The sequence below is a fragment of the Oryx dammah genome, unplaced genomic scaffold (genome assembly GCF_014754425.2).
Source record: "Oryx dammah isolate SB20612 unplaced genomic scaffold, SCBI_Odam_1.1 HiC_scaffold_21, whole genome shotgun sequence".
NCBI lineage: Eukaryota > Metazoa > Chordata > Mammalia > Artiodactyla > Bovidae > Oryx > Oryx dammah.
This window is the reverse complement of record NW_024070205.1, coordinates 45248084-45392262: the sequence shown is the minus strand read 5'-3', so window position 1 is coordinate 45392262 and position 144179 is coordinate 45248084. Positions and strand designations below refer to the sequence as shown.

General features: G+C 39.0%; 4 protein-coding genes across 5 annotated transcripts in view; 3 read left to right on the top strand and 1 right to left on the bottom strand.

The window, feature by feature from the left end:
* Window positions 1-8483, top strand: part of CHML (CHM like Rab escort protein) — an 11359-nt gene extending 2876 nt beyond the window's left edge. The window contains exon 3 of the mRNA XM_040263572.1: window positions 1616-8483. Coding sequence (XP_040119506.1) covers window positions 1948-3903 — 1956 coding nt within the window. The 5' untranslated portion in view covers window positions 1616-1947 and the 3' untranslated portion in view covers window positions 3904-8483. The remainder of the gene's footprint in view (window positions 1-1615) is intronic.
* A 20999-nt stretch (window positions 8484-29482) lies between these two features.
* OPN3 (opsin 3) lies at window positions 29483-36785 on the top strand. Its single transcript, XM_040262842.1, is given in 5 exon segments — window positions 29483-29612; window positions 29615-29776; window positions 29779-29828; window positions 32371-32435; window positions 34770-36785. Coding segments are annotated over 5 exon segments (723 nt in total). The 3' UTR covers window positions 35086-36785.
* A 614-nt stretch (window positions 36786-37399) lies between these two features.
* Window positions 37400-102141, bottom strand: KMO (kynurenine 3-monooxygenase). The gene is made up of 15 exons (XM_040263573.1): window positions 102010-102141; window positions 76607-76676; window positions 75982-76079; window positions 74681-74770; window positions 68926-68974; window positions 64994-65081; window positions 63242-63407; window positions 62030-62101; window positions 60282-60403; window positions 58184-58331; window positions 52428-52485; window positions 41463-41545; window positions 40206-40307; window positions 40058-40117; window positions 37400-38093 (listed from the first exon to the last, which is right to left on the bottom strand). Exons 1-15 carry the CDS (start codon window positions 102061-102063, stop codon window positions 37938-37940), a joined length of 1416 nt encoding a protein of 471 aa, XP_040119507.1. The 5' UTR covers window positions 102064-102141; the 3' UTR covers window positions 37400-37937.
* A 15850-nt stretch (window positions 102142-117991) lies between these two features.
* On the top strand, window positions 117992-143863 carry FH (fumarate hydratase). Of its 2 annotated transcripts, XM_040263571.1 has the most exons (11): window positions 118009-118173; window positions 124469-124603; window positions 125493-125620; window positions 127733-127843; window positions 129541-129717; window positions 131853-132035; window positions 136185-136350; window positions 137880-138083; window positions 138846-138973; window positions 140865-141018; window positions 143494-143863. In XM_040263571.1, exons 3-11 carry the CDS (start codon window positions 125558-125560, stop codon window positions 143634-143636), a joined length of 1329 nt encoding a protein of 442 aa, XP_040119505.1. In that variant the 5' UTR covers window positions 118009-118173; window positions 124469-124603; window positions 125493-125557; the 3' UTR covers window positions 143637-143863. The 2 variants fall into 2 exon arrangements, with proteins under 2 accessions (XP_040119504.1, XP_040119505.1); XM_040263570.1 differs by lacking the exon at window positions 125493-125620 and having other exon boundaries at window positions 117992-118173.
* Window positions 143864-144179: the final 316 nt, after the last annotated feature.

The window sequence follows — 144179 nt, the reverse complement described above, 5'->3', positions numbered from 1 at the left end:
GCATGCTGATAGCAAGTGGAATCCCTAATATTCTTTAGGCAGAGGCTTTGACCAGACAAGACTATGAAGATTGCCATCTCATTTAAACTGAACTATCAATTCAGTGAATTAGTCACTTCAAGTTCCAATTGAATGGCTTGCTATATGGGTATCCAGGATACCCATCTAGTCATCTCAGCCTAGGCAGGCCCAGTATGCACTGATCTAGGTTTCAGTAAGTGTAGCAGTAGGAAAAATCAGAGCTCAAGAAACTCACTCTTAGCGTGCAATGATGAGTGATAGAAAGGCCATCAAGCATGTGGTTTGTGTAATACTTCAATCTAAGAACTTCCAGGTGAGTATGCCTTTCAGCCCTTTGGCTATTGCACCTCTGGCAACACCTACCACCATGCAGGTGTTCTGCACATGGAATACAACAGAATGATGCTACAGATTAACAGGAGAGACTTTCTTTACTACCACCTCCTACCCCTTCAAAAATAAGAACAACAAACAACATGCTGATCTTGGCAGAGGATGTTTAGACCTTCATCTTGAGATGAAGAGATTCAGTCTCAGAGCTAGGGTCTCATAAAATGCATGTCGCCCTCTGTTGACATGGGTTTTAGAAGCTGTACTTCAGTCACTCAGTTGTGTCCAACTCCTTGTGACCCCATGGACTGCAGCACGCCAGGCTTTCCTGTCCTTCGCTATTTCCCAGAGTTTGCTCAAACTCATGTCCATTAAATCAATGATGCCATCCAACTGTCTCATCCTCTTGTTGTCCCCTTCTCTTCCTGCCCTCAATCTTTCCCAGCATCAAGATCTTTTCCAGTGAGTCAGCTCTTTGTATCAGGTGGCCAAAGTATTGGAGCTTCAGCTTCAGCATCAGTCCTTCCAATGAAGTAGATGTTATTTTATACTGCAGTGTTTTAACATATGGACCCAGGACTTTTCCTTTTTAATTTACACCTAAAAAACACACCTGTGCATATGCACATTTATATAAGGATTTCTTACAAATACATTTTCAGTAGACTGATTCTTTTATATACCTAAACATTTCAATATGCTAGTTATTTTATTGAATTAATCCTTTTCTGATTATAGCAGTGGCCCATTCAGTTGAAATAGTCTCATGTTGTTCCCATAAGAGCCTAAAGGTGGGTGGGGCATGAGAAAGTCTTCTATTCATTTGTCTTAGAAGCATCCATAGACTGTATGGGCCACAGAAATATGCATAATCACAGCAGCATGCACATAGTATATAGTATGTTTCCATAAACACAGTGGAGCCACCTGTTACTTGCAATTTAATCTCCCAGTTGTGTACCATTTATTCAAATACTTAAAACGAAAAGTTATAGAATTGTATTACACTAATTCTTTATTTTTGTGGGATGTTGTTATATCCATTCTTCATTGTTGAATTGCCTGACTTGGAGGAGTCTATATCTTTTGCTTATTTTCAAGAAGTTAGAAAACATGTGAGAAAGCATGTAGTGACTTGCTTTAGTAGAATCTTATGTCCTGATATCAAGTCATGTTCCATAGGATTATAATTATTGATGCTTGAAATTATTATTCTCTTAGTATTGTTAATGATTGTATTCTTTCTTGAATTTTCTCCTTTCAGAGCAGAATTCCAGTCACAAATCCATATGTGATACATTGTGACATGCACTGCTAAGATGAAACACAGAAATGAACACCGTATACTTGTTTTATTATTCTCAGATATGATTAGATGTACTTTATCATGGTTTTATGCTACTGATCTATAAGAAAATAATACTAAAAAAGGGTAGCAATTGAATACCTAGGATCTGCAACTTCAGTATTTCTGGGATGATCTGGAATATCACAAGGAGAGATTTTATTACAGCGTAGTCACACCTTCTCTGAACCCTCAGCCCAAATTCATACACATTTTCTTCATTAGAAGTTGTCACCAGATACTTTTCCAGGATGGCCAACAGTCTCCCAACAGAATTTGATGTGATAGTGATGGGGACAGGTCTGCCTGAATCCATCCTTGCCGCTGCATGTTCCAGAAGTGGTCAGAGGGTTCTGCATCTCGATTCAAGAAGTTACTATGGGGGAAACTGGGCTAGTTTCAGCTTTCCAGGATTGCTGTCCTGGTTGAAGGAACATCGGCAAAACAGTGACACTGTGGAAGAAAGCCCTGCTGCATGGCAAGACATGATCCATGAAACAGAAGAAGCCATCCCTCTTTGCAAGAAAGATGAAACCATTCAACACGCCGAAGTTTTTTGTTATGCCAGTCAGGGCATGGATGGCAATATTGAAGAGCTTGATGCTCTGCAGAAAAACCCTTCTTGTGTAGCATCTAGTACCCTCATAAAACCTCTAGACTCTGCAAGCTTGTCTGAGGAAACACACTCACCACACATTACTAGCTATGAAGTGCCTACACAAGACACTCCAAAAAACAATGAAGAAATAACTGATACGGCAGAAACTTCTGTGAAAGAAGAGTATTGTGGGTATGATACTTACAAACACACAGTTTCAGATGGCACTAAAGATGAAATCAAACCTGTATTGGAAGACAACAGTGTGCCACCAAAGAGAAAGAGGATTGCTTACTCTCAAATAGTTAAAGAAGGCAGGAGGTTTAATATTGATCTGTCATCGAAGTTGCTTTATTCTCAAGGACTGTTAATTGATCTGTTAATCAAATCAAATGTTAGTCGTTACGCTGAATTTAAAAACGTCACTAGGATCCTTGCATTTCGAGAAGGAAAAGTAGAGCAGGTGCCTTGTTCCAGAGCAGATGTCTTTAATAGCAAAGAGCTCACTATGGTTGAAAAGAGGATGCTAATGAAATTTCTTACATTTTGTTTAGATTATGAACAACATCCTGAGGAATACCAGGCTTTCACACAATGCTCATTTTCAGAGTACTTGAAAACCAAAAAATTAACCCCCAGCCTCCAACATTTTATACTTCACTCGATTGCCATGATGTCAGAATCATCTTGCACTACAGTAGATGGCCTTAAAGCAACAAAAAACTTTCTTCAGTGTCTTGGACGGTTTGGCAACACTCCCTTTTTGTTTCCCTTATATGGCCAAGGCGAAATTCCCCAGTGTTTCTGCAGGATGTGTGCAGTTTTCGGTGGAATATATTGTCTTCGCCATAAAGTACAATGCCTTGTAGTTGACAGAGAATCTGGAAGATGTAAAGCAATTATAGATCACCTTGGTCAAAGGATAAATGCTAAATATTTCATTGTGGAGGATAGTTACCTGTCTGAGGAAACATGTTCCAGTGTGCAGTACAAGCAGATATCCAGGGCAGTGCTCATTACAGATCAATCTGTCCTAAAGACAGATTCAGATCAGCAGATTTCCATTTTGATAGTACCTCCGGTGGAACCAGGAGCACATGCTGTCCGAATCACTGAATTATGTTCTTCAACCATGACATGCATGAAAGACACCTACCTGGTACATCTGACCTGTTCATCTTCCAAAACAGCAAAAGAAGACTTAGAATCAGTGGTGAAGAAATTATTCACCCTGTATTCTGAGACAGAAGTAGACAAGGAAGAACTTCCAAAGCCAGGACTCTTGTGGGCTCTTTATTTTAACATGAGAGATTCCTCGGGAGTCAGCCGAAGCTCATATAATGGCTTGCCTCCCAATGTTTATGTCTGCACTGGGCCTGACTGTGGACTCGGAAGTGAGCATGCTGTCAAGCAAGCTGAAACACTCTTCCACGAGATCTTTCCAAGTGAAGAATTCTGCCCCCCACCTCCAAATCCGGAAGACATTTTCTTTGACGGTGATGAAAAGCCATCAGAGCCTATTGGAACCAATAATATAGTAATGGCCAAACTAGAATCCTCTGAGGGAAGCAAAAACCTAGAAAGTTCAGGGAAGCACCTTCAAAATTAGGAAAAAAAAAAACCAAACTGGAAATGCTACTTTGGGCCTTCATCCTGGCATCAGAATATTCTCATTTAAAGGACAGTTTCCTGTATGAGTAATTAGATGTGGTTATATGATGAATGTCATGCAGATGTTGTCTATAATTCTCTTTGTGACTTTTAGTCATTGGATGCCTTTGTTAACCTATCAATGACTGATGTATTGGGTATTGGACTTGTTTTGTTTCAGAGTGGGCTCCATGACCCAGAATTAGCTTTATTTTAGTACTGGGTATATATGTGAGAGTTCCGTGTTAGCAATGGTGCTTAAAGGAAGATGATATTATATCTGCTGATTATCTTCAAATTTTATTATTGTCTACAGAACGGTGATATCTAAGGAATATTTAAATTATTTTTACAGCTATTACAGTTGCTACCACCTCTGAGTAGTGAAACACAGGAAATTATGTGGGTCTTTTGTTTATAATATAAACATATAGATATGGTGGCAGCAATAGCAACTAATGCAAGTGCCAATGTGATAAAATATGTTTGTAATTGTTGGAAGAATAGTTTTGCATGATCTTTTATTTGTAAAGGTGATGTTTAGAATGCATCTTGCAGTTTAGTTCTCCTGGTTGACCCTTGTAATCAATGAGGCAGTGATGTCATCCCAGTCTTATACATTGGAAAGAGTCAGAGAGTTCAGTTAGTAGTTGCAAAGCTCATTCTTGGGAGGTTTGGTCCAAAGAAAATCTAGGGGGGAAAGATTAGTTCTGGTTCAATACTTCAGAAAATTTATGCAGAGCGCTGCTCTGGCACCTAAAAGAAAAGAACTTCTAAGTAATTCAGGCTAAAGAAAAAATAAACTGCTCCAGGAAAAGATATTTCAGAATGCCTGAAGCATTTTTAACCTGGGATTACAGATGGTTTTAAAAATCCATCTGTGAGTAGATTTCCCAAGATTTCTCAATGAAAGTGAAGTATACCATTTTGTTGGCCCCACCACTTTAATTAGTAACACTACAGTTGTTAGGAGTAAATCAGAGGAAGCTTTACCATGCCCCTTTGATTGTGTCCCAGCAAGTAACAAGGTGGACACCTTCATAATCAGCTCCTGCCTCTTAGCTGTTATCTAGAAGATACAAACATTTTTTTCCAGAACCACCAGAAGTTATAAAGCTGCTGATATTCCAGCAGAGCAAGCTTGTGAAACTGTCAGAAGAAGTAAATTTCATTCCTAAGTCACCATTTCCATTCCTCAGACAGAGAATGATAATCCTATAGAAAATAAGCCCTTTAATTACATTTTTTTGGCCTGGAACAGAGCATTTACTATGTGCACTCCAGTACTCCTGCCTGGCAAATCCCATGGATGGAGGAGCCTTGTGGGCTGTAGTCCATGGGGTCGCTAGGAGTCAGACACGACTGACTTCACTTTCACTTTTCACTTTCACGCATTGGAGAAGGAAATGGCAACCCACTCCAGTGTTCTTGCCTGGAGAATCTTAGGGACGGGGGAGCCTGGTGGGCTGCCATCTCTGGGGTTGCACAGAGTCGGACACGACTGAAGCTACTTAGCAGCAGCAGCAGCACGCACTTATTGTACTCTCTCATTATAGTTTCTCAACAGCTCTGTGAGGCAGATAATACATTTTCAGAGAGGAAGTAAAGACAGTAATTCACTCTGAGTGTGATTTGTGGCAGAGCCAACATTGAAATTCAGGCTTCCATGATTTCAAAATCTTTCAACTAATGTTAACTGTTAGAAGAGTGTAGGTACTGAAGGAGAAAGAAAAGATTACTGGCTCATGAGAACCAGTCCAGTATTGCTAGTGAAGCAAAGTAGGCAGACTCTCAGCTTATTACTGAGTCAGAGAAATAGGAAAGTAAAGATTAATTAAAAATACATGTAACTTAGAGCTATGAATCTCACTGAAGTAGAATTTGTCTAAGCTTTAACACAATTCTTTTTAATTTACCTTTTGATTATGATGTTATAAAAAGTAACATGTTACTAGGGCAAAATACACTCTAAATAGACTTTTGTTGCTCTTCTGTATGTGAGAAAAATGAAACAAGAACAATTTAAGTAAATTTCAACTTACTGAAGTAGAGAAGTCATGAATTGATATTAATATATATATTTTGAATCTAGCAAATCTGTTATTGGTTGGCTTGTAGGCTTATACTTATCAAAACAAATGAAATATCTGAAATAGACCTAAAAATTAGTTATTAAAATGTAAAAGAATTTGAGGTGTTAAAAGGAAGTGAGGGTAACCCAGACCTATTGAAAAAATTTTAATTTCAATATGAGGAATATTTTTACTCATAAGAATTTGAGAATATCAGTGAGATGTTGCAAAAGATGATAGAACCACAGTAATAGAAACAGGAAAATGTTAGATTAGATAAAATAATTGTTTTAAAAACTAAGAAATGAATTTATTATTTTCCTACTTGAATACAGATAAGTTGGAAATAAAAAATTATTACTGAAGAAAAGCATTTTAAAAATTAGAGGAGAGTATAATTTTCTTTTCATCCTTTTTTTTTTAAAGATTTATTTTTTGATGTGGACCATTTTTTTAAAGCCTTACTGAATTTGTTACAATATTGCTTCCTTTTTATTTTTTGGTTTTTTGGCTGTGAGGCATATGAGTGGGATCTTAGCTCCCCAACCAGAAATTGAACTCACACCTCCTACATTGGAAGGAAAGTCTTAATCACTGGATCACTAAGGAAGTCCCAACCTAGTATAATTTTCTGACAAACCCATTTTACTCTTATGGGCTTATTGGTGAATTTTTTCAAATGTTCAAAGAATAAATAATATCTGTGTACCAGAAAGATGATATACTAACACTTGCATTTTGAAGTTAATATCGCCTCAGTACTAGGAGGAAACATTTTGAAAAGGCTCTCATCTGAACAAATGCAAAATATTAGCAAATGAAAAATAGTTATTTACTGTCACTCAGAATTATGCGGTTAGTGTTCAACAGAATAACCATTAAATCAATATCAACAGAACAAAGTAAGTATTAACTACAGGTAACTTTAAAAATATTAATAAAAATATTTATCTCTGTTAATGACTTTGTTGGTTTCTCATTGTGATAAGTGATTATTAAAACCGAGAACTTATATCATTCCTGTTAGGGAAAAATAAGAAACAATTCTCAACCAGAAATTAAATAATCTTGGCACTATTTTTTGTATATAGTTGAAGAAAACTCATCATTGTAATAAATCCTTAATAAGCATATGTAAATGAGAAAGATGAGAGCACAAATTTTTTTTATTAGTATGGCTTTTAAATTAGTGAAACCTGTAGTATCATAAACATAAAAGACTAATTCAGAAAATTGCAGGATATATAACGTTTAAAAATTAATCTTATTTCTAGATTCTAGCAATGATATATAATTTAAAGTGTTTGGGTATTAGTATATGCAAGCCATTTAAAGAAAGTTACACAACTATGTTGGGATAAATTAAGAAAGATGCTTACATAGAAGCAGATTGAAGGAACTACATCCTAGTATAATGGAAGGGAAGTAAATAGGAAATCTGAAAACCAAAATTGTAGTCCTCACTTTACTACTTACAGTTGTATAATCATGGGAAAATCATGCCTACTTTTCATTTCATCATCTATAAAGTAGAAATAATGTTTTCAGAATTATTGTGAGGATTAATGTAAATAAAATTATGTCGAAGAACTGGCAATAAGGTGAAGTTAGTATGTAAATTTGCTACACTTCCACTTAACATGGATGGATGGATGATTTATATAATTTGACAGAACTATGATAATTTAGGCTAATAAGCAAGCAAAGATATGTCTTTTTAACTTAAGAGGAAAACGGGATTCTTGCATCCCAAGACATGGGGTAAAACCTACCTGCATTATACAAGGATAAAGTACTCTATTTTTTAACAGGTAAATGCAAATCCATAAGGCTTACTAGGCGAATTTATAAAAGAATTAAGTTCAAACAAGAAGATAACAAATAGAAGTTAATTCTTGGAATGGTATTCAGATTTCCTAATATTAAAAATGCAAACTAAGCAACTTTGATGTAGTTCATGCAAAAAAATTTTAGTTGCATGTATCCTCATACCAGTAGCATTATTATATTCATTTTTTGAAGAACTATTTAGAAAAATATAATAAGAATCCTATAACCAGTCTGTCTTTTGATAGATCTGATTCACTCTGAGTTAGCATATGCCCAGGAAAATATTTTAAAAGAAAAAAGGCTATTTGTATAAAGATATTTCTAGTGAGTGCATTTATTTGAATTTTTAAAAGAGCCCAGTAATTGGGAACTGGATAAGTAAATTTTCATGTATTGCTATTGCTTTCATAGAATGTTATATAGCCATTAATAGTATTGATATATATAAAACTGTATGGGAAATGTTTAAATGAGCCTCGAAAGTGTTAAGTTATTTTATTTACTGATTGTGTAAAAATTGAGGTCTCTATGTTGGAAAGAATCAATAAAACATTGTAATTAGAGTATAACATTAAGAGGCCCTTTTTTTTCTATAAAATATTGATGTGTGAAATAAAAAATTAATTGATAAAATGGTTTACTGAATTGGAGACAATATTATTGATTTCTTTGAAACTTCTAAAATTCTCCTTTAAATTAAGAATATATATTTAAATGTTAGTGTCAAAAGATAATCTTCAAAAGCATGGACAGAAAGTTTTCCAGCTCTTGTGGTCAAGATGGATTTTGTGTCTTCTGTATCTTTTCTCAGTTGCCCAGCATTAAGGTATACTATGACTATAGATAGACTTTTTTTTCCCCCAATGGTAACCTCAGAACCAGAGGTGGAAATAATAGAAATGATATTAATACATTCCAGGACATCAGCATGAAGCCATTATATTGAACACACATTGTATTGACACATTCACACAATACACATGTTGTATTCACACATTAAAGTGTGTGAATGTCGCTCAGTTGTGCCCGACTCTTTGTGACCCCATGGACTGTACAATCCGTGGAATTCTCCAGGCCACAATACTGGAGTGAGTAGCCGTTCCCTTCTCCTTTCCCTTCTCTGGATCTTCCCAACCCAGGGATCGAACCCAGGTCTTCCACATTGCAGGCAGATTCTTAACCAGCTGAACCACAAGGGAAGCCCCACACTAATTAAAAGTATCACCCCAAATCCAAGAACAAACTTCATTTTGGAGTCTTGGAGGCCAGGGGAATGAAAGTTGGGTTTAGACCGGCAGTGAGAAATATTTCCTACCATATCAGTAAACAAGGATGTCACAGTCATTGAAGTCCTCCAATGTGAGCTGGTGAGCCCCATGGGCACTTAGGAAGAATGGGAGCCATCAGACCACACCCATTCCTATGGTGAGCTCCGAGGGAAGTAAGCTCAGGATGTGGAAACACAGGCTACTGGGATAGCTGTGAGCCCAGACTCTTGCATCTTCCCACACATAGAAAAGCACTAAATTCCTCAACTTAGTATATCTGGTTTTCTTTAATTAACAATAATCTTTTGATGTTCATGCTACCTGCTCTTTGTTACAAAGCTTCTATATAACCTGGCTCCTCCCCTCACCTCCTCGGAGCAGTTCTATCAGAGTTACTTGAGATGGTGTTTCACAGGCTTGAAGTTCTAAGAAGTCTTGCTGAATAAATCATAACGCTCAATTTTTAGGTTGTAAATATTTTTTAAGTCAGCAGTAGTGGCCAAGCCTGGGCCTGAGGAGTGTTTTCAGGAAGACAGGTGCTAGGGAGAGATCTCAAGGTACTGAGGATGCTGGGAGACTCTTACCAATCTGAGAAATCCAAATCAAGGTGATTTAATTCAACAAAGAAAACCAAATCAAGGTGATTTAATTCAAACAATTGTGGGTTATGAATTTGCATTGTTCTAGGGATTAGAAATAGGAAACTAAATGACAGATCCGCTGTAGCTGAGTACCAGTCCCCTAGAGGACGTGTGTTTTAGTTTCTCTTAATTTTTTTATCAATCATACTCCCCATTATAACCACCTCCTCTCTCTCCCTCCACCCCAGAAGAAAAGGAAAAACGAAAATGTGATTTGTGATGCATGTACCAGGGTGTACCAAAATCTTTGATTATGCAGCTGGAAACAAGTAGCTTAATAAAAGTTAAAAGGTAGATCAGTTAATACTTTCTGAAATCTTTTTTAGTTAACATTCAGTTAATTAAGAAGTTTCTGCCACTAATCAGAAGCTTTCTGGCCTGCCTGGGGAATGGAGTGAAGAGAAGGTACGAAAGATTGGTTAGGGTCCCAGAAGCCCAAAGCGTTAAGAGGTCAGGGAGTAGAAGTACGAAGAAGTCAAAATGAGAGAAGCAGATCATAAAGTTTCAAAACCAAAAAAAATCTGATTAGAATTAGTTTTCCCTACCTTGGTCTTGGCAGGAAATTTGGAAGTCATGGTTTTATTGCATTAGGGTAGTTGCTTCATTTTTGAAGATTTAAACATTTTTATTTCAGTATTTTTACTTTCATAAAGGGACATTGTTTCCAGTATAGTTCATACTCCTTTAGCCAACAACCATATGTATGTGGTTTCCCTGGGCTTCCCTGGTGGCTCAGGGAACGAGGGGTCGCTCAACCAAGGGCTTGCCTGGTGGCTCAGATGGTTAAGCCTACACTGCAGGAGACCTGGGTTCGATCCCTGGGTTGGGAAGATCCCCTGGAGAAGGAAATAGCAACCCACTCCAGTACCCTTGCCTGGAAAATCCAATGGACAGAGGAGCCTGGCACAGTTCATGGGGTCGCAGAGAGTCAGACGCGACTGACTTCAGTATATGTATATTCACATTTCAACAGCAGGGGGCACAATACCTCCAGCTTTCTGTAAGGCATGAACAAAGATGCTCAGTGATTCAACTGAAATAATTTAACATGAGTATTAACAGTTCTGCTACAGCATTTGTAGGATTTTTTCTCCTAACAATTACATTTTTTTATATGAACTTCAGGACAAGTGTGTAAGGTAAGATAGGGCAGATATTTATATCCATTTTACAGGTAAGACTTGGAAGAATTAAGTGATTTGACTTGCCTGGACTCTCTCCTAGTAAATATTCAGATCCGTTAAGTAGAATTGAGATGTAGCTTCTGCTTTACCTTCATCTCAAGACGGTTATTTATTGCATATAAAAATGTACAGCACATCACTATTTTAAAAGTGGTTGTTTCTAGAATTTTAGAGTATTTATTTTTTAACAAATGAATCATCTTATAAATTACAATTTGTGTAATGAAACTGGGTCAACTAAAATTGGAAGAAGGAGAAGGGAGTTTAAACTCACACTTGAAATCAAAGCAAACTGTTTCTCCTGTTTTTTATGTCAAGAGCTTCATTTCTATAATATAGTATTTTTATTTGTTTCTGTTGATATAATTTGCTTGTTATATCGGTTTTTAATCCTTAGTACATGAATAAAGGGATAGATATCAGAGGAAAAGATATGACTTTGGATTTGAAGGTGCAAGGTTGACAAAGTATACTAGGAAGATAAATATGTGTTTGTAATTCAGTCAGAAGGAAATACACATTCAGGCATTTTACAGTTTTAAAGAAACAGGAATCCTAGGGGATACCAGTGCAGTGGGGTTTATGTCAATTCTTTTGATTATAGGTCATAAAATTAATGCCCCTGGGTATCCCATTTCTGTTTGTTTGACACTTTTACTTGTTCATTCATTCATCTTGAGAAATGGAATATTTCCTGCCGTATCAGTAAACAAGGATGTTGTGACCAGGAACGCCAGCCATCACGGATGGAGAGCTGGTGAGCCCTGAGGGAACTCAGGAAGGAAGGAATAGCTGCCATCTTACAGCCATCAGACGGCAGTCACTCCCTTCCATGATCCCCGAGGAAGTTCGGGACATGGAAACAAGATACTGGCCCCAGAGAGCTGAGGTGCCTATCAAAGGAATTATTTCAGTGAGTTCATTCTCTTGTATCGCCCCATACATAGAAAAGTGCTAAACCCAATACTTTGGATATCTGGTTTTCTTTAACAATAATCTTTTGCTGTTCCTGACTACCTGCACTTTATTGCAAAACTTCCATGTAACCTGGCTCCTCCCCTTGCTTCCTTGGAGCAGTTCTCCCAGGGTTGCTTGAGACGCTGTCTCCCAGGCTTGAAGTCCTAAAAATTCTCACCAAATAAAACATAACTCTCAACTTTTAGGTTGTGGATATTTTTTTAAGTCTACAATCTCATACATATACAAATAAGAACAGAAATATTATGAATCAGTATGGGGAAGTATTAATTTGACTTCATTATAACTTGATTATATGTGTTTATCTTTAATTGATTGGTACAAAGACTTTGTACTAAATAAACCATCCATATGGTTGGAAAACTAAATAAATATATGGATGGAAGACTAAATTTCAGTAATGAAATTTGGGGGAATGGACTGCTGAGGAAGAAGCAGGGAATCTTGTTTTTAGCTAATTAATGTAGTTGTTAAGTTACTAAAATGATTTAAGTGAAGTATTAAAAAAAGCTGTATGTCCTTTTGTTTCTTTAACGATTCTATTTTATGACTACATACCATTATTTGCAATGCCCTCTGTTGCTGAAACAAGTATAAACCAGGTGTTTATTAAAAGGAAAAAGCAAAAGAGAACTGCACTGGAAATAGTTTATCATGAGATTATAATCTCTTTTAAAACAAAGTCTGTGTGTGTTGTACCTCTGTATTCCCTACAATGTCTTGCACTTCACAGGCATGCAAAAAAATTTTGCAAAATGGAATACCAACTAGCAGTTTCCAGCATCTCTGTTCTAGTTTCAAACCGAGGAACAGAGTACCACTGGGAACAGTCTGGAAAAATTTATCAAAAACCATAGTCCTGGATCTTTGTATTATTAGCACAGGTAATTAGTTTTAGGGTAAACCTGTGTGAGTGAATAAAGCTACTTAAAAATAGGGAACATTTCAATAATCTATGAAATGTTTCATCTAATCATTTTACTAATTTTCTCCCATCAAGGCAGTGATTCTCAAACCAGGGTGATTTAGCTCTTTGGGGGACATTTGACAATGTCTGGAGACATTTTTGGTTATAAAATCTCAGAAGGGGCTACAACAGGCATCTAGTGGGCAGAAGTCCTGCTAAACATCTTAGGATGCCCAGGATAGCCTCCCCACAAGAATTATTAAGCCCAAAATGTCCAGACTGCCAAGTTGGAGAAATTGCATTTGAGTAAAAGTTTCTTTTATGCACCCCACATTAGCCTTTCTTCCTCAACATCTTCAGACTCCCTCAGTGCTTCTTCATCAGGGTCACTGTTGGTAAAGACTGCTGTTGCCCCCTTACATAGTGATAGTGATAGTGAAGTTGCTCAGTCGTGTCCGACTCTGCGACCCCATGGACTGTAGCCTACCTGGCTCCTCTGTCCATGGGATTTTCCAGGCAATAGTATTGGAGTGGATTGCCATTTCCTTCTCCAGGAGATCTTCCCGACCCAGGGATCGAACCCAGGTCTCCTGCATTGTAGACAGACGCTTTACCGTCTGAGCCACCAGGGAGTGCACGCTTACATACCATCCCTCTACTCCTTCATCTCTGTTCCCTCACAAATTAGCAGAGGCTTCCACCCGAAGGTTCATGATAAGCTCCAAAACAAGATTCACAGATATAGTGAAATATCTCCTCCTGCCCCAATAGTCAGATACAGACTAGAGATGTTGGGGAGTTTTAGAAAAAATCATTCATCTCATTCAGGTATAGAATAAGTCTGCAAAGCAGTCATAGAAATGAAAGGATGATATTTTGGTATTGTTTTTGTTTTAGTTTTTTTGGTCATGTTCTCTTATTATCTTTTAAATATCTTTTTAAAAAATATGTTTCTCTCTACACACTCCAAACAGCTACCTCAAATCAATGTAAAAGTATTTTAGCATACTTTTTTTGGAGGGGTATTATTTACCTGACAGGCTATGGGCAAATGAATCAAATTATATGTATATAATAATATCCTGAGAGTTTCAAAGGAGCCAATACAAGACTAAATAAACCATCCATAATTGAATCATATTCACACTTACTGATGGTTCATCAAGCAATGAAATAGTAGAGCAGTTTGACATTTTAGTATTGTTTAGTTGCTAAGTCATGTCTGATTCTTTTGCAACCCCATGAACTGCAACCTGCCAGGCTCCTCTGTCCATAGGATCTCTCAGGCAAAAATACTGGAATGGGTTGACATTTCCTTCTTGAGGAGATCTTCCCGGCCTGGGAATCAAACCTTCATTGGCACGCATATTCTTTACTGCTGAATCATCAGGAAAGCCCCCCCTGAGCTAGTGATTGATTAAATGTGAGTGCTACAGGAACGGAAGAGAAACCAGCAAACAACAGAGGAAGAGCTAGTGGATAGGGACCTGTTATGAATGCACACATGATGCCCTGCCCAATTTAACGCAATAACCTCTGGATTCTCCTGGATTAGGAAAATTCCCTTCCAGAATTCCAAAATATATACTCTTTTTTGTTTTTTCCTCCTGGACTTGTTGAACTTCAAGGATATGAGTCAGAGGATGCCAGTATCTTGATTACCAGAGTCTGTCTGAGACTTAGATCAAGTAGAGAACAACCAAACCAGTGATGGGAGGGGAGAAACAGAATTCTAGTGATATATTTCGGGTCCTTAATTTATCTGGCTCACATTATATTTCTATTGGAAATACAAAACTGGCATAGAAATAGGAGATCAGTCAGGACAGAGGTTGTAGAAACCAAGGTGAATTTTAAAAAGAGCCTGGTCTAAAGTGTTGATGCTGCAAATGTTTTATTAATAGCAAGTGATGAGTCAGTTGATAAAATTATAGAGCTATGGTTTTAAATTAAAGAGTTCTTATGATTCAAATGGGAATGTCTTTAAAATACAGATTACCAGGGACCACTCTTACATTCTGGGTCAGTGAGTATTCAGAGAGCAATTGTAGTTGATTGCTGCATGGGTGGTGGGTTATCATGCAAATGACATTAAAGCAAGTATCTTATGATAAGGTAGTAGGGATTTAGTCTATCTTCTGGTGGATAGTTTAGAGAGTTGTACTGAAGGCATTAAAGTTTTGTACACTTTCTCACCTAACAATTATATTGCTAGAATTTATCCTAATGAAGTAATCATGGATGTGTGTAAATATATAGCTAATAGATTATAATACCCATGGCTAACACTTGTTAAATGTGTACCCTATGCCAGGTACTGTTATAACTGCTATATGCATATTCATTAACTCTATCTTCATCCCAATTCTGCCTAGATAATATACTATTACCCCATTTTATAAAGAAATTAATGCACCAGGAGATTGATTTTGCAAGATCACATAAAAATTGGAGGATATGGAACCTGAACCTAAGGCCCTCGTGTTGTACTATCTCTTCTCATAGCACTGTTAGAAGAGTGAAAAATTGCAAATAATCCAGAGACCCAGAGTGTGACATCTGAGGGAGCACATGTTCCAGAAACGAATATACCACTGAGCAGATCATTCAGGTCCCAGCCTCTGGAAACACATTTTATCTTCTCCTGACCCCACAAAAGATGAGGAGAACAAATCTGGTCCTACCTCACAGCCCTGCTGAAGTCAGTCTTCACCAAAAGGGAAAGCCTTTCATTGGCCATGATTGCATCCACATCTCTTTATGTTGTTCAGTTGCTAAGTCGTGCCTGACTCTTTGCGACCCCTTGTACTGCAGCACGCCAAGCTTCCCTGTCCTGGAGACCGTTCTCCTGGAGCTTGCTCAAACTCATGTCCATTAAGTCGGTGATGCCATCCAACCGTCTCATCCTCTGTTCCCCTCTTTCCCTCCTGCCCTCGATCTTTCCCAGCATCAGGGTCTTTTCCAATGAGTTGGCTCTTCGCAGCAGGTGGCCCAAAGCATTGGAGCTTCAGCATCCGTCCTTTCAAGGAATATTCAGGGTTGATTTCCTTAGGATTTCCATTAGGATCTCTTTATGGCTCAGTGTTACTTCTTGTTATGGTCCAGTCCTGAGCTTCCACCATGTGCACTCAGAGGATCCTCTCACAAGCAGCAAACTCTCCTATATCTTCAACATCTTTCCAATATTTTCTCTACCTACTTACTTTCCCTTAACCCTGATGCCCTCAAGGACCTGATTTCTCACCTCCAGGCAGGAGCTAGTTTTTTTTTTTTTTTTTTTTGATGGTGAGCTAATGTTTCAATAATGGCCCATGAGAGAAAATGAAATAGAGTTTATCACTCACAGCCCTGGAGGAAGGACATGGCACACCTCAAGGGGTCACACAGGGAGGCTAAGGCAGAGTGCAGGCAGAGAGGGTCAGGACCTGAGACACATTACAGTCCATGGGTTGAAGGCTTTGGGGTTGGTGGACTAAAGTTGGATTGGTCAGTTTAGTTAAGTTCGGTTGTTCAGTCGTGTCCAGCTCTTTGCAACCCCATGGACTGCAGCACGCCAGGCCTCCCTGTCCATCCTGTCCAGCATCAGTCCTTCCAATGAATATTCAGGACTGATCTCCTTTAGAATGGACTGGTTGGATCTCCTTGCTGTCCAAGGGACTCTCAAGAGTCTTCTCCAACACCATAGTTCAAAAGCATCAATTCTTCAGTGCTCAGCTTTCTTTATAGTCCAACTCTCACATCCAAACATGACCACTGGAGAAACCGTAGCTTTGACTAGACAGACCTTTGTTGGCAAAGTAATGTCTCTGTTTTTAAAAAACTATCTAGGTTGGTCATAACTTTCCTTCCAAGGAGTAAGCGTCTTTTAATTTCACGGCTGCAATCACCAACTGCAATGATTTTGGAGCCCCCAAAATAAAGTCTGACACTGTTTCCACTGTTTTCCCACCTATTTCCCATGAAGTGATGGGACAAGATGCCATGATCTTAGTTTTCTGAATGTTGAGTTTTAAGCCAACTTTTTCATTCTCCTCTTTCATTTTTATCAAGAGGCTCTTTAGTTCTTCCCTATTATTCAAGCCAAAATATGTATAGCAGGGTTTTGTCAAGTTCCACAGGGATATTTAGTGGCCAAATAGGGGAAATGACTTGGTTCTCAAGCTTGTTATTCGGTCACTCAGTGTCCAACTCTGCAACCTTATGGACTACAGCATGCCAGGCTTCCCCGTCCTTTACCAACTCCTGGAGTTTGCTCAAACTCATGTTTATTCTGTCAGTGATGCCACCCAACCATATCATCCTCTGTTGTCCCCTTCTCCTCCCGCCTTCAATCTTTCCCAACATCAGGGTCTTTTCCAATGAGTCAGTTCTTCGCATCAGGAGGCCAAAGTATTGGAGCTTCAACTTCAGCATCAGTCCTTCCCGTGAAAATTTAGGATTGATTTCCTTTAGGACTGGCTAGTTTGATCTCCTTGCAGTCCACGGGACTCTCAAGAGTCTTCTCCAACACCACATCCAAAGACATCGGTTCTTCAGTGCTCAGCCTTCTTTGTGGGCCTACTCTCACATCCATACATGACTACCGGCAAAACCATAGTTTTGACTAGATGGATCTTTATTGGAAAAGTAATGTCTCTGCCTTTTAACATGCTATCTAGGTTTGTCATAGCTTTTCTTCCAAGGACCAATCATTAATAGACTTGTATTTAAGCTCCCGAGTTCCACCCACTCTTGTGCCTTTGCTAACTTTCTACCACTTAAAGCAATTTTGGCACCCAGCTACTCAGTTACTCAATAATAATAATACCTTCTATATTACCATTTTACTAACTACGTTTATATTCTTATTTAATACTTCCACAAATACACACAATAAGACAGCATTTTGGTACAATTATTCCTATGTTACTGGTGAGCAGATCGAGGTTCAGAAATGTTAATTAATTTTCCCAGAGACATGGTAGTTATGTATACAAATTGGAATTGAACTCAGGTCTTTGGCCTCAAAGGCATTCCTCTATCATAGAATTTATCAAATTGTTTCGTAATCATTTATCCCCGTTTATAATTCATCTTTGTCTTTCCATTGTCGAGCACAGTGCCTGGCATGTTATGTGTGCATGATGTACGTTTATTGATCAGTGCTGTAAATAGTGCGTAATCATCAAGCTATATCACAAAGAACTTTACTGGACTCAAACTAATACATGGAGTTAACATTTGAATGCCTCTTTTCATGTCCATGCTTTTGTGTGCACTATATCCTTGAAATTTCCTTTTCAACTTGATAAACTCCCTCAACATGGTCCACATCAAAAAAAAAATCTTTAAAAAAAAAGAATGAGAAGAAAATTATACCATCCTCTAATTTTTAAAATGCTTTTCTTTGGTAATAATTTTTTATTTCAACTTATTTGTATTCAGGTAGGAAAGTAATAAATTCATTTCAACTTGATAAATTCGCTCCAAATATTGGTTTCTCTTAAAATCTTCCCCAGCAAAGAGTTAAGTACTTCCTTTATTGCATTCTCCAGGTCCCCAAACACAGCTCAGTTTTAGTACTTATCACATGCTTATAATTATTTGTTTACATGTCTGTCTTCTCATGTGTCTGTGAGATCTTTGTCATATCTGCAGGCAGAGGGAATAGCAATATGAAAGCAGCTGACTTTTCTTTTGGTTAGGGTTTGGCTTTGAGAATTTTGGGTGCATTTTAAAATTTTTATTGAAATATAGATTTATAATGTGCTAATTTCAAGTTTACAACAAAGTGATTCATTATACATATATATATAATATGTATTTTTTCAGATTCTTTTCTCTTATAGGTTATTATAAAATGTTGAATATAGTTCTCTGTGCTATACAGTAGGTCCCTGTTTGTTATCTATTTTACATACAGTAGTGTATATATGTTAATCCCAAACTCCTAATTTATCCCTCCCCACCTTTCCCTGTGGGTAACCATAAGTTAGTTTCCTATATCTGTGAGTTTATTTCATATAATTTCATTTGTATCATTATTTTTTAGATTCTACATATAAGTAATATCATATGATATTTTTCTTTGGGCCATCCCTGGTAGCTCAGCTGGTAAAGAATCTGCCTGCAATGCATGGGACCTGGTTCGATTTCTGGGCAGGGAAGATGCCCTGGAGAAGAGATAGGCTACCCACTCTAGTATTCCCTGATGGCTCAGCTGGTAAAGAATCAGCCTGTAATGTAGCATACCTGGGTTTGATCCCTGGGTGGGGAAGATCTCCTGGAGAAGAGAATGGATACCCACTTCAGTATTCTGGCCTGGAGAATTCCATGGACAGGGGAGTCTGGTGGGCTACAGAGGAGTCATGGGGTCGCAAAGAGTTGGACACGACTGAGCAACTAAGCAGAGCACAGGCCTATTTCACTTAGTGGATGGGAGAGGAATAGATACATACCTATGGCTGCGTGCTTTTGCTGTTCACCTGAAACTATCACAGCATTGTTTGTTAATCAGCTATGGACCAATAATAAAAAGTTTAAAAACAATTTAGGTGAAAAGCAGAAGGGAAACATGAGTCTAAGTAGTTGATCATTTATATGTGTGTGTGTGTTTATGTATACATGCCTAAGAATAAATACACAAATTAGATACAACTATGTATATGGAATTACTAACATTTATGAATCACTGGATATGTTTAAAGAGGAAAGTAATCTATTTTTCAACGTTTATGTTACTGAATCCAAGCTCATATTGCTCACTGAATAATAGACCAATAAGTCAAAGATGAGTTATTGGGGCAAGGAAAAGAACCATCTTACCTGAATTTGAATTCATGCCTCTTTTATACTGAAAGAAGAGGCAGTAAAGTCAAACACTTACTGGTTCCAGTCAGCCTCCAGAAGAGATATGTTCATTTCTTCTTTCCTACAGTCTTTCACAGGTGGGCCTGGTCAGGATGTTTCTGGAGCTAAACAAAGGTATATTAGTTTCAGTTCAGTTCAGTCGCTCCGTAGTGTCCGACTCTTTGTGACCCCATGAATTGCAGCACGCCAGGCCTCCCTGTCCATCACCAGCTCCCGGAGTTCACTCAGACTCACGTCCATCGAGTCCGTGATGCCATTCAGCCATCTCATCCTCAGTCATCCCCTTCTTCTCCTGCCCTCAATCCCTCCCATCATCAGAGTCTTTTCCAATGAGTCAACTCTTCGCATCAGGTGGCCAAAGTACTGGAGCTTCAGCTTTAGCATCATTCCTTCCAAAGAAATCCCAGGGTTGATCTCCTTCAGAATGGACTGGTTGGATCTCCTTGCAGTCCAAGGGACTCTCAAGAGTCTTCTCCAACACCACAGTTCAAAAGCATCAATTCTTTGGCGCTCAGCCTTCTTCACAGTCCAACTCTCACATCCATACATGACCATAGGAAAAACCATAGCTTTGACTAGACAGACCTTAGTCGGCAAAGTAATGCCTCTGCTTTTGAATATACTATCTAGGTTGGTCATAACCTTTCTTCCAAGGAGTAAGCATCTTTTAATTTCATGGCTGTGGTCACCATTTGCCTGGGAGTCAGTGTTCCCAGAGATAGTGATTAACTTGTAATAGAGTACAAAGTTTCTTCCCTAGTACAGTCATATTTACATTACTCAGCTCTTTAAACATGTGGCAAAAAATTAAATATATATCTTTAAAAATATGGGAGTATACATAGTTTTTCAAAATTCTATTAGGAAAAATACTAGAAAAAAAATTGAAGACCCCTACTGTAGACCATGGGCAGCCATAAAAGGCATGGTCAGACTTGTACCAGACTGGTACCAGACTGGTATTGACTATTATTTCTACCTCTCCACACATCTGGAGTCTAAGAGGTTCTTAGAAGAAGTCAAAGAGGATTGCTTTATCTTCGTAGAAGTTCTCCTTTCAGTCATAAATGCACACCCTGATACTTTGTTAACACTGAGCTCATTTTTTAAGATCCAACTTATCTTTCATTGTTTCATGAAGCCACTGGGATTTAATTTTTCTAGTTTCCAATCCAATTCCAATGTTCGCTCAGTCGTGTCCGGCTCTTTGCGACCCCATGGACTTTAGCCTACAAGGCTCCTCTGTCCATGGAATTTTCTAAGCATGAGTACTGGACTGGGTTGCCATTTCCTTCTCCAGGGGATCTTCCCGAGCCAGGGATCGAACCCAGATTGCCCACATTGCAGGCAGACAATTTACTGTCTCAGCGACCAGGGAAGCCCACTGGTTTATTGTTGCACAGTAAACTTATGATTACATATCATCTTACATTGCTCACCTTACACTTATGAGTTGGTCTTGGCTTTATAAGAGTATTGTAATCTCCTTGAGGGACCACGTGTCTCTGGTTTCTCCTACAAGATGTACAGCAGACTGTTGTTGTTCAGTTGCCAAGTCATTTCTGACTCGTTGCGACCCCATGGACTGTAGCCCACCAGGCTCCTCTGTCCCTGAGATTTCCCAGGCAAGAATACTGGCATGGTTTGCCAGTTCCTTCTCCAGGGAATCTTCCCCATCCAGGGATTAAACTGCATCTCCTGCATTGGCTTGTGGATTCTTTACCACTGAGCCCACTCAGCAGACTAACAGGCACTTAATATGTACGTTATCAATTCACATCTTTACAGGGTAAGCAGGGTCATCACACTTCCCGTATGGGTGTTGTGGGGTAATAGAATTTGCCCCACAGTACAATAGGTTGTGTAACAACAAAATCACGAGTTTTGAAGTCAGCCAGTCCAGTCCTGAGTTGTCAAAACTATCTTCACCATCTCTTACCCATTTTGAGCCACAGACTGCTTTTCTCAACAACAACAACAAGAAAAGGGTAGGGGACATCTTCCATAGAATGATTGCCTTGTGGCTTGTTTCATAATAGATGCCCAGTTTGCAATAGTTGCCTTCCCCTTTCCTGTCCATAGTCAAAGGAAATAGAGGTTTAGGCTTAACATCAGTTAAGTTTTAATACAGTCCATGCATTTCATCCTCCCAGGATGTGTTCTGGGAATCAACTAGAGTATAACAAGCAATTAGGACTCAGGATTGAAATCCATTAGTAAATAAAGTATTAAGGGGGGAAAAAGGCTGATATATGTATTTTGCAAGAAAGGGATGTAGTTTAGTTCTGTTTAAATGAGCCAGGCTGGAAGACTAAATCTGTGTGACTAGGCCTGCTGCTTATATATACCCAGGCTATTGGGAGGACCTAAGCAATGTAAGGTTTGCTGTCTCTAGATCTCTATTAACTAGTCATGGAACAGAATAGTAGTAATTTAATTCAGGACTTGAAGCCCAGTGTGCTTTCTAAGACACAGGTATAGTCAAATTTTATTATATAAAATTTATGTAATATTTTAAAAATCTTGGGACTTCCCTTGTGGATGCATGGGATGCAGGCTCAATCTCTGGCTGGGGAATTGGGATTCCCACATGCTGTAGGGCAACTAAACCTGTGCACTCTGGAACCCGAATGTCTCAGCTAGAAGGAAGCCTGGCACTGCAAGGACGAGCCCTCTGGCTGCAACTGCAACCCAGTGCAGACAAATAATACATAAAAAAATTTTCTTCTACTGAAATAATAAGAAGGGAAAATGTAGTCAATTCCTGCATTCTGACCACAAAGCTGGACTCCCTATTTCAGCTCTGAGCACAACGAGGCTTGTGCGCCTTTCCCTTCATGACTTCTCTCATCTCACCTCACCTTATTCTCTGAGTTATCTCGTTTTTTCATAGTGCTTCACTAGTTTACCTGTTTTACTTTCTGGGTTGTTTTTATCTCTTCTCTTTTACCCTCCAGACTGTGATAAGTTCCACAAAATGCTTGCTTCACTCACCACTTTATGCTGAGTTTCTAGCACAATGATTGACACGTGTACTTAAGGAATAAATGAGTGAATATATGAAAGTTAAAATTATACTAATTTATTGTTTTAACCATAAGAGCACATTTATTGGTCTGTAAAGTGCACTGAGATTTGTTAACCTACAACATAATCATTTGCACTAAACTTCTTTGCCAGTAAAGGATTAAATCATGCTGAAACTGAAGGTCAAGCTATGCTTTAACATCAAGTATTAATACATAATTAAATGTCGTTACACTTAATAAGAAAGTTTGTAAATTAAATAAAAACAACAGTATTTTATTAGAGACAATTTATTGTGTCACTATTTTTAGATTTTCTTCTATGCATATACTCAGTTAAAAAAGATAATATCAGTCTTTCAGAAATAAATGTAAAAGGTGAAAATAGATGACTAGCTCTGATGATAGCATATCTAATTGGATGTTATTTGGCCTCCAGAATTTCCTATTATATTTAAATTTAAATCCATCCTTTACTGCCGGGGTCCAGCCCTGGTGGATCCAGGGAAATTCAAAGCGTGGACGGTGTAGGCATGGAAAACTTATTTGTTTATTAATATAAGATTAGATTAGAAAGAAATAGTATAGTAGGAAAATTAAGTGGAGAAAGAAGGCTGAATAACTTGGTTTACGTGGGAAGCCAATGAAGTTCCAGACAAGGAGCTTGCACAATCTATGTTAGGCCACTGGCGTCCTTTTGAATATCGGGGGGTGCCCCACCTTGGGCTCCCCCTCATGTGGATCTTAAAAGCCGGGACAAGTAAGTAGACAAGGTGAGCCTCCACGCCCCAGATGAGAATTCAGCCAGAAATTAGAGAAGAGACACGGGGGAAACCAGTCCAGCGACTGGCCCCGTCCTCTCTTGTTCAGAAGGCCTTTTATACTTTTGATAAAACATGGAGCTCAATGGGTAACACAAAGTTATGCAGCGTTAGCAGCCCAGACTCTTATCAAAACCAGGCTTTTCTCTCTGCATACCTAGTTGTATACACAAGTCTTAGGTAATTTACATCATCTTCGGGCCAAAAGGGCCAATTAACATTTTACAGCCTTTTTTCTGATAAGGGTTTGTCAACCAGAAGACTTATTTGTATTGATCTTCCCAAAGTCTGGTGCCCCTCTCAGAAAGCACTAAATAAAGTTACATTCTTACATAGCAAGGACACAAGAGGAGTGCAGTGATATATAACAAAGAGAAAAGTAATTAACTCAAAAGTCCATGGTTGCTAACATCAAAACTACTATATATCTTTTTCCCTATCCCATTTACATTGATTAACATCCTCCCAGGTGCCTAAAAGATAAAGAATATGGAGGCCTGGCAGCAGTCATTGAGTGAACAGTGAAAACCCTCTACCAATATGATTTTTAACTCTTTAGAAAAGGCTCTGTATCTTTAAGATGCTTTAAGCTTTGTGCCTCTTGTGGTTGGGGGGCTGTAAGCAATTCACAAGCTGTAAGAGGTCCGGGGAACCTGTTAGGCAAGCTAGAGAGCTATCAGAGGGGTTTAACTGAAACATCCCTTTCAAATGCAGAAGACTAAAGAAAGCCCTGATTTAACTTTTTCCAGAGAATATCAGAAGAGCAGAGTACAAAAGCCGGCAGATTTTTGTTTTTTGGGGGTACATGCTTGGGAAATACCAGGGGGAGCCCCTGAAACCTGATCATGTCCTTGCGTTTTGTCAGGCTTCCTTCCTCATGCCCTTATCATGGGTGGGATTCCTCACACTGGCTCCTGGCACTTTACTATTATTATCACTATTTTCTGAATTATTTCCTTCTACCATATTCCAAAACTTGATCTTTCAGTTACTTATGTATTTACTAAATACTCACTCATTTATTCAGTGAGCATTTATTGACTAGCACATGTATCAGACCCTGGGAGTAATACTGTCCTTGTAACAAAATATTTATCATGGTATAACCTAGTCTCCACACTCCTACCGGTTATCATGACACCAGTTTTATTTTCATTCCCCATCAGAATCACTTTTCCTAGAACCACTCTTTTTTTTTTTTAAAACTTTAAATGATTTAAAGCACTTTATTATTTTTTTAAAGATTATTTATTTTTGGCTGTGCTGGCTCTTCATTACTGCATGGCACTTCTCTAGTTGGGGGAAGCGGGGGCTACTCTCTAGCTGCCATGCAAAGGCTTCTCATTGTGATGGCTTCTCTGTTGCGGAGCCCTGGCTTTAGAGTGCTCAGGCTTCAGTAGTTGTGTCTCCTGTGCTCTAGAGCACGGATTCAATAATTGTGGTGCACGGGCTTAGTTGTTCTTCGGCATATGGGATCATCACAGATCAGGGATCGAACCTGTGTCTCCTTCATTGGCAGGCGGATTCTTTATCACTGAGTCCCCAGGGAAGCCATCCTAGAACCACTCTTGATCCATGCATTCAACAAATGTTTATGCTGCTGTGTTCTAGGGATCTCACAATTTAATTTTCTCCCTCATATTGAAAAGGTTAGCAGTCAGATAGGAAGGTCCCCAAGTGGCAGGAGGAAACAAATGACAAGCCAAGCAGCTGACTACCCTACCCTAATCCACCTCACCCCAACCCACTCTATTCCTTTAGCCACAGGAGGCTCCTTTTGATCCAGTGTTGCTGTGCTAAGATGATAATCTCCTCAAAGTAAGTTTTTTCCCAAACCTTGAGCTGCTCAGTTCAGTTCAGTTCAGTTCAGTCACTCAGTTGTGTCTGACTCTTTGCGACCCCATGAATCACAGCACGCCAGGCCTCCCTGTCCATCACCAACTCCCAGAGTTTACCCAAACTCACGTGCATCACGTCAGTGATGCCATCCAGCCATCTCATCCTCTGTTGTCCCCTTCTCCTCCTGCCCCCAATCCCTCCCAGCATCACAGTCTTTTCCAATGAGTCAACTCTTCACATGAGGTGGGCAAAGTATTGGAGTTTCAGCTTCAGCACCAGTCCTTCCAATGAACACCCAGGACTGGTCTCCTTTAGGATGGACTAGTTGGATCTCCTTGCAGTCCAAGGGACTCTCAAGAGTCTTCTCCAACATCACAGTTCAAAAGCATCAGTTCTTCAGCTCTCAACTTTCTTCACAGTCCAACATGACTACTGGAAAAACCATAGCCTTGACCAGATGGACCTTTGTTGGCAAAGTAATATCTCTGCTTTTTAATGTGCTCTCTAGGTTGGTCATAATTTTCCTTCCAAGAAGTAAGCGTCTTTTAATTTCATGGCTGCAATCACCAACAGCAGTGATTTTGGAGCCCCAAAAATAAAGTCTGACACTGTTTCCACTGTTTCCCCATCTATTTCCCATGAAGTGATGGGACAGGATGCTATGATCTTAGTTTTCTGAATGTTGAGCTTTAAGCCAACTTTTTCACTCTCCTCTTTTACTTTCATCAAGAAGCTTTTTAGTTCCTCTTCACTTTCTGCCATAAGGGTGGTGTCATCTGCATATCTGAGCTTATTGATATTTCCCCCTGCAATCTTGATTCCAGCTTGTGTTTCTTCCAGCCCAGCATTTTTCATGATGTACTCTGCATATAAGTTCAATAATCAGGGTGACAATATACAGCCTTGACGTACTCCTTTTCCTATTTGGAACCAGTCTGTTGTTCCATGTCCAGTTCTAACTGTTGCTTCCTGACTTGCATACAGGTTTCTCAAGAGGCAGGTCAGGTGGTCTGGTATTCCCATCTCTTCCAGAATTTTCCACAGTTTATTGTGATCCACACAGTCAAAGGCTTTGGCATAGTCAATAAAGCAGAAATAGATGTTTTTCTGGAACTCTCTTGCTTTTTCCATGATCCAGTGGATGTTGGCAATTTGATCTCTGGTTCCTCTGCCTTTTCTAAAACCAGCTTGAACATCTGGAAGTTCACGGTTCACGTACTGCTGAGGCCTGGCTTGGAGAATTTTGAGCATTACTTTACTAGCATGTGAGATGAGTGCAATGGTGCGGTAGTTTGGGCATTCTTTGGCATTGCCTTTCTTTGGGATTGGAATGAAAACTGACTTTTTCCAGTCCTGTAGCCACTGCTGAGTTTTCCAAATTTGCTGACATATTGAGTACAGCACTTTCACAGCATCATTTTTGAGGATTTGAAACAGCTCAACTGGAATTCCATCACCTCCATTAGCTTTGTTTGTAGTTATGCTTTGTAAGGCCCACTTGACTTCACATTCTAGTATGCCTGGCTCCATTATGATTATCTTGGTCATGAAGATCTTTTTTGTACAATTCTTCTGTGTATTCTTGCCACCTCTTCTTAATATCTTTTGCTTCTGTTAGGTCCATACCATTCCTGTCCTTTATCGAGCCCATCTTTGCATGAAATGTTCCCTTGGTATCTCTCATTTTCTTGAAGAGATCTCTAGTCTTTCCCATTCTGTTGTTTTCCTCTTATTTCTTTGCATTGATCGCTGAGGAAGGCTTTCTTCTCTCTCCTTGCTATTCTTTGGAACTCTGCATTCAAATGGGAATATCTTTCCTTTTCTCCTTTGCCTTTCTCTTCTCTTCTTTTCACAGCTATTTGTAAGGCCTCCTCAGACAGCCATTTTGCTTTTTTTGCATTTCTTTTCCATGGGGATGGTCTTGATCCCTGTCTCCTGTACAATGTCACGAACCTCCGCTAATTGCCAAAAAAATACCTCTCACTCAAGAAAATGTTTTTCTTAAACTATGTTAATGAAACTATGTATCTTGCTTGGAGATCTGTTTTCCTTCAAGGCATGACAGTTGTTTTATGGATACAATATATCTTGCCCAGAGACAACTCTTCCCCAGTCATTGCCCCTTGTGCAGGTATGTATGTTGGGGGAGAGAAACCCAGGTGCAACTCTCTCAGCCTTGAGGTGTTTCTTTTATCTATGATCAACAGCTTGCTAACAAGTATAAGATGCCTTGCTAAAAACCGGCAAGGGAGTGTCTTTTCTGTCCCCTTCTGATGTCTATGCCAGAAGCTTTCTTTCTCTTTTATACTTTAATAAAACTTTGCTACATAAAATCTCCATGTAACCAAGCTTCCTATCTGGCTCCAGATGGAAATCCTCTTCTCTGGAGGCCAAGAATCCCGGTGTCATCCACGGGTCATAGCCGCAACATCTCACTATCTACCCATACATTTTGTAGTAGATTTTTGTCTTCATTAACCACTCTCTTTACTCATCAGGCAGGTCAGAAACCTCCAAGTAATTCTGACTCCACTCTCCTCTTTCTTCACATAGAAGAAGGTGGAGGAGTCTGATGATATTAATTGCTAAATGTCTCTGGAATACAGACTTCATTGTTCATGCCTATAAAAATATCCTAATTCAGGCTCCATCATATCTTGCCTGGACTATTGCAAAAGCCTGCTAGATGGTTTCTATGCATTGAACTGTGTTTCTGATTCTACACAGCTGCTTCAATGACTGTTTTTTTTTTCAGAGGAAAAAGACAGAGGAAGAAAAGGAGAACTTAACTATTGTCACTTCTATGCTTAAAAAGCATGACAATGTAACGGATTTATAATTTACTATTTTAAGCAGGAAAAGGTCAAAAAGGAAAAAAAAAATAGCAACAAACAACCAAATGAAAACTTCAGCAAGAAATTAACAACCTTTCTTAGTAAGACCCTATCTGCTCCTTGTGACATTATCTTTCTTTTCTAGTTATTCTCTGAGCCCCAGTATCTTGAAATCCTCTCCTCATTCTTACACCATTTTCTGTCGTTTATTGCCTCCATGTTCCAGGACATAATTCTTCATTCTTCCTGGAATGCACTTCTCTTGCTTTATTCACAAGTGCCTTTTTCTGTGATTCCTACAGTATATTGTATCAAAATTGTAACCTTTACTTCCTGTATGGTGTTTACAATTGCTTAACTCATCTGCCTCCCCTCTAAAAATCTAGATTTCTGAGTTTCCATCATCGTTGAGTTGCCAGTGTCGGCCCAATGCCCAGCACACAGCAGGTACTCAAAAGGAGCTTAATGCATGAATAAATCACTCTCTCAGGAGGTGCAGAGAAATAAAAGAATAATATTGTTAAAGCCTAATTGTTGCAAAATAGAGGCATAGATGAAGACACAGTCTCACAGACTTCCACCCCTTGTCAGAAGTCATGCATGTGAAACTTCATAGGCTGACAGTGCTAGTAGGTAGGTTAACACAGCTCCTGCACAATTCTACCATCACTTTGGGCAGTTCACACCTGTGGAACCTACTTTGACATCATCTCTGTAGCTGAGTCAGACAGTTGAGAGAAGTCAAAACCAAGAGATGACTGTTTTAGTGACTCTTCCTGAACCACTGCAGAGTTTCTCTTTGGAGTTTTTCTCTCTCAGAAAATTTAACACAACAGCTGCACCATTAGGCCAGAGCTGATTTTAGAGCTTTTGTTTTTGTCCTGCTTCCCTGGTGGCTCAGCGGTAAAGAATCTGCCTACCAATGCAGGAGACTCGAGTTCAGTCCCTGGGTTGGAAAGACATCCTGGAGAAGGAAATGGCAACCCGCTCCAGTATTCTTGCCTGGGAAGTCCCATGGACAGGGGAGGCTGCTGGGCTACAGTTCATAGGGTTGCAAAAGAGTCAGATATGACTTGGTGACTAAAGAATACGTGCCATTTTCCACTCCACGATTTCTGAGTAAATGTATCTCCAGCTGAATTTCCTGAGGACTGTGAGGCATAATTTCTCTTAAGATATTTTGGCTTTTGGAGCACTTTGTTGGTTCCAGATGCTCTGCTCTGTAAGGTATTGCGGTGATGAATGTATCACCCCTGGTCAGTCTTCCCCCACTCCCCTGCACCCCCACCATGCCCTGCTATGCTGTCCCACTTTCTCTTCTTGCAGGGATTGTTTCCATCATCACCCTAACCAGGCTGGCATATGAGTGTTATATTTGCATGATCCATGCCAGAGTGATCAATTTTCCCCAGGCCTGGAGGACATTCCTTGCATCTGGCTGTCCTCAATAGTGTGGTCAGGAGCATCTCTCCTGGGCTGGAACAACCACATCCTGGACAGGCATGGACCAGGCTGCATTGGGGACTGGCCATCCAAGGACACCCGCCACTCCTCCTTTGTGCTTTTCTTGTTTCTTGGCTGCCTGATGGTGTCTTTGCTCACTGTTATGGCCATATTCTGTTTTCCATTCAAAATGTGAGCTGAAGACTATGAACACCCCTCCCTCAAACTGTCCTCAGTAGAAACTTTCCCTCAGAAGAGAATCACTCTTCCCCCACAGCTGGTGCAGCTCTCGGGGATTTCCTGTTTGATAAAATTTTGCACGATGAGTCACTGTCTAAAAAAAAAAAATCAATGAGGAATTTACTCTCTCTATGTCACTCTCTAAACCAGAAAAAGGAAGGAAAAGTGTTCTGGATGGGCACAATCAACAACCCCCCAAATCCTACATTCTCAAGCATTCTGAGAGTTGAAAAACTCTCATAAAGGGGATTTCGCACTTCCCATAAGTTTATTCACCGAATCTGCACTAGAGAATGGTACAGATATTTTGCCTGGAAATCACTTTTTGAGTCATAAAAGACAAGAACTGACAATGGCAGGTTTCTTGTTAAGTGCTAACAAGAAGGAAGTCTAAAGTAACAGACCGGGGCATGCTTCATATTCCAGTTTCTAACTTCAGTCACGTATGTTTTCCTTACTCATTGCCTTTTCCTACTCTTTTCTCTTCTCTCATCAAAATTCTCTAGTCTCTCGCTCAATCTGCCAAACCCCTCTAGCTTTCACCTCTTTAAAATCACTAGTCATCTGTATTATTTTAAATCATGACCCATTATTCTCAACTTTCATGTTCCAACATTTTTCATGCACATTCATTCTGAAAACAAAATCAAATCCCTTGTTCAATCCAACTATGTGGTTTCTGCATGACTGTAGTCAATAAGATAAGCTGGAGAAGCATCTGTACTCAGTGAACAGTGAGACTTTCTGTTATTGTCTAGTAATCTTTGGATCTCTGGATGATCCACTCTGTGTGTGTGTGTGTGTGTGTGTGTGTGTGTGTGTTAAGTCACTTCAGTGGTGTCTAACTCTTGGTGACCCCATGAACTGTAGCCCCCTTGGCTCTTCTGTCTGAGGGATTTCCCAGGCAAGAATACTGGAGTGGATTGCCATACCCTCCTCCAGGAGATCTTCCCGACCCAGGGACTGAACCCAAACCTCTGTTTCCTGCATTGGCTGGCAAATTCTTTACCACTAGCACAACCTGGGAAGCCCAATCTACTCTCTACTTAGTTGCTATTGCTGTTACAAATCATCAGTTCTCAACTTACTCTCTTGTCCTACTATGCCCCACCTCATTATTATGAAACAATCATGCTTCTTATTTGTTGGGCAAAATAAAGTAATTATCAAGAAATTCCTCAACTCCTTGACTCCATGTTCAAACTCACTCTTAGACCTCACTCTTTAGTTGCAAGGTAATGGGAGAGATCTCTCAGGACCAATCTGATTCTATATTCTTGTTTTCTTCCTCACCCCCATTCTCTGCCTCAGGGACCTCTCTCAAGTAATAATTTTCTCTTTTACTTAGATCCTCAATTTCTCCCTTACTATGGGCTCAGTGGTGGTGGTTTAGTCACTGAGTTGTGTCTGACACTTGTGACCCCATGCCAGGCTCCTCTGTCCATGGGATTCTCCAGGCAAGACTACTGGAGTGGGTTGCCATTTCCTTCTCCAAACTCTAGCATATAAGCATGCAAATTTAATTCAAAATATATTCTCAACTCCCTCTAGCTTATCACTTTATTTTTCTCCTCATCACTGTTAACTAAAAGAAAATTGATGCCACATCATCACTCAATAAGCATTTATTTGACCAATATTTATCAAACATCTAAAATGTACCAATTGCTTGCTGTTATGGGCTGAATATTTGTGCCCCTCAGATATTCAGTGTGATGGTGTAGGAGATGGGGCCTTTGGTAGGTAAATAGGGACATATGAGAATGGGGTCATGAGGGTAGGACCCTCGTGATGGTTCAGTGTCCTTATAAGAAGACAAAGAGAAACCACTCTCATTCTCTCTCTCAACTGACAGAAGAATATAGAGAGAATGTGGCTATCTACAAGCCAAGAAAAGAGGCCTCAGAATGAAAACCTTACTGGCAACTTGATCTTAGACTTCCCAGTCTCCAAGTCTGTGAGAAATGAGTTTCTATTGTTTAAGCCACTCAGTGGTAATGTGTTATGGAAGCCCAAGTGAAGATAATTACTAATCACTGAGGCTACATAGTGAATAAGGTTGAGCCACAGCCTCAGAAAGTCTGCCATTTAGTAAACTCACATATTTGTTCCTCAACCCATTGCCAATTGGCGATTCCTTCTTCTACCACACTCTCACAGAAACAGCACTCATTAAGGTCATTGATGGTCTCCCACATGTTAGAGCCAGTGGACACTTTTCAGGTTTTTTTTTTTTTTTTCCTGGCATCTGTGGCTTTGAGACTTGTGACATTGTTGACAGCTCCCACTTAATTGTGAGTTTCTGCTCTCAGTGTTTCTAGGACCCCTTTCTCTGTTATTTTTGTTACTGACTCTCTGGCCCTATCTTCTTGTCTCATTCAAGGGCTTCTTTTCCTTGGGCCTCTTTATTCTTGCTTTCTTTTTAATCCATTCACTTTATACTGCCACCAGATTAATTGTTCTCAAGTGCAAATTTTCTTGTGTCACTACCCAGAATAAGTCCTTTAAGGGTTCTATTGCCTTCACAATTAAATATAAGGCCCCTGAGCTGACTCTCAGGCCCTGCATGGCCATCTCATTTTTCACACACCAGTCTCATCCAGTCTCATTTTTTCCACACACCGTCCCTTTAGCCACCTCAGGCTCCGGGCAACTGTAGTATTTCTTGTCCCCAGAAATTGACATGTTATTTTACCTCTTTGTCTTAGCCCATTCCCTTTCCTTGGAACATTTTGTCTCTCCTGCTTTTCTAAACTCCTCCTCACCTTAGAAGGGCTGAGATCAGGATCTACTTGCTATTACCTACTCTGAATTGGTTCTCTCTTGTATATTCCCATAGCCCTCACCTGTCACCTCCCTTGTGGCATGCAGTATATTTATGTACTTGTCACCCTCGCCGAATAGTGAACTTCTCAAGAGAGACTCAGTCTTATTTTATTTCTACATACGTGCAATAGGGACAAGCAACTATTTTTGGAAAGAGTTACAGAGGGCATAGGAAGAAGTGGTGAAAGTACAAAGAGGTATGACTGGGTCTCTGCTGCCACATCAGTAAACAAGTGTTAGGGGAAACACACTGACTGAAAGTGCCCACTTTGACCAGGTACCAAAGTAATCATTTCCATGAGTTATTTTATGACAGGAGGTCCCAATAAGGAACATGGAACTAACAAGCCACTACCAACCGGAAGAATTTGGGAAAGGTCAAAAGGAGATGCCACATGTCCTGCCACCTCCCAGAATCCTCCTCGCTGAAATGCATCTTGGCTGAGCAGTATGTGCACCCCTAGGAATGACCCCGTGTCAGAGTGATTAGCCAGAGTCAACCTGGAAAATAATCCCGTCGCTGAAACTGCAAGGCATGTGACAGAGCAGTTCTCTGGATTCTTTTACCTTGCTGCTCTCTGCCCGGGCTTCCCTTCCCAATAAGATCTCTTGCTTTGTCAGCCCATGTCTCTGTGGACAATTCATTTCTGAGTGTTAAACAAGAGCCCACTCTTAGGCCCTGGAAGGGGTCCCCCTTCCTGAAACACAAGGATGTCAGAGTCACCAGCAATTGCAGCCACCACACGTTTATAATACTAATAGGAGGAACTTCTGTTACCGAGTCCAAGATTGTTCCACAAGCCACATGACATGTAAATAAATTGGGAGACAAGGTTTTGGGATGAGGAATTAATGACTATTTTAAAAGCCAGGAGTCCCAGAAGATGGCATACTAATGTCCTAGAGAACCATCTTGCTGGGGTCAGGATGCTAGCTTCTTCTATAGAACAAAGAGTGGGCAGATGAGGAGGTAAAGTAAAAAGGGCATGTGTGTGTGTGTGTGTGTGTGTGTGTGTGTGTGTGAAGTTGCTTCAGTTGTGTGTTCAACTCTTTGCAATGCTATGGACTCTAGACCACCAGGCTCTTCGGTCCCTGAAATTCTCCAAACAAGAATAACTGGAGTGGGTTGCCATGCCCTCCTCCAAGGGATCTTCCCAGCCCAGGGATTGAAACCGTGTCTCTAATGTCTCCTGCATTGGCAGGTGAGTTCTTTACCACTAGTACCACCTGGGAAGCCCCAAAAGGCCATAAGTTGCAAATATTTCCTGGTTTTAGCCAGACTCTGAGATGGGATGTGTAGGATATTCCCACTGACTATAATAACAATTCTAAGACCTACCAATGGAGGCTTGCACTTGTTAGGTAAAATTTTAGTAAAATCAGAGTTTAATACATCAGAAAACATTTATGTTTAGTAATGATAACAAATACAAAGTTAATAATTTATTTACAATTCTTACTGCACTATGCAGATTACATCCATTATCTTTGCAAAACTCCATGAAATAGATACTAATATTATTTTATTTATGGATTTATGAGCTACGTTCAAAGGAGTTAAAATTTACTTGCTTCAGGACACTTTGGTGCCTGGATTTGAACCTGGTTTGCTGTTGTATATTTTTACCAACTGATATGTAATCTTGATACAAGGAAAAAAACTCTTAACCTAATTAAAGGGACATTAGTAAGTACATCAAGCTGAAACTCTGCTAGGAAGGGCCTTTTCTGTCTCTGCTTCCCACAATATCCCCAGATTGTAGCATGAGTTGCCTCACCTCATAAGGGCTCATTGAATATTTGTGAAATGAATTAATGTTCAAAATGCCTTAAAGAAACACATCTAGCTGCCTTCATGGAAGGTTCATGCAATTTGAATCTATGGATATTATACGGCATTGAAAGAGACTTATGTAGTAAAGTTAATAAGAATTATAATAAATAAAAGACATTAAATTCCAGGGTTAATTAAGGAGACTGAGCATTACCACCTAACTCCACATCAGCTAATAAGTAAAAAAGAACAACCCAAATTAAATTAATCCAATTTTCCTAATGTCAATCCAGAGTAAGGGCCAAACTTTTACTTAATATTCAACTTTATTTTCTCCCTGCCCAGTTTTAAAGAGCCCTCTTGCAGCTCTTATGTTTCTAACTGATGAGATGCCAGACAGCGGCTAAAGACCTATCCGCAGTTGGGATAGAAATGTGTTTAAGATCCATTGTGATGTCACAGAAAGACAGGGACAGGCCAAACAAAAAAGTGACTTTTAACTCTTCTTCCATCATTTTTATCATCACTAATGATGAATCATTATCAGTGGGTGACAGTGACAGACCCAATGGGTCAAAGTTTGACGTAATCCAAGTTCATCCTTTATAGGATTGAATAACAATAATGAAAGATGGGACTAAAATCAGATGCTACTTAGACTATCATTAAAAGGACCATTTTGAAATCCCCCATTCTATGTAATATTAACAGAACTTTTGTGATTCAGAAGGAAATATGAATTGCTCTTGGACTCTTTGACCTCAGGGAGTAATTGAGCAAGACAGATTCTTTTAATTCAGTGGTTGCTTTATACAATGGAAAATCACTTGTGGCACAAAGTGTGTATCAGGCACCATCAACTTCTAACATGTCAGAAATTTTCACTTTAATGCATATTTTTCAATGACTGAATTTTCCAAAGGATATAATTTATTTCTCAAAAAAGAAAAAAAAAAAAGGAAAGAAAGAAATCCTTGGCAGTTAAAATGACTTTGTTTCATACACATGTGTGAAATTGCTAGAAAATCTCGGATTTTCTGTAGTGTTGGGTCCTATTTAGTGTCATGTCAAATGTTTGCTCAATCAAATTTATCAAAGAGGCAATTCTAGGATGAAAAAGAAAATAAACTCCTTAACTTTATGTGAAACCAAAGACTGTTGCTCTATGTGTAACATGATAAAGAAGAGCTTCAGACAAAGTGTTGCTGAGCAACTTCTAGAAGATACCATTGCAAAGCAACACACAAGGGTTTTGCTGGTGGCTCAGATGGTTAAAAGCAACACACACACACAAATGATGAATTTCAAGGTGATCAATATTTATAGGTAATCATACATTAGCAGTGGATGTACACGGTAAAGCTGGTGTTGACGGAAGATAGATGTCTCCATCTATTTCATTTCAAATATGAACACGGTAGGATTAGCCTCTCCTCCTAGTGATTTCTCATAATTTTCCAAGAATTCTAGATTTAGAAAAAAGGTTCCAGCAGAAACCAAACAAAGCTACATTTGAAGGAGAATGAAAGTAACTGTAGGACTGTATTCATGAAATGCGTTATTTAATCTTCATTGCTTTTCAATAAATCCACTGCATAAAGAGTGGTCAGAGCTACCAAAGAGGACATTTTTTCAGTCATTATTTAGACTAAACATGGATTGTTAGGACTCAAGGATTTCTTTGACAATGTAGGAAAGTAAGTGAATCATTTCATTTCCTAATTTTTATTTCTTACATGACTATTCTAGGGGTGTTGCATCTTCATAATTAATCACACTTGAAAGAAAGTGAAGTCGCTCAGTCGTGCCTGACTCTTTGCGACCCCATGGATAGTAGCCTGCACCAAGCTCCTCCGTCCATGGAATTTTCAAGGCAAGAGTACTGGAGTGGGTTGCCATTTCCTTCTCCAGGGAATCTTCCCAACCCAGGGATCGAATCCAGGTCTCTCACATTGTAGACAGACGCTTTACTGTCTGAGCCACCACTTGAAAGACTGCTAAATGATTCAGTTGGCCTATTGAAGAAGGAAGAACCAAAAAAAGTATTCACTAAATGAACTTTTTTGCTTTGTTTTTGAAGAAACAGATTTATTTTTTGTTTTCTCTGAAGTGTTCTTTATTCTTGTATTTCTAAATCATATTTAAGTTAATACTCTAAGTTATAACAACCTAAGATCATGTATAACAACAAAAACAAATTCCAACTGTCAGTGCAAATTGAGAATGTCTATATAATTTAAGTTGTCTGATTGCATACATTTCTTTAAAATTGAGTAATATAGCTTGAAGGTACTCGGTGGAGATTTTAGGAGGAAAAACAAAAAACTTTTCCAGGCCTTGTTTTAATTGTCAATGACTCTGAAACTTTAGTAGTTCTGTGAAAATTACTGACATTCTCAAAAGAAATGTAAAACTGCATGATTTGGAAGAATAATGATTTCCTGTAAGATAATTAATGCATTTAACAAAGTATATCCAATGTTTTAGAAATAATACAGAGGCCCAGAGATGTTAAAGACATGTCCAGTGTCACATGTTTAGTTTATGTTGAATCTTGGGCCAGAGCTTTGCTTTTCTGATTCACAATCTAGTGTTCTGAATGAACTTTTAAATATCAAGTTTATCCCTGGTTTTGCAGTGTATAGTTTAAGAATGTTATTAAGTTGCTTCTGAAATGGAATAAACATGGCTTCATCTTTCTATGAAACTGTTTCCACCTTTATGTATATAGATATTTAATTTATAAGACTCTTCCTATCCTTTACTTAATATGGCTTTAATAGCCTTAAATATGGTTTAAATAGTATGTTTTATATTATGACTTTTACCACAAATTTTTTTAATTAAAAAATAAATTTTTAAAATCCTCAGAAGGTAATACTGGCATTTGAAGACTGGGAAATAAAACTGATTCATTTTGAACTCTTGAGAAAGCCCCCTTTGTTTATTTATACTTCTAGTTTTAGCAAGAAAATCTGAGCCCTGTGTTTGAGTAAGTTTCATCCAAGTGATGAAAAGTACAATTACTACTAATCCATTAGGCAAATTGTGACTTTTAGTCCCAAGTGTTAAGTCAATCCTATCATGATTTCTATTAAGTCCTTTAAAGAAAAGTATGATCGTGACTTCTTGAGGTCTCTAGGGCCTTACTTTTTGAGAAGTGAAAGAGACCTTAATCATTGTGCTTTTATATTTAGAATGATTTGACCTAACAATAGTGCTGTGGGAAAACTGCATTTTACAACTGAAAGTGATGGGTTATTTTTTCAATAATTACAATAAACTTGCAGAGAAATTCTACATTGAATTTTATTATAAGCTGATAAATATCTTCCATTAGTGAATTGGAAACATGATTTTGTTCCTGTTTTGGTTACAGAGAAATCAAATATTTGCTACTTCAGGATCTTTTTATCACTTGCTAATGACATTGGGAATTTGTTCTAGTGACTCCAAGGAATTTACAGGGAAACATGTCCTGTATTCTGGAAGTAAGTGACCCACTCTGATGGTCTCCTCAAGTAGCCCAGGAGTCTCGGTGATTTGTAGCGCATAAGTAGGTAAGTACCACTGACGGCTATCAGTGTTCCAAAGAGAAAAAGTCCTCTATTTATCACCTGTAAAAAGAGTAAGAACTTTCCTTTTATTTGTTCAGAGGTTAAAATCTTGAAAATAGACTTCATTCTTAAACAGCATTGTTTACTTTCCTATTCGTTCTTCAGTGTGAAACAGATTTCATTGCATGACCACTAGGTGAAGTCCTGCAATGGCTGGTAATTTGAAGCTTCCTACCTTCCTCTCTTTCTCCTCTCTCTTCCCAGAAATTCCTGATTCCACATGTTCTGTATAAATAATTCTTAGCATTCAGTCTTTGTCCAGCCACAAAGAAATCCACAATTGAAAAAAAAAAAGAACTATGAACTCTGTCTTGGAAGAAGCCACAAGTGATTCAGTCACTGTTCAGACCCTGCACGAAGTGTCCCTAAGAAGAGTGATGGGTCCAATGAATCTCTGTGACTTGGAAGATGCACATTCAAAGACTTAGGCACCTTCACCGTCTACAGTCTATCAACCATACAAGCCGAGGAGTCCAGCCTAGGTTGTGTGCATTCCCGTATCATCCTGGCCTCTAACATTACACCAATGGTCCTACATTTAACTGCCTATTGCTATCTCTTTCCCTTTGGACTTTTAGCTTTTTGAGGGCAGGGACCTTATTTTATTCATCTATGTGTGAATAAATCTCAATTCATTCCAATCTAGTCTCTATAAGCAAAGTAATCTTTCTAAAATCCACACCTGAGAATTCAAGTCTCCTTTGTCTTCCGATTTTCCTTAAAATAATATTCATGATTTTTCGGGTCCTACTTGCTATTCCAGCTCCTTCTCCTGTCATTCTCACACATATGAGCTTCTTCCAGCTCCACCGAATATTTGCCACTCTGAATGTCTGAGAGGTTTTTTCAACCTCCACCCTCCTTCCCCGCGTCTATGACCATTCCCCTCCAGGGCAGTGCCTCTCAACTGAAAGTGGCCACTTCCTGTACTAGGCTCTGAGCTATACAAAGGGTAAGGGCTGCCTCATGTTCATCACCACGCCTAGCTCAGTGTCTACGTACTAAATAGAACTATTTATTTAGTGAATGAAGTTGTAATATTTCCACAGTGGAAGATCAGGAATCTGAATCTCCATATATGGCATCTGTGAGTCGAGTGCCCAAAATTAATGTGGATTAGATTGTGTTTTATAAGTGATTTGACTTTGTCCAATTTTTTATGTTAAAATCATAGAAATCTCAGCATTGGAGGGAATCTCATTGCATTCCCGTCTTAAGTCATTGTCAATCACTACAATACTTAGATGTTTTTCTCAAAGAACAAATATAATTTTGTATTACCTGTTTCATTTTTTTCAGAAATGGCATCATTTGTACTCGTTGTTCAGTTGCTAAGTTGTGCCTGACTCTGCAACCCCATGGACTGCAGCACACCAGGCTTCCCTGTCCTTCACTATCTCCAAGAGTTTGCTCAAACTGAAGTCCATTGAGTCAGTGATGCCATCCAACCATCTCACCCTCTGTCACCCTCTTCTCCTCCTACCCTCAATCTTTTCCAGCATCAGGGTCTTTTCTAATGAGTCAGCTTTTCACATCAGGTGGCCAAAGTATTGGAGCTTCAGCTTTAGCAAGAGGCCTTCCAAAGAATATTCAAACCAGTCAATCCTAAAGGATTTTGCCCAATTTTATAAATTAAACCCATAGGAATATTGCATGAAGAAAGTCAACTGCTAAATAAAAGTAAAAGGTCATGCTGCTAAAATAAAATGAAAAGTTTAGAAATATCAGCATCAGTTTCTTTTTGGAATTTCTTCTCTTCAAGAATTGCCTCTTAAGAGGCAATGGGAGTTGCCTCTTCTTTGTAATTTTGTTCATTAGGCATTCTGTCATCTGGGTAGCCAGGACATTTTTTATTGGAAGGCAAACACTTGGTGTCTGTTTCATTATTTCCATATTTGTCTGAGGTAAACATAACCATGACACTGTAAACTTCAACATTACAAGTAAGTGTAACTTGTTCCCACCTTTTTCTGCCAGTACCAATGCAGCACTGCTTTATGGTATCTTATTCTGGAAAAGGTGACCTATAAAAGTTTAAAAAGTATTCTTCAGTATTCTATAATGACTAAACAGAAGATTAAAATGAGGAAAAGTCTTAAATCCAGACCTTACCATGGTATAAAGAGGAATAAAGGTAGATGGCATAATAGCATGAAGAAGTCTCTCTATGTTCTTTTGGAAGATGAACCACCTTGAGTTGACATGTGCTCGCATCTGTAATAATGTAAGGAGTCTCAAAGAATATCTTTTGAAATGTACCTTTAATTGTTTACTACAACTTATTATCACTCTTCATTCCCATTCACCGCAAAGCCAGACTCAAAGTAGTCAAATAAATTCTTGCTTCCTATCCATTTCAGTCGTTTTCTTTTCAGCCAGTGTCACAGGACAGTAACTTGAAAAGGTACAGCAATTATGCAAAACCTGTTAGAACTCTATTTTGCTCGAGGGTCAATTCTATTTCAGCAAGTGTTTGCATGAATCTGTGAGTTGTCTGTGAGCCCAAGATTTGATTAATTTCTGTTATTTTCTGGTCAGTTTGCAACATTATTTTGGCAAGAAGAGATCTGTTTAAAGCTATGCCTCTAGATTTAGTCCATATTCAAGATAAATCTTATGTTATGATTGTCTTGTTTTAAAGACAAGACAAGATATCTCAGTGAGAATTCCAGAAGCTTACAGAAGCTTACCTTCACCACATATGAAAAAATTCTGCTTAAGTTGAAACCTACTTTATTTATTTCTGTCTTCAGGAGATCGAAAATAGCTACACTCTTTCTAAAAATTTATCTTGTAAATTTTTTTCATTTGATTGAAAAACTATAACCGTAATCATTTACTGTGAGTTTTCACATGACTGGCTCAAAATGGAATTGTGGTTTTCTTCTGAGTATTAATCTATTGACTGTGAATTTCTTTGGTGTTACGTATTTCTTTCAGTACAAAAACCCCCAAAGATTATTTAATGCTACTGTAAGTTCACAGCTTATAATGTTAAGAATGGAAATGTCTCTTAAACTTTCCAAATATATTAACTCATATCAAAAATATTTTTTCATTAAAACAGTGTATTACTAACTCTACTAAATGTCTAAGGCTTGAGCTGATGAATGATCAGATACTGAAACCAGACACCTTTTCATTTTTGTTACCTTCTAAATGTCCCTAAAATACAGATGAAGATGGTGTGTGGGGGTCATTATCACTGTCTCTGCCTTCATATTTCAACCATGTAAAAAAGAATGCTCTGTGTGTGTGTGTTCTTACACAGCATGCATGAGATGGGGCTGGAACAAAGAAAAATTAAAGAATGTTTATTAGAATATCAGTGCATGATCTTATTGAAAAGAACAAAACCTTCTCACTTACCTCTATGTAATTGTACATGGATAGGTCTGAAATTGCATGGTCATCTGGAACTCTAAATCTTGAGAATTCTGGAAGACACATACCTAGAATCCAAGTTAAATAAGATATCTTTCCCAAAACAGTCTGTTAAAAAAATGGGCTGAACTCTATACAGTTCAAATTAAATGGTGTATTCTCTACCAGTGTTCTCTCTAACCTTATAAAGCTATGGACAACAAAGCTGTATGACCAACAATCTGTGAATACTGAGCAATAACACATGGACATTTCCCATCACCTATAGTTTAATAAAATTATGATAAAGACTATGAAATATACTAGATTAGTAAATCATTATTTTTTACTTCACAAATGGAAAGCAGTTCATATAAATGACTTTAAAGTGATTCCAAATCCTTAGATGTTGCTACTCTCCTTTTTGTTCTTTCTTGCTACCCCATGTAAAGTTGTTTCATTTGAACCTAAGTCACCTGGCTTCCTTGATGACTCAGACGGTAAAGCATCTGCCTGCAATGAGGGAGACCGGGGTTCGATTCTTGGGTCAGGAAGATCCCCTGGAGAAGGAAATGGCAATCCACTCCAGCATTCTTGCCTGGAAAATCCCATGGACGGAGGAGCCTGATAGGCTAGAGTCCGTGGGATCGCAAAGAGTCGGACACGACTGAGCGACTTCACTCCACTTCACTTCACCTGTTTCGGTAGTGCAGTGGTTATCACACTCGCCTCACATGTGAAATGTCCCTGATTCTATACCAGGCAGAAACAGTCTTCCCTTTGGGCTTCCCTGGTGGCAGAGACAGTTAAGAGTCTGCCTGCAGTGTAGGAGACCTGGGATTGATCCCTCAGTCAGGAAGGTCCCCTGGAGAAGGGAATGGCTATCTGCTTCAGTATTCTTACCTGGGAAATCCCATGGACAGAGGAGCCTGGAAGGCTACAGTTATGGAGTCACAAAAAGTCAGACATGACTGAGCAACTAACACTCACCTCAGCTCACCTTGTTAGCTTAAACATCAGCTCCTCCATTATTCTCTTATCTCTCAGAGGAAGGCCCCATGTTTTACTCATGTTTGAAAACTTAAACTGGTATATGGTAAATACTGAATAAATATTTTATAAAGTAATGATTGATAATTTCACAGGGCCAAACAACTCCCATTTTTGGGAAGCCATTTCTAAAGTCTGAGAGTGCCCATGAGTACAAGCCCCAGCTTCATCACTTTCTAGCTACTTGGCTTTGGGCAAGTTACTTAAGGTTAAATTTCCTAAGTTGTAAACTCTAAGCTTAAATTTCCTCAGTTGTAAACCAGGCACAAGAATAGTACCTATGCCCCTCGTTTTTCATGAGGTAATACATTAAAAAAAACGTTGCAAGATCCTCAACACATATTACATGTTCAGTGATGTTAGTTATTATTGTGATAATTAGTTTTATCTATGTCTTATAACTAAAACCAATATTGACAGTATGTTCTGCTATATAAGCTCTCAATCTATCTCCACCATTGTCATCACATGCTAACCAATCACACACGGGCTAAGAAGCGAGGAGACAAAATACCTCTGGATCCTGAGCATCTCAGATAACTGGGAAAGAAAGTAAGAAATCCAGAAGCAATTTACCTAGAATCCATAATCTTCTCAGATTCAGACACCATAGTGTCCACTGACACCCTATAACACTCAAAATTTTTTTTACTCTGAGCTTACTTTATTCCAGCCTTTTTTTTTTAAACTTTTTTTTTTTTCCCCTTGAGGGATAGCTGTTGTACAATATCCCAGAAGGTGCAATGGTAAAGAATCCACCTGCCAATGCTGGAGACCCTTGAGATTGGGGTTCGATCCCTGGGTTGGGAAGAACCCGGGAGTAGGAAGTGGTGACCCACTTTGAAAGTCCATGGACAAAGGAGCCTGGCAGGCTACAGTCCTTGGGGTTGCAAAAGAGTTGAACACCACTCAGCCCACACAAACAGTCACAGTCACATTACATGAGTTACAGGGGTATAACAGTGACTCACAATTGTTAAAGGTTATACTCCATTTATAGTTATCATAAAATATTGTTTGTATTCCCTGTGTTGTACAGTATATCCTTATAGCTTATTTATTTTATACCTCATAGTTTGCCCCTCACCTTACCCTTTTACCCACTAGTAACCACTAGCTTGTATCTGTGAATCAGGCTTAAAAAAAAAAAATGCTTTACACAAGTCATTTGATTTAACCCTCACAGCTTTCTGAAGTTGGTATTATCCCCACTTTATTGGTGGGAAAAAAAATGAGACTTTAGAAAAATAAAGTGACTTGTTCAAGGTCACAGGGCTAATAAGTTGGCAAATCAAGACTGGAATCTGGAGAAAACAAGAAGGCAGAGGAGTAGGTGGACATGGAGTACAACTCTCTCCACAGATACATCAGGAATGCACCTTCAGACACAGAAGTGCATGCAGAACACTAGCTGAGTGTGGACAGGAGTACCTGACCAGAGGAAAAGGACATATAGAATCACGCAAGACTTGGTAGGATGAAGGAACTAGGGGAAAAAACAGGAGTGTTAGAAGGACTGGACCTGCCCTCAGTGGGTGGGAGCACTGAAGCAGGGGTCCGATCCCCACATCGGGGCAATTGTCTGAGTCAAAGGAGAAACATTTAAGGCTGAGAGTGAAACAGCTGATCTGTGGCAGCCTAAATGGAATGAGAATCAGACAGTCTTTGCTCCAGCCGTACATACCTCAGAGAGGGACACAGTCTCCTGGAAGGCACAGTGGCTGGGAACTGAAGCTTAGGGATTGTGGAGCAATCCCAGGGTGAGGGCTGCTGTTGACTGTGGAAAGACAGATCAAGGGGATATGAGGGAGGAGACTGTGGTGGGAAATGCCTGTGGAGGAAAGCCAGGCAGCCATGGAAGCAAGGCGATACTGCTGAGTCACACGTAGGGTGTGGAGCCATCACCATAGCCTCTCTCTCTCCACACACCAGCATCAGCAGCTGAACAATAGAGAGACTGGCCCATCAAGCGCCTGACGCACTGAACTACAGAGCAGGACCCCACCCAAGGTGCTCCTTTAAGTGACTGATGTGCCGCTGATCTACAGAGTAGGATCCCAGCCACGGGGCCCCTCTATGAGCCTGATGCATGGAACAACAGAGAAGGACCCCAGGCAAGGGAGCCCTATAAGTGCCTGAATGGACAGAGCTACAGAGAAAGACTGGCCAAAGAGGCCTAATGATTGTCAGCTACTAGAGCCTCGAAACAAGACTGTTAGGGCCATAACTCCTATGGTGGAGGCAGCCCATGTTCCCGCACACGTGGTGCTGCCAGCGTCCCCACAAGCCAAGCAGCCGCACCACCTTCACACTCAACTCTCACTGGGGCAGAGCTGCCACAGGCCAAAAAGTCTTAAGTCTATGGGCGCAGGGTCGCTTCAGCTGTGCCTGAGTCCTTGTGACCCTGTAGACTGTGGCCTGCCGGGCTTCTCTGTCAGGGAGTGGGGTTCTTCAGGCAATATTGGAGTGTATTGGCCAATACTGGTTGCCATACCCTTCTAGAGCACTATATTTCCTGCTGTCCTAGCCGCCAGCTCCCCTGAGTACCTGGTGCTGCCAGAACCCCTGCAACCCAAGCAGATGTACCACCTCCACTCCTGGCCCTCACAGGGGCAAACCCAAGTCCTCCAGGGGAGACTCATGAGCAAACCCCAATAGACAACCCACATACAGAGGTGGAAATAAAACCACAGTTGAAACCCAGGGGCAATGTGGCTAAGGAAGAAGACCCAAAACCTTCCCACCAGCTGTACAACCTGCAGATTCAATCCACACCATCAACTACAGAATCTGTGTCTATGGAATATACAAAAGATCATTGAGAGCGCCCACAAAAGAAAATGCACTAGTTCTGTTAGCTGTGGACATTGGAGGCAAGAACACATAGGAGCAGGACCAGATTAGAATCTGAGCTGTCCCCGCAGCAGGTCCAGAGATGAGCACAGTGTTGAGGGGCATCCTAGGCAGGTGAGGTGGACTGTGACTCCCATTGAGGGAAAGGACTCTGACAGCAGTAACTCAAGAAAAACATTTATTATTCTTATGTTTTGACTTGTTGTGTAAATTCTTTTGGATCTTTTTTCTTTGTTTTTCCTCCACCCCCACCCCTTTCTGTTGTAGTTGTAAATTTAATTGGCACTATGAAATCTAATTAAGCTTTTGAGATTTTTTTTTCTTTTTCTGTCACATTTTTTATTGTTGTTATAAACCTCTGCCTCTACACTGGGCTTTTGCAGTTCTGTGGCGTTTCCCCCCACCCCCACTTTTTTTCTTCTTTTCTCTTCTTTTTAATTTTAATTTTTAAAATCTATTATTATTATTATTTTCTACATTTATTCCTTTGTTTGCTTTTCCTACTATTCTTTTCTCCTTGCAGTTAATCTTGAAAGTATATAAATCTTCTTCATATACCTCTAACTTTGCATATCTATTTTTTCTTTCTTTTCTTTCTTTCCTTTTCTCTCAACATATTTGTTAGTTTTTTTTTTTATTGCTTTATTCCCCAATTGGCACCTTGCTATAGTTTTGTTTTCCAGTTTGTGCTTTAGTTAGTTTTGTTCTCGTAGATATAATTTTTTATTTCCTTTGTTTGCAGGGTCAATCTATTCTATTTTTGTTGGACTGTTTTTACTTTGCTTATGTGTGTATATGTATATGTGTATATTCTATTATTTTAATTATTATTTGCCTGATTTTGTAACTGCCATTTGTCTGAGGTTCATCTATGGTTTCTCGTTTTCAGATATTTGCTTTAATCTCACTTAATGCCATAACAAACCACTTATGGAAACTTTATTCTTCACCAGAGATCAAGCGTTGAGCTTTTGGAGTGGGAGCACTGACTTCAACACCCTAGACTACCAGAGAACTAACCCTAGGAAGTATCAAATAGTGAGAACTCACACAAAGGAAATCAGTTGAATACACTACCCAGCATCACCCAACCACTAGGAGCACCCTGTGCAAGATGCCTCATCTAAACAGCAAACAAAAGCACACACCCAGTCATCAGCAGACAGGATTACCACCTCACTCAGCCTTGCCCATCAAAGGAAAAACAAACAAACAAGAAAAACTCTGCACAAATCTCACCCTAGACAAAGCTTACACAAACCACTGGACCAACCTTAGGAGGGCAGAAACCAAAAGGAAGAAAGAATTAAACCTTGAAACCTGGGAGAAAGAGACCTCAAACACAATATGTTTAAAAAAATAATGAGAAGGCGGAGAAATACTATACAAATGAAGGAAGAAACTAGAAACACAGAAGTCCAAATAAATGAAGAGGAAATAGGCAAACTATCTGGAAAAGAATTCAGAATAATGATAGTAAATATGATCAAAAACCTTGAAAACAAAATGGAGAAAATGCAAGAATCAATTAACACAGACCTAGAAGAATTAAAGAATAAACACACAGAGACAAACAACACAATTACATAAATTAAAAATACTCTAGAAGGAATCAATAGCAGATTATCTGAAGCAGAGGAATGAATCAAAGAGTTAGAAGATAAAATGGTGGAAATAACTTCTGAAGAAAAGAATAAAGTAAAAAGAATGAAAAGAACCGAGGATAGTCTCAGAGACCTCTGGGACAATATCAAACGCACCAACATTTGAATTACAGAGGTCCCAGAAAAAGAAGAGGAAAAGAAAGAGTATGAGAAAAATTTTTAAGAGATTATAGTTGAAAATTTCACCAACATGGCAAAGGAAATAGTCAATCAAGTCCAAGAGACACAAAGAGTCCCAAACAGGATAAACCTGAGGAGAAATACCCCAGACACATACTAATCAAACTAACAAGACTAAACACAAAGAAAGTATATTAAAAGCAACATAGGAGAAGCAACAAATAACATACAAGGGAAACCTCAGACACTTAACAGCTGATCTTTCAGCAGAAACTCTGCAGGCCAGAAGGGAATGGCAGGATATATTTAAAGTATTGAAAGGGAAAAATCTACAACCAAGATTACAGTACCCAGCAATGATCTTATTCAGAATTGATGGAGAAATAAAAAGCTTTTCAGACAAGCAAAAGTTAAGAGAATTCAGTACCACCAAACCAGCTTTACAACAATATTAAAGGGACTTATATAGTCAAGAAATACAAGAGAAGAAAAAAGATCTACAAAATAAACCCCAAACAATTAAGAAAATGGCAATAGGAACACATATATCAATAATTACTTTAAATGTAAATGGATTAAATGCTTCAACCAAAAGACACAGATTGGCTGAATGGATACAAAAACAAGGCCCATATATATGCTGACTACAAGAAACTCGCTTCAGACCTAAAAACATATAGACTGAAAGTGAAAGGATGGAAAAATATATTCCATGCAAAAGGGAAGCAAAATAAACCTGTAGTAGCAGTCCTCATATCAGAAAAAATAGACCTTAAAATAAGGAAGATTGCAAGAGATAAGGAAGGACACTACGTAATGATCAGGGGGTCAATCCAAGAGAAAAATGTAACGATTGTAAATATCTATGCACCCAACATAGGAGCACCTCAATACATAAGACAAACACTAATAGACATAAAAGGAGAAATTGATAGTAACACAATATGTCTTAAATGATACATTAGATGAGATGTATCTCATTGATATCTTTAGGACATTCCATCCAAATGCAGAAGGCTATAGCAGCAGCAGCAGCATACCTTCTTCTTAAGAAGTAGCAGCAGCATACCTATTCTCCAGGATAGACCACATCTTGGGTCACAAGTCAAACCTCAGTAAATTTAAGAAAACTGAAGTCATATCAAGCGTCTTCTCTGACTACAATGCTATGAGACGAGATATCAATTACAAGAAAAAAACTGTAAGAAACACAAACACATAGAGATTAAACAACACATTTCTAAATAACCAATAGGTTACTGAAGAAATCAAAAGGGAAATAAAAAAATTTCTAGAAACAAATAACAGTGAAAACATGACAACTCAAAACCTATGGGATGCAGCAAAAGCAGTTCTAAGAGGGAAGTTTATAGCACTACGATCCTACCGCAAGAAAGAAGAAAAACATTGAAGAGACAACCTAACTTTACACCTAAAACAACTGGAAAAAGAAGAATTAAGCCCCAAAATTAGTAGAAGAAATCATAAAGATCCAAGCAGAAATAAATGAAAAAGAAATGAAAGAAACAACAGTAAAATTAATAAAACTGAAAGCTGGTTCTCTGAGAAGATAAACAAAATTGACAAACCTTTAGCCAGACTCATCAAGAAAAAAAAAAGAGAAAAGAATCAAATCAACAAAATTGGAAATGAAAAAGGAGAGGTTACGACAGACAAAGCAGAAATAGAAAGGATTTTTAAGAGATTATAGTTGAACATTTCCCCAACATGGCAAAGGAAATAGTCAGTCAAGTCCAAGAGGCACAAAGAGTCCCAAACAGGATAAACCTGAGGAGAAACACCCCAGACACATAACAATCAAACTAAGAAGACTAAATACAAAGAAAGTATATTAAAACAAAAATAGATACAAATTAGATATAAAAATCCTCAACAAAATTTTAGCAAACAGAATTTAGCAACCTCAGAAAGCTCATAAACCATGATCAAGTTGGGTTTATTCTAGGGATGCAAGGATTCTTCAATATATGCAAATCAATCAATGTGGTACATCATGTTAACAAATTGAAAGATAAAAACTAAATGATAATCTCAACAGATGCAGAAAAAAGACTTTAACAAAATTCAGCACCCATTTCTGATTAAAACTCCTCAAAAAAATGGGCAGAGAAGGAATCTGCCTCAACACAGTAAAGGCCATATATATAAATCTACAGCAAAAATTATTCTCAATGGTGAAAAACTGAAAGCATTCCCCCTAAGATCAGGAACAGGACAAGGGTGTTCACTTTGACTGCTATTATTCAACATAGTTCTGGAAGTCCTAGCTACAGCTATCAGAGATGAAAACAAAAAAAAAATTCTGATCGGAAAAGAAGAAGTAAAGTTCTCACTGTTTGCAGATGACATGATACTGTACATAGAAAACTCTAAAGATAGTATCAGAAAATTATTAGAGCTAATCAGTGAATTTAACAAAGTTGCAGGATACAAACTCAATACACAAAAATCATTTGCATTTCTGTATACTAACAACAAAAAATCAGAAAGAGAAATTAAGGAATCAACCCCATTCACCACTGCAACTTAAATAATTAAATATCTAGGAATAAACATACCTCAGGAGAGAAAAGAATTGTACACAGAAAATTATGACACTAATGAAAGAAATCAAAGACAAAATAAACAGATGAACAGATATTCTGTGTTCCTTGGTAGGAAGAATCAATATTGTGAAAATGACTGTATTACCAAATGCAATCTACATGTTCAATATGATCCCTATGAAATACCAAAGGCATTTTTCATAGAATTAGAACCAAAAATTTCACAATTCATATGGAAACACAAAAGACCTCAAGTAGTCAAAGCAATCTTGAGAAAGAAGAATGGACCTGGAGGAATCAACCTTCCTGACCTCAGATTATATTGCAAAGCTACCATCATCAAAACAGTATGGTACTGGCACAAAAACAGAAATATAGACCAATGGAACAAGATAGAAAGGCAAGAAATAAACCCATGCACATATGAGTACCTCATTTTTGACAAAGGAGGCAAGAATATACAATAGGACAAAGACAGCCTCTTCAATAAATGGTTCTGGGAAAACTGGACAGCTACATGTAAAAGAATGAAATTAGGAAACTTCCTAATACCAAACACAAAGGTAAACTCAAAATGGATTAAAGACCTAAATGTAAGACCAGAAACTATAAAACTCTTAGAGGAACATATAGGCAGAACACTCGATGACATAAATCAAAGCAAGATCCTCTATGACCCACCTCCTTGAAGAGTGGAAATAAAAACAAAAGTAAACAAGTGGGACCTGGTTAAACTTAAAGGCTTTTGCAAAGCAAAGGAAACCACAAGCAAGGTGAAAAGACAACTCTTTGAATGGGAGAAAATAATAAACAGCAAATGAAACAACTGACAAAGGATTAATTCCCAAAATATACAAGCAGCTCATACAACTCAATGCCAGAAAAACAAACAACCCAATCAAAAAGTGGGAGAAAGACCTAAACAGACATTTTTCCAAAGAAGACATATAGATGGCTAACAAACACATGAAAAGATGCTCAACATAGCTTACTATTAGAGAAATGCAAGTCAAAACTATAATGAGATATCACTTCACTCCAGTCATAATGGCCATCATCAAAAAGTCTACAAACAATAAATGCTAGAGAGGGTGTGGAGAAAGAGAATGCTTTTGCACTGTTGGTGGGACTGTAAATTGATACAGCCACTATGGAAGACAGTATGGAGATTCCTTTAAAAACTAGGATAAAACCACCATATGATCCAGCAATCCAACACCTAGACATATATCCTGAGGAAACCAAAACTGGAAAAGACACATGTGTCCCATTGTTCACTATAGCACTATTTACAATAGCCAGAACACGGAAGCAACCTAGATGTCCATCGACAGATGAATGGATCAAGAAGTTGTTGTACATATACACAATGGAATATTACTCAACCATAAAAGGAACATAACTGAGTCAGTTCTGATGAGGTGGATGAACCTGGAACCTATTATACTGGGTAAAGTGAGTCAGAAAGAGAAATATATATCATATTCTAACATATATACAGAATCTAGAAAAATGGTACTGAAGAATTTATTAACAGGACAGCAGTGGAGAAACAGACATAGAGAATAGACTTATGGACATGGGGAGGGGGAGGAGAGGGTGAGATGTATGGAAAGAGTAACATGGAAACTTACATTACCATATATAAAATAGATAGCCAATGGGAATTTGCTGTATGGCTCAGGAAACTCAAACAGGGGCTCTGTATCAACCTAGAGGGGTGGGATTGGGTGGGAGATGGGAGGGAGGTTCAAAAGGGAGGGGATATATGTATACCTATGGCTGATTCATGTTGAGGTTTGACAGAAAACAGAATTCTGTAAAGCAATGATCCTTTAATAAAAAAAGAAATTTAAAAAGGCTGGAATCTGGGTGTAGATTCAAAACTAGTTCTTAAGTAGTCTCTTATCTGCCACAGGTTTAATTTCAGAGGTGACCTTTGAGAGCATGTGGAGCTGAGAAGCACTAAAAGTTATCCAGTTCTATTGTTTTCAATTTCTTTTACAGATGAAAATTATGTACATTTAACTTATTTTCAGAGTTATATATAAAAATTTAAAACTTCAATACTTGTAAAATTATTTGTGGAATTCATTTTAATCAAAAGGTAAATGGAAGTATTATATGCAAACTTTGACAAAGCAAAAAACAAGAAAATGCTGGAGCTTCCAAAGGTGTTCTGAGGGCAAGCTGTAGGGAATATAGGCATGGGTGTTAACTAGACTGAGAGGGAGATAAAGGGGTATGTGTGCATGCTAAGTAGTTTCAGTTATGTCTGACCCCATGGACTGTAGCCTCGCCAGGCTCCTCTGTCCATGGAGTTCTCCAGGCAAGAATACTGGAGTGGGTAGCCACTCCCTTCTCCAGGATCTTCCTGACCCAGGGATAAAACCAGGGTCTCCTGCATTGCAGGTGGATTTTTTGCCATCCAAGCCATCACGGAGGCCCAGAAAGGAGTATACCTTCACCAAACTTTGGTACTCAGAACTTTTTTTCTTGGTATAAACCTCCATGTAAAAACTTAAAAGAAACTGTCTTTTCCTCTCTGGGTGTTTGTTGTCTGCAATGAGCAACAACAGTGGCACAGAGTATTAAAAGAAAAAATTATAATTCTGATTAGGAAATCTAATTCATGATTTGAAATCTTCCAGGATCAGAAACAGGTGTACAATTAATCAGCAAGACTAATCCATGTCCCACTGAGAAATTTTACTTACTAAAGTCATTATTGAATTTATCCATTAATTCATCAAATACCAAGCAGTCTTCAAAGCCCTAAAACAAGAAAAAATGGGAAAAAATGAACTGGAAATAATAAATACTTCATTTAGCAATTTTGAATAGACTTTTCATTGGTGGTATAACTCACAGGATATTTGTACCCTAAACCAGTATGTAACAGCTGAAGAGTCACACGTGGTATTGAATTCTGATTAAAAATGCCATTAACAGCATGTTTGATGGTTTTGTCTTTGCCCAGTTTATTCATTTATATATATATATATATATATCAGTTCAATTCAATTCAGTTCATTTCAGTCTCTCAGTCGTGTCCGACTCTTTGTGACCCCATCAACTGCAGCATGCCAGGCCTCCCTGTCCATCACCAACACTCAGAGTTTACTCAAACTCACATCCATTGAGCCGATGTCATCCAGCCAACTCATCCTCTGTCGTCCCCTTCTCCTTCTGCCTTCAATCTTTCTCAGCATCAGGGTCTTTTCCAATGAGTCAGTTCTTCATATCAGGTAGCCAGAGTATTGGAGTTTCAGCTTCAGCATCAGTCCTTCCAATGAATATTCAGGACTGATCTCCTTTAGGATGGACTGGTTGGATCTCCTTGCAGTCCAAGGGACTCTCAAGAGTCTTCTCTAACACAACAGTTCAAAAGCATCTATTTTGGGGGGCTCAGCTTTCTTTATAGTCCTACTCTCACATCCATACATGACTACTGGAAAAACCATAGCTTTGACTAGACAGACCTTTGTTGGTAAAGTAATGTCTGTTTTTTAAAAAGCTGTCTAGGTTGGTCATAGCTTTTCTTCCAAGGAGCAAGTGTCTTTTAAAATCATGGCTGCAGTCACTATCTGCAGTGATTTTGGAGTCCCACTGTTTCCCCATCTGTTTGCCATGAAGTGATGGGACTGGATGCCATGATCTTAGTTTTCTGAATGTTGAGTTTTAAGCCAACTTTTTCACTCTCCTCTTTCACTTTCATCAAGAGGCTCTTTACTTCTTCGCTTTCTGCCATAAGTGTGGTGTCATCTGCATATATGAGGTTATTGATATTTCTCCCTGCAATCTTGATTCCAGCTTGTGCTTCATTCAGTCCAGCATTTCTCTTGATGTACTCTGCATATAAGTTAAATAAGCACGGTGACAATATACAGCCTTGATGTACTCCTTTCCCGATTTGGAACCATGTTGTTCCATGTCCAGATCTAACTCTTGCTTCCTGACCTGCATATAGGTTTCTCAAGAGGCAGATCAGGTGGTCTGGTATGCCCATCTCTTTCAGAATTTTCCACAGTTTATTGTGATCCACACAGTCAAAGGCTTTGGCATAGCCGATAAAGCAGAAGTAGATGTTTTTCTGGAACTCTCTTGCTTTTTCCATGATCCAATGGATGTTGGCAATTTGATCTCTGGTTCCTCTGCCTTTTCTAAATCCAGCTGGAAATTCATGTTTCACATACGGTTGAAACCTGGCTTGGAGGATTTTGAGCATTACTTTGCTAGCATGTGAGATGAGTGCAAGTGTGTGGTAGTATATGCAGATATAGATATAAATTTAGAATATCAAAATTTTGACAATTCTGTTGCCTCTTAAAGATGCAAAAATAATTATATTGTTCTACCATAAGCATTATAATAATATTTAAACTATTTAGGGATTTAAGATTCACATTTAGAGCAATTTAATGAGAGTATAGAACTCTCATATGAATTCATTTCCCATAAGTCAAAATTAAAGCAAATTTCTAATCAACAAATCCACAAAATTAGTAAGGTACTCTGCTAAGTGCAGTAGGGAGAAGAAAATAGAAAGCTATGTTTTCTGCATTCTAGGAAATCAAACTATGGTTTTAAGATCATATATAAATATGTAAAGGTTAAGAAATAAAATATTTCTATATCAATTACACATATCAATGTTATACCAGAGGCAAATAAATTTGTCAATTATATAGGCTGTTAATGCTATAGGAATATAGAGATAAAAGATATCATAGAGTGATGAGACAATACTCTTAAATTCTTTAATTAATTCATTTATTCCTGGAGAATTCCTACGAGATAGGTCCTAATAAAATCTGAATTTTGAGGGGGGGAGGCTCAAGTGTATATGTAAATATGGCTGATTTGTGTTGACTACCACAACATTGTACAGCAATTATTGCCCCCCCAAAAAAAAGCTTGTTTAAAAAAAATAAGAAGTAATAAAGCAAAAAGTATTAAAAATAAAAATCTAAATTTTACAGATAAGGAGTAAAATTAGTTGTGTGAGAACATATTCTAATAAATCATGAAGCCAGGCTTTGAACAAAGGAGTTCTAATGCCAGAGTCCACACATGTATCCACTGCTAAAATTGATGTGTTTTTTAGTTTAAAAAAAAATGGAGTATAGCTGACTTACAATATTTTATTCGTTTCAGATATACAACTTAGTGATTTGATATTTTTATAGATTATACTCCATACAGAGTTATAAAATATAGGCTATATACTATGTACTGTGTATTACAGTTTGTACCCCATAATCTCCTTTTTCTTTCTTGCCTCTCCCCTTCCCCTTCTACCCACTGGTAACCACTAGTTTGTTCTCTGTATTTGTGAGTCTGTTTCTGTTTTGTTATATTCATTTATTTGCTTTATATTTTAGATTCCACACATAAATGAAAACAAACAGAATTTTTCTTTCTTTGTCTGACTTATTTCACCAACCATAATACTATACAGGTTCATCCATATTGTTGCAAATTGCAAAATTTCGTTCTTTCTTATGGTTGAGTAATACTCCATCGTATATGCATACCACTACTTTTTTATCCGTTCATTTCTCAATGGACACTTAGGTTGTTTCTGCATCTTGGCGACTGTAAATAATACTGCTATGAACATGGGGTGCATATATCTTTTTGAAGCAGCATTTTCATTTTCTTTGGATATATAGCATGAGTGCAATTACTGGATCGTGTGGTAGTTCAGGGTTTAATTTTTTGAGGAACCTCCATACAGTTTGCCATAGTATTTGCACTAATTTACATTCCCACAAACAGGGTACTAGAATTCTTTTTCTCTATATCCTTGACACACATGTTTGTCGTTGTCTTTTTAATGATAGCCATTTTAGGAAATATGAGGTGATATCTCATGGTGGTTTTGATTTGCATTTCCCTAATGAACAGTGAATGGCACCCCACTCCAGTACTTTTACCTGGAAAATCCCATGGACGGAGGAGCCTGGTGGGCTGCAGTCTATGGGATCATGAAGAGTCGGACACGACTGGGCGACTTCACTTTCACTTTTCACTTTCATGCATTGGAGAAGGAAATGGCAACCCACTCCAGTGTTCTTGCCTGGAGAATCCCAGGGATGGGGGAGCCTGGTGGGCTGCCGTCTAGGGGGTCGCACAGAGTTGGACATGGCTGAAGGGACTTAGCAGCAGGAGCAGCAATGAACAGTGATGTTGAACATTTTTTTCATATGCCTGTTGGCTATCTGTATGTCTTCTCTGGAAAAATTCCTTTTCAGTTCTTCTGCCCATTTTTGAGATCTGGTTGTTTGTTTCTTTGACAGTGAGTTATATAAGTTTAATATATTTTTGGATATCAACCCCTTATCAGACATTACATTTACAAAGACTAAGTTATTCAAATGCAGCTACTTTTGTTCTTTTTGGATTTGATTAAGGTCTCCCATTCAGTAGGTTGCATTTTCCATTTGTTGATGGTTTCTACAATTTTGTTTAACTTTCTCTTGTTGTTCAGTCATGTATCACTCTTTGTGACACCATGGACTGTAGCACACCAGGCTTCCCTGTCCTTCACTATTTCCCAGAGTTTGCTCAAACTCATGTCCATTGAGTTGATGGTGCCATCCAACCATCTCATCCTCTGTCACCCACTTCTCCTCCTGCCCTCAATCTGTCCAGAATCAGGGTCTTTTCCAATGAGTCAGTTCTTCACGTCAGGTGGCCAAAGTATTGGAACTTCAACTTCAGCATCAGTCCTTCCAATGAATATTCAGGGTTGATTTTCTTTAGAATTGACTGGTTGGATCTCCTTGATGTCCCAGGGACTCTCAAAAGAATCTTCTCCAGCTTTCACCATCTCTATGAAATTATGTGAAAGTTACCTATCCTGGTCTTGAATGTATGTTCTGTGATGTCCTATTCAGTCTGCATGCACCTAGTGGCTTTGGTGGGAGAGCATATATGAAGTGAGAATGGGCCACACTTTCCCTTAGGGTGTGCTGGCAACCACCTCCTTGGTGAGAGACAGGACTGGTTTCAGAGGGACTAAAGCCAGATCCAGGTGCAGCCAGGACTTCTCCTTGGGAGAAGGGAGGAAGTAAGCTCAGGGTCCTCCTACTCTGCTAACTGGGTCCCACCTCCCATTATGTTTTGTAGAACAAATATTTACCACTAATTAGATGAAAATATAATTGATTATACTCAACTCACAAGTTATTTATTCTTGGAATATATTCTATAAACCAAAACAATATAAGACTATGGTTATAAAACTATAATGCTAAGTCTGCTAAGTCGCTTCAGTCGTGTCCGACTCTGTGCGACCCCCTAGACGGCAGCCCACCAGGCTCCCCCGTCCCTGGGATTCTCCAGGCAAGAACACTGGAGTGGGTTGTCATTTCCTTCTCCAATGCACGAAAGTGAAAAGTCAAAGTGAAGTCACTCAGTCATGTCTGACCCTCAGTGACCCCATGGACTGCAGCCTACCAGGCTTCTCCATCCATGGGATTTTCCAGGCAAGAGTACTGGAGTGGGGTGCCATTGCCCTCTCCGATGAAACTATAATATTAGTAAACAAACACACATGTACCTAAAATAATTGTTTGTCTAGACAATTATTTTAGAATTCATTAAATTAACATTCAATATTTGAACAGTATTCCTTTCGTGATATATTGTTCTAACCAGAATGGTAAAATTTCCATGGAAGCAATCAGTAGTATTCAATGTCTAGTCTGTTTTATCATTCTATTTAACTCTATTAATTGTGTTTTCCTTTCCTGTGGAATGAAAAAGCAGAGGGGGAAAGAAAAGATAATTTGGGATATTTTTCTTTCTTCTTTTTTAATTTTTGGCTGCACCTCATGGCTTGTGGGACCTTATTTCTTGAACCAGGGGTCAAGCCCACCTCCTCTGCATTGGAAGGCAGAGTCTTAACCACTGGACCATCAGGGATGTCCCTGGGATATTTTTCTTTTTTGATACTAACATTATAATCTCAAGAAAAAATGTACTTTAAAAATTAAGTCTTGGAGACTTCCCTGATGGTCCAGTGGCTAAGACTCTGTGCTCCCAACGTAGGGGGCTTGCATTCGATCCCTGGTCAGGGAACTAGATCTCACATGCCGTGACTAAGAATTTGCATTTCACAACTAAGACCTGGCACAGCCAAAGAAATATAGACTTTTATAAATTAAGTCTTGAATTTCTGACAGTCAAGTTCCTAAATTTCAAGTTATCAATACATTTTCTAAATGAACAGAAAACTATCTTATGCTTTATGCTTTTTTATACATTAAATGTCTGGATCAAGTAATCCAAGAATTGACTATACATAGAGATCAATCTAGTTAAGTAGCTGGTGGGATTGTTGAATTGACTGTTTTCTCAGAGATTATGTAGGGATAGTTTTAACCTTTTCTTTTTCCTTTAAGCTTTTTTAGTTGAGATGGGCCCAGAAAAGATTGAGGGACTTACCTACTGAAAAAGCACTTACCGCATTCATTCCTTGCCCAAAAAAGGGCACTATGGCGTGGGCAGCATCTCCCATCAACAAGCAATGTGATTTAAAGTGAAAAGAAGAGCACTTAATGGATATCATAGACTGGGCAGGCAACAGAAAGAAATCTTGTACCAGGGCTTGCCTTCAGAAGAAAACAATCAAAATGTAGAAATGTTAAGCTGGGTATGAAATACTGCATAATTCTTTCAGGTTTGCTGGCTTTGTCAACATACTATTTCCTTGAAAAATACATGAGAATGCCAGGAAGAAAAGAGGAGAGGGGGAGGTGAAGTTTCTTCTCGTTCCCAAATTCCATTGTTCTGATTACATTCTTAATTTGAAACAATGTTAATCACATCCAAAAAGAACAAGTGTAGCTGAATTTGAATAATTTGAAATGTGCCTGTGTTATATGTCAGGAAAACTTCATTATCTAGCACATAAATCACACAATGTTCAGCTACGTTGGTATGTTTCAGGTTTCCTTGGAAAAAATTGAGATGCAGTTGTGTAATTTATTAACACCCAGCAAACCAAAATTAAGTTAAGTGAGTCCATGTGTATCTGGAAATGAACAATTGGACTCAAGCTAGTATCTCTCAAGCATCTACAGAGGTTTTGTGGGCGTTATAGGTGGAGAAGTACTATGTACGTTTATCATGTGTACTTGCTCAGTCATGTCTGACTCTTCTTGACTCTATGGACTGTAGCCTGCCAGACTCTTCTGTCTGTGGAATTTTCCAGGCAAGAATACTGGAGCGGATTGCCATTTTCTCCTCCAGGGGATCTTCCCGACCTGGTGACTGAACCCATGTCTCCGGCATCTACTGCACTGGTAGGTAGATTCTTTACCACTGAGTCATCTGGCGATCCTGTGTACATACACTAGATGGTCTTACATCCAGTGAGAGAGGCAAGAAACAGCCACAGAACAAGTTCCAAAAGTATCTAAGGGCTAAATTTTGGCATGCAGAGATTTCCCTTCAACGCCAGAGAAGGAGAAACCAACATAGCAATTGAATTGATATGCAGGAAAGGATGAGAACTGACCATTTTAAAAAATATCTGCTATGACGTGGCAGTGGGCTATCCCTTTTACATAATTAACTCATTTTATTTTCAAAACTGCCCTAAAAGTAAGGCATCCTGATGTCTATTTCAGTGATGAAAAATCTGAGACCCAAGGAAGTCAGGGACAAGAGTAGTGTTAAAACCTTGCTCTTTCTGCAGCATTGTGCTGCCTTCATGAAGATGTCACTGGAGGTGGAATGTGAGTTAGGTTCTAGGACAGAGGGATAGGGGAGAGAGGCACTGAGTGAGACCAAATGACAAGGTCCATGTGGTGATGTTGAAATGGCCCAGAGGAGCTAAGACTCATAAACCAGATGGCTGGTACAATTAGCTATCAGTTTGGAAAAACTTTATACATCCCTGGCCTTGTGCTGAGTGGTTTATAGGCATTATTCCCTTTACTTTGCATAACAACCCTTTGGGGCAGGTACAACTATCATCAGCATTTTACTGTGAAGGGTATGAGACATAGAAAAGCTTATATAGCTAGCAACTGGTGGACTTGAGGGTGCCATCATATAGATTTGTGTTCCCACCAGCAGGAGGAAGCACAGCCAAGCTCTGTGGCACACCGAGACCTACGGGGCCTGAGCACCTGCACAGGGAACATAAAAGGCCCAGGGACAATGGTGGCTTGTCTTTCCCAGAGAAACTGGCCCGGCCTGGGTTTTTTCCAGAATTCCTGTTTGCAGCACAAGATCCTCTTGGACTTTTGCTGTAATCTAGGTTTCCCATCCAGGTCACTGCATGATCAGGAGATCCCCTGGAGGAGGGCATGGCAACTCACTCCAGTATTCTTGCCTGGAAAAACCCTGTGGACAGAGGAGCCTGGCGGGCTCTATGGGGTCGCAGAGTCGGACATGATGGAAGTGACTTAGCACACAGGCAGGTTTCCCGTCCAGGTCACTGCATTACAGGTCATTTTTAACAAAAGCTGAAATAAGCTGCATTAGCCTTTATCTGAATTTTGAGTACCTCAAACAAGGGGGCAAAAGGCACAGTTGGACATCTTGAAACTTACTTTCCAATTAGAGGGATGGAATCCGGAAAGTATTTCTGGAAGAAGTCCAGCACATCACTACTAGTTAGCAGTTTTTCAAACTCTTCAAAAGGCATGAACAAAGTACACGTGAAAGATTTGTTCTGTGATGAGAAGAGGAATAGTGTGTGAGAGATTGGGGGTCAAGCGATGCTGGCCCTAAGACAGATCCCTCAATCTCAGAGTGCTTGCTGTGGCTCAGGGGGCTCTGGGAGGAGTGTCCAAGCAGACAGGAAAGGCACCCTCACTGTCTTCCCTCACTCCCCAGGAAAAGCTCATTCAGGGGTCCCCAGGTACACCCTTGCTTCTTGGTTATTAGGAAACTTTCTATACTGTAAACTCCAGATATTTTCACCAAGCAAACACTGCACTCCTTATACTATTAATAGGTGCATTAGATTTGAATTCTCTTTTTTTTAATTTACTGTTATTCCATTTAAGACACTATGACATTAGGGCCTTGGACCCCAGGATTCTTGACAAGAGAAAGAAAAAAAAATGTAAATAAAAGACCAACCAGAGAAATATAAATAGATATATGTGTCTATATTATATATAGAGATTGTTGTTGTTTAGTCACTAAGTCATGTCCCACTCTTTAGTGACCCCATGGACTATAGCCCGCCAGGTTCCTCTGTCCATGAGATTTCCCAGGCAAGAATACTGAAGAGGATTGCCATTTCCTTCCCCAGGGGATCTTCTGGACCCAGGGATTGAATTCACATCTCTTGCACTGCAGTTGGATTCTTCACCACTGAGCCACATGGGAATCGCCATATAGAGATAATAGTAACTATATATCTATTCTGTTCAGTTCAGTTTAGTTCAGTCATTCAGTTCTGTCTGACTCTTTGCGACCCCATGAACTGCAGCACGCCAGGCCTCCTTGTCCATCACCAACTCCTGGAGTCCAAGCAAACCCATGTCCATTGAGTCGGTGATGCAATCCATCCATCTCATCCTCTGCCATCCCCTTTTCTTCCTGCCCTCAATCCTTCCCAGCATCAGGGTCTTTTCCAATGAGTCAGCTCTTCGCATCAGGTGGCCAAAGTATTGGAGTTTCAGCTTCAACATCAGTCCTTCCAATGAACACCCAGGACTGATAGCAAAAATGTCTCTAAGGTCTAATGAAAGAACAACCATGCTCCTTTTTGATAATGAATATTCAAATGTCCTACAGACCTTAAAGGATGAAAAATACTTCCTAATATATAACCTAAATATCTTTGGCTTTATTTGGGGGCAGTTTCTTCCTGCACTGTCTTGGGGGAGGTGGCAGTCAGGTACCACCACACACAAACCCCCATTAGTCATTTGTATATGTTAAATATCCTTTCCAAAGTAAATAATTGTATTTCTTCAGGTTTTTCTTCAATATCCCCAAGTTTCAGATATAATCATTAAACAGACTAGACAATAATGAAGTTGACTACATACATGTATATAGTATATAAAAGTAAGTAATGCCCTGGTAGCTCAGTGGTTAAAGCATCTGCCTGCAATGTGGGAGACCAGGGTTTGATCCCTGGGTTGGGAAGATCCCCTGGAGAAGGAAATGGCAACACACTCCAGTATTCTTGCCTGGAGAATCCCATGGATGGAGGAGCCTGGTGGGCTACAGTCAACGGGGTCGCAAAGAGTAGGACACGACTGAGTGACTTCACTTTCGCTTTAATGAAAAACATTAACCATATAGGCAAAATGACAGTTAATAAAAAAATTTACACTACCGTGTTAGGAAGTGCAATCATCATAAAGGTATCTCTAGGCCAAATATGTAGATAATTAGGTTCCATGGCATACTGCAGGGGAAAAAAATATATATATATATAATTAGTGTATTAATGCAGCTCATCTGTATTAACAAATAAGGCACACCGACTCTGTTAATGTTGTACTTGTACACACAGCAATTTAGATCGCTGCAAGTCCCTCTAAACATAAAGTCTAAGCAAAGACAGTTTGCCTGCTGTGAAAAAATAGCTTTAAGATGAGCTCCCACTTAATTCCCCAGGTGTTAGAAGTGTTAGTCATTCAGTCATGTCAGACTCTTTGCGACCTCATAGACTATAGCCTGCCAGGCTCCTCTGTCCTGCCAGGCTCCTCTGTCCTGCCAGGCTCCTCTGTCCTGCCAGGCTCCTCTTGCCATTGTCTTGGCAAGGATACTGGAGTGGGTTGTCATTTCCTCCTCGAGAGGATCTTCCCCACCCAGGGATCAAATCTGTATCTCCTTCATTGGCATAGTCTTTACCGCTGAGTCACCTGGGAAGCCCACAAAAGTGGTATATAATATTGCTATCCCAAACAGACTAGATGTTTGAATTTCAAATAGGATAGGTTAAATCAGTACCTTAAAATGTATGTTTTACATGCAAATCAAGTATTCAATGCTGTGTACCTTTTATTACTTATAAGCCAAGATCCTCATTGCTTCTGTTGTTATTTTAATTTTCCTCAACATACAATACACACACTACATATTTGCCTCTGGCCACATATGGTTTAACCTGGACTCCAGGAAATAAAACACATGCAATGCAAGTCTCTCTGCAACAACTCCCTTTTCACTTTATTTAATAGCTTTATAAATTTAATCATGAGTATAAGAACTCTGGACTGTCAGTACACAAAGTTGATTCCCAACCTGTTTTTTTTTTTTAATTTTTCCCAAGATATAATAGAAATAAGTAGTTGTAATTCCTTTCCTTTCTTCCCTATTCAAGAAAACATATCGAAAGGTAAGGGAGTGAGTGATATTGTTAAAAGGATACCTGTACATCCAATTTATTATGAGTTATTGAATACATAGTACTTTGGCAAACCTTAAAATGGATCAAGACATGGTGCTGAGAACAACTGCACTAGAATACACTTCTATACTAATATGCGGCAGGGGGAGGGGGAGAGTTGTAGGAAGGAGGAAAGAAAGGGAAAGGACTTACATCCCCATTCTTAGGTGGAATACTCAGCTCCATGTACCCATGAGGAATGTATTGTTGACTGTAATCAAAGCGGGGTTTCTTCATGAGGTGAGTTCTAACAGTGGAAAAGGCTCCATCACAGCCTACAATGAGGTCACAGGTGACATCTTTGGGAACTTTGTCCTGTCTGAAAAATAAAATAAACCATCAAAAGAAAAAAAAGTCTAGTGGTGAAAATGAGGAAGTACCTCTATTGGGTATAAAAAGTAGTAACTCAATAGTGGAGCCACTACTCACTTTTACGTATCTGATTTAGAGCTTTGAGTCGATAGCTATAAAATGAAGATAACACTTGTCCCAGTCATGGGTTTGCTATGAGAATGAGGGTAACACACAATCATACTGATTCCTAAAGACATGCTAAGCCACAGAAGCCTAAGAGCTGAGTTCCCTGCATGAAGGAAGAGAACCTTGAAAAGAAGGAAAAGTCTTTCAAATGGAGAAGATATATGAACAACCACAGGGACGTGACCAGGATCTTCTAGGAGCAGCATGTTTGTCTTAGAGGAGATCAGAAGAGGAGTTTAAGAAAAGAATACAATTGGAGAGGGAAGAGAAGAGAATTTTGAATGTTAAGATGCAAGGTTTAAATACATTATTCTGGCAGCTGGGAGAAAACAATATATTTCCATTGGGCAGGTGGTGTATGAAGAGTAGTAATTTAAGCCAACTTACTTAAGAGTAAGTTACATTGCAGTGGAGCCACGGTGCAGAAGGAAGAGGAAATGGAGACAAAGTGATCACAGTAGCCTACATGTGTGGGGGTGAGAGCCCAAGGATTGTGGTGCTCAGGAAGAAGGTCCACATAGGCTCTGAGGCCGACAAGAAGTACGAGACACTGGGAAACGTTTTCAGGTCAAATGGGAGAAAATAAGGAAAGGGGTACATCAAAAATGATTTTAATTATTTGCTTAAAAGTACTAGGTAAGTCAGCTTCCCGGGTGACTCAGTGGTAAAGAATCTGCCTGCCAATGCAGGAGACACAGGTTTGATCCCTGGGTAGGGAAGAGCCCCTAGAGAAGGAAATGGCAGCCTACTCCAGTATTCTTGCCTAGAGAATCCCGTGGATGGAGGAGCCTGTGGTCTATGGTTCACAGGGTCACAAAGAGTTGAACATAACTGAGCATCTAGACAGCAACACAACAAACTAGGAAAGTTACGAGTAGGACAAACAGATGTTTGAAATTTTAGATACATTTGAGATTATGGCAAGAAGTACTTGAGAAGGTGTTTAAAGGAAAATTAATATTAAGATTGAAGTAAGGGTTGTTATTATTATTATTACAAATAGAAATGCAAATTTACAAGTAGTTGTTGAACAAACTGTGAATCCAAGATATTTCCCCCAAGTGAGATATGAGGCTTGGAACTTTAGAGGAAATGGGCTCGGCCAAGGGGAGGCAGACAAATATTATTCAGAAAGAGGAGAGGAGAAGCAGAGCAGTGCAGAGTTACCTGTTTCAAGTTAGGAGAGGGTTAGAAGCAGAGTATGGTTACCAGTCTAGAATACTGTTAAAAAGATGAGTGAGCAGGAGAATCAGGAAGAATACTGGTGTTAATGGTCAACATAAAATTACTTGATTGTAGAAACTACTTGAATTACCCTGTTAGTAATCATTTAACTCTTTCAAAACAGTCAAGAGCAAAGTTTACAGGCACAGTTCTCCACTTCAACCCTTCACCTCTGAAGTCAAAGGGCTGACCGGTTCTTACCCAAGAACTGTGATCACTCCTTTCTCAGGATTACATTTCACCAGCTTGTGGCCAAAGTGCACTTTTGCATTGGAGTATTTCTCAACAGCTGAAGAAACAGAGAAAACTAATGGAAATGAAATTCCAATTCTCATTTCACTTAAATTGAATTCATTATTTTCTGAGAATGGTGTGATAGAGATACTTAACAATGTAAACACTAATTAGTTAAAATGTGATCTGGCAACTGTTGTGCAAATGTTCTAGGATAATCTGGTAGTAAAAGAGATAAATAAAAATCAACTGTCTCCATCTCAAAAAAACCCACATCTAACTATGTATATTCTTGCATCACTGTAATTGTTGGCATCCTAGGAAAGAAGCAATCATCACATATTTTAAAGCTGCCCCCAAATTAAGGCTTAATTTGTGATTGGAAATATTCAGTCAAATTTCTTTTTACATACTATGTCTGACTCTGTATCTCTTTTTAGCAAGTCCTCTAGACTTCTGAGTCAGTTTGTTATAGATATAGATCATTGATATATAAATATAGATCTTTTTGTAATCAAACACTGAAATAGTTAGGGGAAAGTGAATAAGAAGATTGGAAACTTCTTAATAAATAGAATCAAATTATTTTAGTGCTTTTTGGCCTGCTAAAAATCTATAGTGAATTTCATTTTCTGAACTATTAATTATGTTCTTATCACTGTAGTAAAACATTATTTTTGTTCCTAGTTTTTTTTCATGAGCAGGAGATCTATAATTAGGGGCTATTTATTGTTCTTAAAGCCACAAATCAGAATGTATATGTTAGAACTGGTGTAGACCTCAGAGATAGTTTATTTCAAAACTCTTAATTTCATAAATGAACTAACTGAGCTTCTGGAGGGAAAAGTAAGATGACTAAGATCACACAAAGTAAAGAATTTAGGAAAAATAAGCCAGAAGTCTGACTTCCAATTCAATATTTCTATCTGTACCCATCTCTCCTTTTCATCTCAGGTTTTGTATTTTTGTTGTTGTTGTTGTTGTGTTGTTGTTCTGCTTTGCTTGAGTTTGATTTGGGGTTTGCAGACTTTAAGATTCTTGAACACAGGATTGGAAGCTTTAGAATATTGAAATTGGAGATATGCCAAAGAGTTATCTATGTTTAAGAAATCTTTTGACAAATAACTTGGAGAAATCAGTGTTTACTCGAACCATTATGGGTATCTTTGACAAATATGATATGTGTTTGTTGAATCAACTTTTTGTAAATTTTTTTTCAAATTAAATGTAGAGAAATGCAGCTCAAAGAATTTTCCATGGAACACTAGTCCTGTGATAACTGAAATAACTGTTCCGCGGTCATAGTCATTACAGAAATGCTCACACTCTGACCCTCTGACTGTGCTGTCTTGGTCCCCAGATACATGTGGCTCTTGAGTGCTTAAAATGTGGCTGTTCTGAATGGAGACGGGATGCAACCATTGGGTTTTGACAACTTAGTAAAAAAAAAAAAAGAATAAAATGTCTCATGAGTAGCATTCTTACATAGATTATACATTGAGATAATATTTTGGATAAATTAGGTTAAATATACTATTAAAATTAAGTTCACTGATTTCTTTGTAGGTTTTTCTATTGTGATTAATATAAGGTATTAAATTATGCATATGGCTGGCATTTGTGGTCACATCTTAGACAGCATTGCCCTGGAAAATCCACATTGCAGACTAGTAGAATAAAGGCCCTGAAAGTACTGTAAGAAAAGACTTTTAATAGTTACTTATGTATTTATCTGGCGGCACCAGGTCTTCATTGCAGCATGTGGGATCTCTTAGTTGTGGCAGGTGGGATCTAGTTTCCTGACAAGGGATTTTACCTGGGCCTCCTGCATTGGGAGCAGGGTGTCTTCGCCACTGAGTCAAGGGAAGTCCTAGAACTTTTAAAACTAATTTGATGCAGGGTTTGCTTGTGTGTGTGCTAAGTCACTGCAGTTGTGTTCAACTTGTTGGGCCCCAAGGACTGTAGCCCACGAGGCTCCTCTGTCCATGGGATTCTCCAGGCAAGAATACTGCCATGCCCTCCTCCAGGGGATCCTCCCAACCCAAGGACTGAACCCACATTTCTTATGTCTCCTGCATTGACAGATGATTTCTTTACCTCTAGGGCCACCTGGAAAGTCCAATGCAGGTTTTAAGCTTATCAAATTTACCTGACCACATATCCTTTTTATGTTTGTTTTACTTAACAGTTATTAACATCCCACAGGACAGTAAACCATGAAACAAACCTACATGAAAAGCTGATGCAGGAAAATGATTTAGTTACAGTACTTTCAGAGGGGAGCTGTTCTATCAGAAGGAATGAGTATTTATTTATCTGTGGAATAGGTGGCTCACAATCTGATGCCATGTAAAGGAATAAGAGCTGTGTAGAAGCACTTTATATGCCAAACAGTTTAGAAGTCAAGAGGTTCAGCATTCTTTTTATTAACATATTTATGCCATTTATGAAATTGTATGCTGTGCAGTGTGTACCTAGTGAAAAACAGGGGAGCATGCAAGATGGGTCTTCCCCATGTTTTACTTCCTTATTATCAGTGTTTCATTTATATTACTGGAGGCAGTGACTGTAATAGTTAAAAGCATGGACTTTGGAATAGACAGACTCAAGTTCAATCCAGATTCTGCTACTTATTAACAGTGTAACCTGCTGCACTGTGGCCCTCTCTAAGCTTCCTTTATCATGTACAAAACTGAGGTAAACATAATTCTTACGTCACAGAGTTGTTTGGAGGCTTATACAAATTGATGCCAAATAAAGCAGTTATTAACATAGTGCTTAACACATAAAAGATATTTTCTATTATTTTTAAAAGCTGTCTTGTAGTTTCTTTTCTTAAGATCAGCTTGAATATATAAAGCAACCTAGCCATGTATCTACTCATCCAAAAGTCAGCCTTACAAGAAATGGAATTAAGACGAATACTAAACCCTATTTCTGAGCCCTCATGAATCAGCTAGAGTGACCTTCCCCTTCACTCCTCCTCCCAGTTCAGTTCAGTTCAGTTCAGTTCAATTCAACAGATACATTACAAACTCACCCTGGGTAGGGGATTGTGGAGAAACACAGATAAATAACTGGAACCTCTGCTCTCCAAAAGTCAGAGGTTGCTGGAATGCATTGAGAGGGATTGATTGATTTAAAAGATAGTAGAACTACTAACGGCATGCTATGCATGGAATGAATTTGTTTAGTACAAATGCTAAAGAAGAAAAAAATATGATCAAGGGTTATATGGAATGTGATTGGATTGATTATCCAGGATACAAATTTAATTTGCAGTCCAGGGGCTTTTCAATTAATGGATAGGTCTAGGTCTTTTTAGTTACACACATGAGAATCTTCAGGCTTATGTACACCTTCCTCTTTATTAATTTCCTATACCCTGCATCTAATTTTGTCTCCTACAGATATCTTGACTCTATACCTCCTCCCAACTGGAGGGCTATAGCTTTAGTCCAGACTCTTGTTTTTGCACACAGCAATTTTCATAATACTTAAAAAAACTCCAGCCCTCTATCAGCCTTCACACTATTGCTTTTCATATTTCTGATAAAAAAAAATCTGCTTGTGTCTCTTTGAAAATTGTTATATATCTGTTTTTCCACTAGATTGTGAGTTCTTCACTGAGGCACTCGTTCAACCCAGTGCCTAGAAGACAATAGGAATTCAATACATGCTGAACAAACAATTTTTATTTAGACCACTTATAAGATGAAAAAGAGATGCTGGAAGATGTACTACCAGTATTTTTAAAGAAACACTTTGCATTGTACGTAGTCTTGCTGTTAATAACTCCTAAGAAGGAATGGTAAACAAGTTTCAGTTAATCATATGACAAGATCAGCCTCATGCGCTTTGCTGAAAATGAGGGCTGGTGAAGAAAGCACTGGACTTACCCGTCAGTAGATCCTTGTTTAGATTTTCTCTGCTTATAGAAAGAATATACTGCAAGAAAAATATAGTAGATACTATTTGTTTCTGGAGAATGGGCAAATATGCTTCTATGTTATTCACTTAGCAATAGAAAATACTAATTATTTATCAGAAGGTTGCAAGCTCAGCTTTACAACCATTTAACTAAGTACCCTTTTTTTCTATAGACACTTTAATCAAATATATGCAATACAATGTTCAGGTTTAAACCTAGGCTTTTTCAAAGTTTGATACTATATAAAAACAAATCTTGTTTTGGTACCAAAAATATTATTTTCATTAAGATAGTTTTGTTTTAACTATCAAACATAAATCTCAAATATTCATCCTAGTTCTCCAAATCAAGGTGTGTAAAAAAACTTCAGAAATGACAACATTCCTAGAATAAATGTACCATTTCGCAAAGAAACTACTTTGAAATTTTCATTTCAATTTGAAAGGCTGTGTGAGTGTGTGGTGTGGTTGTGGCAGGGTGAGGGTTTTTAGGAATAGGTAGATCCCATACATGGTACATGTACTGGCTGTTTCTGACTTCACAGCACCGATTGTTCCATGGGACCCAGTCAAACAGTGCACAGGGTCTATGATGCTTTTAGGGGTTCATGAAAATAATTTTAGTTTATTTCAAAATCATAAGAAAAAATAAATATAAGAATATGAATATATATTAATTCTTTAAAAGATAAGAATAAATCCAGTCTGGATTATATTAAAGCTTAATGTAATCTTTATATCAATGTGCTCATATAGTCTAATTTTTAATATTTATTGATTTATAGGGTCCCACAAAGCAAAAGTGTCTATCTGTTTCCCTGGTGGCTCAGAGGTTAAAGCATCTGCTTGCAATGTAGGAGACCCAGCTTCAATCCCTGGGTCGGGAAGATCCCCTGGAGAAGGAAACGGCAACCCACTCCAGTATTCTTGCCTGGAGAATCCCATGGACAGAGAGACCTGGTAGGCTGAAGTCCATGGGGTTGCAAAGAGTTGGACATGATTGAGTGACTTCACTTACTCTTACTCACTTAGGGCTCATGAAAGCCATAATGCAGTCTTGCAATTCAGGACAAGTCTATTGCTTTAAAAATTTAAAGCACATAAATTTCAAAATTACAGGACATTACAACATTTAACACAAATATGGTCTTTTATTCATCTTGATCCCATTCAAATATAGGCATATAAAATTAACAGCTAAATCTATACTTGGTATAAAAATAACGTGGTCATGCTAAAGAGGCAACAGTAGACTGAGGAGGAGCTTCCGGTGTCTTTGTCATAAATTAAAATTAACAGGAACTTTGTAATTCTCTGCCTTATGGTTCTGTTTTCCAGTCTTCTACATTATTAATGTTTGCATTTCAACAGAAACCACACTTGTTATACTTCTAAGTATACTAGGAAACATTCAAATTAGGAAGTCTTATTAACATAAGGAAAATATTCTTTCCTTGCCAGTTGATCCCTATCAGGCTTAGTTGAGATAAACTCGGGACTGATCATCTGGGAACCAATAGACATGTTTGTCCTGCAGAAGACCAGGGAGAGTCCTGGTCTAATCTGCTCCATATCTTTGGGCAGTTTCCTATTATAACCATAACTTAGAGTCACTGACATCAAGCTTCACTTCTCCAACACATATTCTGAAAGGCTTACCTTGTGAAGAATAAGTAAGAACAAGAACAAACAAATGAAGAGCTGTTAAAGTGACTCTTGTAACCAAAAAACCCACTAAGAAAACCTAAAGGGAATAGGACAATCTTTGGAGATTTGTAAGACAAAAGTTGCAGTGCTGACTTTTTCAAATATGCTAGGAAAAAGTGTTTACATTATTGTCCTGATAGCCTTCAAATGAGAATGTTTTTTAGTAAGGGGGTGTCATTTCTTTATTTTGGGCACAGGAGTTTAAGAATTGGAATTGGGGGAACTCTGGCCTGCTCTGTATATTAGAGAATATTTTGATATTTGGCAATTGAGGAAGGAAATGAGAGGAATCCGCAAGACAGTCATAGCAAAGGAGAAAGGGCAGAAAAAATAACAGCTAGGGGAGGAAGGCTCAGAGAAAGGGGTATAGAAAAGATTTCAGAAGTCAAATTGTATACAGTAGGAACTTATGAATTGTTTGCTGTGTACTGCACAATGTGGGCCTTCCATGACCCCCCAGGTCTTCAGTATATTCATGTATGTTTTTTTCCTCAAATATAATTTATTTAGCACTGTGCAAATTACCATGAGCTTTACATACTGTCATGAGTCATGGATTATTTTTAGTTGTTTGCACAGAGACCTGACCACAGCTGCTTATATAAACTACACTTTTTTTTTCCCCGCTTAATAAAAAGTCTAGAGGTATCTCAGGGACATGCACAAATTCATCAGTGTCCTCCTCCTTTCTACTCCATCATCTTTGGCAAGGAGCTTCCTTCTGTAAAGTTACCTCATGGTCAAATATGGCTGCTTCTGCCCTGGCAATCTTGTGTTCCAGGAGGAAGGCTATTAATATGTATTTTGCATGTGGAAATGGGTAAAAATCATGAGTTTCATGTATGGTCATCATGGTACATAACCAAAACTAGAGGAGAAGGAGTGGACACCAAGAGGCAGCAGAGGCCAATATGTACACTCCCTGGATATTGGAAGAAATCTTGGGGTGACGGGGATGATTTTGCACTCCCACAGGTTATGGAATTGACCAATTCAAAGCAAATTTATACAGTTCTTAAAAGATAAGGAGGGCCCATTTTCAACTCTAGTATAAAAATAATGATGCAAACCTATAAATTTAGCATTAACTCAGTTCTTAAGAATTGAGGAAGGGCAGGATTGATGTAGAAGGATCATTTCCTTCTTCTGTATTAAAGGCCTTGAAATGAGAACTTGCACCAACACTTTCACCTTCCTGGGGAGTCACTGGTGATGAAACTGTTTATCCCTCACCCCTCTCTCATTCTCACTTGGTGAAGGTAAGGAAGTTAGTAGTTTTAGTCTCAGGTCCAAGTCACTCTTCTCATCCACTCTCCCTGCTATTTTGAACCATATTTTTCCCCTTGATCTATTCATACTCTATTGGGCCAATCTCCAGGGAAGAGATGAATACAATGAATTGAATTTCCTCAGCACAATCAGTATTAATCCAAAAGAAAGGTGGAATGACTATTATGCCTATTATGGGAAGAATATCACTCTCATTTTAGAAAAAAGAAATAGTGTAACTAAGCAGCACTTCTAGCACTCCTGTGAGGGCTTCCTACACCACGCTCACTGGTTGTTGTCTATAAGGAAACTTGTCCAGTTTCTCCCTTAACATTGACCTCCTGTAGTCATGCAGCCTGTTTCTTTATCTGTAAAGCAAGGTGGTTGGAGTCCATGCATCTAAAGCTGCTGACCACTGTGAGATTCTGTTATCTGAAAGTGCATTTGCAAGCTTTCTCATCCAATACTCACCTGACACTTAAAAATTTACGTTTTTTAGAAATTTGGTCTCACCCAGTTCTCCCCAATCAAAACTGTCATTTGATTGGAATGATGCTATTTTGTTGCCAATTGAAGATTTAAACAAACTATCTGTTTCAAGCCTTACTTTTGCTTCTCTGAAAGTGAAAGATTTCCTCCCTCTCTGAAAGTAAGAGCTGAGTGCTCCTACCATCCCTTGGCTGAGTTCTTTTCATAGTGAACATAGAGAACTTTTCATAGGACAGGTTGCAAGTTCTTCAGCAACTTGCCCACAGGAAGACAATTATTGTTTATAGAAAAGGTACATTTAGTTAGTGTAGTCTGTTCTTGACTTGCATGTGTAAATCATGTCATGTCCAACTCTTTGAGACACCAATGACTGTAGCCCACCAGGCTCCTCTGTTCATGGGATTCTCTCGGCAAGAATACTGGAGTGGGTTGAGATGCCCTCCTCCAGGGGATCTTCCTTTCCCAAAGAAAGTGAAAGTGAAAGTGAAGTCGCTCAGTCGTGTCTGATTCTTTGCGACCCCATGGACTGTAGCCTATCAGGCTCCTCTGTCCACGGGATTTTCCAGGCAAGAGTGCTGGAATGGATTGCCATTTCCTTCTCCAGGGAATCTTCCTGACCCAGGAATCGAACCTGGGTCTCCCACTTTGCAGGCAGACGCTTTACCGTCTGAGCCACCAGGGAAGCCCCTCCTAAAGAAAGGCAATGCCAAAGAATGCTCTAACTACCGCACAATTGCACTCATTTCACACTCTAGTAAAGTAATGCTCAAAATTCTCCAAGCCAGGCTTCAGCAATGCGTGAACCGTGAACTTCCAGATTTTCAAGCTGGTTTTAGAAAAGGCAGAGGAACCAGATATCAAATTGCCAACATCTGCTGGATCATCGAAAAAGCAAGAGAGTTCCAGAAAAACATCTATTTCTGCTTTATTAACTATGCCAAAGCCTTTGATTGTGTGGATCACAATAAACTGTGGAAAATTCTGAAAGAGATGGGCATACCAGACCACCTGACCTGCCTCTTGAGAAACCTATATGCAGGTCAGGAAGCAACAGTTAGAACTGGACATGGAACAACAGACTGGAAATAGGAAAAGGAGTATGTCAAGGCTGCTTATTTAACTTATACACAGAGTACATCGTGAGAAACGCTGGGCTGGAAGAAGCACAAGAATCAAGATTCCTGGGAGAAATATCAATAACCTGAGAAATGCAGATGACACCATTCTTACAGCAGAAAGCGAAGAGCTAAAGAGCCTCTTGAGGAAGTGAAAGAGGAGAGTGGAAAAGTGGGATTAAAGCTCAACATTCAGAAAACTAAGTTCATGGCACCTGGTCCCATTACTTCATAGCAAATAGATGGGGAAACAGTGGAAACAGTGGATGACTTTATTTTTCGGGGCTCCAAAATCACTGCAGATGGTAACTGCTGCCATGAAATTAAAAGATGCTTACTCCTTAGAAGGACCAACCTAGATAGCATATTCAAAAGCAGAGACAATACTTTTCCAACAAAGGTCCATCTAGTCAAGGCTTTTGTTTTTCCTGTAGTCATGTACGGATGTGAGAGTTGGACTGTGAAGAAAGCTGAGAACCGAAGAATGGATGCTTTTGAACTGTGGTGTTGGAGAAGACTCTTGAGAGTCCCTTGGACTGCAAGGATATCCAACCAGTCCATTCTAAAGGAGATCAGTCCTGGGTGTTCTTTGGAAGGGCTGATGTTGAAGGTGAAACTCCAATACTTTGGCCACCTGATGCAAAGAGCTGACTTATTTGAAAAGACCCTGATGCTGGGAAGGATTGAGGGAAGAAGAAGAAGGGGACGACAGAGGATGAAATGTTTGGATGGTATCACTGACTCAATGGACATGAGTTTGGGTAAGCTCTGGGAGTTGGTGATGGACAGGGAGACCTGGAATGCTGCAGTACACTGGGTCACAGAGTCGGACATTACTGCTGAACTAAACTGAGGGGATCTTCCTGATTTAGGAATTGAACCTGCGTCCCCTGAGACTCCTACATTGCAGGTGGATTCTTTACTGCTGAACCATGGAGGAAGTCCATTGAATGCTTATTAGGGACTGGGCCGTTTCTAAGCATCTCCTATGAATCAACTAGTATATATATTTGAATTCTAAGCAAGCAAACAATGTCAAAACAGGGCTAGAAAAGAAAGGCAGGGTCAGCAAGCAAGTAGCTGGTTCAAGATATTAGACTCAGCTATTACCATTTTACCAAAAAGTATCTCCGGGTAAACCTACCTGTGACTTTGTCCCATAGGGGATAGTAGACTTTTTTCCTGAAAGAGAATGAATCATTCTTGCTCTCATGGGGATACCATGGGCTACAACCTGAAATAAAATCAGAGATGTCTATTTCAATTTACATAATGTGGCATCATGTCAATAAAATAGATATTGACTTTAAAGTGTGATTATTCAAACATTTTCCAAAAATCAAAAAATAATGTAAAAGACCGTGGGAACACAGTATGGTAGAAATTTAATAAAAACCATGCTCCTACAAATTTTAGTTTTTAGGGTTTTTTAACTTTAGGTTTTAGAATAGACTTTAAAGTTTATCTAGACCTAAGTCAAATATTACAAGTGAGGAAACGGTTCACTGTCAGAGATTAAGTTCTTTTTTATGATTACAAAAGAATAAAGCACGAGGAGCAAGTCACAGGATTCCTGAAATGCAGTGCAAAGTATTTTCCTACACATGCCTAAGAAACATGTGGAAATGCAAATAGCACTTATGTGAACTTATCATTTCAAGGACACACTCTCACAAAAATACTGTCAATAAAAATATACTATTTCTCTTTACATTTCCAAGATACACGATAGTGAGAAATTTGACAATCTTGAGTCTATACGAGGAAAATCTGTAACAGGCCCACAATCTTTATCCAAACACTGAAAGCTCATTGGTTTCAGAATTCAGAACTTTTCAAAGTTTAGATAGGTAATGAGTGCATATGTGGATAGTTTATGACACACAGACTAGTCTGGGGCACCACCCCATAACACAATATTTCTTTAGTAAAACATATTCACAGTAAATGAGATTTCGTTTAGAGGCTATAAAAAGTCTGCTTCAGGTCAAGTCTGCTGCTGAATGGGTGATGAAAAAGCTTTCTAGTCCCAGAGCTTCTTGGAGTACAGAATTGTGATAAGAGATTATGGACCTAAGTAGTCAAAAGAATGGATGTCTCCTGCCTCCTCTCACCCTAGAGATCATCCCAGGTCAGACACAAATAAAAGGCAAAGATTAGCCATCTTGTTGATGGCCCAGTGTCAGAAGTGATAATCAGGTTTCCACCTGCTACAACTTCCACCTGCCCTACAATGTACTCTGCCCCCTCCGCAATCATGTGCCTCAAGTGTGAAATGTCCACCCTGTGGGAATTTAGAAGTTTGAAAACCTTTGTAAAACAAGTTCTCATGCAGCAATTTTTGTGGCATTGAGTGCTGCTTCGAACTAAGAGAAATCAAGACCATGCAATTGTTGAAAAACAACAGGTGTTATCTTCTGTAAGGAAAATGCATTCACAAGGTACCTGATCTTCCAGGCCAACGGCTTTCAAGGCTTGTCGTCCTCTATAAGAAAGGGCCAAATTAATGCTTCTTCCACGTGCAGATTTAGTCACTCGGATGTCTAAGACATTGGAAATAGACCTCATGTTACATGCAATTCTTATATCCTAAGACAGGGTGAGCATATACACCTCAAAAATGGGTGCCATCTGGACCAAATTAAAAGATTTTATTAACTCTTTTAAAGAAAACACAAATAGTAATGAATTTGAATTAAATTAAATTTAGATAGTTGAAGGTTTTAATGAAGTCTAACAGTTTACCTTGGGCTTCCCTGGTGGCTTAGAGGGTAAAGAGTCTGCCTGCAATGCAGAAGACCTGGGTTCAATCCCTGGGTCAGGAAGATCCCCTGGGGGAATGCAATGGCAACCCACTCCAGTACTCTTGCATGGAAAATCCCATGGACGGAGGAGCCTGGTAGGCTATAGTCCATGGGGTCACAAAGAGTCGGACATGACTGAGCGACTTCACTTTCTTTTCTTTCACTTTCAACAGTTTACCTTAAATTTTTTTTTTCTTTTTAAAATCTAAAGGAGTAAGAAGTCAAAGAATCAGAACCACATCTCACATTGTTCAGTATTGTCTCACCTTCTCTAGCTTCATATATATCAACTTGGAAATTCCTCTTGGCAAGGAAGCATGCATTTAATGATCCAACCTAGGAAATCAAAGCAATTTTTTTTCATATTTTTCTCTGATTTCACAAATATAGGGAATTTTTGCTGGCTAAGTGTTGAAGCTGAAACTCCAATACTTTGACCACCTGATGAGAAGAGCTGACTCATTTGAAAAGACCCTGATGCTGGGAAAGATGGAAGGCAGGATGAGAAGGGGATGACAGAGGACACGATGGTTGGATGGCATCACTGACTCAATGGACATAAGTTTGGGTAAACTCCAGGAGCTGGTGATGGACAGGGAGCCCTGGTATGCTGTGGTTCACGGGGTCGCAAAGAATCGGACACGACTGAGCGACTGAACTGAACTGAAGGGTGACACCATGTGTGGCCGTAGCCTTAGTTATCATATTGATTAACCCAGTCACTAGTGGAAAATGCAATTGGCAAGAATAACAGGATTAACTGAAGATTAAACTAGATAGTTTTCAAGGAAGATTTAGGTTTTTTCTTCTTTTTTAACTTTCATATCATGAGATATAACTTTCATACAGAATGACCACAAACCATGAGTATGGTTTACAGAATGATTAGAAAAAAACAAACACCCATTTACTGACTCTGATCAAAAAAAGTAGAACATTGCCAATCTCCTATAGCTCCCCCAACTTCCCCATAGTTACAATCCTCAAACTTTCTCCTAGAGGTAAACATTCTGATTTCTGTGATAACCTAACTTGGCTTCTTTATAGTTTTTCCACTTAGGTGTACATCCCTAGGCAACATAATTTAATTTACATGCTTTCGATACTTGTGTATTTTTTTTGCATCTGCTTCTTTAACTCACTTGGAGAAGGAAATGGAAACCCACTCCAGTATTCTTGCCTAGAGAATCCTGTGGGCTGAGGAGCCTGGTGGGCTGCTGTCTATGGGGTCACACAGAGGTGGACACGACTGAAGTGACTTAGCAGCAGCAGCAGCAGCAGCTTTAACTCACTAGTGTGCTGGTGAGATCATCCGTATGATCCCACATAAACTCCAGGCCATCCTTTCATTACTGGTTGATTCTTTTTTTTTTTTTTCCTGTTTGATTCTTCATTGTATGAAATCTCACAGACTACTGCAGATAGTGACTGCAGCCATGAAATTACAAGACGCTTGTTCCTTGGGAGAAAAGCTATGACCAACTAGACAGCAGAGACATTACTTTGCCAACAAAGGTCTGTTTAGTCAAAGCTATGATTTTTCCAGTAGTCATGTATGGATGTGAGGGTTGGACCATAAAGAAAGCTGAACACCAAAGAATTGATGCTTTTGAACTGTGGTGTTGGAGAAGACTCTTGAGAGTCCCTGGGACTGCAAGGAGATCCAACCAGTCCATCCTAAAGGAAATCAGTCCTGAATATTCATTGGAAGAACTGATGCTGAAGCTGAAACTCCAATACTTTGGCCACCTGATGCAAAGAACTGCCTCATTGGGAAAGACCCTGATGCTGGGAAAGATTGAAGGCAGAAGAAGGGGACGACAGAGGATGAGATGGTTGGATGGCATCACTGACTCGATGGACATGAGTTTGAGCAAGCTCCAGAGTTGGTGATGGACAGGGAGGTCTGGAGTGCTACAGTCCATGGGATCGAGAAGAGCTGGACATGACTGAACTCAACTGAACTGATTTAGTCATTTTACTGTTGAAGGACATTTGAGTTGTTTCTGGCCTGACAATATTATTTTTCCAGTTTTATTGCGATATAATTGATATGTTGATTATACAAGTTTAGAGATATACAGAATAAGGGTTTGATGTAGGTGAATATTGTGAAAAGATGGCCTGAGAATATTAAGAAGCTGCAAAGAACATTTCCATACATGTATCTTGGTACACGTGTGCATGATTTTTCTTTAGTGTTTTATTCACAGAAGTGGAAACTCTGGTCAAAGGTTTATGTATCTTCAACTTTATTATGCCAAACTGTTTTCCAAAATTTTTTACTAATCTGTTTTCCCACCAGCAGCCTCTGAGAGCTTATATTTGCCAGATGTTCAGGCTGGGTTTAGAAAAGGCAGAGGAACCATAGATCAAATTGCCAAGATTCACTGGATCATAGAGAAAGCAAGGGAATTTCAGAAAAACATCTACCTCTGTTTCATTGGCTACACTAAAGCCTTTTGACTGTGTGGATAATAAGAAACTGTGGAAAAATCTTAAAGTGATGGAACCACCCTACCTATCTTACCTGTCTCCTGAGAAACCTGGATGAGGGTCAAGAAGTAACAGTTAGAATCCTGTATGGAACAACTAACTGACTGATTCAAGATTGAAAAAGGAGTATGGCAAGGCTATTTATTGTCACCCTGCTTATTTCACTTATATGCAGAGCACATCAAGCGAAATGCCAGACTGGATGAGTTACAAGCTGGACTCAAGATTGCCAGGAGAAATATCAATAACCTCAGATGTGCAAATGATACCACTCTAATGCCAGAAAGTGAAGAGGAACTAAAGAGCCTGGTGATGTGTGGGGATCACAATAAAGTGTGGAAAATTCTGAAAGAGATGAGAATACCAGACCATCTGACCTGCCTCTTGAGACATCTGTATGCAGGTCAGGAAGCAACAGTTAGAACTGGACATGGAACAAAAGACTGGTTCCAAATAGGAAAAGGAGTACGTCAAGGCTGTATATTGTCACCCTGCTTATTTAACCTATATGCAGAGTACATCATGAGAAACGCTGGACTGGAAGAAACACAAGCTGGAATCAAGATTGCCAGGAGAAATATCAATAACCTCAGATATGCAGATGACACCACCCTTATGGCAGAAAGTGAAGAAGAACTAAAAAGCCTCTTGATGAACGTGAAAGTGGAGAGTGAAAAAGTTGGCTTAAAGTGCAACATTCAGAAAACGAAGATCATGGCATCTGGTCCCATCACTTCATGGGAAATAGATGGGGAAACAGTGGAAACAGTGTCAGACTTTATTTTTGGGGGCTCCAAAATCACTGCAGATGGTGATTGCAGCCATGAAATTAAAAGACACTTATTCCTTGGAAGAAAAGTGATGACCAACCTAGATAGTATGTTCAAAAGCAGAGACATTACTTTGCCGACTAAGGTCCGTCTAGTCAAGGCTATGGTTTTTCCTGTGGTCATGTATGGATGTGAGAGTTGGACTGTGAAGAAGGCTGAGCACCAAAGAACTGATGCTTTTGAACTGTGTGTTGGAGAAGACTCTTGAGAGTCCCTTGGACTGCAAGGAGATCCAACCAGTCCATTCTGAAGAAGATCAGCCCTGGGATTTCTTTGGAAGGAATGATGCTAAAGCTGAAGCTCCAGTACTTTGGCCACTTCATGCGAAGAGTTGACTCATTGGAAAAGACTCTGATGCTGGGAGGGATTGGGGGCAGGAGGAGAAGGGGACGACAGAGGATGAGATGGCTGGATGGCATCACGGACTCGATGGACGTGAGTCTGAGTGAACTCCGGGAGATGGTGATGGACAGGGAGGCCTGGCGTGCTGTGATTCATGGGGTTGCAAAGAGTTGGACATGACTGAGCAAATGAACTGAACTGATAGCATCTCTTCAATGATGAGAATCTATTTTCATGTAGTAACATTTATCAGAGAAGGCAATGACAACCCACTCCAGTACTCTTGCCTGGAAAATCCCGTGGCCGGAGGAGCCTGGAGGGCTGCAGTCCATGGAGTCGCTAAGAGTCGGACTCGACTGAGCAACTTCACTTTTACTTTTCACTTTCACACATATGGAGAAGGAAATGGCAACCCACTCCAGTGTTCTTGTCTGGAGAATTCCAGGGATGGGGGAGCCTGGTGGGCTGTGGTCCATGGGGTCATACAGAGTCGGACACCACTGAAGCGACTTAGCAGCAGCAGCAGTAACATTTATCAATCTTTTATACTATTGCAAATGCATTTGGTATACTGCTTAAGAAATCTTTCCCTACTTTGAGATTATGAAGACTTTTTGTTTATTGTCTTCTTGAAGCTTTAGTGTGTTGGTCTTCTAAATAGCTTTATACAGATTGCAGTGATTTGTTTATCACTACTGAGCAACTTGAATTTGATAACATCATCTACATATAATTATCACAAGTTTTCAGCAGCGTTCAATACTGCTAATTAACCTTTCTTCTTGAAACACTAAACTTCCTTCATTTTCTTTTTTTTATGCATCTCTAGCCATTTCCTCTTTTTGTCTTTCACCCATGCAAAGAAGGACAATCAAATGTTGGGGTTTCTATTTTTTTTTTTAGTTGGTGGAAAATTATTTTACAATTTTGTGTTGTTTTCTGCTGTACAACAACTCAAATCAGTCAAATATTATACACACACACACACACACATATATAAATACATGTATGTATGTGTGTATGTATATTTATCCCTTCCCTCCCTCCCCTCCCTCCCCTCCCACCATCCCACCTCTCCATGTCATCGCAGAGCACCAGGCTGGGCTTCCTGTGCAATTTAGCAATTCCCCATTAGCTATTTTGCATATGATAGTGTTTATACATCAATGCTATTTTCTCAACTCATCCCACCCTCACCCTCCTCTGCTGTGTTCACAGGTCCATTCTCTGCTAGGTTCATCAGTACCATTTTTCTAGATTCCATATATATCTGTTAATATACAGTACTTGTTTTTCTCTTCCTGACATTTCTCTCTGTATAAGAGACTCTAGTTTCATCCACCTCACTACAACTGACTCAAATTCATTTCTTTTTATGGCTGAGTAATATTCCATTGTATATATTTACCACATCTGTCAATGGACATCTAGGTTACTTCCATGTCCTAGCTATTGTAAATATTGCTGCAATGAACATTGGGGTACATATGTCTTTTAGAATTGTGGTTTTCTCAGGGTATGTGCCCAACAGTGGCATTGCTGGGTCATATGGTAGATTTATTTCTAGTTTTTTAAGGAACCTGGATACTTTTTTCCATAATGACTGTATCAGTTTTCATGCCCACCAAAGTGTTGGGATTTCTTAAGCATCCATCGTGGTCCATCTTCTATACCCATGGTGATGCAGAAACTTCCATCTCCCACTCAGATCTCTTTTTTTGAGCTCATGCATATAGATGTCTAAAGGCTTCCCAGGTGGCTCATTGGTAAAGAATCTGCCTGCTAACAGGGAGATGTGGGTTCGGTCCTTGGGTCAGGAAGATCCCCTGGAGAAGGAGATGGCAAACCACTCCCGTATTCTTGTCTGGGAAATTCCATGGTCAGAGGAGCTTGGCAGGCTATAGTCCGTGGAGTCACAAAGAGTCAGACATGACTTAGTGACTGAATACCAACACAACCACACATATTTAATTGATGTAGCTTTAAAAATGTCTCAAAGCACCTCTGAATCAACAGATACAAATTGAAACTTATGATCCTTGCCCCAGATCATGTCAGTTCTCTTCACATGGAATGGATGGGATATCTCAGAGAATGGCATCCCATCCATCCTGTTGCTCAAGCTAGAAATCTAAGAGTCATCTGTGGCACTTCTTCATCCTCCACATCCAATCCATTCTAAGTTCTGCCAATTCTACCCTGTAATTTTTCTCCATCTATCCATCTCTTCTCATTTTCACCATTCTGCTGCTAGTTATCATAATCATTCTGCTTGATTAATGTCAATTTTGTTTCTATTCTATTAGCATTCATCTAATGACAAGCAGTCATTTAAAGACCATTTAATTCTCTACAAGCAGTGTAATGGTAAAATAGGCCATTTGAATGAACTCTTCTGCTAAGAGAAAAAGAAAGCCCAGACAAGTGAACTTGGCCTTTGGAGCCATACCTAGGGTTATCTACTGATTGCAGAGGAGGCAAAGCATTTCAACAGAATTTTGGATAGACCCATGATGCTACAAGGACAAAATCTGGAGTTTAGGACACATACCCTGATGCATACACATCATGCTCAGGAGGGTTTAATAAATGCCCAGGCTTTGGGTTAGGACCCTCAATAAGTATCTAAGAAATAGGGTCAACTGGAAATAAATCAATGATCAAAGGGACCAAAGTAGGTCTAAGACTCTTCTCTAGCACTGATTGGATTGTGTCCATCCAGGATTTCTGGCAACCACAAATATAATCCTCCCAGCAAATATGATATAATCCTCCTAGAGAAACATGACATCACTGTAGGTCTAAGATTTTCTCCATAATATTTTTAAATTATGGAGATCATATCACTTTCACACCTCAGCTTTGCTAGTCCCCTTTCAGCTGCTTGTTCTCACCATGCTCTCCTTCACCAAAAGATTTCAGTGCTAAACAATCTTCTCCTCTTTTCTCTTTCTAGTAAATGCCTATTCATCCTCAAGTTTCCACTCAGCTTTACTTCTTTAAGTAAGCCTCCTTTAGCTATTGTAATGATCTCAAACTACCTACTTATGAGTTCTCATCGCACTACAGACTTTTCCTTTGAGAAGCATTAAGGGTTGAACTGTGGTTCCCCAAATTCATATAGGGTTTCCCTGGTGGCTCAGTGGTAAAAAAAAAACCTGCAATGCAGGAGACTGAGGAGATGTGAGTTCTATCCCTGGGTTGGGAAGATCCCCTAGAGGAGGAATGGCAATCCACGCCAGTGTTCTTGCCCTGGAAACCCCCTGGACAGAGGAGCTTGGAAGGGAGGGCTACCATCCATAGCACTGCAAAGCATCAGATATGACTGAGCAACTGAGCACAAGAATGAACATGAAATTCATATGCTGAAGCCCTAACCCCAGAATCTCAGAGATGACCTTATTTGGAGACAAAAGTCTTTACAGAATTAATAAGTTAAAATGAGGTCACTAGAGTACCCCTAAATCCAATATAATGAGCATATTTATAAAAAAGGGGAAAACTGAGACACTCTCAGAGGGAAGATGATATAATGAGACACAGGGAGAAGACGGCCATCTACAAGCCAAGGAGAAAGACCTGGGACAGATCTTTCTCTCATAGCCCTGAGAAGGAGCCAACCCTTTTGACACCCTGATTCTAGACCTCTAGCTTCCAGAACTGTGAAATGATAAATATCTTTTGTTAAATCACCTGCTTGTGGTACCTGGTTATGGCAGCCCTAAGAAACTAATAGAAAGTGCTTATCACAACTGAAAGCTTACATCCTTAGGGTATTCCTATAATCAATATCTATTTACCCCACTGAGCTGCAAACTGTTTTTGCTCATCATTTTATCCCTGGCCAAAAGCATTGTGTTTGAAACATAATAAATACTGGATTGATATTTGTTGAATTTATAAATGAATTACATTTTTAAGTAAAATTTGTAACCAAATCAAGCCACCTATGTATATCTTTGGAAAGGAAGAAAACCACTGGAATCAAGCAGAGTGGGATTCAGCCATGTGGTTGGAATAGAAAGCAAGGAGTTGAAGTATTAGTTGGATTGAAGGACAATAGCAATTAAGCTGGATGGGAAGGAAGGAAAACAGAAAAGGCTTATGAATGAGGGGGGTAGGAGGTCCCTGTGAAGAACAGATGTAGCAGAAGCAACTGAATGAGAGAGTTAGGAAGTCAGGAGGTTTTGAACCGAGAGCCCTATATCCAATATTATTATTGTAGATGAGGCAGTTCTGTAGAATGTCAATGTCAAGGTCCAGGGTGTCATCATGGGACTTGGAGGCTGAAGTACAGTGGAGGTGGAAGGGGTTGAAAGTATAGAAACCAAGGAACTGAGAGGCTAGGGGATTGGTTAAGACAACAATGCAAACTTTGATAGTCATTCAAGGCAATGGCATGGCTGGGATATAGAAAAAAGATTAGGTGGGAAGTCTTCAATATTGGGTGGACATGGCCTAGAGTTTGACTGATGACAAAAGTGAGGGGACAGAGGTGATAAAGTAGTGCAAGTATCCTCAAAGGATTTACAGATAAAAATGGAGACAGAAGCTGCAGGCTGGAAGTTGCAGTGTAGAGTAAGGATACCATGGCAACTTCCAATCCTGAGATGCTTGTGCTGTGGGAGAGGGCTGTAAGACTGTTGCTGTCCTCAGGTTTAAGCTAATAGTCATTCAAGGATGACTATGTTGTCAGGAGTCTGAGGGGCAATGCAGTAAGTAAAGAGAAAACGCTGGAAATTTTGCATACCAAAAAACAGATCCAGTGGACTCTGTGCAAGATTTTAGAAGGAACAGTAGCAAAGAAGTCAGCAGGGAGACAGGATTCACAGTGCTGGATGAGGGTAAATACTAAACTAGAGAAGCTCTGAGATGTGAGGCTGGTGGGTTCACAGTAGCCCCCAGTGGATGTGGGAATAAGGAGAGGTCATTGCACCTAGGCAGTGTGTAGGGGACCTATTAGTACAGTTGTGGAGTCACAAGAGCTTCCCAGGTGGTGCAGTGGTAAAGAACCCACCCACCAATGCAGGAGATGTGGGTTTAATCCCTGGGTTGGGAAGATCCCCTGGAGTAGGAAATGGCAACCCACTCCAGTATTCTTGCCTGGGAAATCCCATGAACCAAGGAGCCTGGTGGATTACAGCCCATGGGGGTCACAAAAGAATTGGACACAACTTAGTGATTAAACAATAACAACAACATATCACTCTGGTAGGGGAGGTTGATAATGAGGCCAAAGGTATATTAGGTGGAGGGATAGGAGGGAGGTCCAAGCAGTGGAGAGGAGGTGCAGAATATGTGTATACATGTGGCTGATACACTTCATTGTACAGCAGAAACTAACACAACATTGTCAAGCAATTATACTCTAATTAAAAAAAATATCTAGTAAAAGCAATAGTAATAAGTTGTATCAAGGAAAGAAAAACTGTAAGCTAACAGTAAAGTTCATACAATAAAATAAATTTCTTCAAATGGCTAAATTGCTCTGCTGCATTAGAAAAAAAAAATAGAAGGGATTAAAAGCTAGATTGAGTAAGTCTCACTGAAGAAAAAAAGGTTTGTGAATCTCCTCTTTCTTTCACAGTATTATGATCATTGGAGAAGGAAATGGCAATCCACTCCAGTGTTCTTGCCTGGAGAATTCCATGGACAGAGAAGCCTGTCAGGCTACAGTCTGTGGGGTCGCAAAGAGTCGGACACAACTGCACAACTAATACACACACACACAGTCCACGACCATAACTGCTTTTATGCTTATGGAAAACAGGACAGGAGAAGGATATTGATCAGGAGACCAAGAGGGTCAGGAAAGCTGGAATGAGGGTAGAGGAAGTAATTTAGAAATTAGTTTTTTCTTTTGTTTCCTTATTTACTGAGGTATAGTTGCTTCACAATGTTGTGTTAGCTTATGCTGTACAATGGAGTGAACCAGCCACATGTATACATATATCCCCTCCCTCTTAAACCTTCCTCCTAACCCACATCCCATCCACTAGGTCACCAGAGGGCACTGAGCTGAGCTCCCTGGGCTGTACAGCAGGTTCCCATTAGCTATCTCTTTTACACACGGCAGTGTATATATGTCGATCTCCATCTCCCTATTCATCCCATCCCCCACCCCACTCCCTGTCTCCACACATCCATTCTCTATGTCTGCGTCTCTATTCCTGCCCTGTGAATAGGTTCATCTATACCATTTTTATAGGTTCCACATACATGTGTTATTATACAATGTTTGTTTTTCTCTTCCTGACTTGCTTCACTGTGTATGACAGGCTCTAGTTCCATCTACATCTCTGCAAATGGCCCAACTTCATTCCTTTTTATGGCTGAGTAATATTCTATTGTATATACTGGGAAAACAGTCCAGGGAGAAAGACGACAGGACACGCAAACCACAATCTAAACAGCAGAAGATCGGTGAACTTAATATAGGGAAATGATATAACTGAGCAGGACCATCTGGGGCCTTCCCGGGGAAGTCCATTGCCCCATAACTTCTGCTTTAGCTCCTCTCTGAAGTACCTAGAGAACAGTATCTGATGCACATTTCCTGAGTCATTTTTTAACAGATGTGAAAACTCCACACCAAATGGAAGATGTTAGCTACTTGATGATCATGAGTACATAGCCCCAGACCTCCTTGAGCCTAAGGACTGAATATTACCCCCTGCAACACCACCCTTTCCTTCACTATCAACCAATCAGAGAATTGTGCATGAGCTGATCATATACCCTGTGACCACCACCCACCCTCTCCACCTCACCTGGCCTTTTAAAATGCTTTGGTGAAACTCTTCAGGGAGTTCATGGTTTTTTGGACATGAGCCACCAGTCTCCTTGCATGGCCCTACAATAAACCTTCCTCTGCTCCAAACTGACATTTTGGTTCATTTAGCCTCACTATATGTCAGGCACACCAAACTTTCCTTTAGTGACAATAATAGAAAAGTAGAGAAACTGAGATTCAGACGCAAGAAGAACATTCGTTTCCAGGGAATTCAACTTGAATTATGGAATAAATATGTTATAACAAATGATGTACAAATATTAATAAGAGTCAGTGATTGGGCTCAGAAGGGGCTCATTTCCATGCCAATGACCTACTCTCGTGGGTTTGTTATGTTCCTTTTCTTTGACCAAAATTTGATTCCAGGATCTAGGGAGACAAAGCTGACTCAGGTGAAGATATGCTTCAAATTTTTCTAAAGTTGGCAAGTGTTGCTCCCTGCCTCTCTAACACTTCCTGTATGTTTGCCAATCAAGCCTGCATAAATCGTTCCTTATGAGGCAGAAGTAAAAGAAGGAATATCACGTGATATGGAAATAATAGGATTAAGTATAATCTTGTTTCATGAAAATTTTAAGTGCTAGAGAGGATGAGGGTTAGTAGGATCTCTTATGCATTGCTTGCAGTGATTTCAAGTTGAGTTTTCACATCTCTGACAAATCAGCAATTCCTCTTCAAGGCATATACCCAAGAGAAACTCCTTGAGACACATGCCAGAATATCCAGAGCCACAGTTTTCATAACTGAAAATAAATAAAATTCTGGAAACAGTTTAAATAGCCATAACAGAGGTAAGGACAAATAATTTATGGTATGCTGCTGCTGCTAAATTGCTTCAGTTGTGTCAGATTCTGAAATTATGGTATAATTACATGATAAAATAGTATAATATGAATATATGAGTAACACTATGAGTAAAAAAAGTCCCAGATGACTTCAAACTGCCTGATACTCATATAATAAAGACAACTACAACTAAATCACATGTATGTGTATATGCACAAGTTTTAGAAGTATATTTATTATTTACGTGTGTGTGTACCAGTGTATATCATGTATATATCATAAAACTTTTACATATATTTATGTAAGCAAGAGAAGCAAGATTTAGAGCAATGTAATGGGTTTTTCCAGTGGTCATGTATGGATGTGAGAGTTGGACTGTGAAGAAAGCTGAGTGCCGAAGAATTGATGCTTTTGAACTGTGGTGTTGGAGAAGACTCTTGAGAGTCCCTTGGACTGCAAGGAGATCCAACCAGTCCATTCTGAAGGAGATCAGCCCTGGGATTTCTTTGGAAGGAATGATGCTAAAGCTGAAGCTCCAGTACTTTGGCCACCTCATGGGAAGAGTTGACTCATTGGAAAAGACTGATGCTGGGAGGGATTGGGGGCAGAAGAAGGGGACGACAGAGGATGAGATGGCTGGATGGCATCACCGACTCGATGGACAGGAGTTTGGGTGAACTCCGAGAGTTGGTGATGGACAGGGAGGCCTGGCGTGCTGCAATTCATGGGGTCTCAGAGTCGGACACGACTGAGTGACTGAACTGACTGAATGGGTGGAAGAGAAGCACAGAGGTTATTGTAAGTCATTGCATGCTCAGTCGCTTCAGTTGTGTCTGATTCTTTGCAAGCCTATGGACTGTAGCTCAGCAGCCTCCTCTGTCAATAGGACTCTCCAGGCAAGAATATTGGAGTGGGTTGCCATGGCTTCCTCCAGGGGATCTTCACAACCCAGGGATCAAACCCTCATCTCCTTTGGCTTCTGCATTGGCAGGCGGGTTCTTTACCACTAAGCCACCTGGGAAGCCCCATTATAAGTCACTGCACTGCATCAGTTCCAGTTGAGTGGTGAGTTCAAATGTACTGCTGCTGTTTCTTATTATTAATAAGCACAAAAGAATAAACAACAATGCTTTCTCCAAGACCAGTCATAATAAGATGTCCAATTCTGTATTACTAAGGTTTGAATCCATCCTAAAGGGGATCAGTCCTGGGTATTCATTGCAAGGACTGATGCTAAAGCTGAAACTCCGATACTTTGGCCACCTCATGCGAAGAGTAGGAAAATACCCTGATGCTGGGAGGGATTGGGGGCAGGAGGAGAAGAGGACAACAGAGGATGAGATGGCTGGATGGCATCACCGACTTGATGGACAGGAGTTTGGATAAACTCCAGGAATTGGTGATGGACAGGGAGGCCTGGCATGCTGCCATTCATGGGGTCACAAAGAGTCAGACAAGACTGAGCAACTGAACTGAACTGAACTGAAGGTTTGAATAAAACTAAAAGGAAAAGTTATTTGTAGATATTATATAAATTCAGCTAGAAAGATTAGTAACATGGCTTATAAAGTACTTTTTATACTCACTCTAACTTTATTTCTCCTTCTCACTTCTACGTAAAATGCTCTTAATCAGGAATTGGACTGTAGCCTACCATGCTCCTCTGTCCATGGGACTCTCCAGGCAAACATACTGGAGTGGGTTGCCATGACCTCCTCCAGGGGATCTTCCTGCCCCAGGAATTGAATCTGAGTCTCCTGTATTATGGGGAGATGCTTTACCATCTGAGCCACCAGGGACTCTTTAGTTGTTACACAGGCAAAAATGCTAGGAAGACCCAAAGATATAAATGGAAAGGAAAATATGTGTATATCATGCTGAGCCCAACACATACTATTGAGTAAGGCCCAGCTGCTTCCTGTGCATCAATAAGGAGAGAGGCTGGTGAGAGGAGGGAAGAAACTATATGTGGTTAGACTCCTAGGAGCTATTAGTAGTTTTCATGCCAGTTCTTAGAGTAAAGCCTGAAAGTGAAAAGTCACTCAGTCTTGTGCAACTCTTTGCAACCCCATGGACTATACAGTCCATGGAATTTTCCAGGCCAGAATACTGGAGTGGGTAGCCTTTCCCTTCTCCAGGAGATCTTTCCAACACAAGGATCAAACCCAGATCTCCCACATTTTGGGTGGATTCTTTACCAGTTGAGCCACAAGGAAAGCCCAAGAATACTGGATAGGGTAGTCTATCCTTTCTCCAGCAAATCTTCCCAACCCAGGAATCAAACCAGGGTCTCTTGCATTGCAGGCAGATTCTTTACCAACTGAACTATGAGGGAAACCCAGACAGAGGTAAGCCTGGACATAGACTATTATGAAAAATCTCCATATTTGTTTTGCAGCATCAACAGTTCACAGTTTTGATTAAAAAAAAAATAATCTGAAAAGTAAATGTTTTATTAACAACTGGCTTAGCTTGTTTGTGCTTCAGCAGACTCTGAGGCAATTCCTTGGTTATGTAACCATGGATTTACCCAATTTACTGCTCTTCCATTTCCCCACTTTCTCTCTTCTAACTTCCTTCTTTAAGGGTCATGTGCTTGGACCCCACTGTGGACCATTATATTGATGCCTAACTTACTAATTTAAAAGATAATTTGAAAATTTCTTTTATATAAATGTGGAGTTATGCTTCTCAGGCATTCAGCCAGTGTATATCATGTGTATATCATGCTGAGCAATAGGATCTACTACCTTTCCGCTGATTCCCATGTGACCTCGGCAGCAAGGATTGTTCAAGTATCCATTGATCATGAGAAAACTAAGTTTATTGGATTGGCCCAAAATTCATTCAGGTTTTCTATAACATCAGGAAAACCCAAACAAACTTTTGGGCCAATCCAATATAAATGCTGACCTTAATAGGAAGAGACATCATGATTTTTTAAATGTCATACTTTCTATGCCTTTTAATATAGTATGTTTGAAATTGATCTGGTAACGTATTGTTAAACATCAGTCAACTAATTTTGACCTCATGAAGCATATAAAACTCTCCCTAGTCACATAGATTGCTTGTTTCTGAGTCTGTCACCAAACAAGCTTTAGCAAAGCCTATTAATAACCTCCTACTCATGGAACTGATGCTCCATCACTCAGTCCTGTCCAACTCTTTGCGACCCCATGGACTGTAGCCCGCCAGGCTCCTCTGTCCATGGGTTTCTCCAGGCAAGAATACTGGAGTGGGTTGTCATTTCCTACTCCAACTCATGGAATTAATGTAATGTTAAACATGTGTCAACTATTTTTGACCTACTGAAGCACATAAAACTTTCCCTAAGAGTCATAGAGATTGTTTGTTTCTGAGTCTATCACCAAACAGGCTTTAGTAAAGCCTGTTAATAACCACCTACTCATGGAACTATAGCTTGGTCTTTGAAGAATTTGATCTTTGACCATAGCAATGTAATGAGAAGAACCAGATTGTTAATTGCACTTACTCTGAATTAAGCAAATAAGAATGTCTTCATACTTTGTAACTATCACATCTGCTAGAATTGAGAAAGTGAAAGTGTTAGTCTCTCAGTCATGCCCGGCTCTTTGCAACTCATGGACAGTAGTCCACCAGGCTCCTCTGTTCATAGGACTCTCCAGGCAAGAATACTGGAGTGGGTTGCCATTCCCTTCTCCAGGGGATCTTCCCAGCCCAGGGATCGAACCTGGGTCTCCTGCACTGCAGGCATGTTCTTACCATTTGAGCCATCCAAGGGCTCTAGAATTGTGAATGTTATGTCAAATGTTTTATTATTTAGATCTTACTCTGAACTCTCTTACCTGTATCATCTGAATTTGGTCTCTAAGGTCAAGCAACAGTCGTGATTTCCCTTTCTTTGTTGATGATAAGATGAATGTCCCACACAATTTCAAGTTGGAGTTCTTAAGAAAGTTTTTTCACAACTTTTTCTCTAGCCTAGATACTCCTCCAGAACACCATCTCTGACTACTGAACCTCTCTTCCTGGATGTCTTCATAGGAAGATTCCTAGGAATCTTCATTTCAGCATACCTCACATTCAACTTATTCCCCTCCTCAATCTTCAGACCCTTCTCCTCCTCTGTATTCGTTCTCTTAGTGAATGACAACACTACCTACTATTTCACCCAACCAGGATAACTCAAAGACTAGTTAATGCCCTCTCTACCTACAAATATATGTTTAATGAGGTAACAAGTCCTATTTATTGCACCTTTCAAATCTCTCTGAAAATAGATCTCCTTCCCATACCTTCCATTGTTCATATATGGGGCTCCCATTGTCTATCACATGAACTACTAGAAGTTTTCTAGTAATTCTTCCTCCCCTTCAGTTCAGTTCAGTTCTGTCGCTCAGTCGTGTCCGACTCTTTGCGACCCCATGAATGGCAGCACTCCAGGCCTCCCTGTCTATCAGCAATTCCCAGAGTTCACTCAGACTCACATCCATTGAGTCCGTGATGCCATGCAGCCATCTCATCCTCGGTCATCCCCTTCTCCTCCTGCCCCCAATCCCTCCCAGCATCAGAGTCTTTTCCAATGAGTCAACTCTTCCCATGAGGTGGCCAAAGTACTGGAGCTTCAGCTTCAGCATCATTCCCTCCAAAGAAATCCCAGGGCTCATCTCCTTCAGAATGGACTGGTTGGATCTCCTTGCAGTCCAAGGGACTCTCAAGAGTCTTCTCCAACACCACAGTTCAAAAGCATCAATTCTTCAGCACTCAGCTTTCTTCACAGTCCAACTCTCACATCCATACATGACCACAGGAAAAACCACAGCCTTGACTAGACGGACCTTATCGGCAAAGTAATGTCTCTGCTTTTGAATATGCTGTCTAGGTTGGTCCTAACTTTTCTTCCAAGGACCTGTGTAAGTCATACTTCCAGAAGAGCTGGCTATTGTCTGAAGCAGAACCTGAATGATGCGGTCCCTTTCTTAAACTCCTTCACTGGCTCCTCATACGTCGTTAAGAAAAAGCCCCAAGTTTTCAACATGGCCTAAAAGATTCTTACATTTGATCCCGGCCTCTCAAGCTCATTTTTTCTTATTTTCATATACTATCTGTAAGAGGTAGACCAAAGTCACTGTGTATTTCCTGAATATGCCTCGTACTTTTATACTTATGTGCATTTGAATCTAATGTTCCCTTTGCCTGTGCTGTTTTTTCCTCCTTTAGCCTTCATTCAAGAATCATATCCTCTGTACAATTTCTCTCAGTATCTCTCCACCTTCAAAAGACGTGTTTTTTCTTCTTTAATTCCATGGATGTGTATATGTATTTTAATATCTTTCCTAATTAGCTGAATTATTTATTTACATTCCTGACTGACCTTCCCACTAAGCTGTGAATGCCCAGGGATTCATGATATGTTTATGGCTTATATTTTGTCCATCTTTCTATTTCCAGTACAGACCTGATACTTTAAAGACTCAACAGTTTGTAATAAAAATTTAGAAAGTATTTGAAAGAAAATGTAATCTTCCACAACCTTACCAGCAGGGAGAACCAGTATTAACATTTCTTATGTATATAAACCAAATGATATTTCTTCTTAAAATTGTAGTAGGATATATATTTTATTATATAATTATCTTTTAAAAAGGAATAGTATACTGTGAATGTATTTCCAAGTCATAAGATATTTTAAATCATAATACTTATGAATTGCCTTACATTTTGTTGTATGCAATGCCCTTATATTTGTACATTGGAGTTATTTTAAATTTTTAGGGTTATAAACAATTGCATGGTACCCACTGAGTTCTTTGGGTAAAATCACAATAATGAAATGGTCCATCAAAGCACAGGTTTTAGTGACAGGGACCAAACTCCCAGAAACTTCTGAGATCCATACTCTCTTTCTGTCTGACCCATTGGTTCTTGGGCCTTAGTATCAGGAAGAATGGAGGAATTTATATTGTTTAGTATCAGGAGGAATTTATATTGCTTAATTATAAACAGGTAATGAGAAAGGAGTAGAAGAGAGTCTGAGATAAGTTGAGGAGAGGGTTTTGATGGCTTGAAGTGTGGCAGGAGTTAGTTGTATCTTCTTTGGTTTTGTTTTTGGAATAACTGCAAAGTAGGTGGAAGAGGTTGAGAGTGAACGAGATTTTTAGAAGGTTTTGTTACAGGTTTTGTACATACTCCAGATCTGGTGTATTTGAGAGTCTATATTAGATTCTAATGCTTTTAACTCCCCTCAGATTAAAGGACAATCTTCCCTCTAAACGCAAGGCATTGCTGAAGCTGACTTTCAGAGAGAGAGGGAGCATATTGCTTTCTTCAATTCCTCCATATTTTTAAGACTATCAGCATATATATTTTTTCAAATTGTCTTCAAGAAAAAAGTGCCAACTAAGATTATCATCACCAGTGGAGGAGTGTTCTTTTCTCTTTGAGTTGACAGATAGATGAATAGCTTAATGAAGAGATGTGTATGGACAGATGGACAAACAGAGTATTTTGGAACCAATAAAAAGGAACGTGAACGTGAACATGAAGTCTCCCAGTCGTGTCCAACTCTTTGTGACCCCATGGACTCTAGCCTACCAGGCTCCTCTGTCCATGGGATTTTCCAGGCAATAGTACTGGAGTGGATAGCCATTTCCTTCTTCAAGGAATCTTCCCAACCCAGGGATCGAACCCGAGTCTCCCACATCATTAACAGACGCTTTACCATCTGCAATCTCAGCCAAAAGGCAGAGAAGCAGAACACTTTCTTGGTAGGCAGTTAACAAAACCAATCTGTCTAAAGTTATTGGTTCCATTTCAGATACTGTTCATTAGGCAGCAAATGAACTAAACTCTGAACAAGGACTTTTGTTTTATGTAGGTGAGAACAGGGTTTATGAGGTACTTTATCTATCAGTGTAGCAAAAAATACTCAAAATGTTAGTCAGGCCTGTTAGAGAAATACAGATATGTGAGTGAGATAGCTGAAAGAAAACTTATTTGGTGAGAGGAATTGGAACATAAGCAAAACTACAAAAGAAATTGACGAAAGCTAGTAGAGTGAGATGAAAACTTGTCTCTTATTTATTGAGCAAATTCAAAATGACATCTGTGGTCACAAAGAAACTGATTTCACTTCTGTTTTTACAAGGTGCTAGAAATCAGGGCAGTAATACAGGCTTATCATACATAGGTTTTTGTGCCTGAGGAGTGGAAAACAAGAGTGAAGTGAATAGACATTTTAATATTAATGAAACAAAATAATAATAGTTATTAAGCTATTTGCATGGTTTTGCTCATCAATATTTGCATAAAATAAAAAGTATACACTTGAACCAACTATTAGTTCAGTTCAGTTCAGTTCAGTTCAGTCGCTCAGTCGTGTCCGACTCTTTTCAACCCCATGGACTGCATCATGCCAGGCCTCCCTGTCCATCACCAACTCCCGGAGTTGACTCAAACTCATGTTCATTGAGTCGGTGATGCCATCAGACCATCTCATCTCCAACCATCATCCCCTTCTCTGGCCTTCAATCTTTCCCATCATCAACTATATAGAGAACTATCAGTTCAGTTCAGTTCAGTCACTCATTCGTGTCTGACTCTGCGACCCCAGGCCTCCCTGTCCATCAGCAACTCCCGGAGTTCACTCAGACTCACGTCCATCAAGTCAGTGATGCCATCCAGCTACCTCATCCTCTGTTGTCCCTTTCTCCTCCTGCCCCCAATCCCTTCCAGCATCAGGGTCTTTTCCAATGAGTCAACTCTTCGCATGAGGTGGCCAAAGTATTGAGAGTTTCAGCCTCAGCATCAGTCCTTCCAATGAACACCCAGGACTGATCTCCTTTCGGATGGACTGGTTGGACCTTCTTGCAGTCCAAGGGACTTGCAAGAGTCTTCTCCAGCACCACAGTTCAAAAGCACCACAGTTCAAAACCAAAAATTATGAAACATTTGATGGTTTATACATGTCTAGAATATTTATTTTGGAGAAAGTGAAAAATCTAGGTGACATTTGATTTCTATGTTTATAAAGACTAGATTGAGAACAAAGCTAGTGACCTGTGAGGAAGGAAATATGAAAAGGAAGCAGCAAAACTGTAGAGTTAAAAGACTTAGGGACCTAGTCTTAGCCCATGATGAAGAAACCAAGACCTGGAGAGGGTAAGAGTTCCTGCACTTCCAGCAGATTGCAGCCTTTCCTGTGCATTCTCCTCCCTGTCTTTTTCTGCTTCTATCCAACTGAACTGAGTGAAGAGTGAGCTTTGAGGTGGAAAGACCCTAGGGAGACAGGGCAGAAAATACTGTCTAGGGCCAATTTGACATAAGGTCCATTTTGAGCCTATAAATTTGTGACAGAATTTAACATCTCTAGACGTGAGATATAACCTCTCATAGCATCACGGTCAAGCAGTTTCAAAGGAAGTTTCATCAGTTGTTGTTTAGTCCCTAAGTCATGTCCAACTCTTTTGCGACCCCATGGACTATAGCTCACCAGACTCCTCTGTCCATGGAATTTTCCTAGCAAGAATACTGGAGTGAGTTGCCATTCCTTTCTCCAGGGGATCTTCCCAACCAAGGGACTGAACCTGCATCTTCTGTGTTTCCTGCAGATTTTACCACTGAGCCACCTGGGAAGCCTCAATTTCACCAGTAGAGGCCACTAACAACTTGACTACTAGGGGACAGGGCCCCAATTAACAATAATAAGTCATGAAAAACATGTCTTCTTGACCTGATGTTTTGAACAACTTTACCCTCTAAATAAGCTCTTAATGAAGAATTTTGCTGGGTCAAACAAAGGGGAAAAGGAGTTGCTTGTCAGCTATGGAGACAGAAGAAATGCTTCAATATTGCCCTAAAATACATCTTCAACGTGTGTGCTAGAACAATGGACACACACTACAACAGCAGGCAACAACTAAGGCTGCTATTCTCAATAATCCTTACAGCTGAAACTCTAAACTTCAGCCGAAAAATGAGAGATCAGTAGCTGTAACTGTCACTGAAAACTCTGATCATTTCCATCATACTTGTAAACATTGAAAACAGTCACCTCAGCAGCAGCATTTCCAGATACCAAGAACCTGAATACCTACACATCTTCAGAACACATGTGCAATGGCCTTTCTTTTGACTTCTCTGGATTGTCATTTGGTGAAGAAAACAAGTCTCACTCTAATGTAAACTCATGTGGCAGTTTTTTACCCCTGGGCTGCCTTAGGTTAGAATTGGAAGACTGTAAAACTCCTTCCAAATGGCAACCCACTCCAGTATTTCTGCCTGGAGAATCTGAAGGACAGAGGAGCCTAGTGGGCTACATAGTCCATGGGGTTGCAAAGAGTAAGACACGACTGAGTGACTAAACAACAACAAAACTCTTTTCAGCCTGAAAAGTAGAGATTGTTTTTTAAATCTTCTTCTTCTTTTTTTTTAAATGTTAGTCCTTCAAAGTATTGCATTCATTATGACTCCATCCTGAAAAATAGTGTCTTTGTTTTACTTGCCCATAACATCTAAGAGCATGATCCTCCACTTTGTTCTGAAAGCAAACTCACGCACACAAGATATTTTAGTGTGTTTGACAGTACAAGGCACTGGGATACCGTTATAAAAGAAAAGGGGGCAGGACCCAAAGATAAGAAAATATTTAGATTCGAAGTTATAGAAGCTTCTATGGGGAATAAACTATGCATATCTACAAATGTGGGTGGCTCAGTGGTAAAGAATCCACCTGCTGGTATAGGAGATGCAAGAGACACAGGTTCGATCCCTAGGTTGGGAAGATCCCCTGTAGAAGAAAATGGCACCCCACTCCAGTATTCTTCCCTGGGAAATCCCATGGATGGAGGAGCCTGGCTGGCTGCAGTCCGTTGGGTCACAAAACAGTCAGACATGACTCAACAACTAAACAATTATCTCTTTACAATCATTATGTCTATAACTTTAACAGAATGCAGTCTGTGATACAGGCAAGCAAAGTCCTGTGTGCATTCGCAGGAGAAGTTACACCCCCAGCTTCCAGGAGGTAATCCCTATTGCAGGGGAAGGGATTGGGGGCAGCGTTTCACACAAGAAAGAAAATAACTAAGTGAGTATAGTGATTTTTGTAAATACTCAGATTAACATTCTTGAAAAACTGTCTTAATGTCTTTCCCCACTCTTCAATAGATAAACTGTAACCAGTTTGTGATCATGGTTTACAATTTCTTTCACCTTTAGTTTCTCAAAGACTCCTTCATTGATCTATTGGTTACTTCTGACCTCTTTGACTTAACATGTCTTCAAAGAACAAAAATCAATTGGTTAATCACAGAATCAGATGATCACTACATTAGAGCAAAGACAAATTCTTGAGTAATGTTTCACTAGGCAAGGTATCACTGGGGAAAAAAAAATCAGTTCATTATATTATTTGGACTTCTGAGTAAAGGTTCTCGGCTCTTGCAGTTTTTCCCCTGGGGTCCAGAGAGAACCTTTAGTGTATCAGCCTTTAATAATCAGAGATCCTAGTCTAAGGGACTAGGATCGGTCCATGGGGAGGAAGATAAGGGGAAGGTGAAACACACACACACACACACAAGAAAGTAGATGGGCAAGAAAATAATTTTGTCCTTTATGTATTGAATTTAACTTTCTTGAATCACTTTATGTAATCAGAATTCTTTTTTAATTTTTTAAATTTCCTCAATATCCAGTGTTTCATCCATTATGAAATTTCCTTTACCTTCATATCTTTAAGAAGAGTTTTTCATTCCTTTCATTCATTTATCTGTCAAATACTAAATAATGACATTAAGTAATATTAGGTGTGGTTCCAGCCACGAGAGGCTATATCCTTGTAGGAATAGATGCTTAATAAATAGCTTACCTACTTACCCCAAACAAATAAAGTATATGATTTCAGGTGCTGATAGGTAATATAAAAAACAAAAACATGGAAAGGATGAGGCCAGGCAGGTAGACAGACTCAGTTCCTGTAGGGCTTTTGGTAAGCGGTTTAGATTTTACTTTATTTGTAATGGAACGTTTTAAGCAATGAATGGTAATTATCACACTAATGATTTGAAAGGTTGATTCTGGCCGCTGTGTGACTGCCTATGGATAAGAGTAGAAGCCGGGAGATCATTTAGGAGGAGGCTGCAGGAGTATGCATAAAGAATGATGATGGCCCTAACTGATGGTAGCAATGACCAGAATTGAAATATATTTTCATTATAAAGCCACCAAGGCTTATTGGTAGAATGAAAGAGGAACGAGGGTTTTCATAAAATGAAAAAAAAGAATCAGACATGATTCCTAAGTATGGACCAGAGCAATATGGTGAAAAGAATTCCTTTGCAGAGGAATTTTAGTTGCTTTTTAAATGTGTATTAGTTTATGTCTTCCATTTTCTATCACATGTATGTGTGCCCAGATAATGAAGTGGTTCGATGATGAAGAGTTCAAGTGTTATTCAGGGAGAAACCTGTGGATGATACTCACACTTTTATGCCTTCCAAAATCATATATCCAATCACATATTTGTTATCTCCCCTAGCTCAGTTGACAAAGAATCTGCCCGCAATACAGGAGACCCCGGTTTGATTCCTGGGTCAGGAAGATCTCCTGGAGAAGGAACAGGCTACCCACTCCAGTATTCTTGGGCTTCTCTTACGGCTCAGCTGGTAAAAAATCTGCCTGCAATGCAGGTAATCTGGTTTCAATCCCTGGATTGGGAAGACCTTCTGGAGAAGGGAAAGGCTACCCACTTCAGTATTCTGGCCTGGAGAATTCCATGGACTGTATAGTCCATGGGGTCACAAAGAGTTGGACACGACTGAGCGACTTTCACTGTCACTTGGATATCTAAGAGCCATCGTAAGAGATATCACTGCTGCCACCCTAATCCAAGCCTTGGACAAACACAACAGCCTCTTAACTGGTCTACCTGGTCTTAAAAATTTCCCAGTTCTTCTCTATATAACAGCCTAAGGAATCTTAAAATCATGGCTTGCTTTCATACTTATAATCTTCCAACAGCTTTCCATTGGATCTAGGATAACATCTGTCTGCCTTGCACTCTAAGATCCTAGGCTCTCTGGGTATATCATTCTCGCCAGCCTCAGTGGCTACTCCTTTCCAGTCTCATTCTTTGTGTCTTTCTGTCTGCTCCAAGAAAAGTGCTCAGCTCTTTATTTCATTGTTTCTCTCCAGTCCTTCATCAACCCCAAAAGCTCTTTCTGTAGCCCTTCACATGATGGCTTCCTTCTCATTTTTCAGGTCATATGTCTCCTCAGAAAAGCTGTCCCTGACCACACCCTATAAATGGATACCCTCAAGACCCTACAGCATTACCCTGCTTGAATTTCTTTTTGTAGTGCTTAGGCCTCACTGAACTTACTTTTCTTCTCCATTGTCTTTCTCCTCCCTAAATGCTCATCACTATATTCCTAGTATCTAAAACAATGTTGGCACATAGCTGGTACCCAATAGGATTTTGTTGACTCCATGAATTCACATTTTATGCAAAATTTTGATAGGAACGATTGGATTGAAGCCAGGTATAAAGTATGAAGAAATGAGGCTGTGTGTCACATGCATTGGCCAACACAGCATGTGATAGTGAAGGAGGAATCAGAATAGGCCCTTTCTTGAAAGCAGGACTCCATCTTGGGCTAGACTGTGGACTCTGAGCTATGTGCCCAGTATCTATGGAAACGACAAACCAACTGGAAAACCAGGCCCCAGGGCTCTTCCTTTGCTAAAAGAATACCCTAAATATCTGTGTAACCAAATAGAATCATACATTCTATTATACTTATTGAGTTATGACCACAGGCCTATTGATAATTGTCCACTGTTAACTACCTAGGCTTAAGGCAAATGAATCACAGGTTAACTTTGATTGTCAGGGAATATGGGGAGGTGAGTTTGTGCATGTACACTTAGGGTATATAAGGTTTTCACAAAAACTGTTTGGGGGTCCTTGGCTAAGAGAAGACTCTGCCTTGGGCCCGCTGGTGTAATAAACTGCACTCCACTATCTGCATTGTCCTTCTGAGTGAGTTTGTTTCCCAGAACGTGTGGCTACAACAATAGCAAACCAGAAATGTTAGAACTGTCATCATACTTTAGGGAAAACACAAAAAGGAAGGCAACATCCAAGTCAGAATTAGCACAAACTGTATAACTCTATATGTGGTACAAAATGTACTCATTTACATACAACCTAGAACACTGTCTGGGCACATTATTAGGTCCTCGGCAAATTTTTGTGGAGTAAATGAAATAAATAAATATCTATGATCTAAAAGTGTGCACATGATTAAATCAAAGGCAAAGCCAAAATGATTAAACTTTAACTAATGGGGATATTTTGATTCCAAAATAGTTGTTCTGCTAAGGGAGGGGAAAATACAGTTCCACTGAGGCAGCCCCACGTTAAGCAGAACTAGCTTTCCTATAATAACAGTGGAAGCAGAGAAGAGACACCCCCTCCCCTCATCTTGCTAGATGTGGGGCCATCTCAGCCCATTCATCTCACCTGCTCTTTGCCTCCCTCCACCAGCTTGGGACCAGCCAGATAGGATGACTGAATAAGTATTACTCCCACTTACTCAGATAACTAGTGAACATTCAATGTGATAATTCTGCATTAACTTCATGTTTCTTGACACTTTCATTCTTACTAGACAGTATAAACTGAGTTATTAACCAAAGCAGGGCAAATGTTTTGATTAAAATAACTATTTACATTAATATTTGTTTTAAAACATAGTCTATTCAGGGATTAATCAAGTTTAATTTGGTTTATTTTCTATTTTGAAAAATGCTATGCAGAAAAAATAAGGGAAAATGGACATCTTTGTATTTAACGGAAATAAGATAGCTCTTTTAGGAAAGAGCAAACTAAACTAATACCACATTTTAAAAAGTGTATTTAAATATCAGAAAAGTTTCAAAAGAAAGTGAACAATCCTTACAAGTGATTAATAATATTAAAATAAGTGAAATAGGTGAGGAAGATTAAAGGTATAATATCTTTATACAACAACAAAGGTGGTCAAAAAATACAAACTAACAGTTATAATATAAATAAGCACCACAGATGTAACATGTAATTAATGCCACTGTATGTTGCATATGAAAGTTGTTAAGAGAGTAAATCCTTAGAGTTCCCATTACAAAGAAAAAATATGTTTTCTTTTTCTGTTATTTTATATCTCTCTGAAATGAGAAATACTAACTAAACTTCTTGTGAGAATCATCTTATAATGTATGTAAGTGAAATCATTATACTGTACATTTGAAACTTACAGAGTGTTCTATGTCAATAATACTGCAGTAAAATTGATAGAAAAATATTAATAAAAGCAATTAATCTCTGATAAAAAAGCAAAAAAGAGTAATGATAATATAATACCACTACCAGGAATAATATATCCAAATAGATTCTTACCAAGCCACCACCAATGACAGCTATATTTTTCCTGTGAATATCAGAAGAATCCATTACTGCTGAAGTGTTTTTCACAGCTGTTACAGCTCTCGTCACAGAGAAAACTGTCTCCTATACACTGACTTCCCTTGTCTTTGCCTTAAGCCCTGCATTGGTGAGCCAGCAGCAGCATTTGAATAGGGCTGTTTTTCCTTGAACTTAGAACTTAGAAGGTAGTGTTTAACCCATCATTTGCTTGAAGGACAATCAGCTCAACTTTACTGGAAAGGGAATTTTTTGCAATAACCAAATTTTGAAAAATCCAGCCAAGTGACGACTGAACACTCTCCTATGTGTAAGACAGAATTTTTAAAGCACAAGTTTTGTGGCTTTTCTTCTTCCTTTTCTATACCATGTATTCTTAGTTTCATTTTCAACCATGACTAACCCATGAATGAAACTTCCCTGATCTGGTGTCCCAGAGCATCTTACACTTCTCTTAATAAGATGGCATGGTTTTCCAATTGTTCTGTGGATTATTCTTGTTATTAAGACTGGTCAGGAATTTCACCTAAACAGTCCTTATGGATTGTCTTTAACAGACTATACCAGGGAAAACATTTTTCATACTCTGAATATTCTCCTGAGCAAGATTTTGAATTATAAAACTGACAATTCTTCCTTTTTTGTATCAAATGCTAGAAATGTTAGAATCTAATTTGTGCATTAATCCTAGGGGAAATGGATAATATTATGCTTTTTGTAAATTCATTCATGGCTTCATACTGTCTCTTCAATTCTTTGTCTTCTTTTGCTCCATTTTAAATGTATCTTTTAAATTTCTGTGCGTATTTTTGAATTGGAGGGTTTTTTATAAAACAGAACATGACAGGTAAAATAAAGTAAGAATGTAAATGAAGATGCTTCTTCACTTCCTGGTGAAAGCAGAAAGACTTCAGACTGGTTTTCCTCTGATGAGGAACTAGAGTTTAACATCATTCGATAGTGACCTCTTGTGGATAAGTATAATCAGCATTGATGTTAGGAATTTTTTTTTTTTTAGGAGTGTTTACTTATTTATTTAGAATAGTTAATGAGCTCCCCATGTGGCAGTGGTAAAGAATCCGCGTGCAATACAGGAGACATAGCAGACAGGGGTTTGATCCCTGGCTTGGGAAGATCCCCTAGAGCAGGAAATGGCAACCCACTCCAGTATTCTTGCCTGGAAAATTCCATGAACAGAGAACCCAGGCAGGATATAGTCCATGGGGTCACAAAGAGTGAGACATGACTGAGTATACACACACACACACACACACACACACACACACACACACACACACACACAGAATAGCTGATACATTTACATGGTATGAAATACAAAAAGTACAAATACAAAAAGGTGTACAATGAATAGTCAATTTTCTTCTAATCTTGTCCCTTGGCCACCTATTTCTCCTAAGATAACCACTGTTTTTTATTCCCTCTTTTATGAACATCTCTCTCCTGCTTTCTCTCTGTCTCTCTCTCCCTCCCTCATACCTCCTTCCTTTTGTTTTCATAAATAGTAGCCAATTTTATACACTTTTCCACACTCCAGGTTTTCATTTACAACATAAACTCAAGAATTATTTAATGTCAGTATACAGAGAGCTGTTTCATTTGTTTTTTAACATTGTGGACTATAACACCAAAAACTAAAGCACGTAAAACCCAAGTATACAGTCCAATAACTTATTGTAAAGCAAGTACTCATGTATTTACCACTCAGACTATGAAAAAAAAAATTGCCAGGGCCCCAAAAGTCTACATGTGTCCATTGCCAAAAGTCTCTTCACAGAGGTAATCGCCATTCATACAAGCAACCTTATAATCCTTTAGTTTTGGACTTCCCTGGTGGTTCAGAGGTTAAGAATCTCCCTGCCATGCAGGGGACATGGGTTCAATCTCCAGTAGGGGAAGATTCCACATGCCTCAGGGCAACTAAGCCTTTGTACCACAACTACTGAGTCTGCACTCTAGAGCCCACTAGCCATAACTACTGGGGCCACACAGTGCAACTGCTGAAGGCTGCATGTTCTAGGGCCTGTGCTCTGCAGCAGGAGAAGCCACCACAATGAGGGGCATGTACACGGCAACTAGAGAGTAGCCCCTGCTCACTGCAGCTAGAGAAAAGTCCGTGCACAGCAACAAAGACCCAGTGCAGCCAAAAATAAATAAATCAACTTTAGTTGTGCCTCTTTGCTTCAAGTTTTACTGTAATGAATTTGTGCTGTTTTTTTTTTCTTTGAAATTTGCTTCTTTTCCTCAGTATTTTATTAATCTGTGTTATTCCACGGTGTTCTAATTCCCTTGTTTTCATTTATCCATTCTACTGCTGATGGACATTTGGGTGTTACCAGTTTTTCAATACTGGGTGGCCAGAAAGCTTGTTAGGGCTTTTCCATAAGATGTTACAGAAAACCCCAAAAGAACTTTATGGCCAACCCAATATTTTGAATAATGCTGCTATGATCAACCTTGGATATATTGGTACAATGTAGTACATATACAAATGAGCATGTATATTAGCACAATGTGGTGCACATACATACGAACATGCGCGTTAGTACATTGTAGTGCACATACATATGAGCGTGTATATTAGTACAGTTTAGTGCACATACATATGAGCGTGTATATTAGTACAATTTAGTGCACATACATATGAGCGTGTATATTAGTACAATTTAGTGCACATACATATGAGCGTGTATATTAGTACAATTTAGTGCACATACATATGAGCATGTATAGGAATTATATACTGGTTATGCTTATTTTTAACTTTCTGAAAGAAAGTTACGTTCCAAAGCATTTTACTTTTACTTGACACAGTGTATAGACATTTCTGCTACATTCTCATCACCATGTATATTGTTGGTATATCCAGCACTTGCCGGTGGATGTGTACTCTATCCCACTATCATTTTAATTTGCATTCTTTGATTATAAATAAAGGTGGCCACCTCGTTCACATTTGCTTTTCTTCCTCTGTATACTGCTCAATTTTCATTTGGGTTGTCTTTTTTAACTGACATTGGATATGAGTTTTATTCTTTATGTGTATTGAAAATAACTTCTTCCACTGTCTGGCTTGCCTTTTTGCTTTCTTAGTGATGTCTTTTGATGAAAAGATATTCTGAATTTTAGCATATCAAATGTACCAAGCTTTTCCTTTATAGGTTTGTTTTAATAGTTATTTATTTGGGTTCAGGAACTCATGTTACTTAATTTAATTATGATTATTTTAAACTGAGTGCTCAAAGCTGTATTAAAAAAAAAAAAAACCTGCGGGAGGGAAATCAAGAAGGCAGAACAGAAGGATGTGGATCTTACCACCTCCCACAAAAGCATCAAAAATACATCTACGTGTGGAACAGTTCTCACAGAACACCTCCTGAAAGCTGGCAGAAGAGCTCATACAACCAAAGTTACAAGACAGGTTACAATGTAACCAGGTAGGATGAAAAAAAAAAGCAAAGGATTTGTAGGGGACGGGGTCGCAAAGAGTCGGACACTGCTGAGAGACTGAATTGAACTGAACTGAAGCATCCCAGAGCTGTGAAAGAGGAAAGTTTCCCTTACCCAGGAACACCCTTCAGAGTCTGAGATGACAGGATAGATTGGGAGCTTCAGAGGCTCAGAGGAGAGTGTAGCAGCCAGATTGTCAGGGCAGAAAGGAGAAAGACAAGCACAGAAAGTCCTGGTTACCTTCCTGCGCTCCCTAGTCCGAGGTGCAAGTCTGCTGGTGTGCAGAAATCTGAGCTGCAGCAGACAGACCAGCGGAGAGGACTGGGGGTGGCTCCATGGAAACAGCCTAAAGGGGCTGGAGTATGGTCCAAACAACAACCAAGGGTGTAGACAGGAGGGGCCCTGGTCCATCAGAGAAACCCTATCATTAACATAAGCATAAAAGGAGGGACATGGCCCCACCATAACAGTCTCATTTTCAGCATGCTCACTGCAGCAAGGCTCCAGTGTGCAAGCAATGGTGGGTTGTCCACAAGCAGAGGCGGCGTGAAATCTGAACCTATGCCCAAGGGCTGCATAATTTAGGAAGAAGGACTTAAATCTGAGCCATGGCCCAGAAGCTGTGATCCAGATTTACACTATCAGTGGCCAATTTGTGAGCTGAGTACCTGATGAACTTCAGAGTGGGTTATTAGCGCTCCCACATCTGGAGTGGGTCCCATGGTAGCAGCTGCAGTCTTTGTGGGTGGGCACATGCAGAGGCAGGGCTGGGGCTGAAATGATTCCATAGTCCCCATAGCAGAGGTAAATATACAACTATAGTGGTCCCAACACCTGACTACAGAGAATCTGCACTGATGAATCTGCACTGGCGACTTTGTGAGCACACTGCCTAAAGGACACCCAGGCCAATCACCTGCATTTCCCTGGTAGAGATGGGTCTAAGGGCAGTGTCAAAATCCAACCGTGTACTTTGTGAGCCCGCACAATGGGTGACAGATGACACCACAGTGTACACTTCATGGGGGACAGCTCCTGTGAAGGCATACCCAGTGGCTCTTCTACTGGAAGAGAAGGTCAGTTTCCCAAGGCAATAGAAATGAAACACAAAAATAAAGGAAAGTGATCAAGCCAAACTTTAGAGCTTTTGCACAGCAAAGGAAACGAAGCCATATGGAATATGAGAAAGTATTTGCAAACAATGTGACCAACAAGGGCTTAATTTCCAAAACATTCAAACAGCTCATAATAGGTTGGCCAAGTAGTTAGCAAATACAAACTATTACATACAAAATAGATAAACAGTAAGGTCCTACTGTGTAGCACAGGGAGTTACCTGCAATATCTTATAAAAACCAGTAACGGAAAATAGTACCAAAAGTAATATACATATGTATAACTGAATCACTTTGCTATACACTAGAAGGAGATCACACCTGGGTGTTCACTGGAAGGACTGATGATGAAGCTGAAACTCCAATACTTTGGCCACCTGATACAGAGTTGACTTATTGGAAAAGACCCTAATGCTGGGAAGGATTGCGGGCAGGAGGAGAAGGGGAGGAAAGAGAATGAGATGGCTAGATGGCATCACTGACTCGATGGACATGGATTTGGGTAGACTCCAGGAGTTGGTGATGGACTGGAAGGCCTGGTGTGCAGTGATTCATGGGGTCACAAAGAGTTGGACGTGACTGAGCAACTGAACTGAACTGAACTGAAGAAACTAACATTACATTGTAAATGATTATACTTCAAAAAGAAAAAGAAAAAAGACTGCAGTAGTCTGAAGCTTAAGCTAGCAATACACTCAGAGAGGATTTATTTTTGCCTCTGCCTTGTGCCTATAGGTGATTTCACACTCATTCGGTATGTAGAATTAGCAAGGTCTGTCTGTTTCTGAAATTGTTGTTCTGTTGGTGTCTGCATGTCCCATATGACACTAAAGAAGTGATATTCATCTTTTTGCTCTCTTTCAACCTCGGAATTGAATAACTTTTTTCCATAACATGTCATGTGCTTATTTTGAATGCTATTTATCTGAAAGACAAATCTTTTAGAAGTATTCATTGTCAGTGTAGTCACAGATAAAATAGCCTGAAATTTCCGTATAATTGCTTGATAACTGCCAACTTTTTCTCTTCTGCTCAAAAAGTACATCTGATAAGATATTATTACCCAAGTAACAGTCTGTCTGTTTCAATTATTTTTAAAAATCTTTTAAAAAATTTCAAACCCTAACTCTATATATGACATTGTTGATCCACTTCAAAAATGACCTAGTTAAAACAATGTATTAGTACATTAAGAGTGACTATGAGGATGTTGATAACTGTTATCTTAAGATGTTTCAAGAACATTAATGGAGTGGATCAAACTTACCATGTTTGAGCCAAAGAAACATACATCAAGCAAGTAGATTATGTAAGAGTTAATGATAAATCATGTGGTTCTATGCAGTCTACAACAACATGCTAGCAGACTGATAGGCGATGATCATTATCACTTTAATTACTTTACTGGCAAGACTCTGGTCTTATCTCAGTTCACTCTCAGTAGAATAGTTAAAACTATTTTGCATTATTGCCTCCCAGGAATTTCCCCAGTCCCCGTATCAGGGAGAATCAGTATTACTGTTTCTCCAATTAGGTGACAATTTTCAAGACTCATTTGCCTTTCCTTTTCTTTTTTTGACAATACAAATCTAAATGAAATTTGAATTATAAAGTAGCTACATTTTCTAAGACCTGAATAATGTGGATTTGATGTTCTTTGGGTTGGAGGAGAATGAAAGAGAAAATTAAATCTTTGTATGAGGTTCGAGAGGAGAAAACAGATCTGAGTAGATTAATAGAGTCAATAACTTTATAAATTGAAGGATAGCATGAGGTCCCTGGGCATCTGTGAGAGAAAGGGCACCAAAAGCTTGTAAAAAGTTTAACTGTTACAAAGCTACAATTTTGGCCATGGCTACCTGTCTTTCTAGCCTTCCTAAAAATCTAGTAGAAAGAGCTGCTTCAGAGGGGCTTCAGCAAAGTTAAAGATGACCACATTCTTTTCTCTGGAAGATTTTCTTAAGAAAAAAAGAAATTAATAAATTTGTTTTCCTCCTCTTCTGAGCCTGAAGAATGTGAGGCTGTGGGACAAGGAATTTATGGGGTAACTATTGTGTCAGGAGCAGCTGCATTTCACCCTCCCTGGGCAATGGCACCCCACTCCAGTACTCTTGCCTGGAAAATCTCATGGGCTGAGGAGCCTGGAAGGCTGCAGTCCATGGGGTTGCGGAGAGTGACTTCACTTTGACTTCTCACTTTCATGCATTGGAGAAGGAAATGGCAACCCAATCCAGTGTTCTTGCCTGGAGAATCCCAGGGACGGGGGAGCCTGGTGGGCTGCTGTCCATGGGGTCGCACAGAGTCGGACACGACTGAAGCGACTTAGCAGTAGCAGCAGGAGGGATTTGATTACTTGTTAATCCTTTAATCAGGTCCTTTTCCAACAGAATGACTCCAAGAGGGGCATACTTTACAGTATGTTTACTTTACAGGAGACACTGAATATTTCCATGTTTCTCTACATTTAAGTTTTTTAAAATCTGCATTATTGGGAGTAATAAAGTTTATAAAAATTAAAATTTAGTAGAGATTAATTAGTACAATATTCGCTCTGTTGTTTTCATCATTGCTAAACCGTTGAAGTTGAAAGAATATGGTCTCACTTTGTTTGATGAACTCTGGTTGCTCAATACTTGTTTATTCATTTCACCAGGTTTTTGGCACTTGCAGCTCTGTTTTCTTCTGTCTTTGCAGGGCTGGCTCTGAGTGTTTAGGTCCAAAAAGAAAAAAGGTGTAGGGAATGAATGTGCTTAGTCACTACAGTCGTGTCTGACTCTTTGTGACCCAGCGGATGGTAGTTGCCAGGCTCCTCTCTCCATGGAATTCTTTAGGTAAGATTACTGGAGTCAATAGCCACTCCAGGGGATCTTCCTGACACAGGGATCAAACCCATGTCTCCAGCATTGCAGGCAGATTCTTTACCACTGAGCCACTGGAGAAGCCCAGGGGATGAATAGAAACAAAAATAAATATTAAAATAAATTAAGAATGGATCTAATATTCTATAATGTGCCATAAATTTAGGTGGGTGGTTAACTCAACCCCTTCTACTTGAGGTCACTAAAAAGATTTTTTTTTTTTAAACCAGGGAGAAAAAGGAAAGATCATCTAAGATGGAGCTCTGAGTCACTTCCTCATCTTCCAGTGAAGGGCTAACAAAGAATAGTTATGAAGGAATAACTATAGGGAGATTCAATATTGCAAGATCAAGAAAGAGATTTCCAAAGGGAAGGAGAGTCAATGGCATCATTGCTGTGGAAAATATAGGACATTGTCTATCGGATTTGTGTTGCAGCAAAAAAGAAATGAAGTTTTTCCTCTCCTGAGAACAAGTAAAGAGAACAGAGAACAGGAAAAATGAGCCTGAAAGAGTTGATCAATCTTAGTTTTTTAACTTACTAATCTGCAGTGTCACTAACTAGATTTACCTTTCACAAAGTTAACCTATCAGCGCCCCACCACCACCAACCTCCTCCGCCACACTGTGTAAATTATATCCTGCACCTGGTGTTTATTCTCCCTGAACTCTCTTGCAGCAAAAACAAACAAGCAAACAAAAACCCTTATAGCTGTTTGTATTTCAGAAAGAGGGGTGCAGGTCAATAACCCAGAGACAAATGAACACAGTTGACGCCAGCTGAGACTGTTTTGAAATAATGCAGGAAGAAGGATGCAAGACCTTCAAGACCTTCATTCAGTTCAGTTCAGTCACTCACTCGTGTCTGACTCTTTGTGACCCCATGAATCGCAGCACGCCAGGCCTCCCTGTCCATCACCAACTCCTGGAGTTTACCCAAACTCACGTCCATCGAGTCGGTGATGCCATCCAGCCATCTCATTCTCTGTCATCCCCTTCTCCTCCTGCCCCCAATCGCTCCCAGCACCAGGGTCTTTTCCAATGTCTCTGCTTTTCAATATGCTGTCTAGGTTGGTCATAACTTTTCTTCCAAGGAATAAGCATCTTTTAATTTAATGGCTGCAATCAGCATCTGCAGTGATTTTGGAGCCCCCCAAAATAAAGTCTGACACTGTTTCCACTGTTTCCCCATCTATTTCCCATGAAGTGATGGGACCAGATGCCATGATCTTAGTTTTTTGAATGTTGAGCTTTAAGCCAACTTTTTCACTCTCCTCTTTTACTTTCATCAAGAGGCTTTTTAGTTCCTCTTCACTTTCTTCCATAAGGGTTAGGCTCTATCAAACCTCTTAGTAACACTGTTTATGTTATTTTGTTGCTTATGAACTTGACTGGTACATATTTAAAATTTGAAAATTTAAATGAGAGAGGATAATAGTTGAAGTACCATCTAAACATTGAAACATTGTAGAAACCCACCACCCCCAACTTTTTGTGTTTCAGTATCTTCTCCTTCCTTTAAATAGATGAAGATTTATTTAGAAGTTAGGTCAGAATAAAAGATGGTGGAATGGTTTTAGAAAACAATGAACCATCCATCCCATATGTTTATGCTTTCCACCATACTAAACAAAAAGACAACACACCAAAGTTTAGTATGAGGGTAGTATTGTTAGTGTTGTCATCCATTTGACAGAAAACTACAGAAATAAGCACTTAAAATTACTATCATTTCCTAGGAAATGCTAACATTTTAGTGTACTTAATTCATACTTTGTAAAATAAAATAAATTACAAATAGTGGAGTGGCATTGTCTTCCACATCTCCCTAGAAACTATTCTTATTTTGATATAATACTCATCAGTGTATTTTTTTGGTTTCCATATTGGTATGCAAACAAAGCTTTTAAAAATTTATGGTTTTATACTTGAATATACCTGTTCTATACCTGAATTCTATTTTTACCATCTAGCCATTATCTTTTTACTTAATAGTATTCCATGGCTTGTATTTAGCACATATTATCACATTTTCTTAATCTTTTTAACAGTATTTCATTGAATGAATATAAAGCTTTTTATGTAGTTTCTTAATGAACAGTAATTTTTTTTGCTATTATATATACAGTGCTTCAATGATTTCTTTATAGGTTGTCTTTCTTCATTGGGTAACATCACTATTTCTGTTACTTGTTATTTAACATTTTAAAAAATATTGATTTCTGTGACAGTTTTATATTAGTTATTATTTGCCTGATATATGTTTCTCATTTTATTGTAGATAATTCTTTTTTATTTTGAGGATATTATCTGTTTCCATGATACAGTTTGACTTAATGTTAACTGACAGATGTTTCATAAATGGGCTCTTTTAATCCCTTTTTGCAATCACCTACTGATACATGTTATGATTTAGAAAATTTTCTACATGTTATAAGTTATAAATTCTTTTAACACTCAGCACAACCTTATGAGGTAGGTCATATTATTATTCATACTTATAGAAAAAAATTGTTGCCTAAGATCATCCATCTAGCCCACAATCTTTATTATTTTGCAGGCATATTGTGGGGTTTGTTTTTTGTATCATTATTAATATTTCTCAGGAAATGGAACATGGCACTGAAGAATGATTAAAAATAATTTTTAAAATGTGTATGGCAAAATTTATTTTCCAGCAAAAATATCTGCCATCCCATTTGCTTTTCTCAGTGTGACTTTTTCACATGTGAGTCTAAATGGTATCTTCTCCTTTAATAGGCAGGTCTTATGACTCACTGATAGCCAATAGAATCTGAGAAAAGAGACCGCTGAAAGTAGGTCAGAAAAGGCTGTGCTACTTCCCTGTGATTCTCTTGAGACAACTGCTGCTGCTGCTAAGTCACTTCAGTCATGTCCAACTCTGGGCGACCCCAGAGACGGAAACCACCAGGTGCCCCCGGCCCTGGGATTCTCCAGGCAAGAACACTGGATGGGTTGCCATTTCCTTCTCCAATGCATGAAAGTGAAAAGTGAAAGTGAAGTCGCTCAGGTTCAGGTTCAGTCGCTCAGTCGTATCCGACCCCATGAATCACAGCACACCAGGCCTCCCTGTCCATCACCAACTCCTGGAGTTCACTCACTCAAGTCCATTGAGTCAGTGATGCCATCCAGCCATCTCATCCTCTGTCGTCCCCTTCTCCTTCTGCCCCCAATCCCTCCCAGCATCAGAGTCTTTTCCGATGAGTCAACTCTTCGCATGAGATGGCCAAAGTACTGGAGTTTCAGCTTTAGCATCAATTCTTCCAATGAACACCTAGGACTGATCTCCTTTAGAATGGACTGGTTGGATCTCCTTGCAGTCCAAGGGACTCTCAAGAGTCTTCTCCAACACCACAGTTCAAAAGCATCAATTCTTCGGCACTCAGCCTTCTTCACGGTCCAACTCTCACATCCATACATGATCACTGGAAAAACCATAGCCTTGATTAGATGGACCTTAGTCGGCAAAGTAATGTCTCTGCTTTTCAATATGCTATCTAAGTTGGTCATAACTTTTCTTCCATGGAGTAAGTGTCTTTTAATTCCGTGGCTGCAGTCACCATCTGCAGTGATTTTGAAGCCCCCCAAAATAAAGTCTGACACTGTTTCCACTGTTTCCCCATCTATTTCCCATGAAGTGATAGGGCCCAATGCCATGATCTTCATTTTCTGAATATTGAGCTTCAAGCCAACTTTTTCGCTCTCCTCTTTCACTTTCATCAAGAGGCTTTTTAGCTCCTCTTCACTTTCTGCCATAAGGGTGGTGTCATCTGCATATCTGAGGTTATTGAGATTTCTCCTGGCAATCTTGATTCCAGTTTGTGTTTCTACCAGTCCAGCATTTCTCATGATGTACTCTGCATATAAGTTCAATAATCAGGGTGACAATATACAGCCTTGACGTACTCCTTTTCCTATTTGGAACCAGTCTGTTGTTCCCTGTCCAGTTCTAACTGTTGCTTCCTGACCTGCATACAGATTTCTCAAGAGGCAGGTCAGGTGGTCTGGTATTCCCATCTCTTTCAGACTTTTCCAGTTTATTGTGATCCACACAGTCAAAGGCTTTGGCATAGTCAATAAAGCAGAAATAGATGTTTTTCTGGAACTCTCTTGCTTTTTCCATGATCCAGCGGATTTTGGCAATTTGATCTCTGGTTCCTCTGCCTTTTCTAAAGCCAGCTTGACCATCAGGGAGTTCATGGCTCATGTATTGGTGAAGCCTGGCTTGGAGAATTTTGAGCATTACTTTACTAGCATGTGAGATGAGTGCAATTGTGTGGTAGTTTGAGCATTCTTTGGCATTGCCTTTCTTTGGGATTGGAATGAAAACTGACCTTTTCCAGTACTGTGGCCACTGCTGAGTTTTCCAAATTTGCTGGCATATTGAGTGCAGCACTTTCACAGCATCATATTTCAGGATTTGAAATAGCTCAATAGGAATTCCATCACCTCCACTAGCTTTGTTCATAGTGATGCTTTCTAAGGCCCACTTGACTTCACATTCCAGGATGTCTGGCTCTAGATGAGTGATCACACCATTGGGATTATCTGGGTCATGAAGATCTTTTTTGTACAGTTCTTCTGTGTATTCTTATCACCTCTTCTTAATATCTTCTGCTTCTGTTCAGTTCAGTCACTCAGTCGTGTCTGACTCTTTGCGACCCCATGTACTGCAGCATGCCAAGCCTGTCTGTCCATCATAGGTCCACGCAATTTCTGTCCTTTATCGAGCCCATCTTTGCATGAAATGTTCCCTCGGTATCTCTAATTTTCTTGAAGAGATCTGTAGTCTTTCCCATTCTGTTGTTTTCCTCTATTTCTTTGCATTGATCACTGAAGAAGGCTTTCTTATCTCTTCTTGCTATTCTTTGGAACTCTGCATTCAGATGCTTATATCTTTCCTTTTCTCCTTTGTTTTTCGCCTCTCTTCTTTTCACAGCTACTTGTAAGGCCTCCCCAGACAGCCATTTTGCTTTTTTGCATTTCTTTTCCATGGGGATGGTCTTGATCCCTGTCTCCTGTACAATGTCACAAACCTCATTCCATAGTTCATCAGGCACTCTATCTATCAGATCTAGGCCCTTAAAGCTATTTCTCACTTCCACTGTATAATCATAAGGAATTTGATTTAGGTCATCTAGCGGTTTTCCCTACTTTCTTCAATTTGTCTGAATTTGGTAATAAGGAGTTCATGATCTGAGCCACTGTCAGCTCCTGGTCTTGTTTTTGTTGACTGTATAGAGCTTCTCCATCTTTGGCTGCAAAGAATATAATTAATCTGATTTCAGTGTTGACCATCTGGTGATGTCCATGTGTAGAGTCTTCTCTTGTGTTGTGAAGTTGCTCAGTCATGTTCAACTCTTAGTGACCCCATGGACTGCAGCCTACCAGTCTCCTCCATCCATGGGATTTTCCAGGCAAGAGTACTGGAGTGGGGTGCCATTGCCTTCTCCGCTTGAGACAGCTACTGTGTGCTAAGTCATTCACCAGTAAAAAGTGTGACTGCTTTGAAATAGTTGTGCTATCCAAGCAGGCATTCTAGTCAACAGCTTAGCAGAGTTCCCAGCTGACACTTACCATCAATTCTCACTCTCACTGTGAGTGAGCAGTCTTGGATATCCACCCCAGATGAACTCACATAACTAAAACTTTTACCAAAGCAAACTTGGGTCTGCTTGCCTGTGCACAGTAAAGCCAACCTACTGACACTCTTCTTCCTACATTATCAGTTTTGTTACGGGAAGAACTGACTTCATTTCAGATCTGTTTCTTTTACTTTAACCTTGTTTCCCATTGTTTTTGATCTCTAAAAAGACACTGTTCATACCCAATGGATGGCCTTGGGCAACCCTGCTCCTCTGCCTGAATGTTTAACCAAAATGCCTTTGTTCAGGATTCTGTCCACCCATTGCTGTCTATAGGAAGGAAGAAATTAACTCATCTCCTCCCTGAGGCTTGCCGTTCCAGGAAATATTTGTAAGATTAATGGCCTTTTATACTTTACCTCCTCACCTCACCTCCTTCCTCACCCCCATCTCTGTTCTATAAAAGAACCTGGCATTCATACCCCAATAAGATGGTTATTTTGAGACATTAGTCTGCAATCTTCTTGGTCAGCTGGCTTTCTGAATAAAGTCCTGTTTCTTGCCTCAACACTTGGTCTCTCAGATTTATTGGCCTGTAGTGTAGCGCAGAGGGGACTGGGATTTGGTAACAGTTTATTTCTCTTTCTTGAACCATTGCCGTAAACAAATACTGTGAATTTTCTGTATTATCTACTATGTTTAAAAACAAAGCAAAATGAAAAAACTGCCTCAACTTTGCGTTCTGCTTCAACTACCTCTCCATTCCTAGGGCATATTTGCTCACCATCTTCATTCTTCACCTCTCATTTTCTCTTCAGTTTACTACAGTCTACCTTCAGTTCACATTACTCCACTGATACTGCTCTTGTTAGGTTCATCAATGACCACCAAGTTATAAATATTGCCAAGATCCTGACTCCCTGTCCATTGATGCTGAATAGAAATAAGCAGACAGAGTTTGAAAGAAATAGAAAGTGTGGCTTTATTCCTTTTGCCAGGTAAGAGGGAGAACATAGGAGACTAACAGCTCAAGAACTCTGCCCCACTCACCTAGGGGGATTAAAAGAGGTTATATAGACTGGGACTCATTGTCTGGGGTAGAAAAATGATAAGCCTCAAGCTAATGAAGGTCTTATATGCAGAGTACATCATGAGAAACGCTGGGCTGGAAGAAGCACAAGCTGGAATCAAGATTGCCAGGAGAAATATCAATAACCTCAGATATGCAGATGACACCACCCTTATGGCAGAAAGTGAAGAGGAACTAAAAAGCCGCTTGATGAAAGTGAAAGAGAAGAGTGAAAAAGTTGGCTTAAAGCTCAACATTCAGAAAACAAAGATCATGGCATCTGGTCTCATCACTTCATGGGAAACAGATGGGGAAACAGTGGAAACAGTGTCAAACTTTATTTTGGGGGTTCCAAAATCACTGCAGATGGTGATTGCACCCATGAAATTAAAAGACGCTTACTCCATGGAAGCAAAGTTATGACCAACCTAGATAGCATATTGAAAAGCAGAGACATTACTTTGCCAACAAAGGTCCTTCTAGTCAAGGCTATGGTTTTTCCAGTGATCATGTATGGATGTGAGAGTCGGACTGTGAAGAAAGCTGAGTGCTGAAGAATTGATGCTTTTGAACTGTGGTGTTGGAGAAGACTCTTGAGAGTCCCTTGGACTGCAAGGAGATCCAACCAGTCCATTCTGAAGGAGATCAGTCCTGGGTGTTCATTGCAAGGACTGATGCTAAAGCTGAAACTCCAGTACTTTGGCTACCTCATGCGACGAGTTGACTCATTGGAAAAGACCCTGATGCTGGGAGGGATTGGGGGCAGGAAGAGAAGGGGACAACAGAGGATGAGATGGCTGGATGGCATCACCGACTATGGACATGAGTTTGGGTAAACTCCAGGAGTTGGTGATGGACAGGGAGGCCTGGCGTGCTGCGATTCATGGGGTCGCAAAGAGTCGGACACGACTGAGTGACTGATCTGAACTCTAGTAAGCTTGGCTTTGCAGGTCCTGAACCTTTGACTCCTGGACATCATCCAAGGGTTCTCTTTCTTGATTAACTGTCACCTGGTTTCAAGCAATTCAAAGAGACGAAAAAAGAAAAAATTGTGGTTTCAATGTAATTTTATATCTGTTCCTACTCTTCTATCATGATCTATAACAATGATATACCTATAATTTGAAAACATACGTTATCAATGCAAAAGACTGAAAGAGCCTGAATGTAAACAATAAAAATTCGGAAATCACCTATGACTATGGACATCTTCACTATATTTAAAAATAAGAGTTCTGAGAGTACCTACCTATTCAGAAGAGAAAGGAAACTGTACAGACCGCAAGACAAGTTAGACGAACTGAGTAATTATCAGTGTTGGTTTTTTTATACATAATTATTATTTCATTCTGTTTTCTAAAATTTCTATAAGGAAGATGTAACCTGGACCAGATTAAAATAGAGCAAATAGAACATGTATTAAGTGATTACATGGTAGATAAATGATCCAGGGATTGAACTCGGGTCTGCCACATTGCAGGCAGATTCTTTCCTATCTGAGCCACCAGGGATGTTCCACATAAATGAATAAGTAAATTCTTCTCTCTACTCTACGCCACCAACCAAATACAGACTCACTAGCTATTAGCCCTCTGTTAGCCACAGTAACACAGGAAAACTACTCCTGTCTTCTTTGAACAACAAAAGTACTGGGTCAAGAAACCACGAACTCTCTTTCCCAGCATTCCTTTCCCTTAAGCTTCCCAGGAATCCTAGGGCTCAAGAGGAGGCAGTTAAGCCCGCCCCCTCACGCTTCCCTGGTCATTGGCCGTTGGTCCCGCCAGTTCAGTTTTGAGGCTGTTGATTGGATACGAGTGGGGACCGTGGGCGTTCTGACAGCCAGTGTGGAGGCGTGGCCATAACGCCCGGAAGCTCTACCAAGGCCGCCGCGCTATGGATCGCGCGCTCCGGCTCCTCGCGCGTTCGCGTTTACTCTCGCGGAATCTAGGTTCCGCCCCCAGCCCTGGCCTTGGCCCGGGTGGCCCGGCAGTCCTCCTGCTTCGGCCTCCGAACGCCGCTCGAATGGTGAGCTCGTGCTGCCCGACTGCCCTGGCCGCCCGGCGGTGACCTTCAGGCCTCCCGCCCGCCGGCCTTAGGGTCTCGATACTGGCCCATGTGTTGGAACTTCGCTGCGGGCCCGGGGCGCTTCCTCAGTTGGAGGAGCGCTTGGGAGGGGCGGCACCTGTGGGCGAGAGTCACGCCGGGGCCTCCTGGACCATGCCCGTGCCGCGCTCACTTCTGCGGCGACTGCCCTTGCGAGGATGCTGAGGTGGACGGTGTGAGGAGGGGGCGGCCACGAGGTGGGACAGTGTCAGGAAGGGGCAGCTCCGCCCCTGCCTTTGGTGGGCCCGGCTGAATCCAGCCCCTCGGAGCTAGCTTCTGGGGTCACAGCTGAGCAGTCGGTCTCCAGGAGGGGTTGGAAGGGTCTTGTGAACCTAAGAGATTTTACTTCTCATGAAATTGGCCATTTGGTTTGTGAGATTGGTTTTCCCCACGTAACTTTTGTAAAACCTGGAAATATGAAACTGGCAGAATGTCCTGAAGTACGTTGGAGGAAATTGCATGGGACCTAACTTGCTGAATCAGCACTTTTAATTGAGGCACGCCCTCCAAGGAACTAAACGTCCAATTTCAGGTTGGATACCCTAACTTAGGAGAAGGCAATGGCACCCCACTCAATACTCTTGTCTGGAAAATCCCATGGATGAGGAGCCTGGAAGGCTGCAGTCCTGGGGTCGCTGAGGGTCGGACACGACTGAGCGACTTCACTTTCACGCACTGGAGAAGGAAATGGCAACCCACTCCAGTGTTCTTGCCAGGAGAATCCCAGGGACCGGGGAGCCTGGTGGGCTGCCGTCTATGGGGTCGCACAGAGTTGGACATGAGCGACTTAGCAGCAGCACCCTAACTTACACGAGCGCTTTTTCAATTTAGAAAGTAACCTCCGGAAATTTGGGCTTTAGTAAATAAACATTGAATAGGTATGCTCACATGTGTATTATCAGGAAAAGTTTGAGAAATAAATGCTGGTTTAGGAAGGCTTACTATTTTGCCCTATTCACTCTGATTTGTGCTTTGAGCTTTTATTCAGAGAGATGTGACTTCAGACTCTATTCTGTTACTCAGAGTTGGGATTTTGGTCAGGTTAATACTGTAATACATACAGTATTATGTAATACATAATACGTGAAAATAATTACAGATACTCAGCAATGTTGTTCCTGTGGAAATTCTTTGAATTTGGGACATGGTGAGTGCTTTATTAAATGAATGCTTCCATCTAGGGGATTTCAAAGGCCCAAGACATTTTCTGGACTATACACTTTAAGATAATTTGATGACGTCATTATATCTGAAACTAGAAATCAAGGATGCTTTATATTTCTGCAACTCCCTGATCGAATAATTTTAGTGCACTTTAAAGCCTTTTAAAAAGTTATTTTTCACTTATTTAGTGTTTTGTAAAAAAGGAATAAAAGACTGAAGAACTGAATCTATCCTGCTGTTAATGTTAAAAAAAAAAAAAAAAAAAAGGCACTATCTCGCTTTTAGTGTTGTAGTGTTAGCTAATATCAGGTGAGGATAGATTTTTTTTCCCCCATAATTCTAAATACATCTTTGCCCTGTAATCTTCTCAGCTCCAAAAGCTCCGAGTTGATCTAAGTTTTTCTTGTTCCTAGTGTTAAGAAATAAACTATATTCAATACCCAGTGACAAACCATAATGTAAAAGAATATGAAAAAATATATACGTCTGAGTCACTTTGCTGTACAGAAGAAATTAACACAATACTATAAATCAGTTATAGTTAAATAAACTTTTTACAAAAAGAACTTCAAATAACCCTAAATGCCCTAAATTACCTTTCGTCTCAGTTAAGAATACAAGTTCATCAGATAGGAAGATTATGTTGAATGCCCCCTGTGTGTGAAGCAGTCACTGTGGGTGCAGAGTTTAGACTGCTTGTGTGCCTGCATCCCTGCTCAGTTGTGTCCAACTCTTTGCAACCCCATGGACTGCAGTCTGCCAGGCTCCTGTGTCTATGGGGGTTGCCACCCCCTTTTCCAGGGATCTTCCCAACCCAGGAATCAAACTCATTTCTCCTGCATTGGCAGGCAGATTCTTTACCATTGTGCCACCTGGGAAGATGTTAGAGACTACTGCAGCATGTTAAGTAAATAAAGCAGTTATTAGTAAATAAGCAAAGATGTCATGCACAGTTAATTAAAATGTGATACTGAGGAGAAAAACAGAGAATATACAGTGGAGACCTGCTACATGATACTGCCTTGGTAGCATGGTGGACAGAGAAGTTCTACATTTTTTAAAGTTACTTCATCTTCAAGATGGCCATCAAGTCTGAAAACATGGATAATACCTTACTCTACATTGTAGTACAGTATCAATAAACCACTTATTACATATTTTTCAGTATTTTAAGACTTGGTAGTCACCCTGTACTTTAAGAACTGAAAGACTTTAAAAAGTCTTTTTAGAGAAACTGGAAACCCAAACACAATGAAGTCACATTTGGGATTTTTAACCTCTTGAGATAGTCTTTCTGCCTAAGAAATGGTTTGGATTTTCTTGAATTCTGAAATATTCTTTGAAACCACCTAAGGCTGAGAATGTGAAAGGCATTTTACATTTTATTTAAGAGATATCATGTTTTAGTTAATGGTTATCTTACACATGCATGGGGATATATTATAGGCCTAAGGCCTGTACCTTTTTACTAACCTTTAGACGCTTTAGACTCTGATAATTCTCCAAGCCAGGCTTCAACAGTATGTGAACTGAGAACTTCCGGACGTTCAAGCTGGATTTAGAAAAGGCAGAGGAACCAGAGATCAAACTGCCAACATCTGTTGGATCACAGAAAAAGCAAGAGAGTTCCAGAAAAACATCTTATTTCTGCTTTATTGACTATGCCAAAGGCTTTGACTGTGTGGATCACAACAAACTGTGGAAAATTCTTAAAGAGATGGGAATACCAGACCACCTTACCTGCTTCCTGAGAAACCTGTATGCAGGTCAAGAAGCAACAGTTAGAACCAGATGTGGAACAATGGACTGGTTCCAAATTGGGAAAGGAGTACATCAGGGCTGTTTATTGTCACCCTGCTTATTTAACTTATATGCAGAATACATCATGAAAAATGGTTGGCTGGATGAAGCACAAGCTGGAATCAAGGTTGCAGGGAGAAATATCAATAACTTCAGATATGCAGAAGACACCACCCTTATGCCAAAAAGCAAAGAAGAACTAAAGAGTCTCTTGATGAAGGTGGAAAAGCTGGCTTAAAACTCAACATTCAAAAACAAAGATCATGGCATCTGGTCCCATCACATCACGGGAAATAGATGGGGAAACAATGGAAACTGTGACAGTCTTTATATTTTTGGGCTCCGAAATCACTGCAGGTTATGACTGCAGGCATGAAATTAAAAGATGCTTGCTCATTGGAAGAAAAGCTGTGACAAACCTAGACATCATATTAAGAAACAGAGACATTACTTTCCTGACAAAGGTCTATCTAGTCAAAGCTATGGTTTTTCCAGTAGTCATGTATGGATGTGAGAGTTGGACCATAAAGAAAGCTGAGCACCAAAGAACTGATGCTTTCGAACTGTGGTGTTGGAGAAAACTCTTGAGAGTCCCTTGGACTGCAAGGAGATCCAGCCAGTCAATCCTAAAGGCAGTCAGTCCTAAATATTCATTGGAAGGACCAATGCTGAAGCTGAAACTCCAATACTTTGACTACCTGACTCATTGGCTGGGAAAGATTGAAGGCGGGAGAAGGGGATGACAGAGGATGAGATTGTTGGATGGCATCACTGACTCAATGGACATGAGTTTGAGCAAGCTACGGGAGCTGGTGATGGACAGGGAAGCTTGGCATGGGGTCACAAAGAGTCAGAAACAACTGAGGGACTGAACTGAACTGAGACTCTGACTGATAGCATGTGAACTTGGAGACCACCTCATCAATTCCAGGTTACTGGAGTTAGTGGATGGTAATCGTACTTGAGATTTCTAGGACCAAATAGCTATCACACTGCAATGCACACTGGCCATATTATCCTTTCATACTTCTCTTGGAGGGGAAGCAATTGTGAATAAAGATGCATCTCCCAGTACATTGGGAAATTGCAGTTTGTGCCTGCCCTATGCCTAGCTGGTTAGACTCTTTAAACGTCTCCCAGAAATTCTGTTCTCTGAATTATGGGATATAAAGACATGATTTAAAAAAAAAAAAAAATTTTTTTTTATAATAATGGATTTTATAATTAAAAACTTATTTATATTTAATAGATTCCATCATAACCTCACTTTTTCATCAAAAGCACTGATAATTTTTTTCATTAATTTAGTTGAGCAGTCCTCTTCTTCTTGCCTAAGCCACTGGGAAGAGATAATGTAAGAAGGTTTTGAAAATCATACATGTGTTTTTCAAACTTCAGGTGGACTCATTAGTGGATGGAGAAATCAATGTAGTGGACGGTTAACAGCATTGAGGTTTTGACTGAATAACATAGAAAATATGAGGGCAGGACAGATTGTTTCACAAAACTTTTGTTTCTGGCTTGTGTGTATATACATGTGTGTTTATGTATAATATAAAGGTTTTTTCTTCTGTAGGTCATTGTAGAGAGCCAAGCTCTCTTCAAATTACTGCTTCTGCCGTGGGTGCCAGAGTGTGAAATTTTGTCTGCACTCTTTGAGAGGGGAGTTTCTATTTCCCACAGACCTCTGGCCAAAAGTGAGGCCTGTGGCCTCCAAAGCCAAGGAACTCTTCTCAGTGCAAGACCCCCAGGCTAGGGACCCTGACACTGGACCTGGACCTCTTTCTCCTGGGGGAGAATCTCAATTGTAATTATCCTCCAGTTTGTGGGTCAACTCCCCCTAGGGGAGTATAGGTCTTGACTTTACTATGTCTTCACCCCTCCTACCTATTTTGCCATGATACCTATATATCTACAAATCAATCATTGCTCTGTAAATAATCATAATTTTGGTGTGCCCATGAGAGGAAATGAGCTGAGTCTTCCTTCTCTGCCATCTTAGCCACTCCTCTCCTCTGCAGACTTTTAGGCAGAAGAAAAACTTGTACCTCATTGATTATACTTCTGTATTTCTCACTAGATACAAGGATATTGTTCTTTTCATACAATTTAAAAAGTTTTATATAAAGTTTTTTTGTTGTTGTGAGATAACTACAAAATTATTTTTTTCCTATTCAGAGGACTATTTACTAAAATAAGATTACTTTGCTAGGTGTTTTTAAATCTTTTGAATCATCTGATCATCTTTATTTTATAATTAATGCAAGGTGAACATTAATTAAAATTCTGAGTATCTCTGAGCTCTCTTTAAAATAAATATATATAGATTCCAAATATCTATTTTTTTTTTTTAAATTAGTATAAGTTGATGTACTTGGTAGAATCTTACGTTCTCCATAGAAGAGATTTTGGGTCATGGGTTCTTATCCTGGGGAATGAGTTGACTTCAAGGTATAAACCCCTTAAAATCATATATAAGATTTTACATATATTTATGTTAATTTTTCTAGAGAGATGATCCATAGCTTTTCTTGTATTTTCAAAAGGTTCCAATACCCTGAAAAAGGTTAGGAACTGATCTGGCTCATGTCTGTAATTACACTGTTTACTGTAATTATAGATTAGAAAAGCTGACTTGATGAAGATGACACAGCTATCAGGTGATGGGCCATCTCACTGCAAAGCCTGGAATATTTTGTGTTGCACTAAGCTATCTCTCATGCATAATATTTGTAGACAATGGTTGAGCTTTGGTTAAATATATAATATTTTCAAACTCTAAAAGTATTGTTCTTAGGTTATTTTCCAAAGTTCTTAGTAAAATCGTAGATCAAAGATTGACCAATAATAGGCATATTCCTGAATTGGAAAAGATTACTCTTTTGACTTCAAAGGCTTTCTTTATATTTATCATGTGCATAGTGTATGAATCCTAGAATACATCATTAACATCTGTATTAATTTGTGTGACTAAAATTTTCAAGAAAAAAACTGGAAGTGGGGGAGAACAATGAGAATCAAAGTGGAATTTTTTTGTCTTTGTGGTACTTAAGGATTTCTCTTCCCAGATATGATGTTTCCTATATATTGGAAACATATTTCCAATTATTTTAGAATTATAAATTTATATTTCCAATATTAAAAATTCCCAATTATTTCCAATAATTTCCTGTGTATTTCCTGTATATGATGTTATTTCTCCTGATATTTGTTTTCTTTTCAAGCTGTAACAGTGTCTTGTCTTTATTTTTAGGCAAGCCAAAATTCTTTTCGGATAGAATATGATACCTTTGGTGAGCTCAAGGTCCCAAATGATAAGTATTATGGTGCCCAGACTGTGAGATCTACAATGAACTTTAAGATTGGAGGCATGACAGAACGCATGCCAGTAAGTGGCTTTTGTGGAAATGTTGGCTTATTTTAGATGAACTAGGCATTATTCAATATTATGAGTTATAAATTACCTTATAAATATTTTACAGTTTTAAAATGTAAAGTCATTTTGAGAACTAGCTACAAAGCTAGTAATAAAGTGTTTCTCTCTCGTTAAACTTTTTCAAGTTTAGTATGCTAGTGTTTTAACCTATGACTTTGAGTCTTTTGGATTTTTATTTGATAGAACTAAGTGATTTGTCTTTCATTCTTGCTTGGATTTTTCATATTTTTACTAGAATGTTGTAGTTTGTAAACATTTTTAATTTTGATTCTTCTTTATTGATGTAAAGCTTTTAAGAAACTGATTTAAAAGAAAACTTTTTTTAAACATTTTATTTTGTATTGTGGTATAGTTGCAATATATTTATACAATTAATCAAAGATTAATAAATATTAATACATTAATATGATTAATAAAGAATGCTGTGATAGTTTCAGGTGAAGAGCAAAGGATCTTAGCCATACACATATGTGTATCCATTCTCCCCCAAGCTCCCCTCCCATCCAATTTTTCTTTAATATTATACTTTCTATCTATCTTGGCTTCAGTTTGTAGAAAAGTGTACACTAATTCATAAAAATACTATTTGTCATGATGTCTGGCATATAGCATAATATATAAGTATTTGTTCAGTGCTACATGAATGATTTAATGATGAGAAAACTTTCTTATTTGTATGAAAACAAATATTTCATACAAACATATATGAAAACCATATTTCATTAAACCCTTACCTTAGAACTAATCTTCAGTTAGACCTGATATGTACTGCTAAGAAAGAAAAAGTCTGCCAGTTAGAGTTGTGTCATGTCATTGATTTGAAGATACATCTTGATTTCAGAGATGTTAAAGTGTGAAAAGAATTGACGAAATATATTACATATCCTACTGGAGGCCAACTAGAGTATGAAAAATAGCACAAGAATGCAGGATAGGCTAGTAGGCCTAGAAGTCCCCAGGCCTCATCTGGTGAGATACTGCTACCTTTATCTTTTAAATATACTTTGTATCTAAACAGTAATTTTAACTTCCATATTTTAGCTCATTACTAAGATTTCAAGACTGAATCTTGACAGGTTCATACACCTTTCCAAGATGCAGTGGATCTTCTTAGAAAAATATCTCTGAAATTGTCAACCCACAGCCAGTCTAATGGTGAGGGCCAGACTACATGGTTGGGAGAGAGAGGGTAGCAGCTGATCCTGAATATTCTCATATAGTTCAACTCCTGGGGTTAAAAAGATCAGTCTTAAGCAATATTGATTGGAGTAAGCGTGGCTTATGTTTTGATTTTCCTGCTTCAACCAGCAAGGTGTGTGGTTCTGGGGTGGCGTCATTGCTGCTGCTGTACCAGAGACAGAGCAGTTTTTTGGATCTGGACAGGTGTCTGTGAAAGATGGATTCAAGGGCTATCAATTATCTGGATTAATTTTCTGAACTACATAAGATATAAAGCAGACTGTTTGTACCTGAGGTCCTTAGGAAAACAAAACCAAAAAAAATTTATAGACTGCTAATCTGAGTAAAGAATAATGAGACCCTTTCATCTCCAATGATATATTTACCATTTTGTTTTCGTAGTGCCAGTGAAACTCTGTACTGTGACCTTTTTTTATTTTTATGCATCCACAAACACCGTGGGGTCAGTCACTCCATTTTGGTAGCCAGAGTTGATTGGCATTTGGTTGTGACTTCAGCATTGGTTTGACCCACTGCAGTGTTCCTGTAGAAAATGAAACTCATTTGTTTTCATGTGTAATCCCTATGTGTCATATATCTCCATTTCATTTGGGTAAAACACTTATAATGTTTTAATTTTAATTTCCTGGATTTAGCAGGATATACTCTGAAACAGATTAGTGCTACTAACCATGGGGAAGACAGGGATGGTGCACTGTGACAGACTGGTTCCCGGTCCCTCACTAACCCCCAGGCTCTACGTGTGGCCCCCCACCCCTCACACCCTCCAGCCACCACATTTTCATTCCCTTGATGGTTTACTGTGAAGAGGCTTTTTAGTTTGACGTAGTCCAATTTGTTTATTTTTGCTTTTGTTGCTTTTTCTTTTGGACTCCTCCAAAAAATCATTGCCAAGACTGATATCAAGAAGCTTACCACCTATGTCTTCAAGAGTTTTATGATTTCATGTCTTATATTCAAGTCTTTAATCCTTTTTGAGTTCATTTTTGTGTATGGTATAAGACAGTGGTCCATTCTCATTCTTTTGCATGTGGCTATCCAGTTTTCATAGCACCATTTTGCTACCTTTATTTTACTTGTTATTTTATTCTTTTCTAAAAAGAAGGAAAAATTATTACATAGCGTGGAATCCAGTGAGGGGAAATAATGTTGTTGTTCAGTCGCTAAGTGGTTTCCAACTCTTTAGAGACCCCATGGATTGTAGCCCACCAGGCTCTGTCCATGGGATTTTTCAGGTAAGAATACTGGAGTGGACACCCATTTCCTTCTCCAGGGGATCTTCCCAAAACAAGGATTGAAGCCCCTGTATTGGCAGGTGGGTTCTTTACTATTGAGCCACCAGGGAAGCCCAAATAATGGTATGAGTGAAAGTTACTCAGTTGTGTCTGACTCTTTGTGACCCTATGGACTGTAGCCAACCAGGCTCCTCTGTCTGTGGAATTCTCCAGGCAAGAATACTGGAATGGGTTGCCATTCCTTTCTCCAGGAAATAATGGTGTAGGCTGTTGAAATGGTTGAGTATCGTTTGTTTTTAAATATGTGATGTAAAATCATGTGTGTTGTAATATCTTATAAAAAATAGGACAAATGGTATATTGTACATCTGTGTGAATGTGTGTATGTGTGTGTAGGCATACATACATATCTGTGAAAAGTCATTGTATTTGCTTTTTGTTTGGTTGCCTGTACAAATAGATAAATGATGGTTCTTGGTTTTTATATGCCTATCTTTAATCTTTCTCTATATCCTAAACATTTTAATGTCATAATATTATTTAAGTTATTGTTTTCTGTATAATGTTTGTACCTGCATAAGATAGTAATTTTAAATTTTCATGCTTAAACTGCAAATTGAGATATTTTTCTGATTAAAAATTTTAGATCCCAGTTATTAAAGCATTTGGCATCTTGAAGCGAGCAGCTGCTGAAGTAAACCAGGATTATGGTCTTGATCCAAAGATTGCTAATGCAATAATGAAGGCAGCAGATGAGGTAAGAGGTGATAAGAGTGTTTACTTGATGGCATTAGATCCCTGTTATCTTCTGGATAATGATAAGCTCTGGCCTGAGGAAGGTGAAGTCCCCCACTTGTGTCCCGACTCTTTGCGACCCCATGGACTGTAGCCTACCAGGCTCCTCTCTCCATGGGATTTTCCAGGCAATAGTACTGGAGTGGATTGCCATTTCCTTCTCTAGGGGATCTTCCCTACCCAGGGATCGAACCCGGGTCTCCTGCATTGTAGACAGACGCTTAACTGTCTGAGCCACCAAAGACACTGAGGAAAGGGGCACTGAATTCTTGAGTTAATGTGTTTTAGCATAGGATGACAGTGTTATTGTTTGGTGAGGATATTAATATGATCCTTCAAATATATATTGTGGCAAATTTTCTGGATGATTTTATACCTTTCATTTCTGATTCTCTTTACTTTTCCTTGTAATTTATATAGTTTAAAGATAAGTTTTTGAAGAGGCACTCTTTGAACTTATATATTTGATTTCTTGTTTTATGTATAAATGATTCCCTTTAAAACTAGTTGGTTGTTTGATAATATGTGTGCAGAATGTAATTTCACTCTTCCACCGATAACAAGATTGTTGTGCAAAGATAAGCAGAGATAACAGTTTAAAAGCTCTAGATATAATGTTCATTGCAGTACTAATTTTTACAGCAGGTATTTAAACAAGTTAGATTGTGAAGCCATAGAAATTTAGTTTTTTAAAGAATGTCATAGAACAAAGCCTACCATATAAGAAGTGGGGAGGAAAGATTGCAAAATGCATGTATTGTATGATCCCAATTTTATTTAGAAAAAGTGAATAGAAAACATGTTTGTCTGCATATATACTCCCATCACTTGAAGTAGAGACTAGAAGGAGATGCCAAAGTTCTAATCATCTTTATTTCTGAGGGTAGAACTATGATGACTGTTACACGTTTCTTCTCAGAATTTTTTACACTAATCACCTACTATTTTTATTCAGTTAGGAAAAAAGTTTTAGTTTTAAATGAACCAGTTTTTTTAAGGTAATAGATTTCTAACATGCACGCTGATTTTCTTAGCTTAAAACTAAAATCATTCCACAAGATGAAGTTAAGCACTCACTTTCCCAGAGAACTTAAAATTAAAAAACTAACTCATAATGCAAAAATATGACAAAAATAGAGACAAATCTAGACATGTTTATGTCTGAGCTTGGAGGTTGCTACTCATGGGACATTTGTGGGATGCAGTAGCTACTAGTGAAGTCACACTGTTAAGTCACTTGTTGGTTATAATGCTGACTCTGGCTGTAACATCTGTTGGGTATTCCTGCTGAGTACCAACAGTGAATTTATCTAGAGACTTAACACATTTGTCAGCATTAACAAGTGGCCCTGTCTGGATATTACAGAGGGCAGTTGGAGAAATAGAAGAAAGATATCTTTGATTCAGTTTTCATTTGGGATCAGTGAAATTTTTATGCCATTCACAATAGATTATCTTTCACCTTTTAAAGTAGCAGTGGTTACACTGCAGAAGCTTCAATTTGCTCAACAACCAGGAACTATAGTAGCACATGAAAAAAGTGAGTGTCTTTAAAATAGTACTATGAATGATGCCGGCAATCATTTGATTCAAACAGCTTAATGAACATAGAATTTTTCTTATTTTTTAAAATACATTTTTTAACATTTTGTTCTGCAGGTAGCTGAAGGTAAATTAAATGATCATTTTCCACTCGTGGTATGGCAGACTGGATCAGGAACCCAGACAAATATGAATGTAAATGAAGTCATTAGCAATCGAGCAATTGAAATTCTGGGAGGTGAACTTGGCAGCAAGAAACCTGTACATCCCAATGATCATGTTAATAAAAGCCAGGTCAGTATACGACTTCTTTTCCTTGTATAAACTGAAAAGAATCCTGAGATTTTCCTTGTAAAACAGGCATTAACTTTTGACAGGGAGGATTAATCCTGCTTATATTCTTTAATGGAAAGGACTTCTTTTATGTTCTTCTTATTTATTTTAAGAATCTTGAGTCTCTGTCTTAAATTTCATGAAAAGCACCTTTAGGGGGTAAAAATCACTTTTAGGATACTTGAATTTAGTATATGTGTATATTTTCATTGATTTATATTTTTAAAACTCTTTCTTTTGAAAAATAAAATTATTTATAAGAATTGCAAAGATATTTCAGAGTTTCTATGTACGCTTTACCCAGCTAACCTTAATGTTAAATATTTTACATAACCCTGGTACATTTGTCACATGAAGAAATTGAGATTGGTACAATACTCCTAAGCAGGCTTTATTAGTTTTCTGTTAAAGTCTTCTTCTTTTAACCAGGATCCAGTCCATGCTCCACATTGTATTGTCACCACATCCCCTTAGTCTCGTCTAATCTGAGAGTTTGCCTTTTGTCTTTGTGACTTTTGAAAGCAGTGGTCAGATATTTCATAAAATGTCCCTCAATATAGGTTTGTCTGTTGTTTTCTCATGATTAGACTGAGACTGTGGATTTTGGGGAAGATTGTTAAGAAATGAAGGGCTCTTCTTGCATCATATCAGGGGTACATGATAATAGCACAAGTTGGTACTGGTGATGTTAACTCAAATCACTTGGTTAAGATGGTGTATTCATTTTCCAATAGCCTATACTCCAGCTACTGCACTTAAGCTCTATTTCCTACAGGGAGGAATATCAAGAAATTTTTGGACATGTGTTAAAATAACCATGAAATTAATAGAGAACTTTGAGGCTATGAAAACAGCCTCTTTTTCCCCAAACTTTTGCCTATTAATTTTTAACATTCATCAGAGGATCTTGTCAATAGCAATTACTGCTGTGATGTTTTAATAGTAATTTTCTTTGCCCCTCTTTCTTTTTGCATTTATTAATTGAAATTTTTCTGTAAGGAATATTTGTCTTCTCTCTCCCCTCAGATTTATTTCTTTATTTAATCATTTATGTATGTAAGCATGAATTCATTAATATTTTTTAAAGTTATAATCCAGTATTTTTGTTCTTTATGTTGCTACTCATATTGTTCCATAAAGCCATAGCATGTTGGCTCCTGTGTCCTTTGAACATGCCACCATCCATTTTTTATTTTTAAGGCACTTATTTTTTCTACTACAAGATGCTCCAGGCTTATCATCTTGTATTTTTCCTGTGCTAACCCCGCTAAGCAATCATTTTTCCACAGACCTTTTGGAGGATCTTATTGGGAAGTGAGATTTAAAAATCAGGATGTGGGTACCTAGTGTAATTTAAAATATAGGGAAGTTTATTTATTTATTTTTCCCCATAAATGCATGGTGTGAAGGATTTTGCAAACCTAGGACTTGCATTTCAGTATGAGTTTATCTTTTATGTATACTGAAGTCTGAAATCTACTTCAGAATAACCTAGTGTGTATGGTCAGTAGAGGACTGAGGTGGAGTTAAAGATAACATCGTAATTTAAAAGTACAGGTTTACATTTGACAAAAGAGCATGGTGTTTAGACTACCTGGTCAGGTTCCAGTTCTGCCAACTCTAAATACTTTGGCATGGCACATAATTTCTTTGACAGATTCTGTTCTATTTTTAAAGTGGTGACCTATCTCACAGAATTTTCCTCAAGTTTAGTGAAGGAAGAAATGTTTGTGAAAGACTTTATGTGTTATTTAACTGTAAGATGTTTTATTACTGCTATCCTTACATTACATCTGCTAGGTGTATTTCTTTGTGTCTTGCTGTTATTTATTAGCAGGTAGATATAGTAATATGTAATACATTCATTGTAGGTGGTGTGTGTAATACAAACCTAAATACCTTCTGTAAAGGAAATCAGGTTTCTTCTTTTGCTTCTTATTTGATCCTAAGTGACTTGGCACACATAAATATAATTGAATACTAAATATGCCACGTTTTGAGTAGTCACTTAGTGAGATTTTTAACTGAGGCATTCAAGTTTGTATTTTTTGTGTATGATTTAACATTTTATGTTTCTTTTGAAAACTTTCCGACAGAGCTCAAATGATACTTTTCCCACAGCAATGCACATTGCTGCTGCAATAGAAGTTCATGAAGTGCTGCTCCCAGGACTACAGAAGCTGCATGATGCTCTCGAAGCAAAATCCAAAGAGTTTGACCAGATCATCAAAATTGGGCGTACTCATACACAGGACGCTGTTCCACTTACTCTTGGGCAGGTATGTTGAGTGTGATTAGATTTGGTTCCATTGTGGGCTTGGTACAAATGGCCAATGTATTACCCTCTAAATCACACTGGTTTAAATGGCCAAGTTTATAACAGTTCAGTTCTGCAACAGAGATGATTCTGCATTAACCTGTCAGTGATTCTTATTGGCATCCACTCAGGAGAAGAGCAGGGCATACTGGTTATGAGCCAGATTCCACATCAGTCCTCTTGAGTTTAAATCTTAGCTTTGCTATATGCAAACTATTGGACCTTAGGAAACTTAGCTTTTCTTTGCTTCAGATTTTCTAGCTGTTCAGTTCAGTTCAGTTCAGTCGCTCAGTCGTGTCTGACTCTTTGCGACCCCATGAACCGCAGCACACCAGGCCTCCCTGTCCATCACCAGCTCCCGGAGTTCACTCAGACTCATGTCCATCGAGTCCATGATGCCATCCAGCCATCTCATCCTCGGTCGTCCCCTTCTCCTCCTGACCCCAATCCCTCCCAGCATCAGAGTCTTTTCCAATGATTCAACTCTTCACATGAGGTGGCCAAAGTACTGGAGCTTCAGCTTTAGCATCAGTCCTTCCAAAGAAATCCCAGAGTTGATCTCCTTCAGAATGGACTGGTTGGATCTCCTTGCAGTCCAAGGGACTCTCAAGAGTCGTCTCCAACACCACAGTTCAAAAGCATCAGTTCTTCAGCCCTCAGCTTTCTTCACAGTCCAACTCTCACATCCATACATGACCACAGGAAAAACCATAGCCTTGACTAGACGGACCTTAGTCGGCAAAGTAATGTCTCTGCTTTTGAATATGCTATCTAGGTTGGTCATCACTTTTCTTCCAAGGAGTAAGCGTCTTTTAATTTCATGGCTGCAGTCACCATCTGCAGTGATTTGGGAGCCCCGAAAAATAAAGTCTGACACTGTTTCCACTGTTTCCCCATCTATTTACCATGAAGTGATGGAACCAGATGCCATGATCTTCGTTTTCTGAATGTTGAGCTATAAGCCAACTTTTTCGCTCTCCTCTTTCACTTTCATCAAGAGGCTTTTTAGCTCCTCTTCACTTTCTTCTATAAGAGTGGTGTCATCTGCATATCTGAGCTTATTGATATTTCTCCTGGCAATCTTGATTCCAGCTTGTGTTTCTTCCAGTCCAGCATTTCTCATGATGTACTCTGCATAGAAGTTAAATAAGCAGGGTGACAATGTACAGCCTTGACGTACTCCTTTTCCTATTTGGAACCAGTCTGTTGTTCCATGTCCAGTTCTAACTGTTGCTTCCTGACCTGCATACAGATTTCTCAAGAGGCAGTTTAGGTGGTCTGGTATTCCCATCTCTTTCAGAATCTTCCACAGTTTATTGTGATCCACACAGTCAAAGGCTTTGGCATAGTCAATAAAGCAGAAATAGATGTTTTTCTGGAACTCTCTTGCTTTTTCCATGATCCAGTGGATGTTGGCAATTTGATCTCTGGTTCCTCTGCCTTTTCTAAAACCAGCTTGAACATCAGGGAGTTCACAGTTCATGTATTGCTGAAAACCAAGAAAATAATATCTCTTTCATAGAATAGTTATGAGGTTCAAATAAGCTAATTCATGTAGAATGCTTAGAACTATTTCTGACACATTGTAAGCACATATTGATGTTAGCTGTCATCATATTCATCAGTATCATTATCATAATTTCTTCCTTTGTCTCTCTTATTCTAAATTAGTAAGTTGTTTAAAAATTAATTTTAAAGTGGTTCAATGTTTTGGCCACATGTAAAAGAGGTATTACTCTTTTCCAAAATACAGAAAGCATTTTTATGTTTCCTTATGATGGCTCAGAGGGTAAAGCGTCTGCCTGCAATCCGGGAGACCCAGGTTTGATCCCTGGGTCAGGAGGATCCCTTGGAGAAGGAAATGGCAACACACTTTGGTACTCTTGCCTGGAAAATCCCATGGATGGAGAAGCCTGGTAGGCTGCAGTCCATGGAATCGCAGAGTCGGAGACTACTGAGCGACTTCACTTTCACTTTCAGTGATACTTTAAAGAATGTCTAATAGTACACATTGCAGAGGAAATACAAGGAACGGATTTTGTCTCAGTAAGCTCACCACTTTGAAGTAGGACATACACAAATTCTATATCAAGTATCAGTAACAGTATTTTTGCAGAAATTCAAGTTAGTTTGAGAGTTTGGCTGCTGGTTATTTGGAAAGATTTCATTTGTAGTTTTGTTCATCTGATGGCAAACAATGGAAAAAAACATGATCATTTACCTTAAATTTATGACAGCAGGAATAAGGAAAACTGGAAATGATTAATTGAAGTACACATGATTTGACTAAATTAAGGTTAGTAAATTAAGTTGCTTCTTAAGCTGTATCTTATTTCTCTTTACATCATTGGCTCTTCAGTTCAGTTCAGTCGCTCAGTCGTGTCTGACTCTTTGCAACCGCATGAGTCGCAGCACGCCGGGCCTCCCTGTCCATCACCAGCTCCGGGAGTTCACTGAAACTCATGTCCATTGAGTTGGTGATGCTATCCAGCTGTCTCATCCTCTGTCGTCCCCTTCTCCTCCTGCCCCCAATCCCTCCCAGCATCAGAGTCTTTTCCAATGAGTCAGCTCTTCGCATGAGGTGGCCAAAGTATGAGTTTCAGCTTTAACATCAGTCCTTCCAGTGAACACCCAGAACTGATTTCCTTTAGAATGGACAGGTTGGATCTCCTTACAGTCCAGGGGACTCTCAAGAGTCTTCTCCAACACCATAGTTCAAAAGTATCAATTCTTTGGCGCTCAGCTTTCTTCACAGTCCAGCTCTCACATCCATACATGACCACTGGAAAAACCATAGCCTTGACTGGATGGACTTTTGTTGACAAAGTAATGTCTCTGCTTTTCAATATGCTATCTAGGTTGGTCATAACTTTCCTTCCAAGGAGTAAGCGTTTTTTAATTTCATGACTGCAGTCACCATCTGCAGTGATTTTGGCTCTACCACACATAAGTTCTAAGGAGATACAGTATCTGTTTTTGAAACTTTTGAGTATCCCTCTGGTTTCTAGTTTTTTTCCTATTTTTTTGTGTGTGTTAACATGTAGGAAAACCGTTATATGCTAAAGTCCCTTTGGGCTATGACTCAGCTTCCTATGTAAAATCATTCTTTGTGACAGAAAGTTACATTTTTCTGTTTATCTTACCAGAGGCATTTATACTTGCTTTTATTGAAATAGTCTTTTGAGTTTCTTGAGTGTAATTTTTTCTCTAATGTATTCCTTAAGTGAATTAACCTGGTATATATGTAAGTGATAATAGATCAGATGGAAAGAAGTTGTATCTTCCAAAAAATGTTTTCTTTAGAGCAGTGTGAAATCCCAGTACTAATCAAAAGTATTCATGGTTTTTCAGTATTGTTAGACAGGGGAAAGGAAAGATAGATTGAGTGTAACCATATATCCTGGCTTGCTCAGTTGAGTTCTAGTTTATGTCCTCTGTCCTTGCATAGTTCTTAATAGGGCCCTTGCTGTGTTCCAAACATGATGATTTCTGTGGTTACTTTACTTAAAGTATGTTGTACTTTGGGAACCAGTGTGGCATTCATAGCAGAATTAAAATGCATCATGAAGCTACCCAGGGTCTTATTCTACCCTGTTACCTTCTTAGGCTGTTCAGTAGGTCACTTAGCTTCTTGAGACCCTTTAAAACACCCTCAAATTCCACGTCAGGTTTTTTAACTGAAATCGTATGGAGGATATTTCTATGTTTGCATTTTTCTTGAGGAGATTCAGTTTTTTTCTTTCTTCAAGTTATTTGAAATATACCAACAAAATAAATCATTTGCATATAAACCAATAATTTAATCTAGTAAAGTTGGGGTTTTTTTTAATGTTTATTTCCTGTGTTGGTTTTCTTTGTTTTCTATTAAGAGTAGTTTATGAGTAGGTTGCATGTTGTTATCAGTGGCATTGGCTACCTGATAGGTTTATAAATGCCCTTTCACCCTTGTACATTGCTTATCATATGAATTAATATAATTGCCACTTGAGTAGCTTCTAAGTTTGTACCTGAGATGTGTTTTTTAAAAACTTATATTTAATGCAGTTAGAGTGACTTACATGCCATTAGGAAATTGTATACTCTCTTATCTTAATTTCTTCATTTATTTCAGGAATTTAGTGGTTATGTTCAACAAGTGAAATATGCAACAACAAGAATAAAAGCTGCCATGCCAAGAATTTATGAGCTCGCTGCTGGGGGCACTGCTGTTGGCACTGGTTTAAATACTAGAATTGGCTTTGCAGAAAAGGTTGCTGCAAAAGTGGCTGCGCTCACAGGTAGGTGATAACATGTCTTACTACTCATTACCATTAGACCAGTCTGTGTTTTTCTGGGTGTTTCTGCTTTGAATTCTTACAGATTAAAGTTAGAAATAATACTTCCCCATCAGTCATCTACTTTGTGTCTGTTTTAGAAGTTGTGATATTAATCCTGGTATTTTAAAAAAGTTTTCCCTTTGTAAGTTCATACAGCATGTAATTATTAAAATCTACTAGTGCTAATTTCATTTACTATCTGGTAGTATTCAATTATTTTCCATTTAAAGCTGTTTTAGGCTTCCCTGGTGGCTCAGTTGGTAAAGAACCTGACTGCAATATAGGAAACCTGGGTTTGATCCCTGGGTTGGGAAGATCCCCTAGAGAAGGAAATGGCTACCCACTCTAGTAATCTTGCCTGGGAAATCCCATGGACAGAGGATCCTGGTGGGCTACAGTCTATAGGGTCACAAGAATCACATGACTTAGCAACTAAATCACCACCAAAGCTGTTTTGGATACTCTTTTTCAAAGCAGGAAGAATCAAATGATTGGTGAGAAATTGATTTGAATGACAAATATGTTAGAGATTGGCTGGCTTAATTTCTTTTTTCCCTATGGTATACTGTGACATTTCTTTGAATTAATGACCTTTTTGAACTGTTAATAGAGCTATTGTCTCCAGAAAACTCTTATTAACATGCAAATCTTAACAGAGAGCACAGATAATTCTACATTTCTTATTATTGCTTACTAGCAGAGATTTGACTTTTAATTAAACTTTAATCAGTGAGAATTGTAATATGGGGTCTAGAATATGTAGATCTTTAAAAATTTGAACATGGGAGCGACTGAGACTGTCTAGTTCATTTTGACTTCCTAATCTCTCAGAGGAGCTTTGTAAGTCCTGGCTAGAGAAGAGAATGCATGTGTGCTCAGCCACTTCATTCGTGTCTTTTGCGAGTCCATGGACTCTAGCCCACCAGGCTTCTCTGCCCATGGGATTTCCCAGGCAAGAATACTGGAGAGGTTTGCCATGCCTTCCTCCAGAGGTTCTTCTCAACCCACGGATCAAACTTGCAGTTCTTACATCTCCTGCATTGGCAGGCGTGTTTTTACCACTAGCGCCACCCGAGAAGCCCAGAGACGAGAATAGGATGCCTACAATGGGGGGGAAATTGTACTAGAAAAGGAGTTTGGAATTGAGTGGAGTGAATTTTACCTACTTTTCATCTTTACTCACGGCATCACACACATGTGTTTGCAATATCAGAATGCTTTTTTGTTTAGTATTTTATATTTCTTTCAACATTTATTGTACTTGTTTTATCTTTTAAATGTGCTAGTATCATTAGATTCCTTCTACTCCTTAGGACATCTTGATGAAATGTAGAGAAAGCTTGAGTCTTAAGCATTTCTTTCTGAAGTTGAATTTTTATTCTGTTTTTGCTTATGTTCATATACTGACAGTTTCTGTTGAACTTGCTGATAGTAGAAAAATGTTTAATTTTACCTGTTAACTCATACAGGTTATTGATTTTTTTCTTCAGGCTTACCTTTTGTCACAGCTCCAAATAAGTTTGAAGCTCTGGCTGCTCATGATGCTTTGGTTGAACTCAGTGGAGCCATGAATACTACTGCTTGCAGTCTGATGAAGATCGCAAATGATATTCGTTTTCTGGGTTCTGGTCCTCGCTCGGGACTGGGAGAACTAATTTTGCCTGAAAATGAACCAGGAAGCAGTATCATGCCAGGTAATCATGTAGCTGGCTCCCAGGTGGCTCAGTGGTAAAGAATCCACCTGCCAAGCAGGAGATGAGGTTCGATCCCTGGGTCAGGAAGATCCCCTGGAGAAGAAAATGGCAACCCACTTCAGTATTCTTGCCTGGAAAATTCCATGGATAGATGAGCCTGGTGGACTGTAGTCTGTGGGGTTGCAACTAGTTTGACATGACTTAGTAACTAAACAATGACAATCATCACATAGCTGGTAAATGTTAGAACTGAAACTTGATTAGAACCCAGGCGTTCTCATCTACAAAGCACATCTTTTTTAGTTTTAACATGATCTGTAAGTAGATGGGGACATGTGTGGCACACTTGTTTCAGAATGTGTTTAGAGCTACCTTTGATCAGAACTTCTGGGAGCATCACCAACAATATAGGAGAAAACAATTTTAGTAAGTATCGTGTATTCTGATTTCCACATTAGAAAATGTGTAAATAGTTCTGTCTTTCACAATCCAAAGCAAGTAGAATTCTAGAACAGGCCATTAAAGTGATCTTAATGGGTTGAATAAAAAGAATTACATTACATGTCTCTTATTTCATTTTTTGCTTTGGGCTTTGGCCAGTGAGGTATGGGAGGCTACACAGATATGGTTGGGGCCTTGCTTTATTATATGTCTTGCTTTTCTTTCCTTCTTTTCCTGTTTATTTGATATAAAACTTAGTTTTAACTCATACTTGAAGCCATCGGTGTGTTTCATGTGGTATCTTTGGTGGTTTTCTTGAAGGAAAGGTGAACCCCACCCAGTGTGAAGCAATGACCATGGTTGCAGCCCAGGTCATGGGGAATCATGTCGCTGTGACCGTTGGAGGCAGCAATGGACATTTTGAGTTGAATGTTTTCAAGCCAATGATGGTAAGTTTGTTATTTTTAATGTCTTTGACCCAAAGCTAGTTATCTTGGTTTTTGTCTTTCATAAAGATTTCTTAAAGTTCGTTAGGTACTAAGATAATATGAGTAGCAATTGGAAGTCAAGCATATATTAATGTTAGAGGATTAATCCTGGATATTTAATTAGGTGACTTTTAGCTTAAGTAATCGATGGTTTGCTTTTTATAACAGGAAGAAAAATTCTGGAAGTGGGTTATAGGTTTCTTTCTTGTCCCTAGCCACTGGGGACGCCAGCTGCTAGAAATACGTTCTAGCTCCTCAGTTAACAGAGGAAAGAAACTCTCCCTCCATTCTGTCTCCTTCTCAGACTGCTGCTTTCTTCCTCTCCAAGTTCAGCCGTTTTAAAGGAATCCCCACTCTCACTTGCATATGCACTGCAGTTGGGCTTCCACCCTTGCACTTGTATTTGAATTGTTCTTGTGGCACTGTTGAGTCCAGCAGACATGCCACGGCTCTTAACTGCCATCTGACCTAGACTTGTCCCTTGAAATACTTTTGTCCTTGGTTTATTCACTAATTTCTACCTAGTTCTCTTCCCTTTCTCTCTCAAGGCTTTCATTGGTTTTGCTCTTCCACATACCTTGAAAACATTGTGTCCACTCAGTGTTCAAGTCTGTTCTTTTTCCTTCATCTTCGTGAAGATGGAACAAATGGCATCATCTTTTATCCAGTTTCCTCAACTTCAGATAATGGAACTGTTATCATTTAGAGTCCTTTATTTGTGTGAAGTGTTATATCTAAATATATACTAAAGTCTTATTTCCAGTTTGTATCTGGTGTGAAGTCTGATTTTAATTTGATGAGAACATGCAAATGACAAATATTATGTTTATTCATTCACTGTATTCATTAAATATTGATTGAGTACTAGTCTATGTCAGGCACTATCCTGGTTGCTAGTGATAGAGTAATGAACAAAACAGATTTTTTTGCCCTTATGTAATGTGCATTTTAGTGGAAAATAGAAGACAGACCAAAGCACATGTCATATCAAAAAGCTTTTCCTTTCAGGTCAGATTCCAAATAGTTAACACCAGCTGCCTGGCAGATACATGTGCATAACATTAAATGTCTTGCAGTTTTTTTTTAAAAGATCTGTTTTGTTTTTAATAGAAAGTAAGTCGAAATAATCAACATTTGCCATATAATAAAGTCGTTAGTATTAAATTAAACCTTGGAAGTTCTGTGTGAGTCCACTGTTGGAAGTACTGTTTTCAGACCCTAGGATTTTAGACCAGAGAGATTAGGATGTGGATATATATATATTTATTTTAATACATGTTGGAAATGTCACCAAAAAAATGCTAAAACTAATTGACGTAATACTGTTTTAAAATATTGTGTGCAAGGTTATTTTCAAGTGACCATGGAATATTTGTTTTGTGAAGTGTAAAAATCATGCTGATCATTAAGAATTGAGAAGCCCTAGCTTCGCTGATTGCCTCACACACATGCTGAACTTTCCAACCTCTGCATCTTTGTTTCTCTTTCTTTGCTTGAAAGATTCTTTTTCCATCTCTGGCTATTTCAGTTCCCTCCATCAGTAGAACTTCATCAACTCCTACAACTGGAATTTATTTTTCTTTCTCTGCATTCTTTAACATTTCATACCTGTATTTTATAATACCACGGACTATCTTGTGCTTTAGTTATTTGTGTTTATGCCTTTTTACCTCTTAAAAGAGCACTTCTCCATCCTCAAATGTTTATAGTTTCTTTCATATTTTTGGGGGGTATGATTCCTTACAGGTTGTAAGAGTGCTATATGTTAATTGAATTATATTCATTTATGAACCAGCAAATGTGTTATTGAACAAAGAAAAAGCTAGGATTAATAAATATGTCTCTCTCTCAGATTAAAAATGTGTTACATTCAGCCCGACTGCTGGGGGATGCATCAGTTTCCTTCACAGAAAACTGCGTGGTGGGAATCCAGGCCAACACAGAAAGGATTAGCAAGCTGATGAATGAGTCCCTAATGTTGGTGACAGCTCTTAATCCTCACATAGGTATGTGTTTAAAGAATAATAATGCCATTTTGAATATACAGGTTAAAAGCTGAGAAAGTTTTAAGACTACTGGATCAATGTTAGTGAACAACAGATTTCTTTTGAACATTGTCTTAAGACATTTGGAATTGTTTTGAAAGATGCTATATATATATTTTCTATAACCTTTATGGTATAATATTTCTTTCAAAAACTTGATTGATTATACTTCATTTTATTTGAAATGTGGCAAGTTCAGAAGTAGAACTTAAAGCTTATTTTAATCTTAATAGAATTTAGATACTATGGGACATTAAATTCAGATACTGAATATCCTCTCAGTTTGTATTGTTGGGACTTGCTTACTAACAACACTGAATGAACTCATTTTTCTACCTTCTCTAGATGTTACTATACTTTTTTTGTTGTTGTTTTATTAACTCAGAAATGGGTTAAATTTTTTAAAAAAGGGTTATGTATGCATTTCTTATAGGGAAAGGGGGGAAATAGTTTGTCTAAAACTGTGGCTTTTGTGTTGCAAGCCTTTTCCAGATTTATAAATATTTCATTATATAGATTAAAAGTTGTTAACTTGGATTATAGATCGACCATAATGATCCCTATTAAATACACTCTTTTAACTCATAGATTTTGAGGCACTCATTTCTTTATGTTATAATGTATTAAAAGCCTTTTCCCACCATTTCCTTACTGCTGAGCTGAAGTTATTAATGTACTCTTTGGTTTTGTACATTAGAACAAGTTATGATGCAGTCTTTTGGTGTGATATGAGTACTGTTTTAAAATAGTCTTCAATAATCCTGTACTTTCAAGGCTGATTTTATATTCTTGGCTTCATGTTGAGCTATAATTTCAGTCTTATAAAGTTAGAGCTCATGACTGCTTCAGGTAGCTGTGAGCCCAATATGCTGTCTGTTTTTGGAATAGTATGAAAAATAGCAATAATCCTGGATTCTTTTGAAATTATTTTACCTTAGCATTCAGCTGGAGAGATATACAGAGGAACCCAAAGGTTCATGGGAGAAATGTTTCACCATGTTTATATTCCAGAATTTGTTACTAAAATGTTTAAATTAGAGATACTCCTAAAGCAGAATGATTGATATCTTTCTTAGAGTCAGTTTAATGTGAGGTAAAGGCCGTTCAAGGATAAGTGGGCAAAAGTACACCTGACTGGTGACAAAGCATGAGCCTTACAACTCCACATCATGGGTTCTGACTGTGCTCGTTATGTGTAACAGATAGTCATGTTTTGGGGACTTGAATGAAAACTGAAAGGGTTAGCGTAATGCATAGACTTTAATGTCATTATTAACTTTAAAGTATGGAATGTCTAATATTAACCCCAAAGGTTTAACATGAGAATTCTTTAAAAGTTGATCAGTAAATGCCCATTTCAACATGTTCTAGCATTCAGTGTTAATTTTATATTAACTATGTCCATAATGTTTTATAGGTAGATTAATTGATACTATGCATAACATCTTATATGTGGTTGATAATCACACAGGACACATAACATTTTGTAGGTGGTTAGTAATTGCACATGACACATAACATTTTTAAAAAATACTTATTTGGCTGCACATCTTGCTTAGTGGATAATCATTGCAGACTTCTCTTTGTTCATACCCCTCTAATCTTGTTTTTTTTTTCTCCTTCATTGGTTTCATTTTTGTTAATTTCTCTTTTTGGTTTTTGCCATTTTAAAAAAATTACATTAAATCAAGATAACCAGAATTTCCCTGCCTCTATTAATTTTAAAAGCAAATAACTTTGATGTAAACAGTAGACCTGTGACCTCTTGTGCAAGTATATGTTTGTACTGAAACTTCCCTACTTGTACTGTGTAATGTCTGAAGAGTGCAGAACAGAAAGAGATGCTGGAAGCTCTGAAGGTGTGTGTCTCCTCAGAGCCCTGCCTGCTCCTCCCTCATTGTGAGAGGACTCTCCTCTCTTTTCCCTCTTAGATCCCTTTACCTTCACCACAGTTCCTGGGCATGCAGTCCTATATTTTTTGTACTCCTGCAGCGTTGAGCTTATTAATGCTTTGTTAGATAATTATTTTTGGTTAAACGTACTATTGAAACAGCAAATTTATACTACCCAGGTGTATATTTCTATGTCTTGGTGCTAAATGTGTATGTGTGTGTGTAGAGAGAGATGTCTATGTGTATATATTTTCCCCCTAATGAAAATATCTGGATTAGTGAACATTTCTGTTTAGGGACACATCTTATAGAATGTGAGGTACGTGTTATTTAAGAAAAGTAAAGAAAGGTTTTATTCTGTATAAGAAATGACAGCTATCAAGACAACCCACTGCTAAATATTTTTAAGATTAAAAATGTTTACTTAAGAGGTTGGTTCAGTTCAGTTCAGTTGGTAGCATCAAATAAATACTAATGATTTTTCTTGCTTTAGAAAGCCAAGTTTCACTACTAACTCCTATGTACCTTTTAATTTTTTCTTCAGGGTATGACAAAGCCGCCAAGATTGCTAAGACTGCACACAAAAATGGATCAACCTTAAAGGCAACTGCTATTGAACTTGGCTATCTCACTGCAGAGCAGTTTGATGAGTGGGTAAAACCGAAAGACATGCTTGGTCCAAAGTGATTTAAATAAATTTATAATAAAAATGATTATATCATATAAAATAAAAAGTGATACAGACTCCTTATATTTCTTAAACAAAAATGGATAAATGTGAAAGAAAATTGCTATTGAACTTGACTCTGTTTAGCAGAGCAGTTTGGTCAGTGTATAAAACCCCAGGACATGCTAGATCCAAAATGAATTTTAAAAGTGTCAAATAAAATCACTAAATTGTATAAAATCAAAAGGAAAACAGACTTATTTTTCTTTTATCTTAGTTGACATAGTTGAATCTGTGCTTTTTGTGTATGGGTGTTTACCATTTCAGATGTTTTGTTAAGAGGCACGTGAGTTTTTAGAGTTTTCATTTTTTTAGTTGGTGTTGTTTAAACAAATTTTCATATAGTAAAAAAAGGACCTGTGAGCTCATTCCCAAGTTATGTCTTCAGACATCTTTTATTTTCCTGTAATTTGGGAGCATAAGCTGACCAAGCTTTTGCCCTCCTAAGTGAGAATGTGAGTCTGTGTGTGTGTGTGTGCATGCACATATATAGAATATTTATA

Coding starts and splice junctions, on each gene's coding strand:
- KMO (XM_040263573.1), bottom strand. CDS start 102,063: ATGGATTCTTCTGATATTCACAGGAAAAATATAGCTGTCATTGGTGGT. Junction 74,771..75,981: donor CCGTTGGCCTGGAAGATCAG/GTACCTTGTGAA, acceptor ATTTTATTTCAG/GTTGTAGCCCATGGTATCCC. Junction 62,102..63,241: donor TTCCACCTAAGAATGGGGAT/GTAAGTCCTTTC, acceptor TTTCCCCTGCAG/TATGCCATGGAACCTAATTA.
- FH (XM_040263570.1), top strand. CDS start 118,042: ATGGATCGCGCGCTCCGGCTCCTCGCGCGTTCGCGTTTACTCTCGCGG. Junction 127,844..129,540: donor TAATGAAGGCAGCAGATGAG/GTAAGAGGTGAT, acceptor TTTGTTCTGCAG/GTAGCTGAAGGTAAATTAAA. Junction 129,718..131,852: donor ATCATGTTAATAAAAGCCAG/GTCAGTATACGA, acceptor ACTTTCCGACAG/AGCTCAAATGATACTTTTCC.